We start from the raw sequence: 144179 nt of genomic DNA, 5'->3' as shown, positions 1-144179 counted from the left end.
AAATAACATTTTTCAAGACATTTTATTACAGTGATATATACACATATAATCATACTTGCTAAAATTGTGGTTTTCGAATAAGAAAAAACAACAAGACAGTCATTAGTTTAAAACTAAATTTGATCTTAATGTTATATGTTTCTATTTTATTGATTTTAGATGCTAATGTAATAGATTAGATATATGAGTATTTTTGATTTGTAAGACTTAATTTGGTGAAGAAATTTTAAAATATAAGATTTAGTTATATTTTCTTAAATGCATTTTCACCAGAGAATTTTAGATTATTCTAATTTTTATAAATTATTTGCTGTCTAAATAAAGGTTTAAAAAAAAGTTTTGTAGTTCATAAGTATTACTGTTCCATTGTCAGATTATAATATTCTTAATACTATATCCAGGCTATATCAATTAGGAAACAGATTATAAACAAATTATGCTGTATAATTAAAATATATCATTCAAATTAAGAATAACAACCCAAGGAGATGAACATTATATAAAGAAATTTTTTCCGTATTTTTGCCAAATGGTAAAAAATTGGAAAAAAACTAAGTAGCATAGACAAATTTAAAAAAAGGGACTTTAGTTCGTAGAATAAATAGTTATTGTATTTCTAAACAGTATATTAATCCAAATGTTGACTGTGGAATCGATGTAGCTCAATGAACAATGCACTCAAGAGAAATTACTCTCTTCAACTCAATGTCTGTAGGTTTGCACCCAAGTCATTCCTAGAAAAATAATTATACTTTATATATATGGATTTCATACAAGATTCCAAGGTCAGATGGAGTAAATGTAATACTATAATGTTTACTTATACTTACTATGTGCAACTACATCGGACCAAATAAAAGAACATAAAAAAATGTCCACTTTAACTTTTCTGAGTAATTTCATTGTTAAAAATATATCAACTCAAAGAATGTACAATCCAATAAAATATGGTGGCTTAAGCGTGACATCATTTGCTAAATTTTGGAAATATCTCAACTCATATTGGATCAAAAAATTATGGGACACATAATACTCCAATTGAAACACTTTTTGGTCACAAAAAGGATTAAAACACACCGATTGTCCATACTCTAGCCTCTCCAAAGTCTTTGAAATACTTGGCGGATTCTTGTCTAGGCTCAATTGATTTTGTTATGTTTGTCTTTGGAAGTAATCAAAAAACTTTACAGTACATTCAAAACACGTTAAATATTCTAAATATACATTTTCCTAGAAACATATAAAAGTCTAGACTTTTAACAACCCAACGGAAGTATTGATTACCATCGAACAACAAGGCAGAAATGCGTTTAAGTCTTTACTTTTAATGATAAAAATTGTATCTTTGATAATAAATATTTATTTTAAAATGGTGCATACTTTGAAATATTTATAGATATGTTTACAATACTGATAATTTCATTAAGTATGGTATCATTACATATTTACGCATTTGCATATCTTACATTTTCTTTCCAATCCTTCCTTATCGTAATTTGCTCTATTCTCATGTTCATTGAATATATTATTTATAAACTAATACATAATTAGAATGAGCATATTATAAATATGGAGTATAATTTTGCATTTTGTTCTTAAATCCAGGAGGATTCGTGCTTGGCATTGATATAAGTCATTTTTTTAACTATAATAAAGTTTTCCAACATTTTTTTAACAAAATTCTTAGTGCATTCAACTTTTTTATATCTAGGAGTAATTATGTACACGGTTAAGTTTTGGCGTGTATATAAAAGTTATTAATTTTCTTTATCAGATAATTCTAAAAAAAATAATCCATATAAGATTTTAAAACAAATTTAAATTGCAAACACAGATAGAAAATATATTTTTTTCAACAGTACTTCCATCCTACATTAATTAGTATAAAATATTTTTACTATCAATTATTGAACATCTAACGTATAACTGACGATTTTTTTTAATGCGACACACTTAGCTTTATTACACGCACTCCTTGTTGCATTGTGATTTCTTAAATCAAGTATTAACAAAGTACTATGCTAATAAGCGCACACTGAAATATGAGACACATCATTTTGTTTTAGTAATATAACTATAGTCCTTCGTTAGTTAATAACTATATTCTCAGAAATTTGCGTGTAGAATTTTAATCAACAAATGGTTTGACAGATAGTTGGATATAAAAAAGTTAGACAATTAATTCATTTGCCTGTCATTAAAAAATTAATCACAGCGAAATAATAAAGTAGTATTTCTTATGTAATCAACGAAGGTAAAGAATAAAAAAGGCTTGATACAGAGTAATTAATCATATCATGTTATAGGTACGTATATAAGATGGAATCAATGAAACTATAAATTTAAAAAATCAAAAAGTATAATACTGGTGGTGTTGAGTTTTATTGAGTTTTCGTGTAGAACGCCATTTGCAAAGGCAAGTGAATAATTACTTCATCACCCTCATCGTAGACATAGATAGATGGATTCGCAGAAGCCTGTAATTAAAAGTTATATTAGTTTGTATATCTTTTGATTATACATATATACTACCAATGATTAGAAAACAATCAAAATAAATTTGATTTCTCCCAAAAAAATTATTTTATAATTTTATTCAGTCAAACATTGTCCAACGGTTATCTGATGCAAACGTGTCACGCTTCAACGGGTGAGGGTAAAATAGCTCATACGACGTAGGCCTTATTACAATTAATCTTATATATTTTATTTAATAGAGCTAAATTGATTGTCTTTTTCCTTTGAGATGGGCCGAAGAGAAAAGGGGCTCATATAAAATTTGAAAATCCACTTGAAATGTTTCAATAGCACCGAACATGGGAGTTTAGTTCCCGAAAATGATTTTTGTAGAATTTAAATTTGCTAAAAGAAAATTAATTAGAGTAGTAAAAAAAAATTCTAATAATTTACGGCTGTCACGACACCAATATTTTGAAACGGTTCCTGTACTAAAATTAATATTGGTATTTCTAAACTTTTTCGAATAAAAATATTAAACAAAAATACCATTAAGGGCAACTCACATACACAACAGGGCGTCCGCAGAATTTCCGTTGCAGAGGAGGGGGTGGGGGTGAGAGGGTTATAGTTTAGATATTTGATGATTTAATTAACAATATTTTCATTATTTCTTTGTTTTTTAGGTTATAGAAAACTTGTTAACTCAGTAACTTTGGGCTTTCATCACCAATAGGCTATTTTTGTATGAAGTGATTGTTGTTATAAGAACCATTTTAAACCAACTTTGTATAGTAGCCTTATGAATACATCAATACAACTTTAGTACTTGTGTAGTGTATATCCCTCTGAATCTAGAGAAAAAAACAATATTACATAGGAAATCTCTCAATTTATAATTTCATAATGTAATACGACGTTACCATTCTTATCACGAACGGATACAGTTGGGTTTCTTGTCAGCTGTTAATAAAAATGCTGCATTGTCTCTCATGAGTATTTTGAACATTGATAGGTTGAATTTTAATTAGTTCATGTTAAGCTGTCAACACTTCCCAAGAATCATTGAATAATAATTTTATAGTTTGGAAGAATGGGATTTTGGCCTTATTTCTGATTGTATGAGAGATTGTGTGATACAATAAAGGTAATGAGGTGATAAACTTCCTATATATAATCAATTAAATGAGCACTTGAATACATATACATATTTAAAATTTAAAGTTTTATTTTTAAAGAATGAAATAAATTGCTCAAATTTGCCAGAACCTATTATTTACCAGTTCAACACGGAATTATTGGGGTATCTAGCTTATAATACAATTTACTGAATTTGAAAAATACTCGTTTGAATATATAATAGATTTTTTGAGAAACAAACTTAAACGAAATTATTAACATAAAAATGTTCCTATATCATTCAGAATAACTTTTCTACGTTGATCTAATGCCATTGAAGCTACATGACCTGTCAAAGTAAAAAAATTAGGAAACTATTTGCTTTGATGTCCTTCTCCCACAAACAACTTTTGTTCTACTTATATAACATAAGCATTTTTATGTAAGTAATGTTATAACAGAATTAACTGTTTTTAGGGGTAAGCCCCAACCCCTCAAATGATGAATCTTCCTTACTTAATATTGTATCTACTCTATTCTAGACATAAACTTGAATTGGGTTCAGAGCATTAGGGATCAGACTCGATTTGGACTTGAATATAGCTCTGATTTTGAATCCCTTACTTACAAACTTGATGTAGCATCTATGTAGTGTGCAATTTAGTCTCGAATATGACAATGAATCAATTTCTTAATTCATATTCGTAAATGTATTCAGATATTTAAAGTATGTATCAATTTAAAATGTTAAAGTGAAAGAGTTTTAGATAAACAGTAAACATCCGAAGGCACTCAATTTTGAGTAGAAAAGTTATATATTAATTTACATATGTGTGTGTTCATTACACACTTAAAAGCAATATTATTCTTATAATATACATAGGTGGATGATATATATAGTCTAGAAGAATTGAACACAATTTATACTCCTATGTAAGAATATTAAAGTAATGAGAAATGTTTATTGCAATAAGCCAAATAGCAAAAAAAATGTGCAAAATATTTTATTACCTTCAGCATCCCTCTTGCCAGACTGCCACCCACTTCCTCATTGTTGTTCCATGTGAATCATGCCATTTATAGCTAGACAGTCATACATTGTACATACATGCAACTACTCTCGGTTGCTGTATAACAAATTATTTGATGTTCTTTAACATGCTAACCCTTTGCTTACCATAGTTAGTCTAATAATCTGACATTTGATGATGAACAAAAAGAAAAGTGGACGAATCTTTTGGAAATAATAATATAATTTCAAATTTGATCAAAATGGAGATATTAAATATATATTTATATGTACAAGGTGCGTACACTAAAGTGTCCGTTTCGATAACCAAACGTTATATTCAATAGACGTGTTTTAAAATGAAGTTAAATAAATATAATTTTTTTATAGTTTAAACAAATTTACTTCCTTCATTAGCTTTGATCACAATTTCGACTCTTGGCGCTAACCTGGTATAAGCATTAATAACAGCATCTTGAGGATATTTGATTGACTCCATAGTAATAGTATACTTATTTGTAGCCCTCTCAGTTCCTCATACATCATTTTTGGTATGCTATAATTGCCGAAAAGTGCGGGTATCCACTTCGACAATCTTGGCAATGTCCTTTTGATTTGTTCAGATCCGTAGGATTTTGTTCAAACTATTGAAAAAAAGCTTCATTGCTTGTAAATAAATACGATAATAATTTGATTAGACATTTTTGTGTACGCATTCTATGCATTTTTGGCATGTCTTTCAAAAGTTGATAATTTAACAAAATGGTGAACTAGATTATCTTAAACTTGAAGATAATCCATACAAACCTACTAAAGAGTTAAAATCCAGAGTTATGAATTAACTGTGAATCAGATATTGAAACAATATATGGAAATTATAAAATAACTCACGACATTATATTTATCCACAAGATGGAGTTACCATATACAAATATGCAGTACCATAGCATAGAACGGATACAAGGGATTTATTTTTTCTAAATAAAAAATGAGTTGTTTAACATAATTTTAGCAAAAAGGCAACTAAATATGAGAATTTGACCTTCGATTTTTATAAATAAACCAAATAATATAAGCAATAGACCTTAAAACGAACTTTTAAAGGAATAAATTGTGAACATTAGTTGTAATGATTGATTAATTCTGTTCTTATGCCAAAAATTCACCGCATTATAAACCATTTTTGACCATTTTTTCAACATTTTTGGTCAAAAATGTGTTATGAATATTTTGTTGACGGTCAAATATTAATCAAAATTTATTTTACTTTTATATTTTTAGGAGGAAGTTGTGTAATATTATAATATATCATATTTATCCCACAGTTATTTTCTACCTAATCCAATGCAAGTACTTTCCGAGAGTGTTTAGCAACAATATAAAACTTTATTTGCTTCTTATAGTTGTTACATTGATAATATAAGCATCGGTCAGCCAATTAAATAGTTCTTTATCATCATATTTTTTGCTGTGAATTCATAATATATAATATTAGTTGTAGATAAAAATATTCCATTTCGTAGACTGTAAGGGACAAATTGTTTCAACACTAATGAATTATTATGAAACGAGACCATTTTTAGACAGAATAAGATAAATTTCACTTAGTTTTTTTCATCCACATTTTTTAACTTAATCGTTGATGTAGATAAATAATAAGAAACCATAAAAACTATCCTTAGTAGCTATGATAATTAATTTTGGGATTTGTTTATCACTCAAAAACTATTAAATAGTCAGTATATAGGATAAATTAATAATTTTCATAAAAAGTGGGGGGAAAATGTGAAACACAGAAGATATTTGAATGTCATTTCAGTTTCTTGTGAATAAATACACCAAAGAAAAAGAAGAGTAATAAAAGTTTTAATATACCAAGTGAAGATTCATTTAATAAAGAGTCTGTTTCTTTTTTTATAAAGTAAGTATCTCTTTTTGCACGTACCAAAAAGAGAAATTGAAAAAAAACTGGATAAAAGATAAATATCAAATACAGTGTTCGCCAATCTTTTATTTCTTATTTTTTTTATAAAATAAAATATATAAAAAAAACAATAACAAAGAATTAATTAAAAACCATGTTCAAAAATGAATTTCCAGAAACTGTTTGACATTTTAAGCTATGGTTATGGAGGAGGGGGGAGGATTAGTCTCTCATATGTGACTACATAGGCACGCAGGTATGCGGCTTTAGAAGAATATAATTTTGAACGAATAATACAAATGTTTTACAACTGTTATCTTGATTGATGATTTGTTCTTAAGACGGAAGAACTGAAAAATATATGTCACATTGTTACAGAAACAACTTATACCATCAAATTATAAGTAAAATTTAAGAGATGGAAACATAATAAATCCACCTTTCTTCTTTCAATATATCCTCATACTTTTAAAAATGAATAGGGGAGTCTGCAGGATTATATTTTTGGGAGGGAGCATGGTTTTTTGATTTTTTTTGAAAAACATTTAATTTCACATATTAAATTTATTAGAATAAAATTCAGAAATCTAAGCCATTCTCAAAAAGTAAAATTCATTCAAAAAGAAATTTAAAATATTACAGTTTTTGTAAATAAAAAAACCACAGCTAATTAAAAAAAATTAAAATTTTTCGAAGAAAAATTTCAAAAATCAATAACATATAACAATTTTTAAAATTTAATTTTATAAATTTGAAAAAAAATTGGAAAATTTAATTAAATTTCAAAAATTCTTTAATTTGGGGAGGGGCTACAGCCCCTACATCCCACTCTTGCAGACGCCACTACAAAATCAGTAGGCAGCTAAGCAATCCTTACCAACTATAGGATTATTCTTCATTAATAGTTAGAGATGTGAAAAAGAACGAAGTTCCTACGAGCATAAATTTATAAGAAATGTCTACGTTGTGAGTAAACACAAAATAATTTTTAACAAAATAAAGATGAAGAATAACATCCAATTCATTTTTTATATCGTAAATTCATAGAACCAAATGTAGTTTAGGCATATTTTGCTCAAATGTGTGCTTTGTATGCAAACTTCTTGAATGAGTTGAGATACTTCTAAAGTGTTACTTAAAGTTTAAAACCTTCATTTGACCGCAATATAGCCTTTCAAATAGAATCTATATATTTTAATTAATTTTATTTAATTTATATTCATTTCTTTGTAACGTGCCATATCGGAAACAGCTATCTCCGCTTTCTTATTATAAGCGCACATCAAGTCATTAACCTTCCCTCCTTGACAACACGTGGCATTGTTATGTATAATGTGCCATTTTACTAAAGCTTTTTGCCATTATTTCCATTTTCAACCACTATACAAAGGATCTTCCGTCCCCTTACTTTTGTAGTTGAGTCCAAAACCTCTTGTTGCCATGGTCTTATGGTAGTTAAGGTAGGTGGAACATTATCATCTCTAGGCAAATCTATAATATCCTTTATTTGAAAATAATGTTTTCTTATTTTCCTTTCTCCCGCACAAAAAGTTCAATATTTCAGTGGAGATAATACACAAAGTTCTTGTACGTTACGCCATCATTCCAGAAGTCCGCATTCTTTAATTATACATAATCAATCAAATTCTAAACAAAGAAAAAACAGCTTAACTTGATGCTTTTTCATAGCCTTGTAATGCAGTTTCCTAAAGGTTTTTTGGAAACTTAAATATGTGACTGCAGTATAACACTGTTAAGAAAAAAAAAGTGATTTTCAATTGAATTAATTCATAACAATAACATTAAATATTTTGAAATTATGTACAACTCAGTACAATTGTAATAACATAATTTGATAATTATATATTTTACTATATAGAAAATAATGGTACATCTGTTGACCAAATTACTTCACCTTCATTTTTGTAACCTATATAACAATATTATTGATGTATTATATTTCAACGAAATTTCATTTACATTAAAGGCAGACAATTACATAAATAAATAAAAGCTGTGCAATCTATTCTACATAAATATTCTAGCAGATTTCAAAGCATGCCCAATTAAAGTCATATTTTCTTTCATAATCAGAAAATACCTTATTAAAAAAGAAAATAATGATAAAACCGATTATAGACAATACGATCATATCAAGAAATACAAATAAAATATGCATTGCTTGGCCGCCATACTTTGATCATCTCACTAACATCCACACGCTATCAGATATATATGTATTTTGAAGACATACAACAACAAATTTTTTGATGTCCTTCAATCAGGATTAAGTATCTAACTCTCATAACAACACTGGGATCAAATTCTGTGTAGTGAGATAAATAGCTTTGTTCGAGAATGTCACAAACAGCGCATTTCAAATTGACTAACGGTATATTTTTTATATCTACATATATTAGGGATACTCGGATAGAACCAGGAAATTACCTAGATATTTAAATAACTTAACAAAAATAAGAAACTTCAAATTTAAAGAATAATGCACTCATGCAACTAAGTCCACAAGGAAACGTTTTCTGATACAAATGCAAAATAATTTTTTATACATTTTGGACTTGTAGGAACACAAAAATTGAGTTTTGTTTCGCCTAAACCATATATAGTCAAATCTATATATAGAAAAAGACGCTAATAGTCAAAATTTTATCAAATACTATTCTTTGAATACATAAAACTCATGGCATAGAAGAAACATGAGGTAAAAAATCAGCATAATGTCAACCTTTTCCCCCTCCCTTTTTCATAGGAACTCATGAGAACGTAAAATTTTCCTTTTTTATTGGTACAAATCGATTGCTGGCACGAACATTATTTAACTCACTTTTACATTTTGATATTTATTTCAGATTGCTTTTCAATCAATACAAAACATGTCATGAGTACCCCCAAAAATTCTAAATGGTCTATTAAAAATAGTTTTTAATCAAACCCTGTTTGCTTCAAAATAAAAAATTTCAATATTATTTATTGACATAAGTATTTAAAAATGTGGTTTTGTATATAGGTACTTCGAATAACTTTTCATCACAAAAACAAAAAAAATAGTTTTTTTCATCCAGATCTAACTGTATTTTGGAAATTGTTTCAAAGTAGAAAATTCTGAAGACGCCCTTTACGAGAAAATTAACTTCTGCTTGTACAAGCTGTAAATTATATAAACAAATTGTAAAAATTAAGCGAAGTTAATTTTTACATGCCAAATGCACTCATTTTTTGTTCAGTAATTATTTTATTAATAGACATTATTAATTGACTCGGATTAAGCATATTTCTTCCTCGTGTGGAGAAAAGACTGTTTAATCCTAAAATATGAAATACAACATCATTTTAAAAATGTTGCAGTGTGTACATGAACTTAATTACTTATAAGTAGAGTTAACATTTTGTAAAAAAAAAAAAAACGAGGAGAAGGCGGGAGTGAGAAATATGGTACTGCTGAATTAAGACCCTTGTTAATATCAGCTACCTTTTATATATGTATATATTTTTTATTCTTGCAGAGAAGAAAATAAATTACTTCTATAAAGAAGGAACCCTCTACATTTCAAATAGCATTAATGGAGGGAAATTATAATAATTATCTTAAATTAGAGGTACTTTATTAGATACAAAAATTAAGGACGATATACAAAATAATGAAGCAGAAAAAAAAGCACACGCCACAACTGTTTTCCCTTTCTTAATTTTTAAACATAGCTTTTCATTACAAACATGACAAATCTACTTATCAGTGATGAAAATAGGTACCATATCAAGAGGAGAACATTTGTTCCTCAATTTTTGAAATACAATAACACATGAAATAATGCGTGATTATTAGACCAGAGGCGTGCTACGGAAGATTTAACCCATAAGTTAGAGAAGGTTTGACCCCCAAAAATTATTTATGTCACTTAAGACATTGATTTTTTTTATAATACTATACTTTAATGCAACTTTTGACTATGTACTTTATGGATTAAAATAAGCTGTAAATTTAACCTTTTTGGGGTCACTTTATTATTTGAGCATTTTAAAGAAAGTTTAAAAGTTGAGGAAGAAGAATTGGGAAGATACGGTGTTTGTATTGTATGAAATATGGTATTAAGCTGCAAAATATTTAAATTTTTCTTTCTTTAAAAAAAAGGATGGGGGTGGACGTATTGTATAAAAAATTTAAATATCCAAATTTTGACATGGTTATATTTGCTGGTTGGATGGTTTGGCTCATGATGAGTTTTTTATTTGTTATGTTTTAAGTTTTCAATGTCCTTCAGTTTGTGAATTAAGCAAAAGAGTTGAGGGAACGAGATTAACGTTCTCTTCCCTTAATTTACTATTGGAAGACAAATCTCGAAGCTCTTCATAATCAATCTGAGGTTCAATGGTAGACGGAGGACTATTACTTCCGTTATTGATGTTACTACTATTGTTATTATTATTATTGTTGTTGTTTTGGTTCCAGTTTCTATCTTACCTCACTTTTCGATGACGTTATAAAAACCATGAACTGTTGTATATAAGTAATCATACCGGGAGTATACAACTCATACTTAGTTGGTACATAAAGTGACCAGTTTGACTCTGACTACAGTATTTTGAATATCACTGACTCCGACTTCAACAAAGAATTGTTCAATAATATATTTTATAGCCTACAAATACTACTGAGTCTAGAAACATAGATATAGATTTTATGTATAGCTATTGGTTGTTATTATTGATATGTAGAAAATAATTGTGCCATGTATGAAGAACAAATATTTAGAATATAAGATTATTAAGAGATAATCAACAAAGAAAGTGGATCAAAGTTTATCTATTGCTAATACATTCATAATTTTTTTACCATAATGTTTGCACTCGTAACCAAGGAACAACCTCTCACTGCAGCGTTACACAATACTCAGATGAAATTGATTCTTCACAAGATTTAGAAATGAAGTAGCTTGACTTGTGGCTGTGCTCTACCAAACAAAGTAATTTAGACTTTAGAGATGTTCAGGAATAGTGATTGTATAGACTATAGAGCACGTTTGAAATTTTTGAGATAAACTTATAAATGAGTTAACTATCAAGTTTCATAAATTAATAGTACTTAATACCTATAATTTATAAACATTTAGAAAAAAACTTTACGAACGCTCAATGTAAGCCTAAAATTTTAAATAAGTTTTATTCACATAGACTTTAACAATTTTTTAGCTGGAGTAGAAATTGGTACATATTTTTGAGCAGCACGAAATTTATAATTATTTATAATTCACTACATATGGATTGGCACCCTAATGTATATAATATATAAAATTCCAACTATCAGGTTAATAATTTGATTGCTTTTGCAAATCTTTATCTAATTGTAAGCACGTGGAATATAGATTAACAAATTGATGGCCTTTTTTGCACATTTAGTTTATGTTACAAATTGCTGTTTTAATTGATTTTATATATTCAATAATATTTTATATGAATGAATAAAAGTATCTTCTTTTTGCGTAAGGAAAATAAAAATTAATTTGAATAAATATCGCTTGTAATTAGTTTAACTGACTGCTTATCAGTGATATGTATATAATATATATTTGCATAAAGTCGTATACTAACCAAAAATACAAATAAACAGAGTGTATATGCAAAAATGTACGGTTAGGTATACTTACAGGGGCGTGCGCAGGGTTTTATATATTTTGTAGTTGTTTTTTGGCTTTGTTAAATAACAATTTTTTGAAAAAAATTATAAATTAAATTTTTAATAAATAAAAATTTAAAAAAAAAAATATAAATCCACTGTAATTCAGAAAAAAAAAATTTTTTTTTTTAAATTTCAAAAATCTATTGCAATTCTCAAAAAAATTTAATTTCAAATATTTCTGAAAAATGAATTAAAAATTAATTATTTTTAATAAAATTATCTAAATCTAAATTTTAAAGATAAAAAATTCCTATATTTAATTTTTCGGAAAAATTTATAAAACTAAATTTCAAATGTAATTCAAATCTTTCTAGTAAAATTATAAAAATGTCCTTAATTTGGGGGAGGGGCTAGAGCCTCTCCAGCCCTCCCCCCTAAGGACACCCTGGCTTAGAATTGTATACTAAATTTCATACATGTTTGAAAAAAGAAAACAAAGACAAATTTGATATAGAAGATTATGTTTATTTATTTTGGGAGGGGGGAGGTATGGGTTTTGAAATTTCTTTTAAAAAAATTAAAATTTTTTGGAAAAATATTTTAAAATTTAATTTTTCTGAAAAATAAACTCTTTAAAAATAAATTACATTTGAAATATAGAATTTCTTGCAAAAAATTTCTTAAACTAAATTTCAAATGTAAAATATTTTGAAAAAAATTTCAAATACTAAATTTATTTACAAAAATTTCAAAAACACAAAGGAATTCACAAAAAATTACATTTTTAGGAAAAAATGTCAAAATTATAGAGTTGTTATTATAAAGTGAAATTTTTTGGATAAAAAATTCTAATATTAAATTTCAAATATAATTTTTTGAAAAAAAAATTATAAAATGAAATTTCAAAAATAAAATTTTTGGAAAAAAATGTCAAATGTTAAATTTTTCGAAAAAAAATTCAAAAATCTATCACTATTCCTGGACGGTTAATTTTTTTTTTTTTTAATGAAAATTAATATATTAATTTTTCTAGTTAGAATAAAAAATTCCTTAATTGCGGGGGCGGGCTAGAGCCCCCCAGCCCTCTCTCCTACAGACATTCTGACTTGGAATTGTATAAAATATTTCATATCTGTTTGTAAATAGAAAAAAATACAAAAAGAATGTTTTATAGATGAGCAAATTAGCTTTGATGAATGTTTGATTAGATTATCTACAAGTAGTTCTGAAAGGAAGGAATAAAGCACAATTCTCACTCCGTATCTAGCAAGGACATAGACAGGTATTACTCAGATTTTGATACTTAATTCTACTTTGAGTACAACGTGGACTTACCATTATAACTACCCAACACCTCCTCAGTATAACTCTCGAGCATTCAAAAGCACACGGACTTGTAATTACTTATATCTTCTCTACACATGAATTAAAGAATAAATATAACAAATTTTAAACAGTCTTTAGAATATAAGAAAACATTTTTCAGGATGTAAACAACCAAAAAATTTGTATCTCAGAAAATGCTAAGGATTTACAAACCTAGGTATATTTAGAATTGTATAAAATATGATCTATCGTTATGTAGAACGAAAAAAAAATAATATACCCTCTCAATTTGAAGAATGTTTTAGAGAAGAACAGCGTAGCTGTTATCATGGCTTGTTAGCTTAACTACAAGTAGTCATTACAAGAAGGAAATAAACAAAAAACACTCGGTATTTAGCAAAGACATAGGCTGGAATTACTCCAATTTCGAACCTCCATTCTACTTTTAATCTAATAAATTACACATATAATTCCCCAAAAATTCCTCAATGTTGCTCCCTGTCATTCATGAACACACACTTAGAAGGTCTCCTCTTAAAAAAGAAATAATAATATTTATAACAGCTTTGAAAAATAAAAAAACAATAAAAAATTCCCAAAATGAAAAAATCTTACCTACGTTTTAGAGTGTATTTTGTAAAACTTTAGATATACCATTTTTTCTTTGATCGTGTTCCACTGTTCTTACGAAAACTATGTGTGGTAACTGGTTTATTGCTTTAAGCACACAGCAGCAAAGAATAATAAATTCACTCAGCTCATAATTTACAACTTCTGAACACTTTCAATGCCAGACTTTAAGCCATTGGAATATTTATGATGGGGCACTCTTAAGACAAATAATAATGCCAGATTTCATCTAAATATAGAACTCCTCAATATTGCCAATACAATGAGTTGATCAATTATCTAAAGATGCTATTATTGAGAATTGTGATAGGCTTAGTGGATGTTTGGCAATCATGACATCATGACAAGACAAAAATAATTAGGAACTGTCTGAGTCCAAAATAAATTACCAAAAAGTAGATCCAATATCATACAGATGCAATCGTTAAAGCTTTTACCATGTTTAGGCACAAAGTTTAGTCTCTAATTAACACAAAAGTAAGCTAGAATTAATGTTCTCATAATTGAATATGGATTACATTTATATACCTCAAAATAAAAAGGTTGAGAAATAGATATATTTTATTTGAAAGGCCATATGCAACCAATATAAGTTACTTACATCAAATTAAAGTTCTTAATTATATATTTATTCAAATATGTCTACTAAATATTGTATGAAGTAAATTAATAAATTGGAACTTTTTCCTTTTCCTGATTTTTGTTCCAGATTGTTTTAAATAGATGAAAATATATATTATACACTCTGTTTGAAGTATACTTATCAATTTCATTGCGATACACCTATTAAGTTAAAAAAATAAGTCAAGTCTTTAAAATCTAGTTTATCAAACCGGACGTTTTTGCGTACGCACTTTGTAAAATTACAACATTAAAAAAAGTGGCTTCATATAATTGATTCCGGAAATAGGTTTAGCATCACAGGGTTCCTAGGATAATGCGTAGATGTTTTTTTTTTTTTTTTTTTTTTCTTCACATTAAAAAAAAAACCAGATAACAACTTGATGGAAGATCCATTATGTTGGTATAAGCACAAAGTATTAAATAGTAATACTTACTCGTAGTTATTTAAAAACAAGACGGAAGTCTTATTCATTAAGTTCATTTCAATTAAATTTCTTCAAAATGTTGTTATACTTCTCAGTTGTACCTCCAGGTAAGTGTACGTAGAAACTGGTTGGCTGATGGGAGATGAAGGATGTCTGGCTCTTTGTCTTGGTACTTGCAAACTACTTAAAATTAGAACAGCGATGGTATCATATTTTATACCATTTTTAATTTGTCTTAAATTATTTTATTAATGTTGAAATTAGTCATATACTGATATGAAAATATTTTTTGATCTACTATCCCACCCCATATCATTTAAAAATTATTTTACGATCTGATATTTTAAAAATGATTAGATGTACCAATAACCATGAGGGCAATTATTTTTTTTAAATTATAAATTACGGATTCATCCATTTGATACTGGTTTAGATGTTAGCAATATGACTGTTTAAAAAAAGATAGTTATTTTTATGGAAGACAAACTTGACGTAACCAACATTACGAAAACCTGCTAATTTATAAATATTTTAATGGATTTTTTACCTAATGGAAAACTTTGTGTCGCAATCATTTTAACAAGTACATAAGTCATAACAGGTACATTCTTTCATTTACTTATTTTGTGTTTTAAGCATTCCCTGGCAAATCTTGACTATATAGTCAGATTCGATCATGGTCCAATCCTTCTTGATGGAAGCCTATAGAGACTGTACACACCTAGTAGCACACACCATTTCCACCAGACGCTCCTACGTAGAGTAGTCCAGAGGGTTTGCGTCTGGAGGGGAGGGTGGCCACATGTTGAGGTCCTAAAAGTCCAAATAGTTGTATCTAAGGAATGACACGGCCCTCCGTCTTGAGTTAATCAAAATTTGTCCCCGAACGTTTCTCTGGACTAAGTTAGGACTTTCTTATCTGGAAGTTCAATGTGAGCATCTGTATTAAGTTGCTCCTTCCTCTCTGCAAAAATGGGAGGACAGACTCCATAAAACCCAAAACAATGGTTCCGGCTGGATCTTTTGTTCTGAAGAAATGTCCCACCCTAGATTAAATATTGACTGAATGTTCGAATGTCATGTAGTGGATGTTCTGCTTAGCAACATCGTGAGTGAAATTTTTTTATCAAAAAATACCAAAACTTTGCCCGGATTTTTGTTGGGCTGGAGAAAATTTTGAATCTTCCTTCCTCTTTCAAACCGTCTTAACTTGCTCTGTTCAGAGATAAGATGTCTTATTGTCCTCCTCCTTTATTTTTCACCAATTTCATTATGGATAGAAAATAATAAAATGTACCACTATATAAGATCAACCCAGTATAGTGGATATATTGTCTAATACGTTAAGTTTCTAACCCTAGCCTTCAAAAAAATTCATATATATTAAAAAAAAAAATCACTCCACTTAGATTAAGTTTTGGATCCATAGTATATTTATTTATACTAAAACAGTTTATGCAGCCTTTAAAGGATAGAGAATAATTTTGCACCCATTCATTTTTATTTGTTCAAACATGAACTGAGACATACATAAGAATAAAATTTATTGAAACTTTTAAGCTAAATACTATTTTGCATTCCTTAAAAAAAGGTAGACCTACTCTTTATAGCAGGAGTTTGCAACTAGGAGGTACTAACCCACTGTCGTTATAGTTTTAAACTCGAATTATAAATTATTTTTGAGAATCATTTGAATTTCACCCATAAATCAAATGGATTATTTTAAAAATATATACAATAGCAATTAACGTGGGAGAGAATGAGATAATTTACAATAGTTTTTGTTTCATCACTGAGAGACAGTTTGTTATAGTCACTTCTAAATTTAATACAGCACACCTTTATATGTCTGATTTTGTTTGAATGTATTTAAAGATTTTAAGAGTGAGTAGTATTCCTATTAATTGCATAGCAACTGTTTCTCTAGCCAAGGACGACTTCCATCCTTTAAAACAATCAAATTTGATTTTGAAACAAAGAAATATTGACAAATACTTTTTGATTAACATATTACTAAAACTCTCAAGGTATTAAAATATTAACTTTCAGTGTATTAGGTATAACAAATTACAAAAAAAAATAAGATTTATATTTTCCAAAGAAATTCACGCTCAAAAACCTCTTCAATACCATATTCTAGCAAACAAACATTAGGAATAAATATTAAATTTATATAAAAGTATAAATAATACGATAAAAATTTTAACACTTGTATTAATAGTTTTTTCGGTTTTCAAATTTGTCCAGAATGAGTGAGCTTTGAATTTTGATAAATTTATATAAATGGATAGTAAATAAATAAATGACTATTCAAATTATATAAGTTTGAGCTGAAACTACAACTATTACTCCACCATAAAAATACGTTAATTCTTACTAATTTGTGTTTATTCAATATCTCAAAGAAAATTTGACAAATTATTTTTCTTTTTGTTTTCACAATTTTTTCAATTATATTTTACGATTATCATTTTAATTTAGGTACTTTATCCTTTTTGATGTTAGAGCAAACAGGCCTCTTGCAACCGCCCTTGGTCTCTTCTGATATTGATGAATAAAAATGAAATTTCTAAAGTTATAGTTGATATCTAAATATTGTAGATACTATTGATTAATAAGGTAATATGCCACAAAAGACTTGCACAATCTGCAAGTACATTTTACAACTTATACACTACTACATATAAATATATACAGATAATTTTTTTAGTATCAATAAGAGTATTAGATTAGAAAAGGATATGGGTAATTTTGTGGGAAATTAAAGAGGTCAAAAATATACATGAGGTAAAGGTCAACCATTATTTTTTTTAACATCCTATATTTTATAAAATATCATTCATACGGGAATCAACGGTTATACGATATTGTACAATTTATTCACAGAAGATTTATCAAAAAGCTATATAAATTTCTAAGTAATTAAAATGACCATGATTTATTAGGTCACAAATATGCGTTTCCTTTTGTTTCATAAACTATGGATAGAACGCAACCAACGAAAAATTTAGTACTATGTACATAATTAAGATATTTTTGCATGAAACTGTTTTTCCTATTTTTAATATTCATTTGAATGTATAACTCCGAAAATGTGGGGTCTAACTACTCAATGGTCTGACAAAATTATAAATAAAAGTCTAAGGAGCTGCACGTAATACAATTAAAACCATTGCAAAATCAACCTTGCTTTCCTAAGACTTGTTATATTAATTTTTGGATCCATAAATACCGGATACTAACAGTGCGTTTTACTGCTTTGTTATTGGGGGCAGTGTGGACTGACTATGGATGATTCACCAATGGGCCAATAATTGAAAAAGTTATTGGAAACCCCGGGTCTGCATACCCCCCCCCCAATCCTGTGATTGCCGCTCTGGTTATCTCTTAATTAGTAAATAAAATGGCTTTATAAGTTATAAAAATTAAATTGTTGCATAGTTTCACAATAACAACATTAGAATTAAATAATAATTAAGAATTAATAACAAGTATATTGTCTGTGTTACAAATAATAGCGTTATCTTTCTGATAAATGGTAAAAGATTATGCCTTAATGATTTTCAATCCCATTATGACATTCAAATAAACGATAATATAAATCCTTAAATAAAATGAACAAGGGAGGTGTATTCTTTTAAGGTTTGCGTTTTCTACCAGCTCCGTGCTCCAGTAAAGGGACATTAGTTTTAATTTTAAAAAATAATTTTTTTTTAAATTTATACGTTTCAAAGGATTTTAATCATTTTTTTCATATATCTTATTACGATGTACCGTGAAAAAATGTAACAAATAAAAATGAAATTTAGAAAAAACTTGTCGAAATGCAAATAAAAATATTGCATTGTCCCTCCAAAAAAAGGTTAAGAAACACTGGTATATAGTTAAAACACTCAAATGCTAATTATATAATATATAGAAAATACAGAGTACTATAAATTATGTAAATACACCTGTAAAAAAGAGCAATTACAACCTGCAATTTTTAATTTGTTAGAACAAAGATTATTTGCATAAATAGACTCGTTCCCATAATGCAGTGATTTCTAATCAGGACTCTGCAGTGTAACCTCTGGAGATCTGTGAGGTTATTATGGTCATCAAAAACATGTTATGAATAAAAGAATCCACAAATTTATTTTCTAAAAAACGACCTCAAAGATTCCCAAGAAATTGTCTTCCAAAAAAAGGTATGAAAAAAAAAATTATAGACACAAATTGTTGGCCAAAACTTTGATGTTCGTTTAAAAAAAATATGTCGAGAGACTCTGCAGTGATGAAAAGGTTGGTAATCACTGCCCCAGAGAAATGAGAAACATCAATATATTTCAGCGCTCAATAAAACAATGTTTAGATTATGTATTCATAGTAATTTATATTGGTATAAATGTCCATTTATAAGTTATGTGTTTACTCATATACCTAGATACATACTACAAACATATTATGATGATAAAGTGGCTCAAATAAGATACAATCTAACGGAGATATTCATTAATCAAATCTTTGTTCCCGTTTTTGGTTTTGCATTATTTGTAGGGGAGACCGGGGACAGTTGAAAAACTTTTTCTTTCCCACTCAATTACTCCGAGATGGTTTGACTTCAACTTCCTAAGCGTTAATACAACAAACTTAAGTACGGTGGCTACTGTTTGAATCAATTTAAAGATTATTCCAGTTATTAAGCAAATGTTGTAACTGTCTCTGCAGCCAGAAGTTAACAAAATATTGAGTAAGAAATTAAAGCAATTAGACACAATCACATTTTATGAATCTATAGTTTTAAAAAAATGCATTTGAAAGCGACTCGTCAAATGTTGCAACTGTTCCCATAACCAAAAATAGTGGCTATAGATACGAAATATTAAATTTACTTAGAATTTTAGGAAAATAGATTAAAGAATATTTTTGAATAAATAAAGAACTAGAGATTTCATAATCTTTCAAAATTAAATTTCAATGTATTTTAGTATATTAAGATATAAACATATTTATATTAGGGATAAGAGAAATTTTCTTTTAAAACCTCTTCAGGAACCTGTTCTAGCTAGAATACATGCTGAATGTAAAGTGCTACATATAGAATACTAATAAACTCTTCGAGGAAATTATAATATAATAAAGAAATTATTGGTACTGAGCATTACAATATATCAAATTACTCGTCATTGAGTGATTTTGAAATTTTGATCAAATTATATTAATTGATAGCAAATTAATTAATAATTCAAATGATATCAGTTACCCTAAAAAGAACCAAAAATTGACTAACTTATAACAAAAATAATGTTTCATAGAAAAATACTTTAACCTTTTTAAAAACAGTTTTTCCCCATATGTCAAAGAATTGTTGACATAAATTATTACTTCTTTGGACAATAATCTTCATTATATTATACAGGTACGATGTACATTATTTGGCTTTAGTTTTTATCTTTGAGAAACTGGGACCCTTACAACTGTCCCCGATCTCCCCTACAAAAATTATTAGAGAAATTTCTATTGCTCGTCCACATAAATATTTACAAAATACATAAACCCACATAAATAGAATGCAATTAAACGAGTTACAACAACAACAGATGGCCCATAAAAGAGGGTTGATGCCTCTTTGCTTCTACCTATAACAAAAAAACAGACGTTAATGATATACATAGATATATACCTATCTTTTATTATTAATTAATTATGAGACACCACTGAGATGTAATTATATCTGTAATCTAGAGTAAAGAGAAATGAGAAAAATATATTATTTTATATTATGCATGTGGTGCTTCAACATAAAAGCAATCTGTAATATTCGACAATTTGACCGATTGGTAATAAATATTTATCGTTAAACTACTTATAATATGAATGTAGGCTCATGCATAAGTATGCCTAAGCTGCTATAAAACAAGTGGTGAAACGTCTCTGTCAGCTGGGGTAAAATATCTGCATGACGATGACGATATTCGTAGATTTCATATAAATAGGATAATTGTTGATTTCCATTAAATACTCTTGTGATAACAAAGTGATCAGGCTTACAATTACATAGAAGTTATTCTGTAGTCGAGTGTCTTTGATCATAAGTCTATGGCTTTTAATATTTTTATTGAGTCCAGTAAAAATCATCAGATTTTGTTCAAGGCAATTAACATAGAAACATATATAGTTTAGGATACATAAAGTGGAACAAAAGCTGAATTTACAAATATCCCAAAGATGTCAGCGGCACTTGGAGTTATTTATATAATGAAATGATTGTCACAATTGAAAATATTTGTTTAACTCTATATACTTCATACCCTTTGGTTACGAGTCTCCATCTTATTTAGGTAGAGGGTATTTATAAAAAAGCCACATGATACAGTGGGCACAAAGGAAATATTTACCCTTCTGAACGCAACAGAAATGTTATCGTAAATTTTTTGACTGGTTTTCACATAACTTTCTTGTCATGAAGAAGATGTAATTAGTTGGATAAAATTATACTAATTTTGAAGTATGCATGACCTTCAGAGGTCTCAAATTCCCTCCGAACCTTACAAACGATGGTCTCACGGAATCCCAGAGTTCAAGCAATAGTTATGTCGTTGCATTCCGGTGCACATTCCAAGGAAGACTCTTGCCTTTTCCAAATATTTGGGAGAACGAATTCGTCAATTGATTCCACTTTTTCCCGACTAGTGAAAGTTTGAACAAGTTATCTAACAAAAAAATCTGCTCCCGAAATGTCTGTGTTTCCATAAAGAGAGCTCGCTAAAGTGGTGGTATAGATAGCTTGCGCACCCTGTATATGATGATATCTAGATAGCAATTTTAAATTTATTTTATTTTACAAATTTTTATTTTTGTATCCATTTTAACTTATTGATGTAGCCAATACTTTTTTCATTTTTTAAGAATAGCAATTATTTATTTTAGAATCCATAGTTTGTATCTAATTTTGAAGTAGTTGATTTAAATTAATTATATCATTTGTTTAAATGTTATAATATTAGAGAGAATGATATCTACGTTATTATTAATATCCACACTATGCATTATAATTTAGGAAGATGAAATGCATCGGAAGAGTGATAATGAGGATTCCAAATTTTGTTTAAATATTTGATTAGAAATGGATAGGTATTTTTTTTTTTACATCTAATTATAAAGTAACCATTAGTGTGTTTTTGAGAGGGACAATGATAATTTAAAGGATAAAAATCTTTAAATAAATATCAATATAACTTTCCCATGTAAGAAGTATAAATCATTATATTTTCATATTGTATATTGCTTAAAATTATTTACTGTTCTTTTCTATATTATAATTTCTAAGCGTTCTTATTTCATTCCCTAATTTATGCTGCTGATGATTTGTTGCTTTCTCCTTCCCTTAAGTCATTTACTGTATATTTGTCCTGAAAGGCATACAATCGCCATGCTGTACAGCTTGTGGGCTTGGGGGGTATTAAATGGGGTATTTTATGCCAAGTTTCTGTATCATTCAATAATTATATCGTCCGAATATAATATAAATTGCAACGAAATAGCACAAGATAGTAATGTCTTGCAATGATATTACTTATAATCATAATTCTTACAATGATGTTGCTTCACTGTGATATTACCCATAACATTTTTGGCCCACAATGATAATATGCACGATCATTTCACCGCGTACAGATTTTGTCTGCAACCTTTTTACTACAATTATTTTACAGTGAACCACTTCTGTGTTGTTCTTATATAATTTTCATTAATGAATATAAAATACTTTTCTGCAAAAGAACACTGAATAATTGACCTAGGTATATGACATATAAGGCATATTCACAATACTTATTTATCATATATATCATTTTGAATTAAAATGAGATATGTAATCGTATGCTATATATCAATAAATTTATATTATTTTTTGGGCAAATATTTCAAATGGTCCTTCGGCGAAATTTCCGTTCAGCAAATTGTTATTCGGCAAATTTCCCTTCGGCAAAATGTATGTTTGGCAAATTGTCCTTCGGCAAAAATGTTTTCGGCCAACAAGTCTGCTCACATTTTATACGGGGGGGAGACTCGAATGACTTTAGATGAATCACCAATTTCTAACCCAATATATATTACTAATAAAAAACTATTAGGCCTCCTACCCCCCTTCTTTGCGGTAACTATGGTACAGGCAGCATATGTTAGAACGGTTATTATTTATTATGTCAACAGATAATAATACAAAACTATCACCAATCTCGCTCTTGCCTTCTCCGCACACTCTCAAAATGTCAATCCCTACCGTCGGCCTTCACTACTGATGGTCAATAAATGATTTAAGATTTTTTATTACTTTCGTGCTCTGAATTTATTAATTCACTGACATTTTTCATTAGAGTACAAATTAGAAATGATCATAATTTTTTACCGATATTTTTACCGATTATGTTACTGTGTGCATTTAACTACTTTTAAGACATTTATAAATTATGATACATAAATCATTTGTGTAGTCTTTTATATGTTTGATAATTACTAAGAATTTTTTATATTATTGCCCATAGGCCACAATGCTCATTTAAAATGACTACATAAAATATTATTTTATTTAGTCGGTTCTAAAGCACCTAACTACAGACGCCTAAACGACTACTTTTTGCATGCCAATTTTCAGAACTAATGTATAAGTAACATATGTTTTCACAAATTTCTGTGTATTTTGTCAAATAAAATGCTCTTATAATACATTTTTGAAGGGAATATAATATTGTCTAATCAAAATGCTTTGAATAATCCTGCAAATATCAAAAACACATTAGTTTGAATAAGTATGATAAATCACCACACAAGCTTTAATATTGACATATAACCATACATATCTATTAATTCCATCATCTACATACATAAGCATTAGGGTGGCTCTTGAAAATCAAAGTTTTACTTTTACTTGTTTCACACTTCATAATAAAATTTCGCTGTGTAAAATATTTTGGACAATACATGTTCGTTCTGGTAAATCCAGATTACATTTAACTGTATCCAGATCAATGAGGAAAGTAAGTAGATTTTTGAAATTTTTATTTGCAATATCTAATAATACAAAAGAAAAAAATTCATTAAATGTGTTTACCGTTTTCGCCAATTATTTGCTCAATACGATGCCTAAAAGATTTGCAGACCTTCACCACGTCCACCAGGGAGACTTTGTTCCAGTACTTGATGATGGATGCCTTCAAGAAGTTGATGTTGTTGTGGAAATTGGCAAATACCTTCCTCTCTAACTCTCCCAAAAAGAATTAATCTATGGGATTCATATCGGGGGGAGTTAGACGGTCAGGTGTGTCGGTGTCAAAATGGCACCTTCTCTTCTTTAAGCAAGCATAACACTACTATTGTTCCCAATTATTCCAAGGGGTTTGATGATGGCCGAAAACTTGGTTTTAAAGACGTGGGGGGCATTAGCTCTTTTTTTGGCCCATACTTTGTTGTATTGGATGTTGTGGGATCTGTTGATACTCCATAGTTTCTTATCAGAATAAAAGATAATTCGGGTACAATTGGACTTCAAATCGTTTAGCAATTTTCTTCCGTAGGAAACCTGGATGGTCTTCATTTTGTCTGGAACGAAATGTTTTTTGTAGAGGTGGTATGACTTTATACTCAGGTCATTGTTAAGGCCCTAGAGACACGACTTACTTGACGCTTTTTGGCTAGGAGTTAATTGGAGTCCAAGAGATTACTTCAAGGAACGTTCAGGCCTACGAGGAACATGGGATTGCTTTTTTATCACTCCGGGACTTGTGGGCTTTTCTCTTATATCCCTTTCCTCCTTCAAGCGGTTGCAAACTGTGTTCTTAGGATATATGAGCATCTTCTTGATGTACACTGGGCTGTGTCCCGTGCAAGAAAATTCAATGATGGTGTTCCTCCGGATCTCTTACATTGTAAATATTTGTTATGAATTAAAAATTGCGCAACTAACTTAAAGCTATGTCATAACCTCTCACTTTAAAATTGAAGTAACCGAATTAAATGTTTTGTTTTTGTTTGGGATGTAGCTAAAGAAGGTCCGGATTTACCGGAACAATCCTTTAATTAACATTTAGTGGTGATTCTTGCTTCTTAATGTCTCACCATATATTGAAAAATTAGTAGAAGAAAAAAGCGATATCTCCAATTTTTTCTAAATGTAATGTAAAGTTAAAATACCTACTTTGTCTCATAGCCTAAAAAACTGTAAGTCATTACCAGCATCTTTACTGATTTCTTAGTTACTGTATACAATCATTATGAACATCAATTAGATGATTTAATATTCATTGTAGTACAAAGTACTTTATTCCACTTAATGAATAATAATTTTGTGCACTGTTCTCTTCACGGACGTGGTAAAATTTATATTTATTCGATGTTTGATATGTGTTTAAAAATCAAAACGTCAGCAAATGTTGATAAATTTACAATTTTAGTCAAAAGTTTAAGAGCTAAATGTCCTTTGAATGTAGCTCAAACATTTGCGTTTTTGTCTGTTAGAAATATATTTTCGATATTGGAAGAAATTGAGATTGTGAGAGAATGAAGATAGAAACATTGATTTTTAACTACAAAATCAGAGCCATCCTAAATAGCTTGGGTACTCCAAATGCTCTTGAATTGATTAATGTTTTTTGCACTGCATTTTAAGCGTATGCTAATGCTACAACATATGTATAAGTGCATACTATAAATGCATTTCCATTTTATGCACCTTAAAGTGTTCATGTGACGTATAACAAGTCAAGACCAAATTATCGCAGAAATTATTTTGAAAATACATTAGTTGTCGGATAACTAGAACTTAAGTCAATTTTGTTTGAGATACATTGTATACTAATACAAAAACTATCTTGTACAAAACTCAAGAAAAGGAAAATCTTAACAACTATTTCTTACGTCATATATATGTACACATAGAGTCTAATAGTTTATGGATATATTTCAGTCAATTATAAATTCTGTATTAAAATTTCTAGGGTAAGTTGAAATATTTAAGAACATTCACCATAATTTAAATTCTTTATTTGATTAATGAAACTTAATTTGTCCTGGATATGGCCTTTCAAGTATAATCTATTAATTTTTAATTCTTTGGACGTAACAATTAATTTTTGCTACATAAAGTGTAATTTACTTCACCTCCAAAGGATTAATCACAGTAATTTCTCGATATAAATTTGCAAATGTTCGTCAAAAATACAAATGCAAATAATTCAGGCTCAATTAGGATAAAAATAATTATTCTAGCTTTTCTGTTGACAGGCAACATATGAAAAATGTATAATTTGATTATAATTTAGAATATTTCCATGTATTTTTGAAAATTAATTATTTTACAAATTTTTGAATAATTTGTCTTTGATATAATGTTAATAGAGTGTCGTCAAGTGATTACATAATTCTGAAAGACAACATATTTTATGAGACATAAACAATCAAATTTGATCAAAATAAAAACCTTTATTTTTTGTATAAATCATGATGTTACCTTAATATTACAAAAAAATGTACTGCATTCGGTTGTCAGCTGTCGAGTTTTCTGCTTCTGTTCCGTAATTATTGATCAGAACGTTAAATGGTTGAATTAGAATTAGCTCTTGCTAAGATATTAATAGTTCACAATAGTTATTCAATATTAGTTCCATAGTTTGGAAGAATTGGCTAATTATTAACTGATTAAAATGAGTTTGGAAGTTAAACAACCAACATTTCTCTTACTTGGACTTAGAAAAAGGAAAACACAATTGTTTTATTAAACAAAAATGTATTTCTCTCCTTTCTAAGAGCTTTTTCAATAGGGCATGAGGAAATTTAAAGAATATAAAACTGCAAGGGGGTGTGATAGTCTATAGATTGTTGTTTAAACTATTTGTTTTAAAAATGGCTGAGAAAAATGAGAGTAACTATGTAAAATAATATTATCATTCAGGGAGTTGTATTAGTTTGCTTTAAGATGACACTACTCTCTGTAGCTTTGTTTCCAAACTAATATAAGTAATCATCATTCAGGCTCTAGGTATTGTAACTCTACCAACTGATTTTGGATATTTTTTGTTTCTTTTTAGAAGTGTGGTTGTCAGTAATTGTTAGGCTTTTATTACTCAACAGCTCATAGATGATAGGGTGATTGACCCAAAAAATCTAAGGACTATCTTAATATGGGCTGCAGCTCGATATACCGTTTTTCTTTGAGGATTTTCCAATCGCAAGACTCATTATAGAATTATGCACCCAAATTAATACCATATTTTCCATCAATATCACTTTGGTAAGAATTTACTCTTAGGATGATTATTCCACCATATAAGAAGTATAGGAAATAAAATACGGATTGAATTTGGTTTTTCTTTTGCTATTTTATTTATTTGAGTTGTTGTGTTAGTTGTTGTTTTTAAGTACATTGAGTAACAGTATTTGATTATGTGAAACGTCGTATTTATTAGTTTGATTATTTTGAGTTTTTAGGCCTTATAATTAATTTTTAATTATATGTAAAACCCCAAAAATCAGCGAAAAACAGGATCTTGGCAAAGAAATCCCAGTAATTATATACAAGTGACATTTATAAGAAAAAAAAACTTCCCCATATTTTATATCTAGATTGTTATTTATAAGATGGTGTTAAATTAAATAAATTTAACATTATTGTTTATTGTAGGAAAATTGAGAAAAACAAAACAAAGGAAAAGTGACGAAATGGAAAAAATAGTTGAACAAATTGATAAAGTGGAAAAAATGGCACAATTCTTTTACGCTGATATATATAAGTAGGTTATAAGGAAACCCTGTTTATCGAAACCTTTATATTACATATTATGTATGTATTTAAATTTTAGAAAAATAAATATCATGTACATGTTTAATCTTTTTAGCCATAAATAAAACCCGGTATATGGGTAGAATTTATTTATTTATATCAGTTATTCTATAATACTGGTAGCTTGTCGTCAAGATATCTGTTATTTTATCATGAAATACAGTCAACTTGATTATAAATCAGATTGTCAGATTAAATATATTTAATAATTATTTTAATTTACTATCCAATTTGTAAAATAGTTTTTACTGTTCCGACTAATTTTGATCTCTAGATACAGCTTATTTAGAGATAACAGAATAAAATTGAATAAAGGCTGGTAATTTATTTAATGTTTTTGTTTCTAAAACCAAGGATACAGAAGCAAAAATAAAGCCAACTACACACCTCTTTGTTATATCGCAGGGCTCTCTAAAATTGTCGATAAAGAATAATGTTTTCTTATAACCTACGTCAGCTTAAAATAATTAAGTCATTTTTTCTTTTATTTTTTGGCGTTTTTTCTTTCTCATTTTTTCCTTTGACCTATAATCCAAACACCATTCGAGTTACATCTATATAAGACTAATTTGTAAATAAGTAAATATATTTTACAAGTACTGGGTGTGGCGAAAAAAAACACTTCGTAAATCAAAGTTTTTGTGAATCGGGTGAAATTTTTCCCGTCACATACTAAAAAAAAAAAACTGAAATAAACAAAAAAAACTAGATCTTCCTAAGTGTCTTAGAAACCAAGAAAATGTCATCTGAACGTGACCAACGATTTTAGTCTGCACACTTTTAGCCACTGGCAAAAAACCAACGGATGGTAAGTTCTTACCATGGGTCAAGACCAACTACCTGGACATGAACGTGGTGTTCCAACAGGATGGTGCGCTTGCACACACGTCCAAAAAGGCCCAGAAGTAGTTGGAAGACAACTTGCCTTCCCGGCCAAGGAAAATGTGACCCCCTACTCACGAAATACCAACCCATTGGACTTCACTTTTTCGTGACATGTTGAGTCCAAGGCCTTCCCTTCCCATCACCCAAATATCAGCAGCCTTAAGGGAACCGTCAACCAGCACTTGGAAGCCATGTTCTGAGGACTACATCTTCAATGGATGCAAGGCCTTCCGTGTCCGCCTGAAAGCCATCAATGCTGCCAAAGGGGGCTATATCGATGATTAAGGTAGCCAAGACATCATATTAGTTATTTTTATTTTATTGACATACCCTACTGCGACTGGTTGCTGAAATACATCTTGATAAAGTTCTAGATTGAAAGTGAAAATATTTTTTCACCGCACCCGGTATGTACTATGAAGAAAATGGAACATACTCTTAGATATGATACATCTGAATTCGAGTTATCTGACTTTTAGTTCACCTTTAGGGGGTTATAAGTATAAACATGATCCAAAAAAAAAAATGTTCACTAGGAGGGAACACCATAAATCATTTTGACTTTCTCTTCCAAAAACCAGCATAGGTAAAATTTACTTGTTATTCAAAGTGATATATACACACAACATGATTTCTTATCCCAACCCATTATTTAGCAAATATATATAATATACATACACATACATCGTTTGTCATGGGCAAAAAAATCTTTTTTATCTTTTTTACCACGTTTAATTCGCCATGAAATCATGTCAGATTTTTTTAAAGATTTTAAGATGGTTCTTTTTTTGGCGACAAACTTGTATTCATTAAAAGAAAAGAACTCGTGAACAAATACCAATATTATGATTTAGATGTTATTATTTTTAATTATCAAGTAGTAATAAAATAATTTGAAAATAGCTCAGATTTTATACATTAAAAGCTTGTTGTCAAATTTGTCTAAAAAAAATTTTTGTATCAAATATTTCTTGTTGTTGTTACAACTTTGGAATGAACAACTTTTATGTTTTCAGAATGGTATCTTTCCGAATTGTTATCGTCATAAAATGTTTTATCGGAATTTGAAGCAAAATAGGTTGAAATTTTTGCATTAGCATATTTCTAATTAAATCTAATTATTCCAAACATATTTGTCATTACAAAAACAAGCTGGAATGTTTTTTTTTTGTGTTAATTCTTGAATGTTCTAATTTATTCGACAAATTTGAGTCAAAGCTATAATTGACTCACATCAAAGGTTAATAGAAATACAAGGTTAGACCATCATGTAATCGGGTATGGTAGAATTTGAATTGGATGTATCGTACCAACTGATGGTCAAGACAGACCGATTTTAAGAAAAAACTCAACCGAACATATTCTATGACGTAAATATTGCTAGAATTTTTAATTTGATGTATCTTGCATACTATTGGGCAAGAAAGACAGATTTTGACAAACATGCAACCAATAATATCCTATGACGTCACGTGGGGGAAGTTAAACATCAGTCGTACACACATTATGCTATAAGCTTGTATTTATATTAACCTTAACTCACATATGAAATATTGAAGATATATTTCATACTTGACTATATATTGATAGATATATATTTTTGGTTAATAATGTTGTACATCAGCATTCCCTTTGGTCCGATTTGATTTGTCCAAATAATGCTTCAATGTTTGTTTGTTTTTTGTGAATCTTTTAGTCCTAAAATATACAGAATAAGATAACAAAATATTAGATGAAGGCACTGTTAGTCCCAAATAATATGGATTCGAACAATTTAATATAAATGTAGAAACAATTACCCAGACTGTTTGAATTAATGTTGAACTTTCAAACATTTTTCATCAACACTTATAATTTAAAAAAGTAACAAAATGGAGCTATGAAACAATAAATTCATAGTTACTTAAAAAGGATTAGAGAGATGATGGACTTTTGATAACTCCAAGAGAATTATATACGCATGTTGGTTTAAGAACAATTGCTTTGAATTAAAGCTTTGTATTATTCACTACTGGAACTGGCTTTTTGGACCTTAAAAAATCAAAAGTGATTTAGTAAATAAAATATACTAATTTAAAAGTAAAAACATTTATTTTAAAGTAATAATTATTGAGGTACATTATTTATAAATATCATCATTTCATATTTTATAATATGTTTAACAAATTTAAAATTGGTAAAATTTAGAAGTAACAAAAAAAAAAAGAACAATGCCCTATTGTGGGAGTAGTATAATGTATATGACAGTATATAAACATGTTTTTTTAATGTAGTAATACCCATAGTTGATTGGATCCTATCTGAACTACCAAATAGGCAGAATGTGTCTAAATACTCGGTTTAATTGGTTCTACCTACATAAGTAGTAATATATCATAGAAGTAAACTACGACAAATAATAGATAATATATTTTACTACATGAAAATGTCAAACATAGGTACAACTTGAGACTGACCCACAAAATAATTTTAATTAAAAAAAACTTCCATCATAGACTATAAACATATCATATTTGAATTTATTAAAACTTAAATTATGTGTACCACTAAATAAGATCAACCCTGTATTGAGTTTCTTACATTGCTTCAAGCCTCAACTAAGATCATGACTATGAATTAGTTGCCCTAGTTAGGTAATGAGTTTATCGAAATAGACTCATGATCCCCCATACGTGACTTAATACTCCTTTGTCCTTATTTTCTCACATTTTTTCTTCTTATTCTGATGTATAGCTGAGCTACAACAACAAATACTAAAGGTAAAAGGTGAATATATAATATAAAAACATAAAAAGGTGGGGAATATGGCATATGGCAAAATCTCCAATAGGTGAAATTACCAGAAGCGAAAGTGTGAAAAAAGTAACTTATTTCCACTGTAACTAACGTTGTAATTATAATACTTTTTATATCCAGAAATAAAATAAGATACAGTAATACCTTGACATACGAGTTTAATTCGCTCCTTGTTGGAGTTCGTAATTCAATGAAATTTAATTAAGTTAATTTCAATGATCGTCTATTGACATAAGTCCACCTTCTAGACGACCGTCAGGCTCGGAGATGTATTTTGTAGCATATACAGACATAGGTCGGCAAAGGAAACCAAATTCAGCAATGCAATTGGAAATCTGCTTGCACCGACCTTATTCAGTTAAAAGCTTTGTATCACAAAGCAATTTTTCATATAACCTCAGACTAACAGTGCTTGCTACAAACAAGTATTGAACCTTCTTAATGCTAATCAAAAATTTAATCAAATACGATGTTCTTGTTTAATACTAAAAATGTATTGGAAAAATTGATATAAAATCATGAGCGGCTTGACAAAATATTCGAGATATGGACACAGTATGCAATGGAAAGGAAGAATAACGACAAAGATAGAGCTTTTCTATTATGAGTTAATTCTGACAGACTAGCATCGTTTTTAAGTTCACAAAAATAGGTAAGTAAAGACAATAGAAAAAAAAAACACCTTGAAGAAGGGACGAAAAATATAGTTCTCATGATAGTCAAAGTTTGCAAGCTCTCGTGATAGTGATTCTCCAAAAAATTGGGAAGCACACAAGATGCAACTGTAACTTTAGGCACAATCATATCAAATAGATTGTAAGGTTATAATAACTGTAAGAAAATTGTTCAACTATGAAAAATTGTTATTAATTATGATATCACAAAAGAAGATACACTATATAAACAAGGAACAATGCATAAAGTAAAACTCTTTACTCGATTAAAATTTGCCTCCTTTAACCTCAAATTTCTCTACTTCGTCAAGAAACTGTAACAACAAAGCATCAACAAGAAAAACTGAAGAAATGTATTGTGGATACCTTTTGTGATTGGTAGCTTCCTTCACAGTCTGTGTCAACTGCTCCATGGTCTGATTTGTGTTTTTACAAAACTAATTAGAATTAAAAAGCTTTAAAAGCTTTTGATATGCACTTGTGGTATTTAACGTCAGAAATGGTAGGAATGACTCTGTTTAGCGAGATAGTTCCTATAAAAGAGCACCATGTACTAGCTGATGTTTTCAGAGTCTTAAAGCCGGACAAATTGGCATCTACTCCAAGAAACCGCTAAGGCTCAACAAAAAGTTAAAACAAAATCCATCACTAGTTGGAACCGTTCCTAGCTAAGGGCACATTTTCAACATTTGACAGATTATTATCAAATACCATTTGCAGAAAAACTAATTATTAGTAATTTATGTAAACACAAAAATGTTGTATTCAATTTTTGAGAATGTAGATCAAACCAGCTCTGGTCACCCCTACTTAGACTATTATTCATTCTACAAGGAAGGAAGAAGTGATTATTCCATTATTTTTCTCAAGGAAAAACTTTCCAGAGAACCGAGGTACCTCCATACCTATCTACCCATAAAATAAAAATACATTCAAATGATCAAGCGACATAAAAAGTCTTGAACGAGTTTTTGAGCCTATAGATCATTAATCATGAAGTAAAGTCAAATCTACTTTTGATTATTTTTGTCGAAAAAATAAAATAACTATTTGTCTTTTTTTGACGACTTTTAGTTCAAGATAAAGTTGGTTTTGATATATATTCAGTGCCATAAAAAAGATATGTATAAGTATAGGAAGAATATCATACTTACTTATATATGCAGTAGTAAACTCATAAAAGTGCCATAATTACCATAAGCAAGGTCATTATATCCTTGATTAAGAGAAGGGGCTCTTTTATCTAAACCCTTACTCCACCTGGTCATTAAGCTAACAAAGAAAATTAATTATACTTTTATGAGGTGTTTGCATGAAGGGCAGAAAAAAAAACACACACACACTGAATGATGGGGCTACAAATATTTTATCATCCTCAAAAATAATAAAGTTACGTAAATTTTTGTTCAGGCCCTGTACGAAAATGATGGGCTATAAAAAACCGATGGATGTGTTCTATTAACATCTTGATTCAACACATAATAGGTATGTAGGTCTATGTCGATTTTCATCATAAAAACAGCAATGAATATTGGAAAAGATATTGATTATTTATATAACAAACAAAATGCGAATTTTGCAGGAAGAATAAAGATTTTTTTATAGTTCAAAATTTATAGAGATGTGTTGTATTAGTAATCATATGTAGTATTGTATCGATCCTTATTTAGGAATGAAGGATTAAAGTCCGGTACAGTTCAGTCCTGCATATCAATCCTACAACTGATAAAGTTCGTCCCTTGATGAAGTTGCTCAACTTTGTTTATTTTCTTTTTTAATCAGTTCTAGTACTGACATCAAAGAACCGGTCTTAAGATGGATTTGACCAAATAAATAAGGACTGACACAACACTAATCATATGCATTGGAGATGGGATGTCAGGGGGCGGGGGTAATGTCCACCCCGAATGAGGGAAAACTATACAATTAATATGGTACATTCATGCAATTGCTCTCTCGTAGTTAAACCATGCAATATTTGGGAAAGTACTACTGTACGTATATTGCAATATTTGAAAGCAAAAAATGTCATTGAGGAAAAAATATTCTAGTTTTATACATTCAGACAAAAAAAATTGCCCCTCCCCAAAACCTCTGAATAATCCCCTTCCATACCATTGTTTCTTCCTTATGAATAAACTAAATCGAAACAAAATGATATACGAATACGATCAAGCAAAGACTGGAGAAACTTTAAAAAATGATTTTTAACTCACCAAAAAATATACAACTTGTGCGAAAATTATTTTTTTGAATTTAAGAATTATAATGGCGTATTTTATATTCAATCAGATCGATCTTAATTGTTTTTGTCTCAATTCCATAAAGTTTTGGTTTGATTTCTGTCTCTTATTCATGGCCAATGTAAATACAATTTTTTTTTCTTTTAGTCTAGACCCATCAAGCACTAGGCTTCTCTTGATCTTGGCTCCCCAAATTAACGATACTTGTCTATGTTTTGGATATAGTGATCTATAAACACAACATTAATAATGAACTTCTACAAATAAGCACTTAAAAATACTAACAACTCCTGCATCTTTGTTACCCAAATTATTTAAAAGTAATAAATTCAAAAATGTATTAAGAAATAAAAAAAATTATATGTTAATATTCAAAATTACTGGAAAAAATAGGACATTTTTAGTGAAGTAACACTAATACTTAAACTATTTTAAGTATGAAATTTAATCAATATAATGTACGTGCTTCAAAAATTATGAAGACTGCCTATTGACCAACATATGAGTGATTTTGTCCATCACCTACATATAAACATTATAAAGAATTGTTTAAATTTGTAACTATATAAAAATGAAGCCGTACGATTCATTTTTCATAAAGTAAGTCCAAAAATATAAGTGGTTTAAAACATATATTGCATAGATCTTTATTTGTCATGGCACAAATTTTAAGATATCTTGAATATATTGTCACATCTTAACGTAAAAAGCAAGAATCATAAAGATATGATTAATATTTTTTCACAGCCTCATATTTCAAATCTGTAATGGCAACAAGCAGAAAAAAAAGAGAAAAAAATAACAAAACTGGAATATCTATATATGTAGAACTGTTAAAAAGACTAATGCTATAGATGTTGCAAAAAGATAAATAATAAAGAATCAATGAATCGTCTGCCTTTTGTTTTATTAAAAAAAGAATGAATATTTATGCATTTTTTAGTCTTGACTGAAATAGTAAAGAAACTTGCAATACGTTCAGGATAAGATCTAAAACAATTTTTATGGTCCAAAAAAGAAAAAAAAAGTTTAATAAAATTATATATCAGTAGTTTGTAGTGTTGTTCTATCATTATTTAGGAACGAGGACCGCGGTCTAATCCACTTTGTAATCCTCACAATGAAGGTAAGCTTGAACCCTTGCAACGTCATTGAGGGGATTCTTTCTTATTAATTAATATCTTTCTGTCGTATTTAAGTATTTGGTTTAAGATCAGATATACATGAGCTCTACCCGATTAAATAGATTTTTTTTTAGAGGCAATGGATTGGTTGAATAAGTAAATTAGTTCTGTTCCTTGTTTCTAGAATCATAAAGCTCTTGCACAAATATTATCTTTGTCTCTCTTTCCTGGACTATATTATATGAAAAAATATAAGGAAGACACAAAATCTCCCTGGATAAAATTTTCCGCGTAGAACCCCCCTCCCCTCCTTATTTTTTGATATTTGTCACTCTTTTTTCAACGATTTTAATCTTTTATAGAGTATACAGAAAACAGTCTGAACTTTCGACCCGTCTCCACAGTAGGTTTACTACAAAAATGATTCATAGAGGATGAAAATGTATCACTTTACTTTATAATAATATGATATATAAATGTGATCTATTCTACTTTTTGTTGAGTTTTTGGCGTTTTATCTTTCAAATGTTGCCTTGTAGTTATTCGTAATATCTGCTATATCCATCATTTTATTTATATATTTCCATTTACTTAGATACCCACTGTTTTTGTAACCCAATATGGATGTGAAATCCCTACCATATTTTTCAGCCACATTAAAATCTCCAGCCACAATTATATTTTCTTTTTCAAGAATTAAGTTCATATCTCTTGAGTTTTTTTCTAGGAACTCTGTATCACGCAACGGTATGTAAACGCCCATAATGTATATTTTGGGGTTCTCGTTCCGTTTAATGTTATTGTGACCAAATTAGAATCCTCCCCTCTTCCTATATAATATGCATCAAAATCATTCAAGGTCAATATCGCAACACCCCTCGAAGGATATCCATATTGAGTTGTAACTGCACTGGAGTACCATACTCTATATTTCTCACAAACAAAATTCCATTCGCAATCACTTCTTATTCTGGTATCCGCCAGGCATACTACATCGGGGTAATATAGTAAATTAAAATATTTAAGCAATCTTCCTTCCTTTCTTTTTTGGGAATGTTTTTATGTTCATCTGTATTACTCTGAAAGGCATGAAATATTTATTCATTTTTTTACTTTCCCCACTCTTTCTCTCTTTACTTGCTGAATTTCGTTGTTTTCGTTTCTTCTCCTCCTCATTTGCCTGAGACCCTTATACATCGCATTTTCACCTATCTCTAATATATTATCTTATTGAACTTGACTATCCTTTTAACGGTTCTTTACAATATTTTCTTGGGTGGAGGGGCTGTTTTTCTGAGTTGTCTTCTTCCATAAAGATGATTGATGTATTCATATCCTTCCCTTCCACTAAAGTAGGTACATAGTTATTTTTTTTCCTTCTGTTTCTTTTCACTAACTACCTCTTCTGTAATTGGGATCGATTTTCCATTAACATCTTTTCTATTCATTCTTCTCCCTCGCCATCTTCTTTATTCTGATGGACTTTTCGATTAATTAAAACATTATTTTGTGAATATGTCCAAAGGTGAAGTATCTGCTACATTGCTTTGTTCTTCCACTAAAATATATTGGCCTAAAGTGCGAAACCAATTTGGAGGAACCAGGGTAAACTTTTAGGGTTACCCACAACCCTAAAAGTTTTTGATCAATCCTTGACCATGTCAGCTCTTGACGCTTAAAATTTATTCTCCAATCTTTGAGCTGCTTTTGAGTAGGGCTCAACTTTTGCAAATCGGCCGACATAGTACTTGACTAAATCAGGGGCTATCATCCCTTTTACTTCTGGGACTCTAATCTCAAATGGAATTGGCTCATTTTTTTTTCTTCACGAGATGTCTGGATGCAACTTTGGGAGCGAATTTATTACCTTTTCGATCCGTTAGTTCTATTTGACATGGGAAATGGACTTTAGGGATGATTTTTTATTCTAGTATTCTTCTGACAGAAGTAAAGAGGGGTATGTGTAGTAATCTTAGACACATCGATTCAAGATCCCGGGGGTTCGTTTTCAAAACTTCTGTCCATAGGGTAGCTGCGTTGCTAAAGTTCCTTTTTTGCGAGTAATTTTTCTCCGTCTCCCACTATTGGTAAAAATAGAGGTATCATATACCAGCCATTTTCGTTATTAACTTCGTCCTCCTATTTTAGGTTTCCGTTTTCCAGCATGAAAGGATCCCATTCAGGAATGCCCTTGTCAATGACCTTGGCAAAACTTAATTGATCTATTTCGTTAGAAACTTTTTCACTTCTCATGAATTTTCCCACGATGTACCTTTATTGATATCTCCAACATTGTTGATGGATATTTGTACGTTGCATTCACGGTTAGTTAGATTGGTTGTTACCTAATTTTTGTCCACTTTCCCTGCGAGCGCCAATTAATCTGGTTTCTCCGTGAAGAATTGTTCAATCACGGACTGATGGCTTTGCTGTAATGGTTTCGCTAAAAAAAATCCAGTTGACTCGGAGGGTGTAATACCCCCGTCGGAGTCGGTTTCTGATTCCATGCATATGTTTGGACGTCTTATATTTAGATAAAGTTCCAGTGATTTTTTTTTTTTTACTTTTTTCATTATTTGAATTAACCACATTGTAAAAAAAACACATTTCATATATTTTGTCTCTGTTCTTACGATTGTATAGACCGTTTTGAATTATACTTTTTTTATTTTACTGTCTCAATATGTTTTTTTGGACCATGTTTTTTTTAAATTTCTGATTTAAGAACATAATTTTTCTTAATTTTTTTTCGATTTTAGAATATATTTTGGGGCTTATGTTGCACACGGAGCTATAAAGTATATAAATAACTATAAAAATGATAATTATCAACCATATTGATGTTTTACTATATCCATCAAATAATATACATTGAAGTGTAGCATGAACTAAGTATAAAAAACTTCCCAACATCAATATAATTTCAGGGCCATAAAGAAGAAGATTGTAGGTGTTTATTTAAACCAATCTTTGAATATGACTCAACTGATCATAAGAAAATTAAATGCATCAAGCAAAATATGAATGATAAAGGCATATAGCATGCAAAACACTGTTATAAGATTTGTATATAGAAGGATACAATAAGAATTAAACCAAATATTATAGGGTTTGTATGAAAATCCGAATTTAACCTTTTCTTTAAATTTTAATCAAATTGTTATGATATAATTTAAATATATATGAATATAAAATTAGAATTCTTTGGATTTAATTGAATTTAAAATTTGATTTTGCGAAAGGAAGATAAAAATCGCATATGTCATGATAAAAATGATAAAGGAACGTCAACTGTGGTATCATTAAAGTGACATCTTGAAAGATGTAAAAACTAATCTAATCAAACTAGCAGGCGCGTTTCGGCAATTATTTTATGGCTTTGGGTCCGACCAATATACCAAAAAGTATTTTAAACTATTGCTGACATTTTTTTGCATTAGTGAACATAAATAGTTAGTTTAATTACTTAGCCCTTTCTTACTTCCTTGGGGTGTTGATCCAGCCCAAAGAATGAAATATCCTTGTAACTTTTTGATTGCATCACATTTTTGCTCCATTTTCTTTGTCAATTCTTAATTGATCATAGTACGACAATAGCAAACCTCATGTTCGTTTTATACATGAGAACAATAAATCCCTCACACATTCCCCTTAACACAGAAAAACTGTATCTTATATTCGTTTCTTCAACTACTATTTTTATTATGAATTTACAGGTATAAAATATAATTATAAAAAGTATTCAATTGGTTCACTAATGCTTATGGTATCATTTGTAAATAACTACTTAATGTAGGCAAAAAATTAAAGCTAATTTTAATGGCTTAATCTATGTAAAAAAAATACATTAATGTCTTTTTTGGAACTTTAGTCCCCCATATAATAAATTTCAGCTCTCCAGATACTGCTAGTCTTGAGTATAGTTGACACAAGGAAGAATGTGACAAACTAACACAACTAAAACAGAGAAAATGAACTTTATAACATATGTATATAATTATTAATTTGTATTTATAGTTAAAAAAAATTATTTAATATTAAAGTATGTATAATGTGAAGTTTAAAGAATCAAAGAATTTATTTAAATACCTAGAACCACATCCCGTATTTAAAAAAGGATGTTTCAACCATTATGACAGATTAATGTAATCTGATGTACCTTTGCGTAGATCTACATAAAAAACGTCTTGATACGGTTTTCTATAACAAAGGATTCTTTTGTTATTGTTCTTAAGGAAATATCTGAAGAAAATACTTTCTATATATGTTGAGTCTAAAAGAGAATTTAAGACATTCCTTAAGCCACCACAATGAAATTGTATCCATCTTAGTTGAGAAATACTTAAATACAATATAAATACAAAGCACCTTGCTTTAATATGTATGTTAGGGTGAGGCATAAGCTCGATTTTTTCGAGGAAAAAAAAATGAAATGTTTTAAAATTACAATTATCAAGAAGAAACGGATTTACTGAAATGTGGTATCATTGATGACATTCCTACACAAAAATGAAATATTGAATCTGTTACTCCACTTAACTTTTACCTCTGAGGTATTAAAGATGAATAAATTAGCAATAGAATGTATTTTTAATTGGTGATACTTCGTAAACAAAAGCAATTGTAGGCAAATATAATACATTATTAAAAGCTATCAAATAGCTAAACATTTTTGGAGGATTGAACCATTTTATTAAAAAAAAAAATAATTACCGAAAGATAAAAAACTTCCGTGTAAGTTTAAATGCATTCTTTCTTAAAAGGGCTGTTTTTTTTATCAAAATAAAATTTTACTGTCAAAAATTAAGGTTTACTTTTTTTTTCACCAAAAAAATTTTAAAAAATTAAAAAGGAAGTTTTGTTAAGCTAATTTAAGTTTAAAAACTAAGGTTGTGTTTTGTTTTTTTACATTACAAAAAAAATATTTAACATAACTTGTGTTTGTCCATTTGGTAGCTTTTCAATGTTAAATTATGATTACCAATAATTACTTTGGTTTAGTATTACGTCGGGTAAATGTAATTTCGTATTTTTCGCTGATTTTGAATGCTATATAAGAATCATTACAATAATTTGATTGAAGCCAATTATACTCTGCACTGTTTGATAAGTTGTTGCAAACTAGAATCAAACTTCATAACGCCGTTTTGATAAAAGCCCTTGTTCCTATTGAAAAAAAACTCGGACTACCAATTTTTACAGCCCTCTATTGAAGCTAAATTTGTACCCCAAGTGCGTTTACCGTAGACATGAAAAGGTGGTAGTGACATGGTGCTAGGTCCAGACTGTAGATTTGATGCATAATAACTTCCCATCCTAAATCCCAGAGCTTCTGGCGCTTCGATAAATACGTGTTTGGCCTGGCGTTGTCTTGGTGATGTCTTATTCCCTCCCATTCACAATTGATGGCTACTACTGTTCGATCACCAGCTTCAAACAGTTGAGTTGTTCATATTAAAGGGCAAAATTGAGCGAAGAAAACAACTACTCAAACCAATGTTATGCAACATTAACCGAAGTATTTTCCCCATATACATCCCACATTTTCATCTTCGCTTTCGACCCATTTTTCCCTTATAAATAATAAAAATTTAAAATATGGCGATTTTTTTCTTTTGAGACCTCCATACTCGACATATGATAATTCAAGAATGAACTGTCTAAGCGCAATATAGTACGCAAAAGCGTTTGGTGTATACACTCACACCTTTACAAAACCTTATCCTATGATCCAATGTGACCAATAATGAACAAGGTATACTTAGTTTTTAAAAAAACGATGAGAAATACAAAATTACTTCTTCCTCAACATAATATGTATCAACATTCAAATGCTCATCAAATTATGCTAACTTCTTCATCTTTAAGAGTTCAGAACTCAAAGCTGGATTGAGTTACAGTCATATCAGACTACTATCAATAATACCACATTTCAAATTTCAGTGAAATCCGGTTTTTTTTCTAAAGTTTTTTGTGCAATGATCCATACATAAATTTGATTTCTGTACATTAGAGAGGGTCTTAAGGAACCATTTTTGTATAAGTAGTTCTCCTAAAATCTCAGAATATTATTGTTTTTACAATAAAAGTTCCAGCCTCACCCTAATGTTCATATGACACATGAGTAAATCCTCAACAGATTTCACTCCTTCGTCATGGCCAACGTACCGATAAGAAAAAATTATACTATACATTTTATATGAATCTCGTCTTCCCAAAAGGAGTGGTTCTTATTTTTTCTCTTCTTCAATTGGTTGTTTATGATAAAAAAACTATTAGACTCGATAGTGGTAAATATTTAAATCAAAGATGTTTTTTTGTTGCTTTTAAAGTATGAAAAAAAGGGTAGGAACAGGTTTTATGATTTTGTTTTATTTACTTACATATATCTTTTTTCCAAGTAATCTAAAAACTAATTTAAAAAAATAATGATAATTAAAAAACAAAGACACATAAATCAAAATCGTTAAAAAATGTTTAAGTCAATGGATCTTATCAAACTTTTGTATATGAAATAGGAATTAATCTATATAATATTTTTTGGAAACATAGTAGTATGTTTTTCTAAGTTGTTGGAAGGTTTTAGAATATACTGGATCATTTGTACTGCAAAAAAAAAAAAGGCCCAGGAGAGTTAATGAAGTGCTTCCTCATATCACTCCCACTATTGATAAAGATTTGAATCGATACTGATTAATAGAGTTGTACAAAATACGCCTTTCTCACATGTAACTTATTTGTTTGTAGTTGTCAGTCTGAATAGTTTTTTTTTCAAATGCCGCTATCATTATTCTGTCAATCCACCATAATTATAAAAAAAAAAAAATTTTTTTCAAACAATGTTTCATTACTCTTTTAGGAGAAGCCATATCCATCCTTTCTTGGTAAAAAAAATGCCTTCAACAGTGTTAGTTTTGGCAGACTTAGCAAAATGTATTCCTGAACTAAAAATTTTTTCTGTTTTGTTTGACTCAAACAAAAAATATAGTAATGAAATTAACACTAGTACCCTACTTCTTGAATAAATTCCTAGATACTCGTCAAACTTACTGCTTCACCGTTACTTCAAAACAATTTATAAAACAAATTGATTCTTGTAGATATGGCCCATAGTGTAGTAAAAATGAATTTTTAACGTCCCAAATTAATCTAAAACCTCGTGAGATCACAGTTTTTGTTACCCATATATATTTAGTTTAACAATGATTAAAAACATAATGAAGGATATATAAGGAGTAAAGTAAAATGGAAAAGTAAATGTCACCATAATAATATCATTAACAAATTGTATATTTTTATATCTAATTAATCATATATTTTGGTCTATAAAGTAGGTCAAACGTTTACCAATTAATATATTAAAAATGTGAAAGTTATCGAAATCCTTGCGATATACATTTTTTTTGTTGGCAACATTAAAAGTTTTTTTTTTTCCTATGGATGTTATCTCATTCTTGAGGAGATAAAATCTGAGTATGAAGTGTAACCATAATGTGTGTGCTCATGAATTACGGAGAGTAACGCTGATGATTTGTTAAGGAGTTTGTGTAAGTCCCCGTTGTTGTCAGAGTAGAATTAATTATCAAAAACGGAGTAATTTATGCCTATGTGATTTTTTCATTCATAATACAGCTAATTTAATGAAATATTGTTTCTCATAGTTATCCTGTTTTTTATGAAATTCTCACAGCCAGCATTTTTACGCTCACCTCAATTGACATTATGTCCAAAAATTGATGGTGGCTTTAAAAAAAAAAATGATGTAACCTAAACAAGTGATTTTTTTGGCGAAAAACTTTATTTACTTCCCAATTTGACGACCTCTAAGCTTAATACATTTTTTTATGCATTTTGGCACTCTGTCATACAGATTATTCAAAGTATCTGGAGAAATTTTTGGCCAACCTTTTGTCCGTTTTTTTTTTTAATTCATCCTCTTAAGTTGCTGCCGCATTTTTATTGAATGAACTTTACAAGGGAGACAAATCAGGACTGTTGGCGGGCCATGTGACTTTGCCTCAGAAAGAATCTAAGTTGTCTGAACACCACTTTTGTGCCTTTTTAGAGTGTTGAGCAGGGGCACGATCCTGCTGGAAAATGGCTTTTGATGTGTCAGACAACATTTTCCTCTTCAAAGGAGGTTCAGTTTCTTCAGTACGAGAAAAAGCTGACCTCAGAGACTTGCTGAGGATCTCTGTTATGTAGTATTGGCCGTCATAGTTTGGTTTTGTGGAATCAGGTGAAGATTTGACACTGCCTGGGGGCTGACAACGGCCCAAACCTGAATTTTCAGACGAAATTTCACAATTGGAATAGGTTCCACATCTCCCTTATCTCTTGCTCAACCCCAATCTGATTGAGGATTTGGACATGAAATAGATCAAATGGACTTTCATCGCTGAAGACGATACATTTCCAGTCATCTGCAGTCCAGTGTTTCCACTCACGACAGAATTGAAGTCGGTTCTTCCTTTGGTTTTCTGAAAGTTTGAGGTGCAGAGGAGGTTTGTATGGCAAAACATTCAAAGAGTATCTCAGGTAGTTGTGGACAGATCAGTTGGATATTGGATAGCCCTTTGAAGTCAATCTTGCTGCAAGTTTCCTTGTGGATTGCCTCTTTTTTGTCAAAGATTTTGGAATCACCAATTTGGGAACTTAGCTATTTTTTTTTTCTTCTTTCCTCGACCCTTCTGATTTGCAAGGGTTTGTCCATTCTTCCTTTTGTTACACCAATTCTCAATGGTCCTGAGAGAAATCTGTAACCTTTGGACTACTTATCTCTGGCTAAATCCACCCTCTATCATGGCAACAGCCTTGGCTCTGGTCTCCAAAGAGTGATCTCTCCCCATTTCGGATATTGAATTTCAACTAACATTTTGTGGTGTTTTCTGAGCCCTTTTATACTGATGAATGATGCAATAATTTTCGATGGTTCAATGATGAAAAATTCAATATTGTCTAATGATTGTATAAGCCAAATTTCATTTTATTCCGACCAAAAATATTTTTTTAACAATAAAACCGATATTTTTAATGCCACCATCAATTTTTGGGCATACTGTAGTCAATATTCACATCCCTACCAGTAAGAATCATCAATTATATCTATCGGATCAGTCAAAATGAAACTTGTTAAATCTGAATTAAAGAAACACAGCGTCGATTTTAAAACTTTATTATGTGGACAAGCCCTAAATGGGGTTAAAGCTGTATTTATATCATGACCTTTTTACAACATAAATATAATTATAACAGAAATTCAGCTTCAAATTTATGCTTTTTTCTATCGGAAATTTTAATATTATTTATGGGTTTATCTGTCTGTATAGTACACCGTACACCGTATTGTGTACCGTGTATAAGGAATGCCTTTGTTGCATACTTTAAAACAACAAAATGACCTTTAAACCCCCTTTTTATGTACCGGTGGTGTATATATGATATTAAAATATTTATTTTGAAATTGTAGGGGTCAATTACGGAGTAACCAGGAAATGAAATATTTCAAAAGTAGCAATATTTTTCCCTCCAATTAAAATAAAAGCAAACTAATCATTCTGATCTGATTGGAGCTATACTAACGAATAAACTAAACATTAATACAACGTTTAATTGTACTAAAAAATAAGCTAATGGTTCATCCTATGGAGACAGGTCATTTTTTTTTTTCACAAGGACATTAAAACGTTTAACACATAAATGTTTCATACCTCATCCAATGAGTTATGACAGCTATTTAGATAAGAACACCAGATCAATGGGACATTTCAAAATATTATTGAGCCAGTTTTAAAGTCATTAATAGATATAAATAGTTAAACTTGACAAAATTAAAACACCACTTTGAAGTTATTTGGGGATACTTGTATGTATATATAAATATATAAAAAGATTACCCGTACTATAGTGTCACATTTAAAACTATGATATACTAAATTTATAATTTTATCGGTACTTCCACTGTCAATTTGTCATAAAAAATATCTTATCGACCTCCACCCCCCCCCCTCCCAATTTATGAGCTAGAAAATTATGCATATTAATCATACAAAGTTTGTCTGCCGCGTTCTCACTTTTTAATTTATAATTAAAATCTTAGAACTGCGTCAATATTTGATATGAGCAATAAAAATGTAGAAACGAGTTATTATTTTCAGTTGTGGCTAAAACTCAGCACGTTAAATAAAAAATAAAAGGGAGCACATACAGGGGTGTATGTTTTAAATCTGAAAATTTTAAGGATTATTTCCAGAAATCAATACAGCAATTCATAAATCTTTTGCTCTAACATGTAAGGGTTCATAGTGAGGTCAATCACTCAAAACAACCATCTCCAACTTAGCTCTGAACTTGGAACAGGCTATAATGAGGAACTCCTAGTCCATGTTAGTTACTGGCTCGAAAATAGAAGCCCACAAGGAATCAACAGGGCGATGTGCCAGTTTATGGAACTCTCTCTCCAAGACACATAACAGTCCAAAAAGTTTAGCTCCAACGAGCTTGGATGCCACATTACCTTTCCCTAAAACATAAAGGTCTTAAAAATGTTGGTTTTTCACCGAATACATCTGGTTCCAATTACCCAATTTGGACAAACCAAACTATTTTAAAATTATAGCATGACACCAAATCTGTAAAAAGAACATTGAAGTTCTATGGTATCATTACCAATGGAGCTATTTGCGGTCTTGGGCGTGCACCCAGAACGGAGGGACTTAATAATGGGCGCACAACGTTCGTATTCTGAGGGTATCTCTCAAAAAATTTGCATTTTTACTTATATAATTTTGTCAGCTAAATCTGATAAGCACATTTTCATAAAGATAGATATCAGGGTCGCTAAGATATTGAGGTCAACTTGTTTCAGATTTAAATTTCATAACCTGTAAATGTTTATATTTGAAAATAAAATATTTGCGTCTGTTTGTCGACGCCAAATAACTTTTAACATGGCCGAGTAGTCTATTTTTTTTTTAATAAAACCAAGAATTTATGAAAAACCAAACCACTATTTCCTAAGGACGCCCTTGTAAGTGCAAATGAATTCCTCCTTACTGTATTTTTGTTGTCAAAAAGTATTAAGGTACCACTACTAGTTTAGGTACTGTAACCAGAACAAAAATATTGGTATCGTGACAACACTAAAAGAGACTCAAATATTTTAGAAGTAAAATCATTTTATTTAATAAAATAATGTTATCGTTAAAAAGTTACATTTATAATTTTTTTTATGATTTTGAAGTGAAGAAAACACCAAGTACAATTAATGAAGTATCATACATTAGGATAACAGAATAAACATACAAAGTAACTGAAACAAAAGTATTAATATGAAGAAAAAAAAAGGAGCAATGGTTTTATGTACAATAATTATAATATTATCACAGACTAGTTATGAAGAAATAATTCATGGAAAAAAATGGTGTAAAAATATTTGTACTATTAAAATTACGTGTTTGTTTGTTTTGTTTCTTTACTAAACTTTGACTTTAAAAAAAGTTAGGATTTGTATGCTCAATGACACACTTTTTGCAACACTTTTTAATGGCATGATAGCCCTCAATGGATATACCACCACAGTCTTGAATATTTAAATGTCTCAGATCTCTACATTTAAAAGCAAGTTCTCGTATCCCCACATCACTAATCATTTCACAACTCTTCAAACTTAACTTCCTCAGCTTACAAGACTTTTCCGCCAAGTTTCGAAGACCCTCATCCGTGATATCACATTTCCCCAAATCCAAAGAGCGTAAACGAGTCCCTATAGAGTCCCCAAGAACGACGAGGGCCCCATCACTCACGGATTCACATCCACGTATGTTTAAATAGCGAAGTTTATAGCAAAGACGCGTTATTTGAGATACACCCGAGTCCGTGATTCGTTCACATTTGGCAATGCTAAGATAGCGTAGACTTGGTCCTAGCTTGGAGAGTTCATAGAGACCAAAGTCCGTTATGGCAGAGACGTCGCAGAGTGAGAGCTCTTTGAGTCCAAGACAAAAGGTTGCTATGTATTTAATCCCAACATCTGTAAAATAAAATAAAATTGAATACTCGTTATATACTGCTCTACAATGTAGATTTATAATATAATCGTTTTAAAATGTATATAGAGTCCTTTAGGGTATAAAAGTAGGGGGAAGGCAATTCATTATTATTCCTTTTTGCATTTTGAGGTATGTGGAGATATCGTTGTCCTTTTTGAAGGCACATTCCTTCATCCTCATTTTACGAAGGGGTGGAATAATAATGAATTCTCCCTTCTTATTTTGAAAAAGTTAATTGCCCTTATTTTACAATTAAAATTACGAGAAAGTCCCTTCTCTTCCTACGAACAAATGGTTCATTACCACAAAGCACATATAATTATTTTTGAAAGATTTAATCTTTCGTATAAAATCGTTCATTTGATCAGTTTTTAACACACAAAATTTAAAGATATATATGTAAAAGAAGAATATGTTAGAGAGGAAAAAATAATATAAAATATGTGGCCTGTCAACACTAAAGAATATATCTATTTTCCTCATTTTAGCATTGATTATTTCAACTAATTATATTCTATTTTTGTTACTAAAGAAATCAGATTAATCCTTTGTAGGCATCACAAAAAACACTTTAATGTCGAAAAAAAAAACCTGCCATAAATACAGAAAAATAATATAATAAATTATATTTGAATGGCCATACTGGGCCTAAATAAAGATGCATACACGAACTGAATATCTTATACTATTGGATATTTCAAATTATCTCGGAAATTTGAATACAAACCTTAAACTTATCACAATATGTTAATGAAATATTTGGCTGTTGTGATTTATCGATTAAAAATATATTGGAGAATTTTTCCTTTTCTTGGTGTTTATTTAGGATAATTTTTATGTTGATTCCCATATATATACAAAAAAATATTAAAACAAAAAAGTTAAATTTTTTATAAGAAATTGAGTGTTCTACAGATCCTTACACTTTAACTAAGGTCCATGATTTGTTATTGGATATATTTTTTATGTAGCTATTCTGGCCTTATATAAACAGATCAACAAAAAAATTCAATTCAATATTCATATTCAATTCTAGTAGCACTTGACAAGGTGGTCACTATTCTGTAATTATCTTTTTCGTAAAAAACCTGGTATTAGCGATTTTTTATTTTTTTTTATTTTGAGTATTTTTAAACTTTCTACAAGTTTAAGCTAACTTTTGAGAATAAAAAAATATATACATGATATAATAGTAAGTTTCCTTTATGAAAAATTTTATGCTGACTTCAAGTATGTGTTTATATGTAATATGTGATCATACAATCTTGAAGACATTAAAATTTAAAAAAGTGAGGTAAAGGCGCTATCATACTAAAAAAAAAGCACTTTGAATCTTAATAATTCATATAAAATCCATTTTTCTACTTTATCGCTGATGTTTTTTCCTCGCTTAATTAAGGTGTTTGTTTCAAAATAAAAAGATTAAAAAAAAGAAATCAGGAGTGGTAAAAAATTAGCAAATCCCTCTACAAATTACTAATTTGAATTAAATATCTTGTGATATTAAGACAACAAACCACATTCAAAGAACAAAGACACTAGATTGTTGACCATTTCTTCAAAATCATTAATTTTAATTGAAAAACAAAAAGTTACAGGTACATAAAGGAGGACTTTGGAGTACAAATTGCTTCTTATGGGGATTGATACTTATAATTAGTGCTAGATTTGAGTCTATGGAGTTTGACCGAGTTTGTATAATAAAATATTAAGTCAAGTCGATTAAAGGCATCAAGTGGAAAAAAATTAATTAAATTGATCAAATCTAAGTTCACCAATTAAGGTAGTCAATTAGTTATCAATTAATGAAAGTAATTTTAGAAACTATTTTTTTGCATAGTAAGAACTTATTTTGAAAGGCTGTATCTATAGCATCACAAATTAATTTAAGTTGTCATGTAAAATATTAACATCCCAGCTGTAAGATCACTACCAATTCTATTTTGTCTTTTCGATATAATTCTCAATATAAGAAAAAAGGCTCTCGCTCGACACAGAAGTTGTATGGAAGGATAAGTATTTTATAGCTTGTTCAAACAAGTTAAGAAAGATATTTTTTCCTTAATTGTTACATAACTTCAATTTCTAATGTGATAGTTCAAGGCAGGCAAACATTTCTAGAGATCGATGAGCGCAATACTTTTTGTAGTTACAATCCTTGTTGGACTCAGAATATAAGGAAATGAAGTAATTTCTATTCATGTCCTTACTAAATATGAAGTGGTACTTATGCTTATTTCCTTACCCTCAACCTCTTATATGAAACGTAATGATAGCCAAGCAGCTCTTCTTCTAAACAGGCTTACCATGTTCACAATCAGTTTTTGAAATAAACAAATTTAATCTAGGACCGACGTTTATATACTATACAACTTATTTAATTATTAATAACTATTATTTAAATACTAATTTATAATTGGAATCAAGAATAATACAGAAAACTAGTAACCATATGTTATTTTAAGTTTTTTCTTTTCCCTTCTGACTGTCGAGATTCAGAGTGGATAAACAACTCAACTTAGTTATTTCTCGACTTTTTGCTTCTAACTTACTGGCAGGACACATTTTTATCATTCAACTTTAGATGAGTTTTTCTTTAGAGTATTCTGGGATAGTTGGAGTAATTTTCAGAAAATGGTCAACTTTAGTAAAGTAGAGTTGTTGTTTTTCAGTTCGAGTTATCCTCAAATCAACACAGTTTATTCTAATAATCAACGATAAAGGAATGAACAAAAATAAAGGATTACATATAACAAAATGCATTTCCATTTTTAATTTAAACTGTTTTGTTTTTTGGCAAGGAGAATCTACATAGATTGTATTTACGTTCATGTTTTGCATCAGTTTGATTGTATCAATTGTGGTGGGTCTAACAAACAATAGACTAACTCCAAATAATAATAATTAATAAGGATTAGAAAGATAACAACTATTATGAAGGAAGAACAAAATGTTGAAAATGTAGTTTTGTTCTACATAGTTGTCGACTATTAGCATGTTTGTTGCCACATATTTTGGCAAATAATAATGGAGCAAAAGAAAAGAATAGTGCAAAAGATATTTTAGCATCCTCTAGCTAATTTGAAATATGTTTATATATTCTCGTATTTGAAAGGCTACATCTTATCCATTAATGGAGAAGTTGTTACCATTACTTGAAAATGTGTTGTTAATTAACAATTATCCTAACATTTTTTAAATAATTATTATGTTAGTGTGAGGTATCTGATGTAGATGGGTCTGAGACCATTATAATATTTATTCAACCAAACTATTTCGGTTTTTTAAAGAAGTTTTGTCTGTATTGGTTACATCAAAAATTTCAATTTGAATTAGACCAATACAAAAAATTGATCAAAATAGATAATATATTGATGACATCAAGTGTATTTCCGAATAGTAAAATTCGAAACAATGACGTCATGTGTTTCATATACATATGAGAAAATCGGTCCATAAAGAGGGAATTGAAAAAATCGGTTAATGATAAAACGATTAGATTTCAATCAAAGGTCTAAGACTGCAGTACAACCAAAACATCGGTCTAGAAAGAATCCTTAACGATCAAGCCCAAAAAAGACTTAACACTAATAATTATATAACCACTGGATCTGTTCAGACGAAGGCTCATCTCTATATATTTTCATCCTCCTCTCTTATTTTTATTACTATCCTAAAGACATCATTAAGCTCTAAGTAACTCTACAAACTTATCCCAGCAAAGTTACAGACGGGAAGGGTTAGATGCATGACTGGGAGAAGTGTGTTAGATGGAGACTATGTAGAAAAATAAAATACAAAATTCAGATTGTTTTTCACAACAACACTCACTCAAACAACTGTTACAAAACAACTGCACGTCCAAAATGGGTAAAATTTTTGGTGAGTAACTCTCAACAGATTCTAGATAGATTTAAATAGCTTTAACTTACGAGTACTTTCATCTTCATGATGAGGTCGGAAACTTTTCAGACTATCCTTGGACGTACTAAAACGTACAATTTTTCCATTCAAATAATGAGAATCAAAATAACTGTTTAATAAAAAATATCGATACCCAAGAGAAATATAAAGAAAATTTAAGATACTTCAATATATGTATAAACATAGATTAATTATTTTCAAAAAAAAAATTCAACAATACAGTAACTTCTGTGATTAATTTAAAACTCTTCAATGTATTTTTTAGTGTAATTACAATATTATCTCATAAGTTTACTATGTAGTTTTTGTTTAAAAACACATAATTTGCTAATATCTGCTAGACTGTCTTGCATTTGAGGGATTGATATACTTAAAGTAATAGGTATTATTAATATAAAAAAATAAGTTCATTTTTACTGAAATATTAGCTACATTGATAATATATATAAAACTAGAAATATGATTAAATAACTATTTGATGATACTTTAAGAATACTTTTATGTACGCCAGGGGTGCTGAGTGTGCCATGAATTACTCTTTAACTAACTACAGAACCTCCCATAAAAATAGCCATTTTAATTGAATATTTATAATGCAAATTCAGCTATTGTCATGAAAAATTGCATACATGACGAGCCAACAAAAGATATCATTCTGTCATCTGTAGTATTACAAAAGCAACTTCCTGCAATGATTTTTTTTCTTCTCGTAACCAAGAAAATATTCTCAAGAGTCAAACTAACAGGCGTGTTTGATTTCTTTGTTTAATATCTATGATAAAACCGATAAAACAGAGTGACAAAACGCGCCTGCGATAGATTTTTTGTCTTATTAGCATCTTTTTTTTTTCCTATGCAAAATGTCGGTTTTTAGGATACAAAGGATGACGTCACTTCATCATTTTTAGTTATTTCCATGATTATATTTGTCACTTTTTCTTACATTGGGAGAATTTGGAGTTAATAGGGGAAGTTCATTGATCTTGCAGTTAGTTATAGAGTAAGATTTAAGTCTACTCAACTCCCCTAGCGGACAAAAAGTTGTGGTGTAGTAAACTAAATTTAGAAAATGTTGATAACAGGGTCTTATTTACACAATATGGCATATAGGTTTGGTATTGATAAAAATATGGTAAAAGGACTAATTATAAACTCTATGAGCAATCCTTTAGAATAAATCCTATTCAAAGTATTTAAAAATTCCGATCAACTACAAGGAAAGAAGTAGAGAGATGTGTATGTATGTATTCAGTACACACTGACGAAGAACCCTCCCCAATAAGTGCGTTTCAAGGTTCCTTATCCCCACAGCATATATACATAAATACATACATAGAGAGAGAGACGAATAAGGGAAATGACTATATTCTTGAATCATGTATTAAAGTAATATTTTGAGCAATTTTTTATTTGTTTGTGATTCCATTCTAAATAAAATAATAAATAGCGTTGTTGAAGAGTTACATTAACCTTTATTCATATTTTTATATCATCTTCTTTAAATGATAGGAGAATGATGATGAAGTATAAAAAACTGAGAGCACGATTTTTGAAAAAATAAACATTATAAGAGATGTGATATGAAACATTTTCATATAATCATTTTATACATTGTTGCTCATAAAACGCGGAATTGAATATAGGTATAGCACATCATATATATATATACTGAACTAGTGATGTGTCGTTTGCGAATGTAACGGCTCTATGAGCCGGATCATAGAAGATAATCACGACGGAGCTGACACGCCTCCACTCAGGAGACGGTTCAGTGCGTCTGCAGAGGGGGGGGAGAAATTAAGCAATTTATGCTTTTTTTTGGATTTATTTTCTAAAAAAAGGTCATTTGAGCAAATTATGCAGCAAAGTAAAAATTTGAATATCTTTTTAAAAAAAAATCCAAAAACCAAGCTCCTAAGTTATTGTAACTGTAATATATCAATTAAAGGAACACAACTAATCTGAAGAGCCGTTTGGAACCCAAAGACCCGTCTATTTTTAGTAAACCGAGCAAAAGAGCCGGAATTCCCATCACTATAATACACAGTTACTAATATCATAGGCAAGAGACAAGAATATCAGGATTTTCTTTGAACTTACAGCATCTAGAGTTGTACAGAAATATAACCTAAATATGTGCATGATTTTTTGTAGTTAGAAATCCGAGTAGAGTTATTTATTTTTCAAAATTATTCTCATTATTCTTTAATTATTGAGAAAAGGGCATCTAAGTATAAAGTTATCACAGAGTAAGTGGTCAGTAGAACTTCATTAGCCCCAACCCACCCTCACTAAAATTTTGTAGCCGAATTTGTCGAAAAGGCAACGTTTTTATGAAATATCTTTTTAAACAAAAAATATTAATTTTGCCTCATTTGTCTTTTCTAAGATTTCCTTCGTCAAAATTGTGAAAGATTTGTCAAAAAGCCTCCCCCACCCACAAAAAAATAATAATAATAAGGCAAGGAACAGTCTTGGTACTCATTATAGAGTGAGAGTAAAACGAATAATTTGTTGGGGAATAATATAAGTGTATGTCCTTGTTTCCAATATGACGTCATGACAGCTAAACTACTCTCCTGTAAAACATTCTTCAATTGTGAGGTTTATCCTGCAACTTTTTGGTTTTTATATTTAATATACTAGTAGTTTATATGATTTACAACTCTAATAATGTGCCAAGAAAATGTACTTTTGATTGTTGATTTTTGATAATTTGAAGGTGTTGATTTAATAGCAAATGTAGAAAATGTCTCTCAAATGTGGTCTATAAATCGAAATTAAACATTTAATTGCCGTATTTTCAAAAAAATAACTTATAATATTTGATATGCTTGATTATAGAGGAAATGGTACAATTGATATAATTGAACTTGATATAATTAGCATCTTTTTTAGTCAATCGGGGGTAAATATTAAACTTGAAGAACTTATATTTAACATAGATCAGAGATGGCCAACCTCCAATCGCCGAAAGTCTAATTACTAGTTCACGATGCAAAATGTTCTTATTCAAGAAAATAAATAACGTATGTATTTCATACTGAAGTTTCATTTGACCTGTTGCATGTGAACTTGTCAAAATGATATCATCAGGTCCACTGCACGTCAAGATGCCCACTTATGTTGCTGTATATAGTCATTTTGAGCATATATTACATTTCCCTTAATCTATGAAACTTTTGCAACAGTTTTGTAGAATCAAATTACATAATTTTTATGGATTGTACTGAGGATTTAGCAAGTAAAAGTTTCTTTCCGATTTTACCAAAAGATTTTCCAAACTCAAAATTCAAATAAATTTGTACCAAACATTTTTTAAAGTGACATGGCAGCTTATAAAGGGTAGCACGATCTTGATTCAATAATAAATTCAAAATAATAGTCTCAAGTAAAACGTAATCATGCATAATTGGTAAATGTTTTTACAAGTACCTATTTGAAAGAGCTTTAGATAATTTATGTTTCTAGATCACTCATAAATATATTACAACTATATAATTTCAATAGATCAAAAATAATTGATAGCATAAATTAATAATTTGGTAATAATTATGAAAAGATCTGGTTTTATAATTAAATAAAAAGTTATGAGACATACAATTTAATATTCTACCATTGGCTTTTAGTTATGTAGAAGTTGCAGTAAAAAATGAGATAAATAATTTTCAAGAATAAAAAATAACGGTGTTTTTAATGATGATAATGCAATAACTGAATTTTAATAAAATGGTTCTGTATTTATTGACAACGTTATTTCTTTTTTTTTTTTTTTTGTAAAAATGACTCATTCATACCTACTTTTTTGCCATATTACTTGTAAATATATAAAATAAATAGTAGAAATACCGGGTGGAGACATAAAATTGACTCACTCAAATTATTCAAAATTCAGGGGATTTTAAGTGACTGACTTCAAAAGTTCCGAATATTTATTATTTCTATAAAATATCAACTATATAACAAAATACTTTTTTTTTTATCAATGACAAAAATGATACAAAAGCGGGAAATAAGGCTTAAGGTCTCAACTTTCATTTGTGCAGATCACACTCCAACTGAAATTTGTAGGCTTATTGAAGTATCTCGGAAGACTGTCAACCATGAAGGAAAAACAGTTGAAATATAATGTGAACTTTGAAAAGAAACCTATAACCTGGTTAGAAACCTATTATATAAGCAAAACTCCAAAATATTAAAGGAAATTGAAGCCAGTCAATACGAAATCATGCAACAGATCTTAGAGCATTTTACACTGCAATTAATGAGACAGATGTAAAACTTGGTGTTTAGTCCATGGTAATATTGGAGAGGCCTATCCTTACAAAAAGCATGAAACAGAATCCTCTTCAACGTTACAATGAACCTTAAATCTGCACCAGGTGGAAGAGTCATCATTTTTTCCTACGAAAAAAACATTTGATGTAGACTCAGTAATTAACCGTCATAATGACCGTTTAGGATAGATAAATTATCCTGAGAATATCATGACCTCCACAAAAGAACAAAAAAAAAAAAAAAAACAGCATCAGCCAAGCTTTGGGCTTTGTGACAACTCTCATTCGGTTCCTTGGGGACTACAGACAACATTTGAGTCCGTGGGTCAGTAAAATATTCCTATAGCTAATATAGTCTTCCAGGAGAATGGAGCTTCGGAACGCACGGCTAAAATTAAACAATCCTTATTAGACAAATAAATAATTTTTTGCTAGAAAACAAAGTGGCCACCATACATACCAAGTGCAAAGCCTCTGACTTTTCATTCTGTGATAAAGTCATGTAGGAAGCGACATGTGAGTGTGGTGGCCATGAATACAGCTGTATATAAGGCCTTGATTAGAGTGAATTCAGACTACATACACAAGACTTGCATCGCTTTTTAGAAGAGGAATACTACCATATTCACAGATGATTGTAGCCAAAACTAAATAAACATATATCAAAAATCCTTTGGAATAATTTTTTATGAAATATTTTTTTAAAGCAATTATATACAACCTGTAAACCGTATAAATTTCAAGTTTCCACCCATTATAATAGATCAATATAAAATGATTGATATGATTATAATTAAATAAGACGATATGAAATGTGCAAATTGTAGGTACTATCTATGTGTACAAACTACTATAAGTAAGTGCATATTACATAAGATACAAAACGCTTCAAGGGAATTCATTTGACTCCATATTGTACAATGAACATTTAGTATTTAATTCTCTAATTACTACAAATCAAAACACAATAACTGCAAACGAATAACAAAAATATTTGTAATATAGTAGATAAATGAGATTGAGAGCACAATGGGTTAAAACGAACGCTTGTTATTATTATTGGCACGAAAATGGAAAAATAGGCCATGAATTATGTTTTGTTTTTTGTCTAAATAAGAATTTTTTCAAAAGAAAAAGAATCAAAATATCATTTAGCAATGAATATTTACATTAGGGTGTGTCATATTGAGGGGGTCTAATCAACTTTTTTGAATTTGGAAAACGAGGTATGTACAATATTTGTGAGTTGATTTTTTATTTTTTTATTTAAGCAATGGTGCGTAGATGTTTGAAACCTATCGAAGAATTATCTCTCGGCGTTATAGCACGTGCTGTTACCGCAATTATATCTCGGAACCTTTCCTCTGAAAATAAATAGAATAAAAGACCCAAAATTTGTTTGTTGTAGTAGCCAATTCTAACCAACAACGGAATTATTATTCAGACATTGTTGGGAATCGTTCAAGGCAGCTTAACAAAAGCTTATTCAAATTCAACCAATCACGTTCAGAACACTGATTAAAGGAAATAAACAGAAAAATTGACATATGATAAAAAAATATAGTGTAAATTTTTGTGCAAGTCAAGTTCACTAATATACAATTTTACACGGAATTATTCGGTGAGCTGTTGATTTTCTAAAGTACTATTGCCTAGTATTCGGAAAGCGGATTGGCTGAATTTAAATCAGCTTCGTTAAGCTCTGAACGATTTCCTACTATTAAATGAAGAATAACTCAACAGTTGATAATAATTGCCATGCAACCAACTGATTTTAAAACCTTTTTTGTTTTTTTCGCTGTGAAAGAAAGGTTGTGAGATACAATTAAGACCATATCTTGAATTCAAATAGCAATTTTTAATGTATTTTTCAAACTTTCTTCTGAAAAGAAAGATAAATAAGGCCCAAAATTAGCAAGGTATATAACATATACATATATAATAAGGTTTGGGGAGTAGAAAAGAGAGCCGTGCTACTATATAATGACGTCAGTGGGGTAAAAAGTTGGGAATATCTAAATATTTTTTGAAAATTTTTAGTTTTATAAAGATAAAAACTGGTTTAAATATATATATCTCTACAAAATACTATAACTGAACACACCTTTAAATTTTACGCCATATTTGTGATTTTATTGAGTTGAACCCGGTTTATACTTCGAGGCAAGGGTCTTGACTAGTCATAAAGAAAACTCCAACAAAATCTAAGTAGCAGCAGTGAAACAACAGCCGATAATATGGAAAGACGTCAAGTAGCAATTTTGGAACTTTCCGCGCGGGGGAAGAACTCCCACTGAAACTGCTCAGGTTCTGAACTGCAGCTGCACCACTGTTTACAGCGTGGTAGCCAAAGGGACTCCTGAGGCGACCACAAGATCTAAGTCAAGGCCTCGAAGGTCGGACGAAATGGTTGCTGCCGTGAAAAAGTTTGTCGAGGACAAAAGAGGCAAGGTCGCAGTCAGCGGCCTCTCCAGGGAGTTCAACGTCAGCAGAAGGACCATGGACCGGCTAGTTAAGAAAGATCTTGGACTTATTGTCTACAAGAGAACTCCTCATCGAACCCTCAACCCGTAAAATTTAAAGGAGTGTTCAGTTTTAGGCGCGCACACCTGTAATATCTTGTTTAATACATTCGTTATTAATATTCAACACATTTCATTTAAAATATTTTGCAAATTCTTACCACAGTGACGTCATTTTAATATTTTCGAAATTTCTATAGCTAATATATATAATATATACCTTGGAAATTAGTTGTTAGTTATCCAGTGTCGTCATTCTCTCCAAACATTTTATAGAAGAAGTATTCAGAACTTAGAAATATTTAATTCATGTGCAATAAATCAACGTTTAGAAAAACCCTAACAATAGACATAAGTTTACAAAACGAGAAAATACATAAGCAATGTTGTTGTTTTGGAGATATAATAGACTATGATTGTACTTAATTAATAATTAATCACGTTTAGTTATCACAATTAAATTTACCAACCAAATAAAAATATTTTAGTTTACGTCATAAGTGAATACTAGTGTTAGCTTCGAGTATAACTCGAACTATTCTGTATATTACTCGAGATCTAACAAAATATTTTTTTGGAACACAACTTTACTAGTACTGGAATAATTCAAACTTGAAACTTCGAGTAATGATTAGTCAAATTTCAAGTATCACACAAAAGAACAGTAAAAAATACAGAAGTATTATAAGGAGAAAATTTGTGAAAATTCTCGAAAACTATAATATTTAACTAATTGTCATACAGAATGTTATGTATTAACCATATGACATAAATTAGAACATAAACTTGATTAGTTATATATATTATATACATGTATAATTATTGGCAAATAACATTTAGCAAATTTATTCACAACATATTAATATATAATAAAAAATCCTAAGCCTAGTAATAAAAAAATACAATAATGGATATTGAAATGACCTTTCTTTATAATTACCTATTTATTGATGAACATATATGGATCATACAGGCAAATGAAATCTAGACTCATTTGCATGCTACAATAATGAATGTTCATTCTGGATTATACTACGTTATTCCTCCACGATAAAAATCTTCTACTCATTCATTTATAGACTATAAAACCACTTTAATCTTAAAAAATAAACCATAATACCACCAAACAGCAGTAAACATTTACGATCATACTTTTATACTATGTACAATACATATTTTTAAAAATGATATTATATTCGAACAAAGAGAATTTACATATCACTATTACATTTAAAAACATCATTTATGTACCCATGATCGTAGAAGATACAGTTATTTTTAAGATATGAATTCCATAGTCAATTCACAAATGAATCAAAGAAATAAACATCACTTCGGATATTCATAAAAAGTATTATCAAAAACCTTTAATGAGCCATAAAAAGAAATCATAGTTCTTTATAATTGATTCGATTTAAAATAGCATCCTATTGCAGTTTCCACGAATATCCCACAAAAAAAAATTGAAATTCTATGAACAAAATAAAATTTATTAAAGACAGTTATGAGCATTGCCTTAATGAATTTTTGGTATGGTAATTAGAAATACTTTTTTTTTATGTGAAAACTTATCAATATATGTTACAAAACTACATCCAATACTCTCAGTTATTTCTCTATTCAATAATATCACTATCGGCTGTTACTATAGCAGTAATATTCTTGCAAAAATAGATACAGGACTTATGTATGTAGTTCATATCCATTTCATTCCAGCTCTAGTCAATAGCTGCATGACATTCTCAGTATGTCTTCATATCAAATGAATAACCAAGTGGATTAGCATCTGGGCCAAAGGGAGGCCACATTTTTAATTTGTATTTTTCCGAGACTGATTGGTTGATCTCCTGCTACTTCCATTCTTCTGTTAAACATCCTCATCTACCCCAAATTATATTTTAAATTACAAACAGTCTTCTTGGCCACTGTCATTAGCTTAGAAATCTCAGTTGGAGATTGACAACTACGAATTAAAGTTGTGATCTTGAGTCTTGTGTCCTACTCCAATGCCATTCTTAGCTAAATTAAAATAATAAATGTTTACTAACAGCAGATATTTCATTGATACCTTTGGCATCAAAGTGTTTAAAATCAGTCACTTACAATCTCAGAATTTCGAAATGGGTGAGTGTGTAAATACCATATTTATTTCCTAGACGCTTTACACAATAATACCTCCAGCTACAAATGGTTTGGGTAGCAAATATCATTCAGAATTTGCAATGGAAAATACATTTTTCTTTTAATATATCATTTGGGGGCAATTAGGACACTGATGTGAGAACTTTTATGCATATTTGGACTATAAAGCGTATTTATGTGACGCATCATTATGAAAGTAAGCCAACATTTCAAATTAGGCCAAAAAATATATTTTGTAAAAGGCCTTCAGAAACCCACAACCACAACCTAAACTTAGCTTAAGTATGGTATCACCAGTGTTTTTATCAGTCTTCATGTCATTATCTATAATAAAGTTAGAAAAAATTACTTTAGCAAAGAAATTTATATATATATATATATATGAATCAAGCGTACAAACAACTTTTTTTACGAGCACTTCTTTGACACGGATTATATTCATAATACAAAGGTTTACTGTAAGATACTTTTTCATGAATTATTTCGAATTAAAAGCAATTGTCCTTACTTGAGTATATTCCATATATGGCCAATTATTCCTGACCCTTCAATGTAAAATAATCAATTCTCAATTCAAGAACAATTCTTAGGACTACAAAGACACATTGATACCAATTACTATCGAATACATTATTTTTCTTATTAATCAAGATGAGTCAGTTTTGGTTTAAGTTGAGCCTCTGATGCCGAAACTGAAACTTTGTTTCTGTTCATTCTTTAATGACTTTTTCTAGACTAATTTGAACCAAATTTTGGTGCAGAATGGTTCTTCGAACCGTCCTTTTTGACAACAAAAATGGTCTTATACGACAATTTCCTTCCTTAAAAACAATAGATGCAATTTTATGATATTTATTCTATAAACTGTCAATTTCAATTGTGGAACAGATTAAGTCCGAACTTGAGCCGAAATGTTTCAATCTTACAAAAATTTTAATATTCTAAGAATGGTCAAGACCGAAACTCAACACTAATGAGTACTTCTCTCATACGAATGTTGTTCATAGTAGGAAGTATTATTACATAATTGTAAATAATTCACTACTGATGGACTTTGGTTCCAAGAGACTTTTCCCCTTGAAAACTAACTCAATCAATCGCCCAACATACATACCCTATTATCAAATATTTGAATAATATTCAACCTATAACTACAATTCCATCCATGTATCCATCGTATTTGTTCTTTTGTTTGTTTTCGAATTAATTAGATGGATTTTTTGTCTGTCTGTTTGTTTGTTTAAGAATTTACCTTGAGTTTGTACAGCTTGATTGATGTTTTATTATTCTTTTTTTTCATTTCTTCAAAGTAGGTTTACATAAAGTATAAATTCATATCCTTCTTTGTAGTTATATTTAGAACAAATATATTTTCATCTATGTATATTCTGTGAGAGAAGGAATTGTATATTTTTTTAGATGTCAATCCGTGGAATGAAAATGATATTAAATATCATTTTGTATAGAAGATTTGATTAAAATGATAATAATAATTAAACGCATACATGTTGTTGTTTTAACAGAAAAAACAAATCATTTCAAAATGCCTTACAGGCCTGTAATTTAATTTAACAAAATAACTGACAGTCTAGGTCACTCATATGGTAAACATCGTATTGAAGCAATGACATATGATTAGGTAACAGAGACGATTAGCTACATGGATCAGGTTTCTTTGTCACTTGTTTTTTTCAACAGAGAAAGTTTATATTCCAGTCGTTCACTTAAACTATGAATACAAGATGAATGATTTTCTTTTTTAAATCCTTTAAATTTGATCCTCAATTTGCAGAAATATTGGATAAAATCGAATTTGCAAATTTGTATAGTTGTTTTTTTTGTTTTTTTTTTCTTAAGAAATTGTAATCATCAATTTATTAGTTGCAAAAATATAAAAATATTCATAGTTAAAGGTTGCTCAAGACTTTTTAAATTTTAGTAAATAAAATTTACCATTTTAACCCTCTTTTTTTTTTTTGGGGGAATGGGATTTGATGTTGTTATATGATTCTTCTTATTAAGAGTAAAGTTATTGTTTTATGAATAACAAAAATGAGGGGAGTGACAATACTTTTGTACACGACTGTATGCCTCCTAATAAACGACTAAGACTACCTCACATCCTTGATAATGAAACTAAGTAGAAGCTAATCAGTTAAAATGCAGTAAAATCCATGCACTTTACTTAAGTAGCTTCATAAATGTGTACAACCTCTACCTTTATGTAGTTATTTAAAACGTCCAATAAAAATTGTATGTTTTAATAGTTTATTCACGGTCAAAAATTATAGGAAAATAAAGAGTTAAAGACTCTCCAATTATGTCTAACTCCTTAAAGAATTGAAAGAATGCAAAGAGGGGCATCCAATTACTAATTAGTCCATCGAATTGCAGCATATGCTATTTATTCCATGTGAAATAGAGTTGTACATACACTGGAGGAAATAAGATTTTGATCCCTTACTGATTTTGTAAGTTTGTAAAGGTATTAAGATGTTTAAAAAATCTATAAATTATCACTGAGGCTATATTTTGGGCGGATTTACTTGAAAATCTGCTTGAATTGTATAAATGAATATTTTAAAAGAGCTTATTTTTCAGGATTTAGGATCGGAGCAGGCGTTGACAAGGTAGTTCCTTAGCATGTTGATCATTGTTCCTTGACGGAAGCAATGATTGAATCCGCGATATTATGATATTTTGATTTTTTAGACTCGACGTGGCCCCAGACAAAATTATCCATCAGATTTAGATCTGGACTGCTGGGGGGGAGTCCTATTGCCTTCTCAATGAATTCATAGCAACTAGTGTTTGCAAATAAGGGTATTACCTTGTTTATGGCAAGATAAACTATACGTACCGGGTACAGACATATCAAAACGGTACGATATTCTATTTTAACATTGAAACCGGTTTTTGCAGAGCCATTACAATATGAACAAATTGTAATATTGATGACAAAACCAAATTTTCTGAGCTAGAAAATTGTACTTTATAAAACAAACCAAGAATTAATATTGTATTTTTTAACGTCATTAAATTTATGGGCTAGCTCCTTTCTACTAACCTCTGCCCATTCCTCCAAAGAAATCTTGCAGTCACCCTTGTAGGTGCATGGGAATTGTATTTAACAACACCTTTGTTATATTTAATTGTAATCTAATAAGTATTGAATTACCAAAACTCACTTTTGTACCGGACCCGGTATATAGACTTTCTATTCTGTTTCCGAGCACCCACTATATTATATGTACCAATTGCATGATTACATTTTTTTTTTTTAAATACGATTTGTTTTAGAGGTTTTTTATTACAATCATAATGATTTAATTATGACCATAAAGTCTAGCCCCTAGTAGACAGCTATTAAAGTTTTGAGTGTACCAATGTATGTAGTATGCAATATGTTATCATTCACTATAAGTAATAAATTTATTTAATTCAGACCTACCAGAAAGACGAATTGCTTTGTTGTTATATTAGAGATAGATGCCAAAAAGTATTCATTCAAAAAAAAAAAAATTGAGTATGCAGAATCAGATAGGAATTATAAAAAGAACTCTGTCAAATTAAAAGAAGTTAGTGTTGGATTTGAGCTATAATTTAGAGTTCGAATCATTAAAAACTAACCCAATAATGCCAACAATTCCCTGACAGTTATTTAGACATCTGAAAAATTTATCATTCTTTATTTCGATGAATATAATAATATATTTGTTCGACTCTCTATTGAAAATATAAACTGGCAGGATTTTTTTGTGTTCTCATTTTGATGACAATCCAACACTACAGTAAGTATTTTACAACAAAAAGATAAATATAAATGATTTACTATTCATGTGAGAGTTTTCATAATTTATGAAATAAGATAAGAGCAAATATTCATCAAGTACCTACAAGAACATTTAAATGGAACATCATCAATTTAAAAATAAAAGAATAAAAAAAACCTTCTTATAAATATTTAGTGTTGGATTCAAATATTACTCGAACTCGAAAAACAAAAAACTTAATTAAAGACGAAAGTTATTGAAAATTACTCGAATTCTCCCAAATAATAATTGAAAAAGCGACTAATCTCGAAATATTCGAGTTTAAATTAATCTAATCTTATTTCTACATTATATTGAGTAATCTCTAGATTAATAAAAGCCGTTTGTGCATGTATCAAAGTTTCGTTCTTCTTCAGGGTAAATTCACTAAAGGGCAAACCGATCAGTTTGAAATTGGGCAAGTGAGTCCTTGGATGTGCGCTTGGTAACTTGGTGTATGATGTTTACATATTCTTTGGGATACACCCTTAAACCAGCAATATAAATTTATTCCTTGATTTTCTTTTTTTTACTAATTAATCAATTTTTTTATTATTAAAATGGTAATGAATGAGCTAGTAATTATAAATCTAAAGGCCCCCCTCTATAGAATCAAATACCTCTACAATATTAAAAAAGTCAACATATATTTATGAAAAAAATAGCAAGGAATAATTTAGCAACTTTTTTCCGGCAATATTTGATTTGGGGCTTTTTATGTCCTCAAAATTGGCTAAAAAGTGTTCATTCAAAGATTTGATTTTATAGTAAGATTCAAATCAACTTTTGAAAAACCAAACAAGTTAATGTATCTCGGCTAGTTTATAATAAATTGTGTCGTCATGAATTTGAGAGGAGAGTATTTTCTTGTCTTATTGGCGCCTAGTTTTTTTGCTTCATTTTTTTTTTAATTGCCCTCATTCTTAGCTTTCATACTATGCTCTTGAAGATCAGGATTCCCCTAACTACAATCCATGGGCCAAATATAAGACCGATGTGTTTAATCCAATTTACGACAACTCAGAGATTATTAAATGAACCTTCAGCAGGAAATGTCTGAGATGTTAATAACTATACATGGCAACCTAAATTAATTTAATTCAAGCTTTGTAGCGATTATTAACTAAATGAGTAAATATTTTTCTTTGCTCCAAATTCAACACAATATGATGTCTGTCAACACAAAATCAAGCTAGAATTTTTTTCTTAAATTGAGTATGTATTACATTTGTACTCTAGACAAATCATCGTCCATTTCTATAAACAAATTATATTATTGACCTGTATAGTTATATGAAGTAAAATATATATATATAGGAATTTTCTCATTTTCTTGATTTTTGTTCAAGGTTATTTTTATGCTGATGCACAACTTATGTACTCGAACTCTGCCGAGCTTCATAGTTACAAATCGAATCCAACACTATAAATATTAAATTATGAAAAAACAAGAAAAAATAGGTTGGAATGTCAGATTTTTCCCGCCAAGCCTTTTACGTATTACTCAAAACATAGACACACAAGTGAGTTTAAGTATATTATGTTAGTCATTAAAACATATGTTTTTTGTAGCATGAACAAACGTTGATAAGATTTTTTTTTTTTTCAAAGAAAAAAAATAACAAAAAGCCACACAGCTAAAATTGGATGTCCACAGGAATTTGAAGGGTCAAAAACAACAACAACAAAAAAAGCCTAAGTTATTAAAAAAATAATGGATATTATTACTTGTTAAAAAGTAACTCGAAAAGACTTTAACCCTTTAACATCATACGAATTACAATTGATACATGAGATTTGGAATAATTGATTTAAGCCATTTGACAATATTATGGCTCAAAAACTTCATGACTGCAATTGTAAATAATTAATCAATGAATCATTATACCGTATGCGTCATAATGTTATAAGAGTGTTCTATAGGTACTCTAGAGTCTATACAATCAAAATTCCCAAACATATCTAAAGTCTAAATTATTATGTTATGTAGAGTGTAGATTCTAGCCATGCAATGTCATTACTTAGTCTGGTAAATAACCAATGTATTATCAGTGTGAAGTGTAACGAATCATTGAGAGGTCCTTCTTCGTTTACGAGTTCATAAATTATGTTAAGAAACTTATAAATGAACTAGCAATAGATATCTGTTGTATAGCTTTTGATCCATTTCATTAGTTGTTTATCTTATTAAATATCTTATATTCCAAATAGTTTCCTTATACCTGGCACAACTATTTACTACATATAACTAGTAACTACCTATAAATGATTGAAAAAAGAGTTAAAAATGATGTTTTTTCAATAAAAATGAAATAATTTTTCATTGCAAACAATTTTTACAATGATTGTTTCATTCATTTTTTGCAAATTTTGCACAAAAGACATAACTTTTTTTTTCTTCATATTAGTGTTTCTTATGTATCCTCTATCAATGTTTGGCATTTGGTTGATTTTTGCACACACAAAAAAGATATAAAATAGGTACGATACAATGTTTGAAAGAACATTTTCAGCATTTTTTGCATGTTCACATTAAGTACACATTTCTTTAACTAACTCTCACATTAGAAAGTACATAAATTATAACTTGTGTTGGCAATCGAAATCCCTTCTATCTACGGTAGTAATTCGTACATAGTCCCTAAAATTAAAATCGTAATTTTTTTTATTTGCTAAAAAATAGTTTAGCTTTATATGTAGTATTTATCTACCACATATGTAAGCAGACTTTTGAAAAATATCTCAGGCATAAGGTGTGGTATAATTTAAGTTCAAGGCTTAAATTAAGAAATTCTCAATTTTTAACTTATGTTAATTAAGCTATTTAAAATTTAAAAGAGGCAAAAATATAATAAAAATATTTAAAAAAACATGTTGTTTTTACTAATTGATATGCATCAACATTAGAACAATAACTAATGTATCATATTCATACTGTGATCATTCTAAGTAAACAATTCTATTTTATCAGAAAATTGATAAATGTAACTTTTATGATTATCTAAATCCTCTTTGGCGACTTTTTTGACTTTTTCCCATGGATATATATTTGATCTAAATTAGTTAAAAATTAAATTTTTTCAACATCCATAAGCCGAAAATACGATCAAAATCACTAATTTGATGATATATATTTTATTCATAAGGGTATTTGAAAAATGAGTAGTGTATTTAAGATCACCAGAAATGGACTAATATCCAACATCATCAAAATAAATAAAAAGAATGTATTTATCTGTAATTGAAAGGTAAACCTAGAGTTAAATAGACAATACAGTTTCACAAATGCCAAACTTTTAAAATAAAATACAGTTAAGAGAAATATAAGGCACCCAAAATCTTTGATGGTCTGAAACGTTCCCATAGAGTTGGTCCTAACCATACATACCTTAAGTATCCGAATTAGATAATTAAATGAGTGTGGAATAATTTGTTTAGAGCCGTTTCAGTTGTCATTAAATATTTATTTATATTTATTCAATAAATAAATTAATTGATGGAATGAAACATTGACAAAGTTTGACAAAAAACATTAATATTTGTTTTACATATTAATGAAGTTGGAGCCGGATTCTCATTCTAAATTGAAATGAATGAATATATAGAGTTTTAATATTCATATTCTTTGATAGACATCACTAAAGACTATTATTATTTATTACAAACGTAATTACATATTCAAATGTCATTGTATCATATGGAAAAATACACATAAAATTTCGTATTAGAAGAGCATATTAGTAACTTGTTATAGTTCTCATAACTTCATTCATGATTCATTGGAAGTATGAATTCACATCCATGGAACTTTGAGAATTCGAGTCTTTTATGTAACTACGTAATGCAGCCTGTTTTGTTCTCTTTGGACAAGAAAGAATGTTCATGAAGAGGTGAAGACAATTTCATATTGCTCCAGTCGTACTGAGCTTTACAGTTTTCCTCGCCCTCTCCAACGACTCGACCTTAGACTACCTCCCCAAATTCTCTCAGTGATTTGTTGTGCCTCAGCTAACTACCTCTTCTTCTGACACATCCTGGATCATAACTGTAGTGTCTACGCACTCAACCTGCTTGACCCTTTAATATAAATGTACTCTTTTATTTATGTGATATGTGTACCTTATATTACATTTATCTTATTTTACATGTACACTCTCAGTGTGTGAATCTCCACGAGGATGTTGCCAGTCCTCGTGTCTATTATGTCTTTATATATAATATATTATATCCTTTGTTCAATGTCCATCAAGCCTAATTCTTTCTTCCCGACGTTCTTATCTTCCTGGCCCCTGGCCTGGCGACGAGTTTATTAAAGAACACCACAATAACGAAGTGGAACTCGCTGATCTTGCCTAGTATTATGCAAATGCTTGTCCGTAAATTCAAGAGTCTTGTCGAGTACGAATAATCCATCATGTCCAATGATATTATAATTAATAACAGAGAATTAAGTGATTAGGACTTCTTTCATTAGAGCCGCTGTCGTGTTTGTTTATTTTTCTTTTAACGTAATATATACATATTATATTAGTGATAGTTATTATATCAGTTTAAAAGAATCTTGCCATTTTTTCACTTAGACCCTTTTCCTTATTTTCCCTACCATTTTTTTCTAAAATCGATAAAATATATTCTTATCTCAGAAGTATTTGTTACACAAGTTGCCTTATTAAATTCTGGTTTCCTGTCGACGTACCCTTCAGGCATGTAATAATTAAAAAAAGTGATGAACGAGATAATTTTTGGATTGAGCTGTAGGTTGTATAATTGTGAAATAAACAATTCAACCCACAGACTAAAAGTCAACTCGCACATCACTAGAATCCATAAAACTCTTTTTACGAAAACTTTAAACCCAGTGATTCTTCGTTAAGTATTATATGTTTGATTTAATGAATTATATATAATTAAATTAAGCTTATATAATGAAATAGTTAAATAAAGGATTTCTCGTAGGTAGAAAACCCCGATAAATCCCGAGAACTAAACTTAAATATTTAATTATTCTAATGATCCTTATAGTTAAGTTTACTTTTAAATTATATAATTACGATTTAAATCAATTTATTTGTTCACTTGGAGTACTACTTTATGGAGAGGTCAACTTTTAACACACTGTGATCTTCATTGTATCTTTCAAATTTTCCTTCTCCAAAAAGAAACAAAGAATAGGCACACAATTCTTTGGGTAGTTAGTCAACTCTTCCAAACTGTGAAATGGTTCATCAATAATAGTAAAAAGTGTTGAAGTAAAAACATATAACCCAAGATCATGACTTATTTGAACCGAGACCAAGACTTTAGGGACCAGAAAAAATGTTACTATTTTTTATTTATTATAAAAAAAATATAGTTTATCTAATTGCTTTGATCTTGATAATATTATGTAAATAATGAGTTGATTGCAATCACATATTGAAAAAACATAATCTTGCCAATTTGCATGACATTTCGCAGTATGATTGTCTAACAGAAAAAAACCTCTAAAACAGTAGTCGATATGATCATTTAACTATAATTGATGTATTTTTGAAGGAGTGTCTTTAAAACAACGGAATATATAATATGAATGGGTCAGGAACAAATAGACTGTTTGAATATGTGTATTTTTAAGCTGGCCACAACGTGGACATGTCATTGACTAGTGGCATTGTCCGGAGTTATAAGGCAAAGACGAACAGATAAGCTTTGCTTTAATGATATAGAAGATAACTCCCCCAAGAACTCAACAATGTAACCCTCCGTTTTTCATGAGCACACTCACATGTAGTTGCTCAAAACTTAGATCTTCTCTCCTCAAGTTTGGAAAAATAATAAGAACAGCTTGAGAAAAAAAATGTGACGTATTTTTACATACCGTTCTGATATAACTCTATGCGTATATACCTTTCTTTTCTTAATATGAACCGCTCGCTCGATATTTTATTAATATGGATATACCGACATTTCTTTACAATTTACTTATTTCGGTCGCATATGGGCTTTATATTCTAATTTCTGGAATAGATTGGAATATCCAAGAATTGTAGCTATAGTATAGAGCTCTCCTTTAATATAAAATAACTTATTTAGCTTTGATATAGCATTATTTCAAAAATAATTGATGGTATCATTTTTCTATAACTGTTCAATAAATTTTGAGAATCTTAATGTACAATTTATTTAGCCTCCGAAGGATCTATCAAAATAATAATTTATTAATGGAAATGTATAATCATTTGATGGATCAATACAAACATAATACATACCAGTTTGTTTTTGTGCTAAAGGGCCACAATTATCAACGGTCTCCGAAGGTTATTATAATTTTTTTGAGTGTAAAGTGCAGTTCAATTGGACTCACGCATTCAGTAGCAGGGAAAAATATAAGCTTTTTTTCCTTCATTTCTTCTCATTCTATTTGCACACAAACGAAATAAATTACACCTCAGGGTTATTAATAATATTACACCAGCTCAATACTCCCATAAAATCTGTTCATTTTATTACTTTTCGAAGATCCTGATCACTATCAGTTCCTTCATCATCTAACAATAATAATAGTCATATTAATATGCATACAGCGTCATCTTTAAAAACCAACATATAAATAACCCACAGATCTATGGTCTATACCATAGTACAAAGCCCAAGACGTGCTTTACGTTCGTTTGTATATCTTTTCTTTATTAATTTTGATTTATATGAATTACAAAGAAAAAGAAGAAATAATAAAAATTATGAATATCTTAAAATAATCTGCAAAAACTTTTTATTTAAATAGATAAGCAACATTTTGTGTCTTCTTTGACTTCCCTTAATTATATTTATGGTATTTAAACAAAAATAATAACAGGTTTGTTTGGGACTAGAGGTAAATGCTAACGGTTGATTAATTCATTAGCATTTTTTTGACAAGGGCCCATATTATTTATTTTTTTAGTTAGCATCGTTCATAAATATTATTTAAATAATTTATAATGGCATCTTCTGTACTATCAAGCCAATCGGTTAATTATCTTTTATATTCATACATAGTTTTAAAAAATAGATAGAAAACAACATTCAATTGTAATAATATCACAATTATGGCTTGTCACAACTGCTGAATATTTTTAAACATATAGGATAAGTATGTATATGGTTGAAAATCCTAAACATTTTTTAGTGTGCAAGTTTGGTTGTTGATGAGCAACACTATATTTTAAATATCAACTGTTTCCCTATCTTATGCTTTTCTTATAGATGTTGCTGCTATACTATAAAAATAGATACCTCAATTGTATCTCACAATCTTTCTTGGAAAAAGAAACCGAACACATGGCCCGAAATCAGTTGGAAATTAGCCAATTCTTCCCAATTATGGAATTATTATTCAATAATTTTTCGACAATTGGTCACAGTATTACAAAAGCTATTTCAAATTCAATCAATCAACGATCAAAACACTGATAAAGGAGGAAGAACCCAAAAAAATTGACAGCTGACAAAAAATAACGCCTACATTTTCATGTAGAAGATTATTACACCGTGAACTTTGATGTAATGTTGAACATTTTCTCTTTTGTGAAAAAAAGTTGAGAGATACAATAAATTTTTCTAAGTAATTTCTACATAGTCTTATTGTTAAAATTCCCCTATAGTAATCATCCTTCAATCATGTATAAGTCAGGAAATTAGGATAATACCATAAATATAAAGACTGATAGGCAGACCTTGGCCAATTTGAATTAATTTTATTTAATTTTTGTTCGTTATAAATTCATTATCATAGACTCAACTATGTTAATGCTCATAAATTGGGACTGACACATCAATATTCATAAAGCTTATTTTAAAAATATGTGAATATTAATGTTGAGACGCGGTCCAACACCAATTTTTCTGTTGGTCTGAAATGATTTTTTTCTAGGTCGATCAAGAGCCTTATCTTGGCCTGGACGGTTGTCTGGAACCATGAACCGAAATTTAAATTGTAGACCAGAGGGGGAAAAAAAATTCTAAAAAATAAGTTATACAAAACAAACAAAGCCTATTTTTGTATAAATTAAATTTGAATACGAGAACAATCTATATCAAACTCGGGACATAATTACTGTAGTCTTACAAAAATTATAGATGTTCCGGTCTAGGATTTCCCGAGCACAGCACAAGACTAGTAGATAACACAAAAATTAACTCAACTAAAAGTTTTGCTTAATACAAATACATTATGCAAAAAGCCTTAGCTTAAATTATTCACTTCTACATCATACAACGCATAAATCACAAACTACTGCCAATAATGGAGTGCCTATATATAATATAAGCATTGTATAAAATACAATCATGACTAAAAGCTTCGTAGGCATTCAATATCAAATATTGTGAGAATAATTCAAAGACAGATAAGAAATAAATTAAAATGCATTATTCCTCTCTTCTTTTCCTTAATTTTGGACAATGGTATAAAACTCAGTATAATATTAAAATAAAAGCGTTAATGACAAATGGAATCTGTCAAATCAGGTAAAAAAAAATGCCCAAAGTAAATACCGAATAAATATATATTAATGATAGGAATAAGTTATCCACCTTTATTTGGACTCATATAATATATATAATTGATTATCAACAAATGAATATTAACGTATCGCATTGATTGCCAATAATTCAAAAATAAAATTACCTATAAATATATTATTGATATGTGTTTTTGTATATATATGAAATAAAGGTATGAGCAATGATCTTATTAGGATATTGCACGGTTTGTTTATTTCTAAAAAGAGTTGAAAGCTAATGATTTTTTTCTCTCAAATACAAATGTAAAAAGGATAATGAATATATATATATATCAAATCGAAACCAAAGTGAAAATTTGATAGTCAATAGATTTTATTTTCTATTTATAACTTTAAAAAAATTGTACACACAGGAAAACTGTACCTATAGAAATTTGAATAAATTAATGGATAATTGAATGACAGATTTTCTGGACTAAATAGGTATTTAGGCAGACCGGAGACAGTTGAAACACTTTTGGTTCAAGAAGTAAATTCTCCAAAAATACTTTCGATTTATTGATATATAATTAAATCTAAGGCAATGTGCTTCATTGTGATTTCGAATTTTCTCCATAAAAATAGTACAAACTTTGTCAATTGTATTTTTTTTCGAAAGGGACACTTTTCAATCTGTATATCTTAGCTTTCTCACTAAAAATAAAATGGATACCTCAATAGATAGTTGATGTTTTGGGGATGTGATTGTGACACATTCATCAATCACGATATGCCGAATATTTAAAGTAAGGGGCAAGAAATTGACTTATAAGTAACGGTCTTCATAGAATTTCCTAATTACAAACCCCTTATTTGGTACAAATATAATTGGCATTGTTTTCGGAAAGGACCGAATGAATAACTTTTAGCACATCCAATTATTATTGAATATCATGGAGTATTATTTTACTTTCACCCTTATTATGAAACCCATTTCTTTATTTTGCACTAGGTTATTAAAAGAAAAAACACACATATATATACACATCTTACCATCTTACTTGTACGTGATACTTTAAACAAAAGTAAATTGAGAAATATTAGTGTTGCGACCCACTCTAGGACCAATTTTATTTCGGTTTGGTTTTAACTGATTTTTTCTGGTGGGAGATAGACCTATATTTCGGTCTAAAACCCGATTTTAGACAGTAAACCGGAATCTAATCGTTTTTATATCGTGGACCGATATTTTCGGTCTCAATTTATAGACCAATTTTTTCTTCCTCCCATCTGATTTATAATTTGTACAAATATGATTTATTCTACACATTTTACTTTATATGACTATATTGTTCCGATGCTCACAATTTTGAAATACTACCAACTTCATTAACAATTCGTCTATGGAATCGGTCTAGATTGACTTTTAAATTAGACAGAAATACCTCTTTTTTTGTATGAGAGATTTGTTACCATTTTTTTTTAAAGGTCCGCACCGAACTTCTTTAGATGATTGAATTAGTTCGATTTGCTAAAAATTATGTCACAGATCGGTATAGGATTTTCAGACCGAAATCCATGAATAGTAAATACTGCACTCTTAAAAAAATAGCCCACAAACTATTAGTGATAAGAATAAATATGATAATTGATAATATTTGGGTCAGACTAACTTACAATTGATTATTTTTTCTTCAAATATTTTAAAAAATAATACTTAAATTTACAGCTATTTATTATTCACTAAGAGGATTAGAGGGGCGTCTGCAGGGGGTGGGCTGGAGGACCTGAAGCCCCCCCCACACACACACAAAAAGAAAGAAGGAGTTTTTGCTTTTTACTAAAAAATGTAATATTTGAAATTTAATTTTTCATTTTTGTTTTTCCAAAAAATTTAACTTTTCAAAGGATATTTTTAATTTTCTCCACATAAGTTCATATTTACAATTTAATCTTTCAAAAAAAAAAAATCGTCAACAGCTGTGCATTTTTGTAACTTTTTTCAAAAAAATAATTTTTTGTTAACAGTCTTGAATTTTTTTCACAAAATTGAATATTTGAAATGTTTTTCTTCTGAGAAATTGAATTTTTGGAGAAAGCTATGGATTTTTGAAATTTTTTTGAAAAAACTTCATGTATGGAAATTAATTTTTTCCAGAAAAATTTATAATCCAAGCCCCTCCCCACAAAAATTATATATATCCTGTCAACACCCCTGGGATTCTCGATATTACCAGGATCCTATAATATAAAAATGTGTTTACCCAAAAATGATAAACCGTAGTTAATATGTACAATACCCTATCTGCAGCTCTAAAGATAGATTATCAGTTAGATTATATGTAGGATAAACATATAGGCGATAAGTTAGGGAAAAGCTTGATATATATCTCAGCAGTTGACAAAAGTGGATGTAGTAGTGGAGATACGAAAAAATGAGAAGAGTTGGAACAGAGAAGACAGTCAAAGCATTAAGGAATTAATCATCTCAATAGGGAGTTAATTTTTTTCTTCCTATATGGATATTGTTTTTGCCAAATATGTAACGAATTCAATTAACTCAGCTAATGTAAAAAAACAATAAGTAGGGTTGATTAAAGTTGAAGAGTCCAAACTTTTTCTTCAACCCAAGGGCATCCTTACCCAATCAATCTCTTCTTATAGCAGCTCCATTATTCTACCCAGGCTTTATATAATTTTGCCTACCAATACCATCTACCATCCAAAATAACTTGTCATCTCTTTATATTTATTTTCTCTAAGGATGTACATTTGAGATTTTAGACGATTGTGGAATATTTATGTGTCTTATATTGGCATTCAAGTGACATCCTTTGGTAGAAGAAGGAACAATATATATTAACAAATTTCTTCCTTCCGCATTCAATGTTTAAAAAAAAAAACATTTTGGAAGTCAAAATATTTGTTAGTATATTATATACTTTGAAAATGAAGAAAAAACATTTCGATCTTGCATTAATGCATGAAACCCCTTCCAACAAATCAATTCAAGGACATCTTTAAAGGATACTTAATAGTCGGGAGAAACGCGAAGCATATTGTAAATATAAATATATATTGTATACGGATGCAGTTTGCCCTTCTTATCAAATTAATGAGTTTACATACCTATATTAAACTGTCCCGTTTTTAGGCTAACATTTTTCTCCCTCTCCACAAAGACCTATTTTGTTCAAGTATGGTTCGTAACTTGTGGAGTTTCTCTGTTTTATCAAACATCAGGATATATTAAAAGTCAACCTTAGTTGAAGTGATATTTGTTTATCAAAAATAGAGAAACAGAATATTGTGTTATCTACATATATTAATAAATCAAAGTTGTGAGTCTATCAGCAGAGGAATGGTGTTTGAGTGTCTAAAAGATCTAAGAAATAACAATTAGCAATGAGATTATGTGATTGAATCTCAACTCGTAATATTTAAAAAAAAAAGCCAAAAGTATATTTGAAAGTTTGTTTGATTGTCTGACAGGACTTCTTATAACAACGAATGTGTGTAATTATAACTCAGTGCGTTCTATTAAAAAAGAAAATAAAGAAAAAATAATAAATGTGACTTTAAATGCGGTTTATAAACGAGTGAATGTTGCTAAAGCTCAACATGTTGTATTAAAAAGAGTTCAAGTATTCAGAGTTGTATATAATAAGTATGTTTTAGCACGTGAGTTTAGTTGTATTTGCTGGTAACCTGAACAATTTTCTCAAGTTTTTATCATTATTCTTTCATTCTCGAGGAGAGAACATCTAAATATTGAGTAAATACGTGTTAATGTGCTGATGAAAAACGAAGAGAGACACTAAAGATTTGTTGAGGAATTATCTGCTATATTAATGAAGAAAATATGGATATGTTATTAAAGCAATGTTTGTATGTTCGCCGAGGACTAATAACTCCGTGCAATGCAGGACATGATATTGTTTTAATTTTTCTGTAAATATTTCTAATATTTACATGCTTAAATTTAAAATTGGGCATAATTATTCAGATATATAAAAACTCCCGCTCGTGTTAGATAAAACAGGCAAATCATTTAGCACATCTTATGCCCAATGGATTATAAAAAAATGGGTACAGTTTCTTTAAATGATAAACCGAATTATACAAAATATTAAAAGTACAACTTTTGACTCATATTATCATATTTAGAACGTACCACCTTAAAATTGCCAATTTTGACCACAAAATTACAAAAAATAAAAAATCCGACATAAATTGTGTTTACCATTCCAGAAATGGCTTGAGAGGCCTCAAACTTTGCCAAGTCAGTTTCTAGACTGTTTCCAAAAGAAAAGGTATTTGTGCATTGTGGTAAAAATTTAACCTAAAAAAGGGACAATCTAATACATATATATGTATATAAATATACATTAAAATTTGAAAATAATTAAAAGTATAATAATAACCTTCATACAACACCTACGATTCATTCCCAAACAAACCAAAAAACAGATGTAAAAAGTCCATATATTTTGTTTTTTTAATGAGCATTAAGTTTATGGAATTGATAAGATTTAATTCCTTTTAATTTTATATCATTAAGTTTCACAAGTCTGATTAAAGTATTTATATACTTTTATAATAACTTCAGGACCGTAACTAAGATTGGACTTTCTCAAAAATCTTTGAAAACAATTACAATTTTTATGGAAGATAGAAAATTCCACCGAATTACCTTTTTTTGGAAAGGACAAATTTAAAATTTTTTTTATAATAAACGATGTTTCACCATAAAACCTTCTTTTTTAGGATAAAAAATTTGAAGAAACATTTTTTTAACAATTTGACAAAAACAATATTTTAACGTGACAAAATTTGAAAATTGTAACTACATAAGAAAACTAGAATAACACTCATATGGGCACAATCTCTACCTAAAGTAATCTTGAAGCATAATAAAATATCAGTAATAACCGACAACTTAGGTCAAGTAATCTGAAATTGCCCCCTGCAATTAATTAGCCAATAAATTGGTCGTACATAGATACATACATATTATTTTTAAATATCCGTGTGTCTGGAAATATTTTTAGATTTATGTATGCGGATTTTTTTTTTTTTTTTCACTCCTTGGATGCAAGATCTCTTTTCATCTTAAATTTATGTTTTTTTATCTTGACAACTTTTCAAAGAGTTTATTATTATATAGGCTTGTATTATTATTTAAATTTTTTGTTTATTGTATAAATGTGCATTTTTAATACTTATTTATTTATTTGTTATTTAAATATGTAAAAAAAAAATATAATAATAACACAGGAGGAATAGAAACTTTTATTTATAATTACCTTTCAAAAAACTAAATCAAGTGCAAAGAAAATTTCTTTCTAAAAAAACACATTCATAACAAAAGATACATTGTGGGCGTAGCACATATACTTTGTATTAATGTTTAGTATTTGGTTAATCTCTGACTTATTTTCAGCTAGTTTGTGAGAGTTTTTTATTTGTATAATATGTAGTAGGGTAGCTGTTATTGAGTACTTCAAAAATCAATGGTTTTATTTTCATTCCCCCACCTCTCATTCGGTTATCATAGTAAAAATATAAATCTCTTCCCCTAGAATTTCAATATTTTAGCAACATTCAGAGATGGCTGCCCTTGGTTTTTAAACTCTGACTAATATTGTACATTTCTAAACATTTGAGTAAGTATTTATTTTTAAACCCAAATAAAACGTAAAATAAATCAAACTTGACCACGTCCAAGAAGAGTGCACCAAAAAATGGTTCTTTTTGTAAAAACAAACAATATTAAATAAAAATCCTTTAATAATGATCAAATTTGGAAACTACAAAAAATGTTAAACCAGTAAAGTTATTGGCATAAAACATATTTATGCTTACAGACAAAGTAAACATTGCACATAACTTTATGTTATTTGTAAAACATGGAAATATGAAAAAAATTGGCAAATTTTTAATATTCGTAAAAACCTTAAGAAGCAAGGGCCAAAACAAAATGGAAGCTCGGCACAAGTGAAATTAAAAAATTGATTTGTAAGGGCCACCCTAATCAGGAAATCTCTTATATGATGTATTCATAAGTAAAGTTTTCTTTATGTATTTCATTCAATAAAAAGTTGAGTACATATATTTGAGATTAACAATTTATATTACTACCATGCAAATTATGTACATCAACAAACAGTGATGCCCAATAATCAATTGCTGATAACAAACTAATAAATTTAATTTTAAATTAACCTTTTACAGTTTCCTTTTTAAAATATATAATAAATGTCAGTAATGGACGATTTAAAAAAAATCCTTGATATTGATTTTAATAAAACTCCTGATTCGGATACAGATTCTACATCCCATTCCGACATTATTTATAAGATTACTAACGGTCATTTAGAGTATTTAACATCTTATAATATTTTTACATAGCTATAACAATCTCTGGTTTGATCGTAATGAGTACACTTGTAGGTAGACCAATGTTACAACACAAGTAGCGAGTCTAACGGTTAAGCCAGTGGAGTAACACAATCATACACGTTTAGAAACGTTCAGAATGGTCCTAAATATGAGACAACAATATTTACAAAACTAATTGCACTAAAATAAAATTAATGCACCAACCGCATGTGTTTAAAAGACGTTTATTTACGTTTAGTTTCTGTTTAATTTGTTTCTTCTCAGTTTTCGAGCATATTTTGATCATAAATTATTTTTTTCGATATTTTATAAAATTATAGAACTAAAGTCATAAGTTTTACATGGTCCTTTTTTGTATATTGAGGGAAATATTCCATTTGTATATATGTATATAACTTAGAAAGGAAATAAATAGTTACTAGTAAATACCAGTAATAAATAATAACATATAAGAAACAAGACCTTATTTTCTCGTTACCGAATCTAGAAAAAGCACCGAATTCTCCAATTCCGATTAATCGATCCAATCATTAGTACAAGGACAAGTCTGAAAAGTTTCCAGCCTAAACGTGGCGATGGCAGCACTAGTAAATAAAAGCTAGTCACATCTATCTAGCATCTCTTCACAGTTAATTACCAAAGTTTCAGCCATTTTGGAAGCAGAGTTCCTATGCAACAGGCGCTTGAGTGAGCTGACGTGAGTTTTTTTTTTTTTAAATAGACAAAATCGAGTGTGGAGCAATCATTAAATATTTGTTTTTGAAATATAACCTTTAAATACATTGACACAATAGTAAGCATATAAAGGTTTGTTGTGTTAAAATTTGATGCGGCTAAGTCAATCCAACTCGGAGTAATTGAGCCAAAAAATAAAAGTGTCTTGTGAACAATGATTTTGCAGAAAAGAACGCCAAGTACTGACGGGTTACAAAGGCGAGAGCATCGAAGAGAATCTTGTGTAAATGTAGTCTTATAAGGAGACTATGTTGAAAATAAAATTAGGAAAAAATGTATTATATTTTTTTTATGTAGGAAACTTGTTGTATTTACAATGTCATCCGGAATTTCCCAGGATCCTGAAATTTAAAAATGGATTCCCGCCTGAAGAATAATTTAACGTGAAATGAGAAACCCACAAAGTTATTAACTACCTCTTAAATGGGGCCAAATATCAACTTTCACTCACTATGTAATTCATTTAGAATCAACCTCAAATGACCTTGTGTTCCTTTGACCCTTGGACATATATTTGAACTTACTATGTATCTCTGTACGTATTTGAAGTAATAACTTTTGGCATGCAAGATAAAGAGAAGGGAGATCAGAGAGAAAACGACTTATAAAAATGGTTTTAACATATGCTTCACACTACGAAGTGGGTTCATATTTAATTATTCACTTTTGCAGGCGAATAATGAATGCATTGATAGATAAAATTACAATAAATAATGAACTGTTTTCAAGAGCCACACTTTCCCTTCACATTCTTATGTCTTCTTTTCTCCTTTTTTCTTCCTCTCTCTCTAATTACCATTAAATGATAATATAATTGAAGTCATTATTCAACCTCTCATGAACAAATACCTTAAATAATTTTAATAAACTGGGAAACTATTTGGCAATGAATTAAATAAAAAACAATTAAAATTGTATCTATTATAATTATTATATATGAGGAAGTAATGGTAATACTTATTAAAAGACGAAACAAAAAAAAGGAATCCTCATTAATTCTCTATTGGATGAACATCATATCCCATCTTCATTGAATTTTATTGTTAATTAAACTCTATATAATTTTTTTATTTAATCACGCAGTAATAGTTGATTTTCATAACCCAAGTAAGTAAGTACACAATTATCAATTAATCTTCCCTAAAAATTCTAACTCAAAAGGGGATAAAAAAATGTATCTTTCAAGGACGGGATCAATGGTTGAAATTACTTGTTAAAGGATTTTGGTTTTGTTATTTGTTTTTTTAAACAAAAAAGAAATATACAAAAATGACTTCCATTTCCATAAGGACAAAGGGAATGAGGAACTAGGAGAACGAATGTTTTTGAATGGGGTTAAAATTATTTTTTTTGCCCATGAAATGAAAATATTTTTCAATAGCCATATGCAAATATTTACTACTTTTACTATCAACTATAGAAGAATTTTGTCTCATCATTGGACCAATCAATGTTTTTTTCTTTTTATATATCTATATTAATAAAAGAAAGAGTTGGGAACCATGAAATATAATCCAGATTAATTAAACATTACCATTAGAAAAATCACTCCAATCAAACATATAATGGAACATCAAATCAGTCACGACTCACAAGTACCGTAAATTCTTGGTTCAAAATTATTCATCTCATTCGTACAAAATTACAAACTAGTATCTACCCAATACCATATACTTTACAACAATTAAATTTTTAAAGTATAACTACTCTATTTTAATTTCCTGCACTTTGATTTGGCTCACACATGATTGGTGCATCAGTTTTGGTTTAGATTCATATACACCAAAGTGAGTCACAAATTCACAAAATGGAAAAACGTCAAGACATTATCGATCTTAACATCACAATATTAACGCCTTAAAGGTCTTAATTGTGAACAAAAACACCATCAACTTAACCATCCAAATATTAAAGAAGATCAACATCATCAAGTAAGGTCGAGATCGACATGGGGGGAAGTGTTAAGTTTCATGAGCTGACTGCATGAGGATATCTCGACAGGAAAACAATTCGAAAATATTCCCAAGGTGTTAGGAAAAGGATGAATGCTTTAAGGGCTGATGGAAGTGGCCATTTTGAGTGAAGATTCATGATTGACAATGTCCTATAACATATGGTGGGCTCTTTATATATTCGAAGGAAATGAAACACTACATCCATGAGAGCTCACAAATCTAAGAAAAATCAACACGGAACAATTATTCGTTTACGTATTCAAAGGTGTGTTCCCTCTTCTTGAATGAAACAGATGGAAAAAAAATCATTGCCATGTATCTTCTTGTACATTGTTTGAAGGTTCTTGTTTCCCTCGTATAAATAAATAGGCTACAAATAATTGGTCAAAGCCAAAGTGGCATGCCAAGAAGGTATTAAACAAAGTTTTTTATACAAATAATAATCATAATTGGGAATAAATAAACTCCATTCTTGTAACAATGAGTTAGAGAACTCACTCTCTATAAATCCAATTAAACCCATTCTTAATCCACAACATATACAATATATATGCCTCATTGGGAGATTCAAAAATTGTTAGGTACACTTGAGGATAAATATGTGGCACAAGAAAAACAAAAGCCAGCTATAATATTTTTTTCTCTAAATTGATAAAAGATTCTTATTAAACCTTTGCGTGAGCTCAAATTTTGAAATACTGTAACCAAAGTTGATTGTCACAATACATGACTGAGAAATTGATGAAAATTATTTGAAAGGACATAGCGGGGCCAATAGTCTCTTCAATCAAATAAGGGTTTTAAACTATAGTTAAAATTCTTGGATATTTTAGATTTTCCCAAAATTTGAATAAAAACCTTATATCTGTCACCAATATGTCCATGAAATTTTGGACTGTTTGTATAATAGGTGAAGTATAAAGTTTTGAGTGGTTTTCCCCTTTATTTTGACAATAACATTTTCGATGATTGGCCTACTAGAGCGTACCTCATCTTCGACGTCCATATAACCAGAACAGAATCCTTAGAACCTTCGTTTTGCTGTTGTATGTAATACTGTATAGGGTCCATAAATAGAACATTTCTTTGTCCGCCTTTTCACCTTGGTCGTAGTGATACAGAAGAATTTTCTCCTTTTTTACTTCCATTTTGGAACGCTGTAACACACAATTGGCTTCAACAAACAAAAATGTAAATGCACGTTTTTTAAGTGTACATTTAACCATTTTTTTGATGCAATATATTAATTGTTAGATATAGGTGACCAAAGACATATAGCGAAAACCGCGAATGAACTTTTTACTTAACCTTATATATGAAATAAAAAAGTTAATTGGAATTTTCTACTCATCTTGATTTTTATTCGAGATTGTTTTTATGTTGACGCGCTACATATGTATGTAAGCAAGGTTAACTTCATAAGTAGTTTAATAATGATGGATGACCACCAATCGGTCAATTAGTTACCTAATGTTACCGATATTTCCCCAGAAAATCTAACTCTTTAAATTACTTAGCCCCATGGAAACAGGGATCGAACAATAAAACGAAGTCACAAAACGCACCAGTGAACTTGAGAAAATTTAATTGGCTACAAGAAAACTATAAATAAACTACCCCCCCACTTTCCTTGCAAGATGACGTTACGTTAGTATGAGTGGGGAGTTAGTGAATCTACAAGAAAACGATTGTGCATGTTTCCGCTTCTATCTCTCGCTAAAGAAATTCGAATAATTACTCGTGATTAATTGATATGCATATCTACTGTATTAATCAAACTTTTCAATATTTTGATTTTACGCCTTAATTATTTGGACGATTTCTTTAAAATGAGCAAGGTGAAAATTTCAAAGCTTCACCCAGTGTATCCTACGATATTATTTTTATGACTGATGGATTGGATTGATAGAATATATACCTTATGACTATGACTCAATTTTTTCATATGTACATAGGCTCCAAGGGGTGCATAGATATTTCATTATTGTATACCACATATGATATCAAAATAGTCTAAGATAATTTAATTTCCTTAAATTGTTCAAGGAATAAAACAAAACAATATAAGGACAACTAATACTAGCCCAAGGAGTTAGACTGATATTCCAACTTGTGGGGGTTTTTTCCATGACAATGACCATCATGTAATAAAAAGTATTTTTTTCCAAAAAAATTTATAATTTATGATAGACTCGAGTAGATTGATGCCTCATTGGGAGATTCAAAAATTGTTAGGTAGACTTGAGGATAAATTATAATATATTGATATCTTCATAGTTGAAAATTATATGATCTGCCAGTATGGAAATTTTTTTTAAATCCAAAATTTGGCGTGGTCCACAGCAAATTCCAACCGATACTATTCGCCTTTCGATTGATTTATACTTAGGTGTTCTCTCTCTTGAAAAATAAAAGAGTAATGATAACAACTTTGGAAAATAAAAACTCCTTTCAGGTTACAAACACAAAAATACGTTCTTTCTTCCATTGTCATATTTTTTTCCGAATCTCCCAATTGTCCTCTTTTACTCTAACATACTTTCTTTTTACTTTCTATTTGGGGCGTTGGGGAACTTTAAAATAAATTCATGAAAGGTTAGGTTTTGTGTAACACACATCGCAAATTTTCCCCCTTTTACGTCCTGTCAGGCAACTTTTTTTTAAATAAATAAAAACAATTTTTTTGTGAACAAATAAATAAAAAAGTTTTACAGAATGACGCTCTATGTATCAGTTCCAATACCAATATAATAGGGTACAGTTTTAAATGTTTCAATACTCCGGCACGGCAATAGCACTGGTATATCGAACAAGACTAATGACTAGCATTTTTTTTCTAAATTCGAGTTTCGAAATTTGGGAGTTTTAAGTGTGAGTCCGTATTAGACTCGAAGTAGAATGGGAGATCGACATCGGATAAATTCCTGCCTACACATGGCCTTAGTATGTAATGGGTTGCATTGATTAGTGTTGGGTTTCGGTCTGGAAATCCGAGACTGGTCTGATAATGTTATAATTTTAACTAATTCGTACCGGTCTCGTATTTTTCCCCCGAAAGTAAGTTTGAGAATAAAATAACGTTTGATCAACCAACTTTCTGAATTTGGGTCAATATTTTAAATTGCAGTCCACACTCTAGAAAAAATTACTTAAAGCCGAACCAGAAAAAAAATCAGTTTTGGACCGAGTCTCAACACTTGTGTTCATGTTAAATTCATTCCTCTTATAGCAGATTGAAGCTTATCTAATGAAGCGGCGTGAGAACTAAGCATCTCTCCTTTCAAACATTCTTCAAATTGGCAGGGTGACCAAGTAAATTTTCGATTTTTTAAGCATACCAGGAGGTCACGTTTGTTACAAGTATAAAATTCCACTTTTTTCAATTTTTTTCTACTTCGTTTATGATTTTGTTCATGTAATTTCCTCACATATACAAAATTCCAACTTATGCATGCCTATTAAAAATATATGATTCATCTCCTCATATCCTCATATCCTACCTACCTATGAATATAACTTTATTCTTACGCATTGAAAGTAACGTTACTAATTAAAAGATGGAATTAATGATGAAATAATAACATTAATTAATTTTCTATCTTCCTTTAAATGAATAAATCAACATCATGACTCACTAAATGAATGAGTATGCCTAAATAGCTTTCCTTATAATCATTATGATATTACTAAAAACAGACATACAATATTTTATTTATTATATTATGAGAGTTGCAAGGTTAGTCACGATATTAATTAAGCTGAAAAGAGCAGAAATATCATAATTCTGCTATAACTTCCTTTCTTTTCTTTATCCTGGCCTTGTTTGTCTCTTAAATTACTATTTGATTAAAAAAATATATAAATACTAATAGGACCATGAACAACATAATGCTTAACATAAGATAATTGGACCCGACAGCACAAAAAAAAGCTAGAATGAATTTTCTTGACAACAGCTGTAGATTTTGGAAAAAAAAATATCAATTTTTTTTTTTTTTTGAATTGCTTCAAGTTTTTGAACTTTTTGAGAATAGATGTGAATTTTTGAACGAAATATATATATCAAAATTATATTTTTGATTTTTTTTTTTTAAATTAATATTTGAAATTGAGCCTCTGAGATATAATCCTGTGGAGGCCCTTGATAGCAATTATAGTATCTTGATAGTATCTTTTAACTATTATTTAAAATATTATAGAATCGGCATCGGGAATTTTTTCAAGAATCGCATTGGAATCGGGAGTGGGATTTTTTTTTATTGTCTCATCACTAATTTGTATCCTTAGACGAATTATTATCTATTTCTATGAACAATATTTCTTATTAACTATTTAGAGGCACTGCAAATTGCATTGAAAGTACTCAAAGTTAATTCTCCCTCCATAAGAATGAGCAATTAATTTTAACTGAAAGGCCATGTCGGGGCCATTATAAGTCTCCTAAATAAAATAAAGAATTTAAACTAAAACTAAAATTCTAAGTATCTTAATTCATTCTACAAATTTGAATATAAGGGAAATAATTGACTCAAATATGTCTAGACGCAATATTAGCCTAAATGTATGGATTTAAATTTTTTTTTAAAAAAGGGATTTCTCCTCTTTTTGATTTTTGCTTAAAATTATCTTTATGTTGACGCACCATATATTCAATTACACGAACTCAACAAGCTACTAAATCAACATCAACAAAAAAGTGGTTGGAATGTCAGATTTATCCTTCCAAACCTTTTACGTATTACTCAAAACATCCTTTCAATCAAATAAAGGTTCCAAACTTTAGCTAATTTTCTTGCGTATCTTAACCCATTTCACAAATTTGAATACAAAGCCTATAATTGACTCAAATATGGCTATGCAATATTAGCTGGTATATATTGCATATATGAATTTTTTTTTAAAATGGAATTTCCTCTGTTCTGATTTCTGTTCAAGATTGTTTTTATATAGACTCACTTGATATTAACTATACTAAAAAATACCAAAAGCACTATGAGAAAAATATGTCTTAACAATAGACTATAATATGTATTGTACATACACGTGTGTACTGCTAACACAAAATCAAGCAAGGAATAGGAATAAATCTCATATTTTTCAATTAATTATCTTCAATATTTGTTAACTCTATAATGGCATACGTATAATACTTGAAAATCGAGTTTTATAAATCATCAATTTGAGGAGTTTGACAATTTTTGGCTCAAAAACTTCATGGATGTAATTGCTTATAAATAATTTATATGTTATGAAGGTTCTATTACACTGTGCCGAAAACTTTTTTGCAAAACGGACACTTAGGCGAAAAGATAATAAATATACTTGATGATAATTCATACGGCAATTTGCAATTATGATTCCCATTTATGTTACTCCAATGAAACGAACCAATTATTAATTAATGAACACTTAGTGATTACAATTCGAGGCAAATAATTGCACATTTTATGTTTTAAAATTAGAGAAATCTGAATGGAAATCATAATTACTCGGTACTGCAGCATGAATCATCAAAAAATATATTTTAAAAAATTCGGCAAAAAAAATAGTCGATGAAGTGTCTGCACAGAGAGGATTAAACAGCATTTCATACTTATTGCCATCTAGTGTTTGCAAACTTATAGCTATACAAGCTAATACAAATTCTTCTGAGTAATCCTTCAAGGGAGTCGCAAATTAAACTATGAATTCAATGGTCCTTAATTCATAATAAAGCTTATTTCATTTAGAATCAAGATTAATACGATAAATTATGAAAAACAAAACAATTATATTTAAGAAGTATTGCAGTGCTCATGTCTAAATGAAACAAAAAATATGATATCATATTATGTGAAATACCTAACATATTTAGTAGTTCATGATAAAAATAGGTTACGAATTGTCCTAAAGCGTAAAAAAACTTTGATCTTAAATGTATATTGCTTTGATTAAAAGTACGTACAAGGTTAAAGGACAAAATTGAATCGTTTTATTTTTTTTCCATTTCTTTGTTAACCCTTGGTTAATACATTTGCACAATATGGAAAAAGGTTTTGAAATTAAATATTATTCAAATTAACTTTTAATATATGACACATTTTTATCAAGGTTAATCGCTCCAATTGGTTTACAAAAAAGGAGTCGCTTTGCATAGTTCTGAAATTAAAAATAGAATTGAAAACAATTTGTGATAATATAATAAAAAAAGTTTATTCAATCGACAATCACATTACAGTACGATATAAAAATATGTAAAATTCAATTAAATATTGTGAGACGATGGCAAGAGTATATCCTTCGGATGGGTCAATTAAAAATATTATACATACATCAGTAAAAGCGTCAAATTTTTAACCTGGTTTTAATACTAGGATTTTATATAGAACTTTGTAACTGATGTCACAGTACATTGAGATCGTCATTTAATCTTTCAAACTCTCCAACCACAGGACTCCTCGTTTTCAATGTCTACTTTTTTTGCAGTTTTTTAAGTACAAATTAGGTATTATAATAGAAGAATAATTACAGCGAACTTAGACTGAGATTCGAGTGCTCTGAAAGATTAACAGTTCATATAGATTGAATTAAATAATGACACCTCAATATGTCAAGTTGTCAAATTAGAATAGGCCGAGACTACGAAGCGGAAGGAGTTAATTAACTGCAGATACTTTTTTATAGATTGAATGCATGATCATAATGACTTCGATTGGTATGAACGAAAAGGATTCAAGGATTGATTTAAAGATGTAACATACCCAGAGGATCAATTCATTGGTCATGATTCTTCTCTTACAGCAGATTTATGATAATTGATTACTCTTTCCCCTCGAAAAATTCAAATATTGACAGCTGATATGATGTCACTCTGGAATCTGAGGAACCATATTAATGTTCTGAAGCGTAGTTATTTTACAAGAAATAAATACTTCATATTTTTTAATTTTTGTTAACTATGTAATTTTTTTAGAATTTATTTCCTTAATAAATACTTAAAAATAGCTAAATCCGTTAAGATGCTAAATTTTTTTTGTAAAAGAACCGTAACTTTTTAGTTAGCTAGCCAATTATGTCATATTTTCTTCTGCTGTTGAATGATTCTTTATTTACTAGAGAGGATAGTTTCTCTTTTTAACAAAAATTAGTATCAATAATTCAACGGTCAATCAACAGGTAAAACGTTATTAAGGGCCAGAACTAAAGAAAACAACAGCTTACAAAAATTACATGGATATTTTTTATATTTTGGAGATCGGATTGTGACAGATGTGTTAATAAACCAAAATTATACTATCTTTGATTTATAATTGTTAAATTAATATGTATTTACTCAACCAAATGGATAAATTTAATGAAGAACACTTTGAGAAACTTCATTTAATGACATTATAAATGAAAAAATAATAGCATAAAGTTTTTATTCTTATAAAATTTGGTGTTAATGCTTTCAATATGGCCGCCGTCTCCCTTAATGATGACGTCACGATAATCATTTCATCACTGTGTGATATCCCATTAACATGACACAAAATATTATTGTTTCCTTTCGTTTTTTCAACTACTACCTTCATTAGTAGTGTTGTAAACGTTGATTGGTTGCACTCAAACTAGCTCTTGTTGTTAAGCTACAAGTGAATTTTCATCTGCCTTCAGCCTCTATCACAGCCTCCACACGAGGTTAGAACTTGGCACAGGTTACCACAACATAATCGGCAAACATGTAGGCTCATTGCTTCTTCATACTGGCCTTGAGCTCCTGCACATTTATGTGTGATGTCTTCCCAACCTTGCCCTCTAAGACGCTCTACACACTGAAGTCCCAGAAGTCAGCAAAGTGCTCCTTGCAGAAGTTTTGTGTCTTCCAGGTAGTATGGCTGGGGGCACCGTCTTGGATCCATACATAGTTCTCAGGATAGTTAGATTTCAGCCAGGCCAAGATCTTCCACCTCAAGACCTTATATTAGGCCTCAGCCCTGATTTTCTCAGTTGGCTTGAAGAAAAAGGGATCCATTTTTTCCCCACCAAAGGCCACTTCTTACAAGCACATTGTTTGGGGCGGAGGATTTGTCTTGAAGGTGTCGTGGACTTCCTCAGGTGATGTTGCTATGAATCTGTCGTTTCTGAGGTTCCAAACCTAGTCAACTAAGATTATCTTCTTGTTTGAGAAGATCTTCACAATCGACGAATGACTCTTCCAGTAATTAAGGACTTTTTTTGTCTATCAAGCCTTAAGGCCTTCGTCCTATCGCTGAGGAGATGTATTGGAGTCATTACAATGATCTTAAGGGCGATGTCATCATGAACTGCCCTCCTGATGGCGATCTGGTCCACGTTGAACTCGTCAGCCAAGCGACGCATTGATGAGGTTGGATATTCCTTGATCTTGGCCTCCAGGGACTTGAGAAATGTTTCATCTCGCTTCAAACCATTTCCTCCACTTCCTTTTGACTCCTTTCCCATTCTCCTTGGTCACCCTAATGATCCAGAGTATCCTCACGGTCCCACCGACAATATCAAAATATGCCTTTTTTATTCCTGTTCACTCATTCTTATTCCTCCGATTTTGATCAAATCAAAACAATGCATAAGACAAAAAAACACATTTATCGGAACATTGGTTGAGATGTCAACTGAACCTTAATAAGCGTAAAAAATTAATTTGCATGACACGGAAAATTTCCTTGTCGCACTCTATATTAACAATTTTTTACAATTAAACACCAAATAATTCATGAGGTGGGAATAATCATCAAACATTAAATATATTTTCAACCTTTTCTATTTTTTTTTAAAGGAGGATAGTTTTAGAAATATAATACAAATCAAATGGTATTATAGCTACGTAGAAAGTTGCTATTCAAATCGAGCAAACGTATTAAATTAAGTTGTATGATTCAAAAGTTGTACTTATCTCATTTAAACTACTCTCCCAGCTTTAACCTACATGCATACCCATAGTATATACACATGGGTACAATTATAATTGATCATTATTACTAATACTTTTTATTTTCAAGAGAGAAACAAAAATGCTTTGTATATTACTTAATGAGCTCAAAATACCGTTCATTTATGTTTATTTATTTCACTGCTTTTAATAGAGATCATTTATGGAAATTTTACAGTTACTCCTCCGCTACCAACGATAAAGCTTTGTGGACTCTTCTACTACTATGACTACTACAACCCAAAAAAATATACAATTACTATTAAGGTCAGTCCATATCATTAAAACTACAAATAAAATTTTTCTTAAGTCGACAAGAAAAATCCAATTAGTTATTCAATAAGAGAGTTAACATAAATGTAGGAGGGGGGGGGATATCATCTTAAAAAGTTCTATGTAACTGTTTCCTCTATCTATCTACATCATACCACCTAAGTACCTATTCATATTATGTATATATAATTATGCATAAGCACATAATATTAAGGATATGGCCTAGTTAGAAGGATGATGATGAACAAGGAGGCGGAATAATTGGGGTTGCAGAGAGAACCATGAATTAGTAACTACATATGTTAAACATATGTAGATATATTCTGTTCCTTTTTAATGTTGATTATATTATGTACTTGAATAAGGCTCAATTGCATCATTCAGGAATTGTAAGAAGTAATGATGGGATGATACATAAAAAAAACCCAATGCCGATTTCGATGCAATTCTAGTAAAAATTCTGGATACCGATTCCGATTCTTTAATATTTAAATAATAGTTCAAAAATACCATTTTGCTATTAGGGGTGCCCACAGGATTATATTTGGAGGAGGAAAGGGAATTTTTTTGAAAAAGAATTGAAAAACTAAATTTTTAGAAAAAAGTTTCAAATATGCAATTTGATATTTAAAATTTTTACAAAAATCCACAACTGTTCACAAAAAATTATTTTTTGGAAAAAAAAATCAACATCCACACCTATTAATAAATAATTAAATTTTTGAAGAAAAATTTCCAAAATTCACAGATGTTCACAAAATATAATATTTTTTTGTAAAAAAAAAATTTTTTTAATATTAAATTTCCTAGTAAAAAGCAAAAGTTCCTTGATTTGGGCGTGAGGTTATTTTTTTCCATAACTTAGAAAAGTAATAAATGGTTGAATACCAGTAATAAATAAGAATAAAAATACAGTAACAAAATCATGAGATCTTGACAAATATGTATATATTTACTACTTGATGTTCTTAAATTCCATTATCATCACTTTGCATCGCAAAAAAACTAAAGTTCCATTCATAAGTAAAATAGTTGACATTGCAAATAAATTAATAAATAAAACAATCAAGAATAGGTATGAAGCAAACCTACGTGGGCATTTTAAAAAAGAGGCATTGATGTATTAATTAATAAGATTAGTAATACTAATAGCATAACTTTTATACTTTAAGCATGACATCCATTATTAATCAGTTTCTCTACGAGATCCCGTGTTACCGGGAAATCCTGCATTTAATTATTCCGTGATTGAGTTTCATTTAAAATAAATAATTAATCGATTAAAAGTCATATTCATCGAAGTTGTGATTATTTCGAATTATGTAACTTTAATAATACAAAACAATCATGAGTTCCCATTCTTTTCTTTTTCTACTCCGTATGCGGCCCATCAACACAAAAGCAAGCTAGAATTATTATGCTCAAAATTGAGTCTACATTAAATTATTTGACGAATTATCATCAATTTCTAATGACAAATTATTATATGAAGGTGCAACATATTGTTCTTCAAGTAGCCAAAATTATTTGCCACAACAAAAGAATGATAAATTGATGGACTTTATTTTAAATACTTCGTTTAATACCCAATATTAGTCTCTATAATCAAATAAAAGTTTTAAACTATGGTTAAAATTCTTGAATATTTTAACTTATCCCACGAATTTGAATGCAAAGCCTATAACTGACTCAAATATGCCTATGCATTATTTTACCTGTGTGTATACGACGTAAAAAATAAAAGGGGATTTTCAACTTTTCATAATTTGTGTTGAAGATTGTTTCAATAATGACACAACACATATGTACACTCAGTTACATAAATCATATAATATAATGTGCATTTTATACTAATGAAAAGGAAACAATGAACAAAAATTATACCAAAGGTGTCCCTTAATTAAAATTGACTAAAAAAAAAAAAATTAAATTTCATAATATTTTTTATCTACTAACGATATCCCGATATTTAAAAAAAAATATTTCCCGGGATCCGGCTCAACGAAATTTTCCGGGGAATGTGAAATCCAAGAAGGTATCTACTTTATTGTTCTACATTAAGCAAAGATTTAGATCATCTAAAATACACCTACAAGATTTCAATTAGAGAAGAAAACGTCATTAATATTATAATTGCATTAAGTATTTTTTGCTTTAAATGTCATGGATTAAGTTGGCAAAACGAATAAAGTGAGGATAAATTTATTTGTAGATTAAAAAATTGCTAAGATTTGAATCATTATTAGGGATATACTCCTTACTAATTTAATATTTGAATTTTTCTTCCAAAAAATTTCATTTTTTGTGAACAGTTGATTTTTTAAATTTTTTAAGAATGGATATAAATATTTTTAATTTGATTTTTTAAATTTTTTTCCAAAATATTCAACTTTTTAAATTATTTTTTCCATTTCTATTTTTCAAAATTTTTCAATAAAATTTAGATTTTTGTATATTTATTTTCAAAAAATTCCAAACAAACCAAGCCTATCCTCCCAAAAAATATATATAATCCTGTGGACGCCCCTGGTAATCCAATATTTCTAACTTATAAATTGTTCCAAAATACCAAACCTGGTTTCAAAGGTAACCTGATATAAGGCCACTACCTTTTTAAATGCTTATAAATATATGCAAACTGATAAAAATGCATCACCAGTAATATGGGGGGGATAAAAAGGCATTAGCTAAATTATGTAGGATAAACGTTGCATAAAGCCTAAAAACACAATTTGAGTATAATTACAATTCCCTTGGTTTATTTTTTATCACACACATAATTTCAAGAGTAATTATCCAGACCTCTTATTTTTATTCCTTGTTGTTAGTTTAATCGATTAATTAAAGTGCTAGGAACAATAGAATACTAATGTAGAAGGGTAAGTTGTAGAAAAAAACGCGCTTGAAATTCTTATTTTTTCAAGAAAAAAAACATAAAAATTTACGAGTATTATTCTTTATAAGGCCACAAAATATAGACATAATAATATGTAAAAAAGATTGTTTAAAGCTACCTAACATGCCAGTCAGCACACTAACAGACACTTTGTATGTACATAGCAGTGATCTAATAAATTAGATTCTCATTAAAATGAAGTCATAGGCGATAATATGTATATCCAAAAACATAGATAAATCATGTTTTTTCTTATATTTAAGAGATCTCATAAAATACATTCAACATTTGATAGCAAAGCCAATCAGTTATATTTTATAGTCATATCCCATTTCATTATCATGAATGATTCAATAATACAAGTCAACAAATTTTTGCCTTTGGACTGAAAAGGTGTGTTTTAGATTGTTTTTACCTCGAAAAATATACAAAATAACATTTAATGGCCAAAGTTTCTCTTTTTGTGGTACACAATGAGCACTATTTTATATACAATCAATGAGCCTTGATAGTAATGATTAATACTGGCTCATATTTTTAGATAAAAGTAGTTTTTTTTTTAAATTAGGATAATTTATATAACTTTTCGGTTCTCGGTGCCGGAACAGAACAATTTAGAGCTGAGGAAAATAATATTTATATTACTAATCTCTGTTCAATTCTTAGGTTCCACTGTCAAATTGGTTCTTGTCCAAGATCAACAAATTGACTAGACTTGTAGTTGTCTTTTATGACTCACGACTCGTCTTGGAAACTTCATTCCGTCGCACGCGTTGATAAGATTTTTTTCAAGACGGTTATAACCATTTTTTGGTCAAAATCCAGAATATCCCAACTATGTAGAACCAAAACCGATTATACTAAATACCCGAGACACATCACCACGAAAAGTTTTTTCCAAGTAACAAATCTTAAATAACTATTAGAATATAATATTTCTTAATGTACACTTTTATATATTATAAATTTGTGTTTCTTAACTTAACGCTAAATTATAATTTTTGTACATTTATAAAAATTAAAAAATTGTTTAAACTTTCCAAGAAAATGTCAATTTTTATGTAAAATTACAAGACATTTTCTCTGATTGAGAAAAAGATAAAGAAATAAATAAAATATTTTCTGAATCTGGAAATATGTACCTACAAACTATATTTATATCTTCTTTTTTTTTTTAGGTCTCTTAAAGCGAAAAATAACACTAAATCATGTAAAAATTGCAAAAAATATTTTGCAAACAAATACTCATTTTGGCCACAAAACCAAAAAATGTAGATTAAAAAGGTATTTCATGATTCTTGTGGTAAAAGCTATCAGTAACACATCATTTTAATCAAAAGGCGAAAAAAAATTAGTAGACTAGTTCTTGGATTATTTGTCTCTCCTACCTGTAAGATTTAGACACCTTCGCAAATACAGGAACTGTAGATGTGGAGCATTTCGAACCACGTTATCAAGTCCAGTGTCTGTGAGACGTGTGCAATCCGAGAGATCCAGATACCTTAAATAAAGTGTTTGACTTGAGGGAACGCCAATTAAAGCAGCTGTTGAGCGAGGGGGTCCAAGTGATTTGATGTTAACAGTGGATATGAGAGAGGAGCCTAAAAAAGAGTCAAGAAGAATCTGTTATTTTAATTATGATTATATATAAATGATATTTATGATCAAAGTGCATAGCAAACATGTGGGAGCAAACTATATAAATTACAAATCCGCTAATTGGTAGAGGGCCTTTTGAGACACAAATATCTACATTTGAAGAGTTGTAAGATATAAAATATGATAAAAATTAAAAAAATAAAGTATTATATATATGTATGTGGTACATTTCGTAAAATATCTTGAACCAAATCTTTGTACACATATTTAAGTAACTATCATTTAAAATAATTATTATTATTCCCTATTATTGTAATAATACACATTTCATTTTCAAGATCAAAGTTCCTCAATGTTATAAATTTAATGTTGTTTCATATATTATAGAGCGTTTTACATAGCGTAATATTCTGGAAGTCGGCATCTTGGAAGCCATTACCTTACTAACATGTACAAATTTACACTGTATTTATTATTAGCGGTCGATTTTTTTTACTTTTTTCCACCTTATCTGTGTTCTGAACGTTGATAAGTTGAACTGAAGCAATCTATTGTTGAGCTATGAGTAATTCCCCACAAGTATGTTGTTACCTCACTAACACAAAAAATACTATGTATTTCTTATCAGCTGTAGATATTTCTGCATTTTTTCCTTTAACTAGCATTCTAAAAGTCGACTAGTTGAGTAATAATCAGTTCCTGTAAAGCACCTTAAAATGATCTCCTACACCAAATGAATTTTTTTTTTTTTTTTTTTTTTTTTTTTTTGAGGAAAGTTTGGATATGAAAAGAATATGACATAAATATTGAATAATAATTTCATAGTTGAAAAGAATTACTCAATTGATTAGAGAACCTTTTTCTGTTTCATTTTTTGGAGGATAGGTTGAGAGATCTAATAACAAACGACGTGCTATGTTGCTACAAAAATGTATTTAATATTTAGGCCTAAAAAAATTGTTTCTATTTTTATAACTACATTACTACACCTCTAGCATGGCGTGGCTTTATTAAATTATTAAGTATTCTGTGATGTCATTGAAAACTCATTTATATGTTTCATTAAAAAAACAACGTTTAAAGGTCCTATATGTACACAAAATGTCAACACAAAAGCAAGATGGCATAATTTTTATTGATTACAATAGTATTTTTGGACAACTTATCATCAGTTCCTGTAAATAAATTACTCTACTTAATCATTTGAAGGGGTGGCAAATTGTAATTAAAGTAGCAAAAATGTATCGTTATAAAGAAATAATTATGAATTGATACATTTTATTTAAAAGGAAATAAATCTAATGTCAATAATCTTAGATATCTCAACACATCCTAGACGAATACATAGCCTATAATTGACCAATTGGACCTATTAAGGTATATATGAAGTAAAAATATATATTAGACATTTAAACTTTTCTTGATTTGTGTTCGAGATTGTTTTTCAAATAAAGTTCTCCAAAATTACGTCATCTACCGTTAGAAAATAACATTATCCTAATTCCATCTCAGAGAAGAAGAAAAAAACTATTTAAGGGAATATTTTTCTTATATATTTAAATGTCCATGTAGACTTTGTTGTTGCTTTACAAATCAAAGCATATACATGTTGGTAAGATTTTTTTTTGTGTTTTCAACAAAAAAAAACCTGAATAAAGGCTAAAAATCAATGCATCAACCTTTATCCCCTCACAAGATAGATAAGCCCATCTATTTTCTTTCTTTAAAAAATATATTTCTTGATGGATTATACATTGTTTAAAAGATTTTCCTATAGAGACTCAAAGTAAAACTAATCAGACTAACCAATCTTTATTTTTATTATTATTATTCGTCAGTAATTTTGTTAGTCAGTGGCACCTACGTAACATGGTGCTGCATAAATATGACGACACAAACAAGAAGTCCATTGTTTCTCATGATCATTTTTAGAAAAAAAAATACGTAATATCGATAAGACACAAATTAAATTCACTCAAATGCATTTTTTTAAAGGTTTTTTTAGTTGAAAAAATGTATATTAGGGTGGCTCTCGTTTGTAGTTGAAAAATACATAAATAAATTTTCTCACCCTCTCAATCAGTTCACTTAGTAATAATATATTTTTGTGCCCAAAATTGTAACATTTGAGGGACATTCAGAAGTGCCCGCCTTTGGCTCTCAAACTTATGTCAGAAATTGTAAATTTATTTGCATTTGCATATGTTTTTATTTTTAAACAAAAATGAAAAATAGAATATTCTAGAATGGCACTCGGTAAAGCGCCAAAAAACTCCCCTTAAAATTTAATTGAGTTATGTATCTCAATTTTTTCCAAAGCTATGGTCAATTATACATTTTCTACGTTTTGTTTTACTTTCACCTTTGAACTAGATCTATCAAAATTGAATTGCCTCTTCCTGTGGCCATATATAATCTTCGCACCAAGTGTGATCATAATCGATCCGTAACTTTTTTCTGTTTTTCTGCTGACTAACGAAAAACAAAGGACTATAAACTAAACTTCTCTTCAATTTCGTTTGCGGAGGTAATTAATGTTCTACGACTACTGAGAAGTTAAAAAGTGCACCAAATAATTGTTCTTATTTTAGATAATGTACTTTGTAATACAAGCAATATTAAATAATCTAATTGATTATGTTAAAAAGGATTGAATATTGATATAAAATGTACTCATCCTTACAGACACAGTTAGTATTGTAACTTCATGCTATTATTAAAAATTTGGGATAATTTAATTTTGCAACTAATTTTTCAACATAAGGATGAACAATAAGAAGCCAGGGCCACCATTAAATATTAATTAAAGTCAAAAATATTTTGCACAGTGAAGTTATATTATGAAGGAAACAAAATGAAAGAGTAAAATGAGAAAAAGTGATTTCTAAGGGCCACTATAATATATATGCAGCAACTGTCAATCGATAAATAATATGAATAGATTTGTAAAAATGATGATAACGGTATCATAAGACCGAAGCATAAAATATGAAGAAAGTTTGTCTAATTGAACATAATACATATATATATAATTATAACGAGCTTAAAATCCTCGTCAATATGCTCGTAATTAATGAAATACTAAACGGTGTACGGTAACTTCGTATAAAACATATTCGTGTAAGGATAATTCGTATAAAACATTTCCATATAAGGACATTTCGTATAATAACAATTTCGTATAAAACGATTTTGTATAAATTTATGAGGAAACATTAATAGGCTTTATGAATTATCATTTTGTACCCCGAATGTTGGGGTATTTTCGGGTACCGGCGATAATTAAGTAACTACTAAGAGGTCATCACAAACCCTTAATTGTACACCGAATATAAGGGGGTGCTTTCGGGTACTGCCAGGTCCCAAAGCGGGATGCAACGTACCACCAAAACTTTAGAAAACAATTAAAAGCCCTTCACGACCTCCCAATTTTACCCCGAATCTTTGGCGGTGTTTTTTAGTTCTTATTGGCTGAAAATTATAATCTTCTATATGTTCGGGGTTTATTTGGGGATGGTGGGGTGCTCTTAGTATGTTCTTCAAGTATCGGCTATGGGTTGCATCCTGTTTTGGAACCTATCGGTACCTGAAAACACCCCCAACATTCGGGGTACAATTGGGGCCGGTGTTATACAAGGATCTTGGTCGTATTGCCGGTACTCCAAAACACGCCCAATATTCGGAGTATAAAATGACAATTCATAAAGTATATGAACCGTTTTCTCATAAATTTATACGAAATGGTTTTACCCAAAATTGTTTTTATACGAAATGTCCTTATAGGAAAATGTTTAATACGAATTGTCCTTATACGAATATGTTTTATACGAAGTTACCTTTATCCTATATAACAGGGTTGCCAAATCTTTTTCCTTGTGAGCTGTTGCTTTGTTTACTTCTTAACAGGCCCTGCACACTACTTAGCGAAGATGACAATGAGTGTTTTTTGGGGTTTTTGCTCCTATAAGTGGGATGACTAAATGTCCTTATTTCCCAGGAAATGTCCTCATTTTATATTTATATATTTAAATTAGCTAGAGTATAGCTTTAAACAATTTAATGATGAATATTCTTATAGCTGGGAATAATTGGCTGACTACCAACCCATTTTGAATATTTGGGCACTTATTTGTGGTTTTAGCCATAATGAATTAAAATTGAATTAGTACACTTTAAGTTGTATACAATTTATGATAAATAGTCCCATTGTTGTGAAAAATTGTTTGACTAATCACTCATTTTGGTCCTTTTTACTTACTTTTTTTAGGAAAGGTTAAGAGAAACAATGCAAATAATATTGTTTTACATTTTTTCAGCGTAATGAACGTTGATTGACTAAACTTAAATTATACTTTGTTAGGCTTCAAACAACTACATGTAGAATAGCCCACAATTTAAAAAAATTTGGCTGACTACCAACTCATTTCATGTCTTTTTTTTCTATTTCGGATTACAAGAATGGATCCAATAAAAATCATATTTGCCTCTTATAAGTATACTAAATACTGATTGGTTTATAACTGAGTCAATTTTAGGCTTTGTCTTCAAATTTGTAGGATGAGTTTAGATAACCAAGAATTTAGCTGTAGTTTAAAATCTTTATTTAATTTAAGAATATTAATTTGGCCCCAATATGCTCTTTCAAAATAAAATCAATTAATAGTTCAATATTTCTTGTTAAACAATGAAAAATGAATTAAATGGGAATAGTTTGATAGAATTGAATTACAACCAACAGATTTTGGGTGTTTTTTTTTTCTTGATGGGGGAAAAATTCAAAGATGTAATTAAAATCATATTTTGACCAGCTGTCAAATCTTCAGGAATGTAAAACATTGCTTTAATGATACGTGTATCTTTATGAGTCATTTCTACAAAAAAAAATGTAATGATATTATGAAGGCATATATGTATAAAGCAAAGTGACCAAATGATAACGGCTCATAATATGTAAAGTACCAGGTGTGGACAAAGTTAATATATTATTATTATTTGTGCAAAACCTAAGTGTTAAACCCTCTTTTGAAAATGTCGTTTGATGGATAAGATTGAAATTATTTTTGGTCTGTCAACAAAAAAGGAAGCTACAATGATTTTTTTTTTTTTTTCAAAATAGAGTGTTGAATGCTTTTCTAAATTACGACGAATTATCACCAATTTCTATCAACAAATTATTCTACTTAACCCTTTGGCAGTGCCATAAATTCCACTTAAAGTAGCCAAAATTTATTTATTTTATTTTGAAAGGGAATATCGGAGCCAACTTAAGTTTCTTAAATTAAAGAAAGATTTTAAACTACAGCTAAAATTCTTGGGTATCTGCACAACGCCAAAAAAAAGCCTGAGAGACCTCAAACTTTGCCAAAGTCCCCTACAGAAAACGTCTTAGTACAAGGGAAGAAAAATATAAACAGAAAAACGGGACAGTATAATGGAGTGGTTCCTAAACTTTATATATCCTGAGCACATTTATAATATAACAAATACTTGCTGACACACTGTATACAAAATATGACTAATACTGTATAGATATAGAATTAAGTATTTGATCCCTTGCTGATTTTGTAAGTTGGGCAGTGAATAAAGATTTTCTATGGGATTGAGTCTGAATACTAGCTAGTCCACTCAATGACCTTAATGCACTTCCTCCCAAGTCACTCCTTTGTTGCGTTCGCCGTATTTTCGGAATCCTTGTCGTGTAGGAAGACCCATCCACGACCCATTTGAAGCGTATTACTCTGACGGAAGGATGCTCTCGACAAAGATTTCCCGGGATATGGCCTCGTCGATCATCCTTTCGATAAGACGAAGTCGTAGTTCACCCTAAGCAGAGAAACTCCCACAGAACATAATGTTTCCACCCCCATGCTTAACGAAGGGGATGGGTTTCCTGGGGTTATACACAGCATTTTTCTTTCAACAAATACTTTTTTTTGTTTATATAATGTCTCTCACTATTAAAATAAGCTTACCATTAAAATTGTAGCATTTTATTTTCTTTGTCAGTGGGCAAAATTACAAAATCGGCAAGGGATCATATACTCATTTTCTCCCCTCTATATATTCTTATAGAATTGATGTTTCAGGAATGTTACAGAGCGCACCTGAAAAAGCTATGGGACATACAGTTAGAAAACCACTGGTATAATCTATGTATGTATAATGATTAATATTGTGAAGGGAATAACAAACTTATAAGTCAATATATGTTTGTTTTTGGTCTTATGATTAAATAAACAAATAGGTGAGTTTGTATAAGGTACCGCCAAAAACACTTTTCTCCCCAAATGATATTTCTTCAATGCAAAAAAAAATAATGATAAGAATAAAATATAAGATACAAATATAATTTTAATCAAATATATGCAAATTGCAAAAACAAACAAAAACACAAAGAATAGCAAAAAAAAAAATAGAAAATTCATTATGTTAGGGTACAGGGAGACTTCAAAAAAACGTACTTATAATCCAAAATGGCGTCATCAATGCCCCCAAACTTGATTGTTGATCAATATGAGCCTTTAAACAATAAGGAGAGTTATTATACATCTGAGATGGGAATATTTTATTTGTTTTAAATGTCGACAATTGAAATTAGATAAATTGTTCATTTCTAAGAAAATTGTTCAAAACAAAGGATTTTTGATTAATATTTATATAAAGATTTTTGAACTTTTGGTAAAAAATTGGTTTTGTATACTGAAAGTAACTAATTTTATGTGTGTTTTATTGAGAAATGCATTCATTTTTTTAAATAAACATTATAAAGTATAGTCAGTTAGTTACATTCAGTTTACAAAACCAATTTTTAGTTTGTGACGCTAGAATGCCTTAAGTACGAAAATTAAGACATTAGTTTCTGTTTAATTATCTGTTTATCATATAATTACAATTATATACATTAAGTTTTTAAGCCCAAGAACTGCTAAAATCAAGGATTCCAAATATCTTGTGTCAAATATAGTTTATATGACGTCATAGAGTTAAAGTAATGAGAAATAGAGTATAAAACGACGTAGCTAAATGGACAACGAGCTCGGGAGAACTTATTCTCTTGAACTCGATGTGTGTAGGTTCGATACTCAGTCATTCCTAGAAAAAGAAATATAATTAATGTACATATATGGACTTCAAAGACTATTCCTAGGTCAGATGAAGTAATTGTAATACTATAATGTCTACTTATAACATACTTAATCAGTGCAACTCCATCTGACCAATGAAAGGAACATTTAAAAAAATAAATATTTTGAATATTCTGGATAAAACGTGCATTCAAATCTGAAATAAGGGTAAAGTAATCACAAAAAAAAAGCATGGAGTTACTAGGAAAAAAATATAAAATATTTAATTATGCAAACACTTATGTACGTGTCTGAGAAGCTTGCTTCAAATGGCACCGTCCACTTTTGTTTTTTAATAGATTAAATATAACCTAAAATATGGAAACATTTGACCCCTAGGTATGGGATATAAATGGTACAAGATGCTTATTTTGATTCCAATTATGTACATTTTTTTTAATAGTGCCGTTTTCATGTCAAAAATAAGATGAGGTATTCAAAAATTTATAGTCTTTTTAATTGCCTCCCTTCAGAAAATAATGGATAATCGTACTAAACTCGAATGAATGTATTCGATCCTATTACCGGTTTGAACAAAACTACTTTATTCGGTCTTCACTGATATTTACCTTCACGTATATTAATAATTATGAATTTATTGTACTGGCTAATAAAATTAGTATTGATGTATTTGAGCTGTGGGTCCACAAAATAAATTAAGAGTATTGTGAATACAACAATAATTTTCAGAAGTAATTGTATCCGTTGTAAGTAGTTTTATGTCGATCCTTATTTAAGGACTGATAACTGCAGTCCATTACAGTTTTGTCTCGGTATGGTATAGCTCAGTCCTCCATATGATCAAAGTTAAATTCAAGGTTAAGGAATTGTTGCTTTTTGGGGACTTAAACAACCAAATTTGAAAGCAATGAAAACCCTTTTTTCATTAACAATAAGAAAAGTAGTGATTGGATGTCAAAATGAAACCAACAATAAACAGACTTAAAGCTTCATGTCTATTAAAATTGTATCCCTCTATTACCTAGTTTTGTTTTATATCTTAGCCTAAGATGTAGTGTTGTGCTGATCCTTATTCAGGACTGAAGACAGTAGTCCAGTCAGGTCAGTCTATGTCCAATACAATTCAGTCCCGCACATCAATCTTAAAACTGACAAATTTCCGTCCCTGATGACGTCACTCAACTTTATTTCCTATTTTTGTATTGAAATCGACTACTGACAGTCCAAAGGACTGATCCCAAGGACTGATGGGATCAGCCCTAAGACTGGACTAGACACAACTGAATAAACAAGGACTGAGACAACGGTACGAAAATGTACTAAAAATATGTTAATACATCGTTATATTATCTTATTTCCGTATAAAACTTAACCATTAAAATAGGAAGTATTAGGTGTTTTTCTCAAATTATCCTAATTTTCTTGTCCCTAATCGATAAAACAAATTTGTAAAATTCTACCCATTCTTAGTATATATTACTTTGATTGAATTCAAATGTCAGTGTTTATCATTTATCACGCACATATTAAGTCTTTTTTATTTTTTTACTCTTAAAGCCATTTGATGAAGTTTCATGAATATTTATTAGAAATTTGCCCATTTTAAGTAGTAAAAATATCAACATGGAGCCCCCAAAATAGTGATTCCCTTAATTATGATGCAATTAATGACGTGAGTGATAATAATGCTGCATCATTATTATCATTCAATTATTTCTCTATGACACTAACTACCTAACCAGAACTATAATTCTTTCAAAAATCAAAAACTTTCGGTGATATTTTGAAATAAGGAAAAATATCGACTCTAAAACGTAGACATTCAACACTCATACATGGGCCCATACTATTTAAGATAACACTATGATGAGTACGTCATGTCTGACTCATGCCTCCCGGTGGTTCTTGCTTTTTCGTTGAGAGTAGATATTGCCAACATTAGGTCTTATCAAGATTCAATTCCACATTATCTAAAAGAAGGAAGGGATAAGAAGACAATTAAGGAGACTTGCTTTAATTGAGCTCCTTAATGAAAGGATCTCCCTTTTAAAGAGCTATTTTTGGGTATACGTTTATATATGTAGAGAAAGGGGGGAGATTCATTCATTAGGGTGGAGCTCTATGAGAAGAGATATCGTTATAAATGTATGTACAAACATACATTAATGTATTAATCTGCGGAAAAAAAAACACCGTATCTTTATTAATGGGTTTTAACAAATTCACCTTCAAGAAAAAGATATCTACGGACTACTTCTGCTTTTAACACATTTGTTGGTTTGTTGTCGTTGTTGTATAGAAAATCACCGTTACACAGTTACCAATAAAGCTAGTTTAACTTTAATTGACTTTTGTAAGGAACTTTTCCATATTTAGGGCTAATATACAAAGCCTGAAAGGATGTTCCCAAGATGACTCTAAGCAGCTAAGATAAAACCTTACTCTGTTTGAGTTTCTTTAGAAGTTTGAAACTGGATTAACCCATCAATATTATTTTTTATGCTAACCCATTAATTTAATTGAGTAGTTTGTCATGAAAAAAAACAGTAATAGGGGAAGGGGAGAGCGAAACATATGATTTATTGAATTAAAACCCTTGTTGATATCAGCTGCCTATTATATAATGTTAGCGGGAGAAAATGAATTATAGCTAAAATAGGGGTACATTCTACATTGAAAATAGGATTAGTGCAGGGAAAATATTGTAATTATATATAAATTCATAAATATTTATTTTATTATGTGTTTTTGTTTTTTTACAGCCAAGATAGAGGAGAATCTTATTTCAGAGGGAGATGATTACACTACAACGACCCATTAAATAATCAACTAAAATAAAGAAAGAGCACATGCAACAACCGTTTTTCCTTTTCTAATTTTTTGGTAGTTTGTAATTCTTTCCTTACAAACTACTTAACTCTACACATTAATCTAGAAGAGTACAATTTCTTGCCACACATTATAACTACTTTTTGCCATCAAAATGAAAAATAATTGAAAAAAAATGTTTTTACAAGTTTATGAACATTCTCTTGAGTGTGTAAATCCATTGAAATTATCGTATTATGATTCTTATAGCCTCAGAAACACGTTTCATTGGAAGGGAGAAACGATGATAAAAACCTTTAATTAAAACTGTAAGTTATGTATATTTAACAAATACATCTTTTTCTGAGCAAGTTTGTTTTTCTGTTGATTCGTCATATTGTGTTGTGATTTGGTAAAACTTTTATTTTAAATTAGACTGACTGGATGGTAAGAAATCCCTGCCGGTGTATATTTACAATACATTTGGAAAAAGTGAAAAAAAATATATATAATACTTTTATTTATATCAAAATAAAGAATGTTAAAATGTTCATGAGTCAAAATTACTTCAAGAGAATTGTCGTCATAAATGGACTAATGTTAATCATTTATGTTTTATTAACAACTCCATTGACCGTATATTGTCATAATCTCCGTTGATGAATTTATACCGTGAGTACTGTATAGCTCGACTTTCAAATGATCACCTAATATGTACTTGTACGTATATGAACTCAAACAAAAATGATTTAATATTTATAATCACCCTGTTTGTTTTGCATTGCATAGATAACTTTTTATTTTCAATAATTTACTATTAAGTTAGCAAATAGAAAGAAAGAAAAAAGATATGCATGGTCGCAAAATGATTGAACACAAAAACAACTCCATTTCAAGAAATGTATGTATTCGCAATTAAATATTATATACCTAATATAATGTCTCCATTGGCGTTCCAAGAATAAATTCAAAGGTAGAAAACAACAAAACAAAATACTGGAGTGTCTTCTTCCAATATCACTTTACTCATTATATATGTATATAGATATTTCTCTCAGAATCCCGGGATCCAGTTTTGCCGGGAAATGCCGAATTTAATTACTCAATCATATAAGTTTCATTTAATTACATATAACCAACCAAAAATGAGCTTGTTCCTCACTAACTATTTGTTTGTTTTTTTCGATCGGATTTCAGAATTCAAAATAACTGGACCTGCGATTTCAGTTAAAGCACCGCTCTTACTATTACTGATAAGGATGAAAATAAAGAATATTAAAATTGAGAATTTATATACCTAGTACAAATTTTGATGAATTGGTCTTCGTTTCTCCCCATGATTTATAGTTGTAGGTAGGACCAGCTTAAAATATTCTTCAATTTCACAGTATTTATTATTTAATAACGTAACGGGAATGCTATATCCGGATCTCGTAATTACCTCCGCAGCGAAGTTGAACAGAGATTATGTTTTTGCCTCTTATTGTGTCTTAGTTAGTCACCAGGATTTCGGGAAAAGTTACAAATTGATTTTGATCAAACTTGTTACGAAGATTATATATGGTTTGAGTAAGAGGCCATTAAATTGTGAGAGTTCACGATAACACAAAAGGTACAAAATGCCTAATCGACCATAATTTTGAAACAAATAAAGATACACAAATCAATTTCATTTTGGACAAAGGTTTTGCGCTCAATCGAGTGGTCATTCTTGTTTTAAAATGTATTTCCCTGGATCCCACTGAAAGAGAACTGCCCATTAAATGAAAAACCCTTATATCTTCTACCCATGTATTTAGAATGAATAAGCCCCATAGTATGGATTCTCTCCAGAGATCCCGTTTTACCGTTTAATATACGTCTGCACATCGGCACCAATTTGAACAACACTACTATCCATGTATTTAGAATGAGTAAGGAAACATAGGTATATAATATCCATAATTACTTTTTCAATTGCCCTCAAGAATGTCAACAATGCCTTGACTAGGAAAAAAAAAATACTATATAATATATGAAACAAGCTCATTCGAGTTTATTAGTTTTGTGTGTGTGTGTGTGTGCGTAAATACTAAGGCATTTATTTGAAGATAGGTAGATAAAAACCAGACAACGAAAGAAAGAGAGAGAAGGAAAAAAAAGAGTCCAATATAAACAAACGTTTAAGCCTTTCATTCAAATATTTCAAGAATGCTGTGAATTTATTTTGGTTATTTCGTTGGTTTTTCTACGGACTTAAACGAAGGGAAAAATAAAGGATCAGAGAGTCTATGTGACGTAATTATGTATGTTCTGTTCAAATGTTACCTTATAGAACATTTTCACTGACGTCTGACTCTGAGGGCTCATAGTTGATATTTCTACTATTAAAATAAATCCTTTATGAAACTTTTTCAAATGGCTTTAAAAATAAATAAAAAAGACTTAACGTCCGCATTTAATAACACTTAAACTGTCATATTTGAAATTAATCAAACTAAATATACGCAAAAATTCGTAAAAATGGCTATATTTGTACAATATATGTATATATTTGATCGATTTGGGACGAGAAATGGAGAATACTTAGACAAAAATATCTTAGTCTTTCCATTAAAATAGTTAATTCATTGTCTACATACACTATGGAAATAAGATTGTTTAACGATATTAGGAAAAATAAAGGATAAATGACTCAATATTATTTAATTAATAGTTTTTCAGTATGAGAACAAAATTTAGATTTCATTTCATCACACATTTATGTCCCAATTTTTCACAACTTTTCATCTCTTTTTTTTTAAAAAGAAAGGTTCAGAGATTTAATATAGAATGTTATTCCAATTAATAGGACGAATTGATGAAGGTTACATCGTTGGTTGTTAATTAGTCATTCATACCACCCCTAGCGGACAAAAAATGGAACCTTAACGAAGAAAATGTATGCAGAAACTTATCATGTTTATGTGGTTTCATTATTTTTTATAGCTATGGCCTAATATAATCTGACTTTTTCGTTAGGCACTCTCTATCTCTTAAAAATGATTAGGACCTAATGTTGTCATAAATAACAATTAATTTAAACCTACACAAATACAAATTTAGAAGGAAATGGTATGCATTTCTATGGACTTCAACTTGGGCGTTGTTACGTCTTTAAGTATGTATGTACACATATTTTTCATGATCTCCTAAGAGAATCCTTAGTAACTTTGGAGTAGTTCTTTGAACACTTTGTGGGTGTGAAAGTAAATCATCACAAAAATATAATGGTGGAAAACGGGCTGTATGGACAACACACTTCACTCCTTATCTATTGTAGGTAGGTATTCATTAAATACATATGTATCATTTAATGAGTTACAAATTATGGTAGATATGAATTATAGGTATACAGTAACTTTGTCGTAGAAATTAGAATTCAACGTAAGTAAAGTGCTCCTCAAAATAAATTTACATAAAATAGAAATGACGTTAACTAACTAATCGACAATTTAGAAAGAAAATATTTAGCATTAATTTCCTTTAACAAGGGCCATGATAGGAAATTATTCAAATTGGCCTCCGTTAGTGGCAAAGGTCTACTCCACACAGTCACAGAAGGCATTATAGGCAAAATCAACTTCTGCGTGGTCAAAAACAGCTGCTACAATGGTGATAGAGCGTTTCCAGGCACGCAAAACTATAGAGGCTGTTCCTAGAGTCTTGGGTCTCCAATCTTTTCCTTAAGATAATAATCACAAGGATTTCGATCCGGGGAGTTTGGGAACCTAGTCTGAAATCAACAAAAATGTAACACATGGTGAGGGTAATTTTATGTCGAATCTTGATGAATGGAACTTATTATTGATACTGTGGATAGCCTTGGAACTTGATATTGAAGACCGTCACGCAGTTGCATTTAAGGAGACCAACAATATCCAAGGACTCGTAACTCACATGGAATGAGTTGAGAATTGTGTCTCTTTTGCCAGGTTGCATTGTTATTGTTTGCACTTTGCCGCCCAAAAAAGAGATAGTCACGTAATCTCATACATATTATTTACACATTAATTACTTGTAATCAGTGATTAAACTTAGTATAAAATTAATTTGAACTCCACTGTATAAAATATTTTAAACAGTAATATACTCGTATAAAGGTAGTTTCAGATGCCAATTGAAGACGTCCATTAGATCCATAAATAATATACTGTGCACTAGCGTCATGTTTTTGGAAAAAAAAATCCTGAATTAACACATTCTTCACTATCTAAGCAAAAATTCATAATCGCAATGTTTAAGAGCTCCAAGACCATTTTTGGTATGGTACTTACTGGTCAAATAACAATGAAAAAAGGACATTTGTAGTCAAAATTGGCTATTTTTAGAGAGGACTTTTACTCTTCTAGAATACCTAATATTTTACAAGTATGATCTTTTGGATTGTCTCAATAATGAAATGGATAAATCCAGTTTAAAAAACAAAAAAATATCCATCAGAATTACTTTAAAAACGGGACCCTCTCGTCTACATATTAAAATAGAACAAATAAATCATTCTACCAGAAATAAGTAAGGTTGAAAGGAGTACCTTTTGTGAACAAGGTGTCCAAATTATTTCCACGTTCAAGTACCTACAAAGGAATAACTGTGTATTCATCATAATTTAAGTACATTCATTTGCATTTAAACATGAGGTATTAAAAAATATAACTGACCTAGGGCTCATTCCACGGCAAAACATCCTTGGGGGTTGACCACATACCTCAGAATTAACTCATTTTTTCATAGAATGAGTTACATTATTATTTTTAAAAAAATTAAGAGATATGTACAAAGTTAGAAAAATTGGACCACATATTTCCTCAAAAATAAGATAACTGAAATTAAACTACGCTTTCACTTAAACATCAATGTCCCTCAATTTTTATTCAATAATGTTCCAAATTCGTTTATATGTTAATTATAATATATTAACTAATTATTTTTATATTTTTTTGCATGTAATATGATTTACTGCAGAGTTATTATCACTTAAAAATACCTGACACTAATTTCCAAGACAAATTTTTAAGACGTAGATATATATACGTGTTTATATTTTGTGAAATGAATAAAAATGACTTGTTTAATATTATGTAATAATAAATTATTGCAAAAAAACACAAACATGAATTTTATCATTTTTAAACAAATTATTTGCACAAAAAATATATTACAGTTATATATATATTTATGACTTTGGAGCAAAAATTGGAAATAAATGAAGCAATTATTTTACAAACTATATGAAATGAAAGACGAATTTAATTGGTATGAAAAAGCTTATGAAGACGTTCAATGAAATTTTTAACCCGTGTTTTCAATGCATTTTATAACATTTTATAGAAGATTTTTTTTTTGAAGTCGACTTCCCTCTGTTTTTAACTTTTAGGTATACACACATCAATTTATGTAGAAACTAACCACATGTTGATGGTTGAAAGTTGGTAAAAAATATCAAATATATTTTGTTTAAATTGTAATTTGATGACCCACTTATTGTGTAAATTTGCATAGGTTATTTTCTTACGAAATCACAACTTTTTCGATCCAGCCGTAATCGAAATTCGAAAAAAGTTGAAAAAAACCGCCTTAATGTAGATATATATGATGATTTAAAAAATATTGGACATTTCTTACTTTCTAGATTTTGGTTCAAGATTGTTTGGGTGTTAACTTATCACATATGCTTAGAAAATAATTCGCAATCTAAATTACCAAATATGTAGTAGATATATTCATTCAATCTCCTTACATCGTTATTATAATCATTTAAATAAAATAACAAGATTACAAATAACATATAACCCAAATGTTGTTACTCAAGTAATGAGCATTGTTGCCTCAACTCCAAAAAATATAAACATTATGATTGTATGTAACTAATTTATTTATATTATAGGTAACACATATATACATTTTTAAAGGCAGTCAATGAGGTAAACTTTAAAAAAATAATGATAATATAACAAATTTATGTATTTGCTGATTCTTATAAATAAGCGTATAAACCTATTAATAGAAGATGTTTACTCATGAAGAACAAATACGTACAAACATATGTACATATTAGTGTTAAGACTCGGTCCAGAACCTTTTTTTTTGGTCCGGTCTGAAATGATTCTATAAAAACCGATCTAGACCGAAATTATAATCTTAGAACAAAAATGTATTTCTAAAAAGAAAATGACATGGTACCGGATCAAGTCCAATTTTTTTTTTTTTTTTTTTTTTTTTTTTTACACAGATAATTTTTCAACGAGAATTATGTTGGACCGAATCAAAGCTATAAACCAAATTAGTGAAACAAAGACCATATGATGAATATTTGCTGAGGCAGAGTTTGAAATTTATACTAGGATGGGAGGAGCTCAATTTATCATTCTTAGTAAATAAAATATACATGTTCATCACGTCGATATCTTTATTGTATCACACAACAATTCCTCTGAAAAGAAACAGAAAAAATGCCCAAAATCACTTGGTAGTCAGCCAATTGTTCCAAACTATATAATTATTTTCCAAAAGTTGAAGGGAATTGTTCACAACTTAAAAAGAACACATTGTAACTCAACCAATCCACTTTCAGAACACTAATTGGGAGAAAAGAAACTGATACATTTACAATTGACAACAAAATGTAATGTGTATTTTTGTCTTTGTAAGATAACACTGAGTCATATAATAAATTTTCAGTTTCATGAAGGCCTCCCCCCCCCCCTTCCGCCACTGCAAACTCTGCACATGAATATTGATGCTAAATAGTTGTCTTAGCGAAACTTTTTTGGCCCACTAGGGAGTGTTTAAAATATTTGAATAGTACTCATTAACAAACTTCGAAATTTCCATGAAATCCCCCTTTTAACTGAATTAACAAGGGGAATTCTGCTACAAGAAGAAAAAATTCCATACGTTATGAGAGAAAATGATTGAGTGACGTCATCTGTGGAATTATAAAAAGTGACATCTTGCATAGAAAAAATATATAAGTACAACCAAAAATCTACTCATGCTAACAGTCGCGTTTTTCATCGATATTTTAAGGCCTTAGACCGACTTTATTAAAATTCTTACGATTTCAGACCGATCCAGGATTTTCAGGCCGACACCTAACACCAAAAATTAGGTACATACTTTACTTTAAAAAGGTTGTAAAGGAGGAGAAGCATGTCTGCTGCATATAGGTACATCTGTAGGCATATATAGAGAAAAAAACAAGTTATAACAGACATATAAGTATTTGACAACAAGGGTTATGCTTTAAGACTTTATATTAGTCGTCGAAATAGCAGTAAGGAAGAGTGATTAATTGCAAAACAAAAAAATAATACAGTCCATCAAATACCAAAGAGTTATAGCAATCAATTCCATATGAAGGAATTTGAGCAACAGGGGTGCCTCAATATAAATAGTTACATAAATAAAACAACACATTCTAAAGAAAGGGCGTGATAAATCCAACAAAGAAATATTCACCATATGTAGACAAAGGTCAATTTATATATAATGGTGTGTCGTTCAAGATTGTACAATTTGAAATTTGCATACACAAATGGTGCAAATTACAGCCAAAAACATGAGATAAACAATTATTTCAAAAGGAAATGTGATGTACTTGTGATAAGGATAATAAAATATTAATGAAAGATCAATATATTGCAGGTATCATTTTTGACCGGTCAAATCTGGACTAACCTGTTTTAAGCCTGTCACCCAACTAACCTCCCCTATCGAGTTTTCAAGCATAGACTAATTAAAAAATCGGAAACGTGGTTCAATTGGTCACCTGTATTATCCGGATTTTTAAGTGTTCCCTAGCCTGACCACTTATTCCAGGTTTTCCTGTATTTCAATGAAAATTATAATTGATAAGTGGTCTTTGGTACTTAATAAAGTTCAAATGTGTTCTAATAAATACATTATAAATAAGGGATTTTAGTAAATTTAATAGATCTAATTAATATGACTATTAAATGGTATTAAAATGAAAACTGTACTATTTACGAATTCGGACTAAATAGAGTTGTGGCTTATACAAAAATATAATAGTGATTCGGAAAACGAAACACTTTGATAGTGAGTGCCCGTTTTCAATTATGATTCAGAAAAGTCATTTGAGGGATCAGTTGTATGTTGTAGTGTTGTCAAGATAATAATATTTTTGTAGTTGTTCTGTTAACAAAATTGTTGTCGATATTTCGATTTTTTTTTTTTTTTACTAAAAAAACATATATGTAACAAAACTAGTCAATTTTACATGAACCATTCAGTTCTTTGTGATTGAGACTTGTATTGTGTTCAAAACACCTTATCTAAGACCAATAATTGTGAAAATGAGATCAAGACAAGAAAAATTATCTTATTTTTGTTTTTAAGAAAATACAATTTTTATATAATTCTTTTGGTCTCTGTCAATAAAGCGAGACCAAGGCATTGAAAGATCAAGACCAATCTCTAAGAAAGCCACACCACACCCAAAGACACTTCAATAAATGTTCTTCAATGCTAGTAACTTAATTCTGAAAAAGCATATTTGCTTTGAGTTATGAATTACGAATACTATTTCCAAAGGGATGTTGATCGTAATGCAAGGTTTCCCTAAAAATAATTAAATGAAGAACAAACTTTGTAACTAACAAAACACACAATAAATTCATCTGTAACAAAAATTATCACATATTTCACCCTTTATAAAAAAAATATATGTGTACATTAGGGTGATCATGGTGCCCACACAATTGACATATTTTGATGAATTTGACCTTCTTTGGACAATCTATATCTTCATCCTAATGTACACATTTGTACATTATTTTTGCATGTTGAAGTAGCACTATACAACCCCTTGGATCAAGCATGCAAAGTCACCGGAAATTAATGATATGCCATGTACATAAATAGACAAATATGTAAATAGGTTTATCTTTTGACAAGGAGTATTTTTATTTTATTTTTTGATAAAGTAGTAGTCGACGAAGATAACCTTGAAGATATCGATCAACAGTAGTTGATTGTATACATATTAATATTTGAATATCTTAAGAAAATAAAATATTTGATATCATCTTGTTAAACATGCGGATGATTTGGTAAATAAATAAATATCATGTATAGAGTAACATGGATTAAACCATCTTTGTTAGACATTAAAAAATGAATAAAAATTGAATGTAAATTGGTTCATTAAAACGAGGTTGGGTTTAAGACACGCAACAAACCTATAGATAACATTGAAGTACTGATAATCTAAAAATGAATCAGAAAGTATTAAATAATATATATATTTTAGCAAAACGCAGAAAAATTGATTTGTATGTATATTTCACAGCGTCAAACACAAAAATTTGCAATCTATTTTATCGTCAACTGTCGATTATTTTACTTATTTTTCTCTAATCAGTTTTCTGAACATAGATTGGTTGATCAATTCCATATTTGGTAAGATTTTGCTAACTAACAAACAATTTGAGATCTTTTTTCAGTTTATTTTTGTAGAAAGGTTATGAGATCCAATAAGGTAACGATGTATGTGAAGTACTGATCTCACTTTAATACAAGAAATAGAGTAAAAAGTATAAATTTGTAAAAAAGAATGGCATCATTTAAACTTCCCAGTTATTTTTGCATTATAATATTGTAATCCCAAAATTTGTATTTCTACAAAAATAGACCCTTAAGATCTATATATTATTTATTTTTCCCATACATCTGCCTTATATTTAAAGCTAAATTGCACATTAGGGCGTGCATCAACATTGTAATAAATGGGTTCAAAGTAAATACACACACACGTTTATTATTGTGTCATTGTACTATTTAAAATGCAATCCAAAAGTTGAGCTGAATTTGGTATTTATATATTTTTTATAGAGTAAAAAAAACAAAAAAAATATTTGCATTGTATATGTACTTAATACTTGACTTAAAATCGACTCCTTCCCTACGAATAAATTACCTTATACTGTTCTATGGACATGTTTGGTGTCCGATTCAATTTAGAAGAGTCCTTATGATTTAGAAAGGGAATTGACGGCACCCCAAAAAATTTGAGATCAATACATCCCCCGTAAATATAAAAATCGGTTTTCTGCTTTCTTCGATTATGTTTGAAATTTTGTAAATGTTTGTTCCTCATAAATTTTTTTGAAAAAGATTTAGAAGATTAAAAAAATTGTAGCCATAAAGTTGTGAAATAATTATTTTGTCAAGAATATAGTCATAAAAAAAGCATGTCCTTTCCAATAAGTCCTTGACAAACCTAAAATATATGCATTCGCAAACAATAATATAAATTAATCTGGAAATTATGTGTACTAATTTTCATTATCCTCATCAAGGAATTTAGAAAGTTCATTTTACACGTTGTTTACGAAATATCTGACTTAGCTTCTTCTTCTCCTAATTACCTCTATTAAATTAGACCGCCTTGAAAGTAATTTCATAATACATATGTAACAAAAATTTTGTCTATAATTAAGAGTAGAAGCATTCAAAAAAATATATATAATGTTTATTTACTTTCATTATTTAGTAGGAAGAAATTTTCGCTTAATGAGATAAAATTAAGGATAATTAAAATAGAAAGATAATGATTAATAGGCATTTTGAGTCCGTTTGAAGAAGAAGTCAGTTTAATAGGTAGGTAACTTACATCTTTAGTTTGTTCTAATAGCACATAGTAATTTAAATTGCATTTCCCCATCTTTCCACCACCAAAAGAAAAAAAAGGTCCAAAATTACTTAGGAATTTCCGTTGATGTAGTGTTGTTTCATAAATAAGGGTTTAACACAATGTATACCAAATCTCCCAACCTTTCCTCCATCAAAAAGAGAAATTAAAAATACCTAAACTTAACTAGGAATTGGCCATTTATGGAATATTGTGTCGGTCTTTATTAAAGACTACGGTCCAGTCCAGTTTAGTCCGGGCAAGTACAGTCCTGCTTTGTAGTCCTTAATAAAAGGTAATATTGTTTCCTCATGACGTCTTTAAAAATTTTCATCCTTTTGAATTAATATGATTCATTTGTATTTCAGAAACGGTCTTAAAGTGGACTGGGCCGAAGAAATTCGGACCAACACAGCACTACATTTATGTCCTTTTCTTCAACTGTTGGACTATTCTATTCTATTAGAGGTGGGGGAAAAGCCCTTATACTGCACAATTAAGAAAAAAAGTGGATACTGACAGTTGGGATTATATGATCGAACCTATGAAACACTTTTTCATAAGTAACTAACCAAACAATCAAAACACGCAATACATGCACACATAGTAAACTATTGTTTTATATTTTGTATTCATTTCTAATACAATCAAAACCAATTCAAATAACTAACTAAGTACTACCATTTGCAAAATATGATTCGTTTTTTATGATTAATACCATACATACATTAGCATGTCACTCCTTAAAAAAATAATTTATTGATAGACTTACATTAGAATTAATAAAACAAAGAAATATATACTTTGGGGAATAAAACATACAATTACAATATTATAAAACATGATGCTATTATAAAGTCTTTAATAACATGACTTTAGTTTTTTATCTAACAGGAAATGGATTTGCATTAATTACCCAAGATTGATCTTACAACCAAAATAAAGAGTTTTGTTACATGCACAACAACGACAATTGATCTCCTTTTAGTTACTTGTTATTGTATATCAAAGATTCGAATAATTCGAAGTCACTATTTAATTACAGAGCAATAAAAATGATCTAATTTATGTTCATTACACTTTCAAAATAAGAAGAAAAATGTTTAAAAATCAACAGTTTATCTGTTAATAAATTTGAAAAAAAAAAAAAAAATCAGCAAGACTTGTTCTATAAAAAGAGTGTAATAAAAATTAAAACTTGAAAGGTTTTTGGATGGTAGATATTAGTGATAAGTTTCGGTCCCAGACAGATTTTGTTTGTTTTTTTGGTTACATCTTAAGTGATTTTTTCTAGATCAATTTGGACCAATATTTCTTTCCACATCGCGATCTTAGACTGAAAACCGTAATTGAACCGTTATTTAATTGTAGATCGATTTTTTCAGTACTATATATAGAATTAATTTTTTGGTCTCAATTTATGGACCGACTTTCCTCCCATTCCTGATTTATGAACAAATATGATTTATTTTCTTTGGGACTGACCTATACCGAATGTTCTTTTATACCGGTCCAGACCACACTTCTTTAGAGCAGTGGTTCCCAAACTTTTTTGAGTTCGACCCTTAAAATATATTGCTAGACAATGTTAGACCCCTATACCTTTTATTGAGATATGAATATGAAATTTGGAGTGCATTTTATGCAATAAGATTACTTAAAGGCATATAACACCTATAAAGTTCAACCCCGGGGTAAATAACAGAAGTTATTGGGAAAAAAAAGAACTACAACGACTAAATAATAAAATTTATTGTTTTATAAAATCAGTAATATAGCACCTGGGCTAAAAATTCCCCGATTTAATACATAGATGGGGCGATTTTTTTTAAATTCACATCACTTTCAGTAAGTATCAACTTTTTAAAGACAGCTGTCAAAATTTCATGACAATCTGTAAGGTTACTTTCTTATTTCCACAAACATTGATCAAAAACAATTAAATTTTTTTAATTTTACACACCTTTCACGTATAGCCGAGATCTGTATTTATTTTTTATAGAAGTTAATGTGGAAAAGATCTTCTCACATAAATAAGATGAAACAAATAGTATAAGTAAATCTAAAGCTGATTTAGCCAGCAGTGGGTACTCAACCATAACAGAAATCCCAAATTTGTTAAGTGTTTTAGAATCAAACTCTGTCTTTAGTGTTTTCTAACATGAATTTTGATAAGTACATCTTCCATATCAGACGACAGATGATTAGCTATGGTGGTAAAATGATAGTAGCCAGTTACGTTTTTGTGGAGCACAATCTTCTGGTAAATACTTTTTAAAATGATGCAGAAGAGACTTATAAAAAGTATGTTCATTCATAATTTTTTTAAAGTTTTTATTTCACTTAAAGTAATGTCAACTGAAATTATATTCTTCATTTATAGAAATCATCTTGCGACCCCTTTGTTGTCTCCTGCTACCCCGAGGGGATTGCAATCCCCACTTTGGGGACCAATGTTTTAGAGGACTAAATTAGTCCACTAAAAATCGTAAAACGATTTTTACTTTATTTTGTATCTTGTAACCTTTCCTTCAAAAAAAAAAAAAAGGTCCAAAATCAGTTGGTATTAAGCCAATTTATCCCAACAATGAAATTATTATTACATAACATCCCAGCTTACTAAAATATATTTGACAAGATCGAATTTGTATTCAACCACTTAACGTTTAGGATACTGATCAGGGGAAAAGAAACATAATCCTGGACAGATGGCAATAAAATACAGTGTGAATTTTTGTATAAAGGTGAGTCTTGTTGAGGCTTGAAGATAATATTATGTCAACACGCCATTTATTTCTAAGAACTTGACATAATATTATCTTCAAGCCTCAACAGCTCTCCCTTTCAAAATGAAGAGGTAAATGTGATTTAACATGAGGATTTTAGTCATTTTAGTGCGTCCAAAATTGAATGTATCAAATTATTTTTACTCCTACCAAAAAAAAGTTTGTAAATTACAAAACCTCTTCATTTTGAAAAGGATATTTGTTGAGGCTTGAAGATTTTAAAATGCTATTTTTTTAAAACAATTGTGGTAACCCACGTTTAGTGAGGTAATACCGTGCAAACTGATTTGTTTCAAGTTCTGTCTGGATGGGTCTTGTAGTAAAATTTAGTTGACACAAAAAACTCGTTCTTAAATTTAAAAAAAAAAATAATAATGACGTTTCTGAAAAGAAATTGTATTAAAAAGTTAAATTTTAGAAACTACAAAAATATAATTTTTATGCTTGACTTTTTCATAAGAAAAATACATAATATCATTAATACTTGGATGAACACAGTCCCACCATTTTAATTTTTGGTACAAGGTTTCAAGTCTACAAAAAATCTTTTAAGACCGTACCAGAAAAAAATGGTCCCGGCCCGAATCTCAGGACTGGTAGACTCATAGACAGGTAATTTATTTGTATTCATTTATTTTGATTTGAATTACCGCTCAAAAGAATACATTTTCTTTTTCTATTTTGAGGTATTCACAAAGTGCTACAAAATATTGTTATTACTGAAGATTCATTAAAATATTTGTATTTTTACTCTGTGTCTAGATATATAATTAAGGAGATCATCAATATATGTATAATTAAACCAAATATATGGACAGCCAATGAAAAATTGAGTCTAATTCAAATTAGACATTTAAAAACATTAGAGATTCAATTGATTTTTTTTGTTTTAATTGAGTTGTTATTTTTTGAGTGTATGCCAATTAAAACTTTTTGGATATAAATTGAGCCATTTCTAAATAGCTACTGTGTTTGGAAATTCATATATTTTTTATTGATACAGATACGCCCCTATCAGAGTGGCCGAAGGAGTTGTCTTGAACTATAGATGATAATATTACCATTGAATTATTGCTTGCTTCTTAATTTTGTGGATTAAATTGAGTCTCTGGAAGACAATGGACAAAACTAGGTCACGTCACAGATTATAAAGTATGTAAAATTGATAATTAATTTATCTTATTGGATCTTAATTGTTATGAATAGTTCAAAATATCAATAATAAATGTTCAGTATCTGCAATTCTACGTTAACCTCTTTTACAAACAAAATTATTGTATTTATTCTTCACTAATTACGTTGTTACCTTTACTGTATCTCGCAACCTTTCTTCCAAAAATAAACAGGAAAGTAGGCCTAAAAACAATTGGGTTAGTTCTTCCTAACAACTAACAAATCTACATTGTGATTGAAAATGGAGGAGAGAAAATACAATTTTAGTAACTTTCGTGCTTGCAAAATTTGATGTATAATGGCATTTTCACCCTTACAAACAAAACATATTTTAAATCACAAAACTTCTTCATTTTGAAAGGGAGTGTTATTAGGGTTTGGAGCCTATAAAATGCAAAGTTTTATCTATTAGTACATGTACTATGTGTACACACGTAATAGACATGGTAACACAACTTGTTAGCATTCATTAAATGTCATAAATCTTTTTTTTTTTAATGAACCTCTATCATGTCATAAAGTTGCATTATACAGAAGGTGTTATAAAATTGATCCACAAAAAAAATCAATGTGCAGTAATTGTTATAAGAAAAATAAGGCTCTGCATTGTCCAATTTTCATAAATATAATTTTTATTTTCTACTTATTAATAGTATTATATGCATGAATTAAGAAGGTATTGTTGGCTTACATACTTGTAGACAATGAATTTAGGGGAATCATTCAAGGAGCGGCAGCTAACAAATTGATTTTAATACTAATATTATTAAATGAACATTCGTAAAATAGTTATTCTCTGTTATCGGCAATCATATAAATATATAACTTAGACAAATGACCTATTAAAAAGTCTTTTTTATTTAAAAGTTTTTAATTAGGCATTGAAATTGAGTGCAAAATGAGCACCATCATACTTGCCTTTCATTTATGAGCATATAAGCGCATGAACGAGAAAAAAAAGAACTATTAGTAGAGTTTTATAAAGTATAACGTAGAACCCATACGGGATTTTTTTTAGTTGAAACTTAAACTTTTCTTTTAAAGCTCTTATAATTATTATTTACGTTTTGAGAAGGGAAAATCTAAGTATTAAGTAATAACTAGTGCATCTGATCATGAAAGATAGAGAGTAATAATTTTAATAAATAAAAATGAAGTTTTAGTAGCAATTAATAGTTAAAATGTATGATGCTCTAATTGATCCTCGAATGAATTGAAAGAATTATGTTGTATTGAGTTAACCATTTTATAATCAAGTCTTCCTTTCTAATTTTAAAAAGATAAAAAAAATTATATCGATTCCCTATGGTACAAAAACGAATCATGGGTCGGTTGCAATTTCCATTCTGGCGTTTCATGAATTAAAACAAACACTATTTTTGGGAAAACAAAACATGGACACCTCAACTATATAATAATTATCAAAAAGGTGGGTGACCATAGCCCCCTAACCCCCTCTGTTGCAAAGCCCTGTATTACGTGGAAATTTTAATAAACTCAAACCCGACTAAAATTAAAAGTTTGATACATTGCCCTAACACGAATTCCACTTGACATAACTCAAAAACTCGAAAATTTTGTCGCGAATCCAACACTCTTATTTAATATAAGCATTTTCGGAATAACTTAGCCTATTTTAAATAAAAAAAATGCATGCAAAACATGTTTCTAACAAGAATACCTATGCTAGCCCCCAAAAAAAATATTTATTACAAAATGAAAAAGTGCACGTTCGTGTCTTGATTATATGTGCATTTACATTTTATTTACAAGCATAGTCTATAAACCAAGATGTAATAATGTACACGCCAATTTATTCCAGAGATACCAATATTTTCGTTCCAGTACTGAAATTGAGCATCGGTATTTCGATACTTATTGGTAAATAATTCAAGCAAAAATGTCATTAGGGCCAATTTTGTCCTATCATGACTTTTTTTCTTTCTTTAAAGACGATTTTAATTCTTCTGGAAAACTGAAGCTATAAAAAAAAGTAACGAATCAAACCTTTCAGATTCAGGATATTTTGTTGGCTAAAAGAAAACTTTTTTCGCATACAAAAAAATCACTCTTGAAATACCACAGATAACGTTACATTATTATTTTTTATCATGAGATAAGCAATCTTTTCTTCACTTCGCAGATTACATCGTTCATCATAGATTAATTCATTACACCTCTGCACCCTAGCAAATTATTTTTTGCACCTTAATTTAGACAAAATTAATCACGTTGTTGTTGTTTCGTCACTTGGTTTATAGTCATCGTTGGGCTTAAAACTGGTCCTATCTCACGTATCATCCCTGTTACCACTCCTTTAAAAAGTCCCAAATTTTAAACCACCCTCTACAGGTCATCATTCACAAAAATATTATTGTAAAACATCTCAGTATACCATTGGAATTATTTTAATGAACCTTCAAGTATCTTTATAACACGTGAATATTTTCCCATTATTCTCAATTTATGCCTAATTAAACTAGAAACTATAATTAGCATAGGGATGAACGCAAACCTCAGCCTATGGTCATTTTGTCTTAATGAAAAATAATTTCTTCTCAATGTTAAAATAAAAATATGCGATGTTGGAACATGTTGAATTTAATATCAATTGCATGGATATTTTAATATGTGTTATACATATAATTATGTGCCACAAAGCGATGATTTCAGCTCTGTAACCCAATTTGTTCAAAAGTGATGATCGTTAACGCGTTTTTGTCCGATTGAGTGACTCTGATCTTTAATCGTAATCTAGGCCCATGAAACATCTTTATTAAACCTAAATAATGATACCTATTTGAGCTCCGTACCTCAATATGCTCCAAAGTGAATGTTGATTATTTATTTTTTAAATTTTGTGGAGACTTGACCTTACCTCACAAAATTTAATGTGTTCTCACAGTAACCATATATAATCTTTGTACCAAATTAGATCAAAATCAATCTGTAGCTTTTGCCGTAATCCTTGTGACCAACAAACAGAGGCAAAAAAACATAAAACTAAACTTCGTTGATGGAGGTAATTAGGCTTATAAAAATTATAAAAAGATTGACTTATGACGACGTCATTTAGCAAATATTATTCTATGGGACTGCATTTACGTCCGAATCAGATACAGCCTTAAACTTAAAGACAAGATTAAGACAGCCTCTTGGCAACGATATATCCACACAATTAATTAATTTTAAATGGATATGTTCCCCGCTATCACTCCAATACCAGTATATCGGACAACACATATACCTACCATTTATTCTAAATTTTGGGGCACCCTTAAAACAAAAGCATAAACAACAATGCTCGCGAGTAATTACATGAATCAAATGTTTATTAAGTCTGTAACTCCATAGTCAATAACAAATTCAAATAATTTGAGAGTAATGCTCATAAATATTGAATAAATAATTATTCAGAACATGTGGGAGGGACCATCATGTATTAACTTTCAGAAATAAAATATCTTATTACATACATATAAATTTATCTAATTGAAGGTCACAAGCAACACACAATTGACGCCCTCTTGGATGTTAGGTATAAAAAAAGATAATTTTGATACCATGGGCAAGATGATGTTTCACTATTTTACATCCTTCAACAGTAACTTTATAATAATACGTACAATATAAGAGTATATGAAAAATCACATTTTCATGACTGGAGTGTAAAAATATACATACAAGATATGAGAAAAAGAAACCGTTATTTTCTCACTCAAAATTTTAAATTTAACACTCATTCGATACTCAAAATTATTTGTTATTATGTTGGAACATATTCCCATAACGTTTACAATTTAGCATTTTGTTAAAAAAATAGCTATTTTATAGTAATAAACAATCTTTCCAAAGTTTTCAAAGAATTTTCCACTGAATTTTTTTTTTTCAATTTTATAATACTTAAAAATCGTGTTTTATATGTTTACAACTTAAAGGGAAAAACTCGTCAAAAGTGACCAAGAAAATTTGCAAAGTATACGGGGCCGATACTCTTTCGGTTCGTGTTGCACAAGAATAGTTTGAGTGATTATTTTTTCGCTCAATTCTGTCCTCTACTTAGAAAAAATCGACCGTTTGAAGCTGGCCATAGAACTGAAATGACTAGCATTGGTGAATAGGAGACAAGAAGACATCATCAAGACAACGTCATCCCACACACATCTTTGATGAAGCACACGAAGCTCCGGGAGCTCTGATAGGAAGTTCTTATGCAACCACCCTACACTCACCTAGCATCAAGTGACTACCACCTATTCTTATTTATTGGCAACGCGCTTGGGGTAAAAATTTGACCTTATAGAGGCCTGTGAAAATGTATTGCTCGATTTTTTTGCCAATAGGGACAAAGGTTTCAACGAATAGGGTAGTATGATGTTGGAATCTCATTGGCAACAAGCTATGGAACAGAACAGGGCATACTTGGTTAAATCGGATGGTTGTAACACTTCTTATAAAGCATTGAAATAAATAGAAAAATACAAAATGACTTTTCCTCAAACCTAATATTTAGAAAAAATTGAAAATCGAATGATAATTGAATTTGAAATTACAAATAACAGTTTTTTTTTTTTCCGATGGGTACATAGAACGCACATGTCTTATCAGCTCTTTCAAATAAATGTAGACATTCATATTCGTAATGGAACTTATAAGTACAAAATTATTTATGAAATAATTTGCAGAATTGAGTATAAATTGCTTCATGTTAACTACTAAGACATCCTCATCACAAAGACAAAAATTCGATTATTATCCATTTTACATTTATACATTACATCATTCTTCTAAATTAGAAATCAAATTTTTGAATATAATATTACGTAGAATTAGTATTTATTTGCCAAGAGACACAAAATATTTCATCGAGTTCAACTAGGAGTGCATCAATTAATTGGCAACTAATCGGCAATAGTTAAAATGTTACCAATTAATCGGTGATCTGAATATGCTGCAAATTAAGTTGTTTTTCCCCTTTTTCTTTGTTTGTTTAGCTACTGCTTACATAAGACTCAATACTCAAGATTTATTTTCTAAATGACTATGACATCTCTATTTAACTGAAGATAGTAGTTTTTTCTACTCTTTTCTTGATGACATTCAAGGCAATGCTTTTCCTACCTCTTGATAAAAATAAGTTCATAGTTTGAATTGTTGGGATTACCATAAAAGTTGAAGGTTCTCTTTTGCTTGCTTCCAACAGTAATTTCTTCAAAAGGTGAACCATTTTGACTGTATGTCTCCATTAATCAACGCTTAATGTAACAATATTTGCATTAATTAAAGTATTCATTAATTTAACTTGTATAAGAATGAAGGATAACATTAATAAAAAACGTAAGCTGAGACTCTTTAAGAGAATAAAGCAACTTGAGGATAAGGAAATATGTGCGGTCTTACAAAAAAATCAAAAAAAGTACCTAAATGTTATGTTAGTTACTTCCTTCAAAATTAATTCAACCATTCAAATTTAATGTCCCATTAACAACTACGGATTAATCGGTAATCCCCCAAATTGTTTATAGGTAGATACTTAAATAAACTTATATAATTAAATTGACTCCCTGTTAATTAGTGTAAGTAAACTATATTAGTTTTGCTAGATGATACTAAAATATCATAAAATTTATGTTTTTATTCATAACTTTTTTTATTAGGGATGTATTAGTAACAAAATTTCGACGTCCCATCACAAATTTGAAAGACGTATTTAAATCATCGTAAAAGATCTCCCATGGAAAAATCTTTACTAAATGACGTAATTATAGGATCAGCTAGTAATTACATTTTAATCGATTATCTTGGAGATATATAGGTTAACATCCAATATTTATAAGAATATTAAATACTTTACGAATCAAGACTTTTGAAAATTATTGGTGAAGATGAACGATACTTAAAATTTTACTAAACGAATTCAAATGATAATCTGAATTATCTTACAATAATATAATGAAAATAATGCCTTGTTGAGAGTACTTTAAAATTTAGAACGTTTTTTCAGGGATCGATAAGAAGGACGGCACAGGACCAATATGAAGTATCATACCGGGTGGTCTATTGAAATCTGAACAGTTACTAATTCAATAATTAATTAGGGTTGAGCGAATGAAATTGATTCATATTCGATATATTAAAAATATGTTACAAAACAAGACAAACCTAAGTTATCTAGCTTACGTACAAGTAGAGAAAAAAACACTTAAACGTAATCGATGAATTTCCATTTGCACACTCGAAGCAGTTGGGCGTCTCCAGTACCACCGGCTACACCGTCAACAAGTCCAAAACATTGCAGAGGCAGAAGATTACTGTCAAAAAGGCCAGATTGGATCCGGAGGAATTAAAGAAAACATCCCAGGAGGGTTCATGCAAAAGATATCGGAGTTTCACACCAGATTGTCCAGAGAGCTATCAAAAAGTGTGTGGAAAGAGCCTTGTGAGGTTGGAGAAGCCATTTTTACAACAGCAATGAAAGAACCCCCATTTCTTCCGTTGTAAGACTCTTTTGAATGAGTTTTTTTAGTTCCTTTGAACTTTTTTTTTGACACTTTTGTTGAGGATAAAGTGTCTGTCATCCAAATACCGATACCTTCAAAGCCACTGTCACCCAGCACTGGAACAGCATGACAGAGGACTACATCTGCAGAGAGTGCCAGGCCTTCCGCCGCCTGTAAGCCATCATTTCCGCTAAGGGCGGGTACATTACTGATTAAGATTATATCTTGTTGAATATTAAAATTTAAAGTGTTCAGATTTTAATAGACCCCTCGGACCAATACAATCCTACCTTTGATTAAGGACTCTAACATAATGAATTGTAGGCACATTTCCGTGATAAACTGAGATCGATTATATCTCATGAGAAAAAAACCTGCATGTTTACTTTTAAAAAAAAACATTCTAATAACACGATAGCTTATTTTGAAATAAGATTTCAAACTTTATTAAATATGTACCTACGTATAATATTAAACTTGTAGGTTATAATTTACAAAGGGAACATACATTGAATATTTTCAGTAGAAACCCCTGACAAATTGATTAATAGTTGCTTTAATTTATAGGCAAGGCATACAGGTAACTGTACCCAGCTTACTCATCACTCCCACAGTAAAATACAGTAGTAATTAAGAAGCAAAAAGTGTTCATAATGAATTCATTAATAAATATTGGTAAAAAAAAACATCAAATTCTTCGTTTCAAATAGTGTTGGGTTCTAGTATTAGTTGACCTCGAGAGAAAAAAAATTGATTTCACTGAAGCCAAAAAATTTCTGAAAATTACTTTAACTAGCACAAAATATTTTTTGGGAAATTTGGCTTCACTTGAACTCAAAATATTCGAGAAATAATTAATCAAAATTCTAGTAGAACTCAAATAAAACAAAACTAAAGGTACTCTTTTGTTATTAAAAGAAGAGTTGATTAATTAAAAAGGAGAAACCAAATATGTGGAAAATGGATATAAATATTTTACAAATAGACTAACACAAAAATTTAAACAGTATTTTGTTAACAGTTGTTAGTTTTTTTGGTTATTTCCCTCTTATTAAAGTTCTGAACCTTGATTGGTTGACTGCAAATCAGCTCTTATTAAACTGTGAACAATTTCCAACAATAATTGAATAATCATTCCATAAATTGTTGGAAGAATTGGCTAAATAACAACTGACTTTGGGGCTTTTTATGTTACTTTTTGATGGAAAGGGTGCGATGTAGAATAAAGATAATGGCATGACTTATATTTTAACTACCTAAAATAACAAGAAAAACTTTTTTGAAGTATTAGATAGATTTAAAAAAAAGTTCAATAGTATATTGTGAAAAATATTTAAAAAATTTAAGAATATTAGTTTAAGTGTAATGATCTTTAGAATACTTTCAATTTTGAGGGAAATAGTTTTATTTTTTTATGTATGTCCCGTACATATATACATTTTTTAAATTCAAAAAAAAAAAAAAATTCAGAATGTGACGTGTAAAATTTGATTTCCAACATCACAAAATTTTTAAGATAATTGTTATTTTTTTTAATATCTATTAATTCATTTCTAAATTTTCAAGCACAATAACAGTTATCAAGTACACTAATGTCTCTTCTAATGTCCAAAACGTGACCATAATTCACAATTATGGCTATTCTATAGATACTATATCATATATTTAAAAAATCATAAATAACGCAACAAGTTATTGTTTCTTGATTTAGCGTGATTCAAATTTTGTTTTTTATTATAAAATTATAAGTTGTTAGAAATTTGATTGGTAGACATTGAACTAACTGTTGTTACGTTTTGAACAAATTAAATACAACTACTAAATGAATAATGGTCTCACACATGAGAAAAATTGGCCGACTACTTCCAATTAACTCATAATATCTGCGCCATTTAGAGGTTTTTAATGTTTTTTTTAGTATATTTATGCCGTATGATGAATAAGTTTGCAAGAAAATATGATGAGATAGAGTTGTGTGTAAGGAAGGAAAGAAAAATAACATTTCTTACTCGTACTTTGGTCAATTACATCGATAAAGTGTATTATTGATTGAGAATAATAGAATGAAACAGAAGAACCAGATAGCAATCGTGGGCGTACTCAAACACCTCAACAAAACTTGCACCCTTAGGACTCATTTTAATGTTCTTTGTCCTAGACATGAACTTAGCTTACCGTGAAGAGATCAAAGAAATTCAATATTTATACAGAAACAATATTTGTGAAATTTGCTACCGTTGGCGGCAATGACTTCCTTCATAGAGGGACGAACATCAAGGCAAAAATGTGAGATATAACTTCAGTACATTTTCTGCCACTCCTTATAAACCGAGGACTTGAGGTCAGTAATGTTGCTGTTGTAGACTCAGCAGGCTTTGGACTTCACTTACAACGAGATGCTATGGTTTAGCAAGTTGAAGTCCGGAATCGAGGGTGGACAGAAGTTAGTTAAAAAGTCGTTAAAATGACCCCTACAACCCTTTATACGGAATTGTTAATACTTTTTGAGTCAATAATGCCTTCTCCCCGAACTTCACCCCCCTCCCTAAATTAAACTGGGTTGACCAAGAAAGAGTATTTGGCAGCTTCCAGGTTAGTTTCACTGGCCTACCACTTCTAGGACGATCTTTCAGGCCGGGCACATCTGCAATGGGCTTGTCAACATAGTAGATGGTGTGGCGGTTGACTTTCAGCTGCTTGACGATGTCTGAAGTGTCATGAATAGCCAGATCAAAGTTGTAATCTCCAACCTTTTTGTTCCCATCTTTGTTCAGAAGTTAAATATATTTTGTTTGTTGGAAAGATAACATCTCTTCATTAATATACAAAACTTTAGGATTGAAACCCTCTATACCTCTCAAAAATAAAGCTTAAAATGTGGCAGAAGACTTATTTGCTAACCTGTATTTGATTGTTTGTTAACTGGACTCTAGATCTCTGCGCCATCTTGTGCCTGTAAATGTTTTGTTACTAAGGTCATGTGCAATTTGGCCAACAACAAAAACAAACAAGAGACTTGGTCAATCAGTTGTAATTAATTCAAATGATGAGTAATCAACGCCAATTGATTATAGGAAAGAACAATTGATGCTTATAGTCACTCTATATCTTCAAATTTAATCACGGGAATACAATGAATCTACAATTTATAACATGAGCAGGTTAAACGATAAAGAAAAATATTTTAGTTGCTGAAAAAATTAGGTAGATTAGAATCTTCCTTCATTTGGGTATTTTATCTATCGAAGTACATTTAACATACAATTCTCTTTTTTTTTTAAACCCCCAATATGAAAAAAAAATGAATTCTATTCATAAAAACAAATATATGATGAATAAATTATAAGAACCATTTTTGAATCATATCAATAGAATAGATTTGAAATACTGATATGATAAAGCATATTCAACCAATCAATAGTATAATTAATGCTTCCGATAATAGCTCAACCTTAGTATATGCTAATTTTAAAAGCAATAAATCATTTACGTACCTACAAAGAAAATGGTAATCTAATGTATAAAAGAATTGCATAGACTTGAATTTTAATAACCTCAAACGCAAATAAAAAATATATATTGTTTTGCATCAGACAAATCTTTAAGGCCTGAGTAAAAATTGATGAATTAAATATTGCTCGAAATGTGCTATTGATGGATTTGAGTTTATATATGTACATCATAGAGGAGTCGAAGTGGTTTTCAATGGCACTTTGGTATAATTAGACTACAGTAATTGTATAATATTATATATCTGCGCCATAAATTCAACTGAGGATTAGAATTATATTATATCATTTAGTCCATGATTTTCATTAAAATACAAAAATTACCTACATGTTAGTTCGTTATAATAACCATCTACACTCCGGTATAAACAGGGGATTAATTACCTGAACTGTTGGAGGTATTTGTTATTACTCACACGACGTTAAATTTATTGTATCACCCAATCTTTTCTTGGAAAAAAATTGGCTATTTTTTTACAATTGTTGGAATGGTCTTCAGTTAACATTGGGAAATTGTTCACCACTTAACAACATCTAATTTAAATTCACCTAATGTATTTTGTTATTAGCTGTTGATTTTTTTTACTTATGTTACCCTTATCAGTGCTTCTAATGTTGATGGGTAGAATTAAAATTAGTTATCTTTAAGCTTTAAGCAATTTCCAACAATTATTGAATCATAATTCAATGGTAGGAAGAATTTACTAGATAATCAGATTTTGGGCCTTTTTTCTGTTCCATTTTGAAAGGAGGGTTACAATGATAGATAAAGAAAGTATCCCTAAGACTGTTCCCTTGCCTTTTTCTGTTAATTATGGTATGCTTAAGGGATAGTACTTTGCTGAAGCAGCCTTTTCTAAGCCATAAACAATTCCTTATAATTATTGAACAATAGCTCCATAGTTAGGAAGAATTAGCTGAATACTAACTGATTTTAGGCAATTTTTATGTTTCTTTTCGGACAAAAGGTTGCATGATACAATTAAGCTAAACACTTGCTATAGTTGCAATATTCAATCATTGTTGAGATTGGTTTAACGGTTTAAAATCCTTCAATCAAGGCCCCCGGTAGGTCATTATAAAAGTTGTATGTGCCTTGGAACCTGGGATATTTTACAAACACCTATGGGCTAAGGTTATAGTGTATCTGATGATTCTCCTCTCAAAATTATTTAACAGGCGGATAATTGTAACAGGGTTTTATGTGTTAAGTCTATAGTAGCCACGGCGTACCTCTCAAACATACAAATTTGCACGGTAATTTGTCTGTCAACTTTGATTATTCTTTTCCCTTAAGAGTATTCTGAACGTTGATTGGTTGACTTTAAATTACCTTCTTGTTAAGTTGTGAACAATTTCCAACAATGATTGAAAAATAATTCTAAGGATGGGAAGCCATTAATTTTGGGCCTCGTTTTCAGTTTATTTTCATAAACTATTTTTGTATGTCAATTTTCAGATATTATACTCATCATCAAGCAAAAAAAAGTATAAAATAATAAAAGAGGAAAGCTATCTTTTTTAACAAAAAAAATATGAAATAAAATTTATAGAAATAATTCAATGGAGCTTTTAAACGACAAATGAGAAAAGCCAAAAGACATTCATGTTAATTGTATTAAACTCATTTATTTGATAAAATATGTACCTAACCATACATTTCCTTATAAGTACGTATATTAATGCACAGTTATAACATACTTAAATATTAATCAAACAAATGAGGGCAAGTAATAGGTCAACTTCGTTATGGTCTCTAACGTGGAATTTAGATACTTGGCATAGCTTGGAAACATGGCTCATTAGTATTTTTAAACGAATTTATCCCAATAATACATACGAGGTGAATGCCGGTTTAGAATTTTCCGATTTATTGAAATTAGAATCCTTGTTCATTTGTAAAAACAATTTTTTTAGATTTTAATAATTGAAAATAAATAAAAATCAAATTTTTAAATTGAGAAATTGTTTTTTATTCAGTCACTCACTAACTATTTTAGCAGATGTTTGACACAAAAAATAATTATTTTCCAAATATAACAGCTCTAAAACCGAGTGGTGTTAGCACTTTTTCAATTGGCAATACGTTTCCAACACTGGAAGCCTATAAATAAGAAATTTGTATTTTCTGTCTGTTACATGATCTATTGCTTATATATTTAGAATTGCATTCATGAAGCTTTTGAACCAAAAAATTGTCAAACTGCTAAAATCGAGTATTCCAAAACTAACATATCAAATATGATACCTTGGTGTCATAAAATTCGAAAAACCAATGTATTGCAACCATTGAAACATTAAGTAAGAAATAAATAAATACTGTTTTCGATCATAATCAATCAATCATTCAATTTGATAAATATGTACGCATTAGTTTAAAATAAAATTAAGGCAATCCGTTTAAAGGTCGATTAGAAACATAGGAGTATCTACATTAAACTCATTTATTTATCCACACTTTTTTTTTGCATCTCGCAAATATGAATTTACTTAAATACATACATTGAAACAATATGGAAAATAAAAAGTAGTAGGCAGGGATATGAGAATCTTTCCACTTCCTCTTCCAGAGTAAGAAAGCATACATTTTGAATCTGTTGTCTATGAACATAATGTGTACTTAAACATGTCCCGTTAAATTATTTTAAATTTAGTAACCCAAATGTATTAAAATAACTGGTAAATCCGTTTTATGCTCTTTATTTGGAAACAATAAAGCTTCGTTTATAAGAGTTTGATCAAAAAAGATTGCCAAGATTATAAATTCGTTGAATATAACATGTAAAACAAGCTGAATTAGGAACTCAGAGAGTCTTAGGAAGTATTGAGCACATAAGGAAGCGAAAAACTAGCTTCACATTAGTATCGGGGGGAACAAGATCAATAATAAATATCCCAAAAACTATATGATGAGACTACATGCTCCTGATCTTAATGTGACCGAGAACCATGACCCTGAGACTCTTGGTCTAAAGTTCAGATCTCCAAATCATCTTCAGATCAAAAGATTGGGAAGGTGTAAAAAACTTCTGATAAAAGTATCTCAAACGCAATGGTTCCACAGTAAACAAAAATTTTGTAACGCACTCTGCGTAACAAGTTCAAAACCGAATACATTATCTTTTTATAGCAATTTTGTAGGAAGATGTAATACTGTGATATCATAAATTAGTACTAATTTGTATGTAAATAATTAACTCTGTGTCTTTTTCTTAATTTTACACTTCTCATTGTTTTGTGTTAAAAAAATGAAAGATATTAATCTCTTAAACTGATATTTATGTGAGACGACAAAATTAATATTATTACATTATTTTATCGTTGATAATAATGATGATATATTATTCTGATATTGATACATTTAATTCTTAATTTATGGATTTTTATTATAAAGCCCTCTACAAGCATTAAACCTTTTCAAAGAGTGATCAAGTGCAATTAATAACATAATGAATCGTAAAGATATTTTGGCAATTAACAAAAACTATGAAAGTAAAAATATACAAAATATTTAAAGAGTGCAAAAAATGGAAATATAGATCTTACCACTCAAATCCAAATGATCAATTGAGGCACATCGTGTCATTAAGTCCTGAATGGACTCATTTGTAATATTTTTACAGTTTTTAAACTCGACTTTTCTTAGTTCTGGACAACGACTCGCAAGAGTCCTTACACCAGTGTCTGAAAGTCTATGGCAGCCAACAATTGACGCAGTTCTGACATATGCATCCAGTTGTTGTCGAAGTAAGGAAATGAGAGCAGCATCAACGTTGACATTACCCTCTGTAAATGAAATTTCTCTCCAGAGTGCAGGCTCCCACACTAAGAAGTAGAACCTCCGATTGATCCTTGATATAGAACAAAGCTCTTGCGTAGTTAAATAGCTTAAAATTTTTATAAGAAGTTCATCGTCTAATTCGTCGAAGAAACTACGTTTTGGAGGTGGAGGCGGAGGGCGAGGTCGAGGTCCAGAAGGCGGAAAAGGACTTAATAAGGAACTGTTTTCATCATTTAAACTCAGAGTGTGGTAACCCATGTCGACAGAGGAACTAAAGGATAACTTAGATGAGGGATAGCGTTTGGGAAGGGCTCCGCTGCTATCGATTGAAGATTCTCGTGAATGATAATAGTCATAACTCGATTGACGCGAGTGATTTGAGTATGAAAAACTAGAGTTGAGGGATGAAGGGTTAGTGCTGTTGTTGCTGATAATGGTGTGTTGAACTATTGAAGAAGGACCCGCTCCAAAACAACGCGGAGAGAGTCGAGAATCCTTAGAGTTTCGTTCCATATTATCTGAAATGTGGCAATATCCTTTTAGATAAATATGTAAAAAGCTATGGCATGACTTATCAAATTATTGTGGTTGACAAGATATGTACATATTATTTAAACATTCGTGCCAATAATAGATAGCTTTTTATGTAAATTGTACATATTTATAGACCGAGAAGGAAGAACACGCGATTGGAATTTTGTTCTAATGAACACACATTTAAATAGAGTTTTAAGTTTACCTTTAAGTTTACATGGAGATGATCCTGGTACTTATCCATGAAACAGAAGAACAAATTATTTGGCTTATATAAAAACAAATACTCTCATTTGCTAATATTATGATTATGCACCAAGAAAACTGTTTAAATCCTCCTATAAATGAGAATCAAATTACGGAGAGATTCGTAGAAGAAACAACACAAAACCAAATCACAGAACCACTCCACACGAACATTCCTTTTTTACCTATTCTGTAATTTTTACTATCTTTACTATGATGTTAGTATTTACCACATATAAAACAAGTTGACCCGTCACGACTACATAGCTATTAATAAGATGGGCTTCTTCTCTCTTAGGAAGGAGGGTCCGCTGATGGATGCGAGCACAAGTGTATCAGATGAAGAGGAAGAGGGAGGAATGGGTATTATTCCTCAACCTGTGTTTTTCTACCTATCTCGCACATACCAAAACACTAGTACTTACTCATTCTGTCTTTTGCTATATGGTATGGATAAGTAACTTTGTTCACTACTATCATGATGATGACGATAATATAATATGTACCTAAGCATTGATAAATAAATACCTAGGGAAGACCAGGAATGGTTCTGAGGAAATACTTACATAATAGGACTTGTCACCCCCAAATTCTTTCATCATGAGTACATAATCATGGCCGGTGCTATTATTTTTTCGACACATCTAATTTTTTCTTAAATGATTATAAAATGAGATTCCCTTATTTTTATTTAAAGATGAGCTTTTTTTAGCCCAATATGCTAAACTGTGTCAATAGTTAGATATTTTTTATGATAATATAACATATTATTATTTTTTTAAATTAGTCTCCCCAATTTGTTTACACATTTTTTTATAGCTCATCTAAAAATATCTCGGTGTTTGAATCTTTGTCAAGATCAGTGCTGGTTTTAGAAGGAAAGTATTTGTGCTCGCCTTGCACTTGATTATAAGAATTGGGCACTCACATACAATGAAATATAAATTTGTTTTTGGAAGATAATATAATTATGCATATAAAAGGTTATACATAATGTAAATTCTATTTATTATTTTTTTTGTTTTTTTTCTTGTTTGTTTGTTTAAATTCATCTTTGTCGAGATGGGCATTAAGTTAATTAATATATACTTTTTGTTACATAATGAATAAATCCACTAAAAATCCACAACATAGCGCCTTGTTGAGCCAAATCATCTACATGTTCATTCCCTCTTGATTTATCTTGAAGACCAGAAGCATCGGTACAATTAACCTTAGTCCCTTTTTTTATGTATTATAATTTCTCAAAAATTATTCTTGTAAATCATACGTTCTCCACACACCGCCACCGAAATAAGATTTTCAAGTGGCATATAAATTTTTTTAGAAGAGGGAAAAAACGTTTCCTTAAATTCTAGACTAAAAAATCTTCAGAAAAGACTAAATTTGAACGATTAACAAATTTTTTTATAAGATCGAAATTTATTTTATGTTTTATGAAATATAGCATATAAATATTTTTAGACTAGAGGAAATTTTTTATTGTGATAGCTTTAAAAATTAAGAAAAAGTGGGGGAAAAAGGCCTCCTTGGCCTCTTTGTCAGCGCTTCTACAGGATTTCTTCCAAACATTTTTATTTTATTTTTTTTCATTTAGTTACACAATCTTATAACGAGTTTGTTGTAAATTTAGAATCTGTATACATAACTATTTTTCTTAGTAAAAATATTTTTTTTTTTTTGACGCAGAGCCACCTATGAATAAACCCAACATGGTGCAATATAGTGACCAAAGTGGTTATTTTTCTCAAATTCTTGTATGTATATAGGTAAAATACCTCCATTTTGTCACAAATAGGATCAAAGTTTCTCCTTGTTTTATAAATTGTTTCTGAGGTTTTGCTTCAAAAACGAGGGAAAGATTGATTCCCTGTTAGTATCAATACAAATTATTTTCAAAATTCAAAATTGAATCATATGTATATGGGGCTTTGATGCATAAATGAAAAATTCAGTGCATGGAAAAAAAAAAAAAAAGAAGGCCAGAATATTGTAAAATATTCTTGAGTTTATTTTTGACTATACTTGTGTTACAGATTGATTTTTTTTTCTCTTGGTTTTGGTTAATGTGATAGTAATAGTTTGTAATTGCCCCCATAGACCCATAAAGCAGACTACGCCACTGTATAAAGCATAATAGATAACATTCTTCTTTATTATAATTAAAATAAGAATTGGTATACAAATAAGTTTTTAAGTTTAAATTTCATAAACTATTGGTAATATCTCAACATTTAAAATATCATGAAAACGTATTAAAAAAAAGAACTTTCTTCATTTTATTTTATTTTTTGACTTATTATTTCAGTACTTATTTAACTTTTGGCCTTTGAGAACACTGGAAATAATGCTGAAAAAATTACTTACATTTTAGCAAAAACATGTATAAGATTGAAAATATTTTATTTGCCTTTGATTTGTAGCCTACGCAATTTGTAATAATCAATTAATAAATTTAAAAACAATTAATTATTAAGCCGAACTTTGCATATTTCACACCATTGATAAATGGGTGAGTAGTATAATAGATATAAATTTATTCTCTCAAGATAGATATCAAGTTGGTCAAATAGCCAGAAACAAAATTGAGTTCAGTCAACAAGGCTCATAAATGTTAAAATAACATTATACGGTACATTTTTTAACATTTTTAAAAGTTGATAATAATGAAAAAGAAGGTTACACTAAACCAAAGTATAATATCCTTACATAAAATTCAAACTCTTACACAAATTGCTTCAATAAAATGTGTAAACTTATTTGAGTCCATTTAAATTAACTTTATTTAAATTACAAACACTTTTTTATAGGAAATTACTTTTTAATAACTTTGGCATCGAGTGAAATGATGAACTTTAAAAAAAAATCATACATATTTAGAAGTAGAAAATGTCTTAGTTCTCAAACTTTCTACATTGTGTTCCATCTGGGACTATATCTAGATCCTTCAAGCACAACCTATATTTTACCTTAATTTTGACAGAGAGTATGCAAATAGAATTAGATAGTATTTTTTAATGATCTTACTCTATAAACGACATATTTGTACAGCTGTTTTTTTTAATACCATAGTTTTGATACAAGATAATAATAGATAATTCTTGACATAGTGAAACTTTAGTTATCTCTGCATAGAGCTGTAGAAAACTTAGACGAGCTCAATACTTGAAGGTTAATAAGTAATCCCTTCCTATGCCTTTTCAAAATACCAAGTGGAATTTGAGCTTATTTTCTTCATCTCATAACTGCTTGCAGGTAATCTAATGAAACGTTATGATATCCAAGTTGCTCTCCTCCGTAAAGTTCTTCAAATTCTCCAGATTGAAATGTTAATGCTCGGTTTCATTTTTTTAACATACTTGAGATCATATTTTCTACAACTATATCTATGCATAAAGGAAAAGTATTAGTACCCTTGAAGGTTACACATAGTGAAACTTTAGTTATCTCTGCATAGAGCTGTAGGTTAGACAATCATGTAATCGGGCTTGCAAGAATTTTCAATTTGATGTATTGTAACGACTGCTGGGTAAGATTGGCAGATTTTGACAAAACACACAACCACTTATAGTCTATGAGGTCACTATTGCTATAATTTTCAATTTAATAAATCGTACCGACTGCTGAGGAAGAAAAACATGTAAGCACTCATCTACTATGACGTCAATATTAAAAGCGTGGTGGAAGTCAAACATCAGTCATCACCACATTTTGTGAGTCCACTCCTGCCCTTGCTCAATCGGGCGCGTTTTTATTATTTCAAAAAAAAAAATTATAAAATATTTTTTAACAAATATATTTTCCTACTTATACTTATGAGGGAAAGAATGATTTTTTTTTTTCGTTTCCCTAAAATTGTGAGCATACTCTCGCTCATATGGGCAAAGGTAAAAATCCAGTATGGAATAGGTATGTTAAAAATAAAAATAAACGAAAATCAACATGTTAACCCTAACAATTTGAAGAATGTTTTGGAGGAGAGAAAGAATAATACTCATGACGATTCCTTATATCAGCTACAATCACCTTTGACAAGAGAAGAAGGAGAAAAGGATATAAACAAGGACATTTGCTAGAATTACTCCAATGTTGATGCCCAATTTTACTTTGAGTCCAACAATGACTTACAATAATAAAGCAACAACATATCCTCAGGTGTAGGTTCCGTCTTTTATGATTACACAAGAACGTTCAAACAGGTTTTGAATATGATTGAATCTATTGAGGAAAGGATGTTCACTACTCAGGAATTAAATAATAATGACAACTACTAAGGAAAATAAAATTAGTTCTTTATACTACCAATTAAAAATTAACTGGCCAGCTAAAAAATCCACCGGATTTGCATCATTGCTCATGAGTCGTCAGTACTGCTCCCTCATCCTTTGCATAAGGGCATCAAATTAGCCTCGGTGCTGATTAAGAACTAAAGACTTCAATCCCGTACGGTTCAGTCCTGCATATTAGTCTTAAAACTAATAAAGTTCGGTCCTTGATCACGTCACTTAACTTCATTTGTTCTTCTTTTTATGAGTTACAGTACAGACAGTCCAAAGGATCGGTTCCAATGACTAATTAGGATTGGTGCTAAGATGGGACTGGACTGTACCGAATAAATAAGAACTGACACAACACTAATTAGCATCACTGAATTTATCTTAGAATAATTTATTATGTTATTAAAACAAATTTGAACGAAAAAAATACCAAGTATGACAATCTGGATTAGTCTCCCCTACTCCAATAAGTCTTCTAGGCTTGTGGATTATTCTTTCATAATTATTTCTCTCTTTCTCTCTAATTCTTTCATCATCACCACCTTCATATAATCATATATTCACGACAATATTATGTATTTTTGCAAGGAAAATAAATTTTAAGTACGAAGTAGCATTGATAACTTTGTGAATTTTATAAAACATAAAAAAAGGTTTAAGAACGTCGTAAACACAGGTCGTCGTCATTTTTTGTGTATTTAGACTTTATATTATCTATTGAATCCTTTTTAAGCCTTTGCACAAATTCATTGAACCCCATTGGCAGGTGATAAATGTAAAAATACATTCCTCTTAGGTTAAATTTAAGTAACAGAGTAGAATTGGTGCATTGTTTAATAGTACCAATTGGCCAATTTGAATTGATTTATATACTAAGTATATAAAAAGTATATGTTATTATAAAATCTTGAGATTATTGCTATTCGATCTGGAAGTTTTGGAGATATTTTACCTAATTTGGTTACGGAACTCTTTTTGATGTGAGCCCAGTATTTTTTTTTTGTTCTATAGTCTGAGTTTTGTAGGCATAGGGCGTATGAAACGAAGGGGGAATTTCACTTTTCCAAATTTAGGCAATTCAGAAAATGTATTTGCAATATTTGGGTAATCATTTTTATTTCTAAAAAATGTCAAAAATGTTTTATATTTCGTTATAAAAACATGTCAGTCATAAAAAAGGTCACCCAGAAGTCATCCAATATATTTCTTATACAAAAAAATACAAAAAAGAATAAAGAAGCCAAAGTCCCAAATTTATATGGAATTAGTTATTAATATTAAGGCAAAATTGTCTTTTTGTACTTTTGGAGAGGATGAAAGATATTAAGACCTTGGAATTTTTAATATTGTGTACCCAGGTTCCTGAGGCTCATACGCCACTGAGTCTGAGACTAATCAAATAACAGAAATGGTGTATTATAAATTCAATTTTGATTTACGTTGAGGAACTGATTTTGGACCGAAATATCGATTTAACTTAAACAAGAGAAAAATCACTTACTGAAACTTAACTTTAACATTTCATTCAAATTTTAAATTTCACATCAATTTAAAACACATATCTTAATACACCAATATTATGGATATTCCGGATATGATTAGTTTAAGTTGTTTTTTATTATGTTTTATTTTAGGACTATTTTAATAAATAAGCATTAAAAAATAAAACAATATTAGCAAAGAGCACAAACAGTTTTAAAGAGTCCGGAATAATTGCAAAAAATGTTAGAGTTATTGTTAGTATTAAAAACATTCCCGGGATGGAAAATTGTGCAAAATCTATATTAATACAGCAATTTTTTTCAATTTTTCTATTTATTAGTATGTAATATGTATGCTATCCTTAAAGTCATTTTTGAGTTAATCTTAGTACTGCGTAATTACTTGATCTTACAAAAAAAAAAAAAAAAGAGTTAATGACCCATTTTTTAAAACGAGTATGTGTCACTAGAGCTCATATTAAAAAGAAAAGGAAAAGGAAGTACTTTATATATAGGTTACATAACTTTTGGTGAGTTTTAACAACTAGCCCTTGTAGCTAAAGCTCCGCCAGAAATCGATCCAGAGACTAAAGTACTCCTTGGTTCATCAAGTAATGATAAAATAAAGTAATCAAGGTCTTATTTTATTTTTTTAATCTGGAGAAAAGAACATCTAACACGTCGTTATCCTTAATGTATCACGCAACCTTTTTCCAAAAAGAAACAGAAGAAGGCCCAAAATCATCTGGTAGTTATCCAAATAAGTCAATCATATCACTTGTCATTTATACCTTATGTACTCCCAGACAATCAACGTTATATTATTTCTTCACCATTTTTAAAATGAATAAAATATTATTAAATCTAAATTGTATGTAATATTGAAGAGTAATATTTCATTAAAAGAGTAGATATGCATTTTTATTTGTGTATGATACTTAAAATCTCTACTTATGAATAATAAAATTACCAATATACAAAAATTAAAACTATATAATGGATACAATTAAAGCATTAAACATTATATTTTATAAACCAAGAGGGTTTAATAAGAAAGAGGGCTGGCTTAGAAAAAGTTCATGAATAAGGCTATTTTTTAAATAAAAATATATTAATACGGTTTTTCAATACAGATTGTATCAGTTCAAATTTATAAATATTTATACATAATAGGAAAATTAATAAGAATTCAAGACTAAATAATTTCCAATATATATCACCAATATAATTTACCCTAATTATATCCAAAATTGATTCACACACCAGAAAAATTAATGTTCATAGCTTAAACATTATCAAATTGAAGTTTGGCAACCCTTCTAGATTTGAGCTTGTCTTCAGATGATATTTTTCTGCCTTCCTGCCGGATGTTATCATTGAAAGTAACTTAGTCTTTTTCCAATTCTTTGCCAGTCACTTTGAAGAGGTTTTGTGAAATCTTGTCAAGAATGCTTGCCCATTTGTGACCTTAGGGTGTAATGATGATTTAACTCCTAGGCGGTTCAGGGGAATGCTGAAGTATGCCTTTGGAAGCAGTTATAAATATTTTTTAAATTTTGTACAGGGCCGAAGATGAGATGAACTTTTCTATTGATGTTGTGTGGGTGAGTCATTTAAGTATGGAGCTCACCACCGCAAAGAAAATGAGTGAAAAACAACCTGTTGACTGGTTGGTTGTCAACTAATATGGCCAAAACGATAAATCCGATTTAAAAGAGTGTTTTCATCATTTGAGAATATTTGCCCTAGAGGAATTCATCGTTTAATTTGCCAACCGGTATAAGTGCTACAACATCCATGTAGTTTCCTCTAACGGATTTGATTATAAAGGTCCGTTTTTGTTGTCTGGTTGTTCTGGCGGATAAGAACTTATCTCTAACAAACTCGACTCTTTCAGCCAATTAGACCTCATCTATAATAAGATTGTCATTACGCTCTCTACTGCTAAGATGTTTGATCCTTATTTCAAGGTATTTAAGTATAGATGACGCTAGTCCAGTTTCTACGGTAACTGCAGTTGACAGAGTTCTAAGATACTTGAAGATTGGATCATAGAGGGTCGTACTATAATTTTGTCACAGAAGACAAACAAAGAGAAGACAAGTTGAAAATCTCCTTCTTTTGGGTTCCTTGAAGAGTAATGTCTTCTGTTTTAAGATGAAAGACAATTTTGAAGAATGATTTGGTTCCAAGTCTGGGGATACAAGTAGTTTGTTCACCCATAATGATTTCATAAGTTTCTTCATTATTCAAGAACTCTTTTGATCCTAAATACGCAGTAATGTTGATTACTTCACTTACTGATTTGATGACATTAGCCTTTGTGGTAAGACAGTGGGAGACTCAACTGTTGCTTCAGTCTCCAATACCCATGAAAAATTCGAAAGGAAAGATATTTTTGGATTTCGAGACTAACCTTAATATCAAGCCCCCTACCTTCAGTAGCTTCTAGCTTAACAATGACCAATTTGGGGATTTAATTAGTATAAATCCTGACGTTAATGTTTCAACTAACAGCTTATCATAAAGCTCATACATGGTTAGGGCCTCTTCTTCCCAAAACATTATGAGCTCCAAGGCTTCCTGAAGCTCATTTTCGAGCAGGAGTCGTGAGCCACTAATAGATGCTCGGGTGGGTCTAGGAAGAGGCAGAGGAGAAAAGAAGTAGAGTGAAAGGTTTGCCCACACTCAAGGTACAGCATCCTTATCAGTCTCCTGAAAAGTTAAGTAATTCAATTAAGTACATATGTCAATCCTTGAATTAGTTCTATATTTTATTTTAAAGAAACTCAGCCTTTTACCCAAAGCTAGAATCTATTTTTGAGCTTGTGCACATGAGAGCCCTACCTTAGTTCCAGTTACCGATTAAGTTGAAGGAATTGGTAATATAATCCAATTTCGTGAAATGGAGGCTACACAGTCTTGAATTCTTGGTATTTGTTTATATTTTTGAAATAACTTTGAATTCACTTTCTGTCTTGGAACAGATATCTGCCATTTGTATTCAAGTTCCAGATTAGGAGGCACATTGAAACCAAGAAAACTATGGTATAATTTGACATCGCCGTTTACGCCTAAAATAACTCGTACAATCTGCTTCTACAAGTTGTAACTTGTAGAAGCAAATTGGACAAATTAAGAAGAGTTAATTTTTACATCCTAAATGCTCTTATTTCCCCTTCTCTAATAATAATATTGCCAGAACTCATTAGATAAATAAACATATTTATCCGTCTCGGATTAAGAAGATTTCTTCCACATGTGGACACAAAACTTTTGGAATCCGAGGGACATAAATACGAAATCGTTTTGAAAACGTTGCCGAGTAGATGGGACTTTAATTGAGTCTCAAGTCAGAGTTTGATGAGACTTAAGTGGGACTCGATACCTACTTGTGAGTACAGACTTTGCCAAGAAGCAACCTGTTAATTTTTGTAGATATATATTTATACCTCCCAATTTATATAACTAATTATAGAAATTGCTATAAAAAAAACTAAAGACAACCATTAAAGTATTATTTTTTTCTCTTCATATTTAGAACTAAATTGACTCGTTCAATAAAGTTTGAGTTATCTGATTTCCATTGTAACTTTAACAAAGGTAAAGACTTGCGACTGGAATAGGACTTGACTTCATTTTTTGAAAACTTGTGACTCGACTG

At 29.7% G+C, this 144179-nt stretch overlaps 1 protein-coding gene and 1 long non-coding RNA gene across 6 annotated transcripts; one reads left to right on the top strand and one right to left on the bottom strand.

The window, feature by feature from the left end:
- Positions 1–46844: 46844 nt before the first annotated feature.
- Positions 46845–135138, bottom strand: LOC121116852 (uncharacterized). The gene is made up of 4 exons (XM_040711155.2): positions 134717–135138; positions 133743–134495; positions 95453–95665; positions 46845–47716 (listed from the first exon to the last, which is right to left on the bottom strand). Exons 2-4 carry the CDS (start codon positions 134488–134490, stop codon positions 47175–47177), a joined length of 1503 nt encoding a protein of 500 aa, XP_040567089.1. The 5' UTR covers positions 134491–134495; positions 134717–135138; the 3' UTR covers positions 46845–47174.
- Positions 94339–109535, top strand: LOC139905220 (uncharacterized). Of its 5 annotated transcripts, none has more exons than XR_011779827.1 (6): positions 94339–94457; positions 94731–94965; positions 108387–108476; positions 108557–108857; positions 108925–108961; positions 109069–109535. It is a non-coding gene; the product is annotated as an uncharacterized lncRNA (long non-coding RNA). The 5 variants fall into 5 exon arrangements; XR_011779828.1 differs by having other exon boundaries at positions 109034–109535; XR_011779825.1 differs by lacking the exon at positions 109069–109535 and having other exon boundaries at positions 108557–108699; positions 108757–108857; positions 108925–109064.
- Positions 135139–144179: the final 9041 nt, after the last annotated feature.

Source organism: Lepeophtheirus salmonis, chromosome 1, assembly GCF_016086655.4.
Source record: "Lepeophtheirus salmonis chromosome 1, UVic_Lsal_1.4, whole genome shotgun sequence".
Classification (NCBI taxonomy): Eukaryota; Metazoa; Arthropoda; class Copepoda; order Siphonostomatoida; family Caligidae; genus Lepeophtheirus; species Lepeophtheirus salmonis.
Note: the sequence above shows the minus strand (reverse complement) of the source record. Positions and strands in the feature narration are given on the sequence as shown.

What these genes read in the sequence shown, in the direction of transcription:
- LOC121116852 (XM_040711155.2), bottom strand. Translation starts at nt 134,490, where the DNA reads ATGGAACGAAACTCTAAGGATTCTCGACTCTCTCCGCGTTGTTTTGGA. An exon ending in TGATCATTTGGATTTGAGTG is followed by an intron (nt 95,666 to 133,742) that starts GTAAGATCTATA and finishes ACTCTTTTTTAG; the next exon opens with GCTCCTCTCTCATATCCACT. An exon ending in AAGGTGTCTAAATCTTACAG is followed by an intron (nt 47,717 to 95,452) that starts GTAGGAGAGACA and finishes TTTATTTTACAG; the next exon opens with ATGTTGGGATTAAATACATA.